This window comes from Furipterus horrens, unplaced genomic scaffold (assembly GCF_987537825.1).
Source record: "Furipterus horrens unplaced genomic scaffold, mFurHor1.1.pri manual_scaffold_17, whole genome shotgun sequence".
Lineage (NCBI taxonomy): Eukaryota > Metazoa > Chordata > Mammalia > Chiroptera > Furipteridae > Furipterus > Furipterus horrens.
Genome location: NW_028327187.1, coordinates 58,938,493 through 59,082,671, shown reverse-complemented (window position 1 = coordinate 59,082,671; position 144,179 = coordinate 58,938,493). Strand labels below are relative to the sequence as shown.

Below are 144,179 nucleotides of genomic sequence, written 5' to 3'. Positions count from 1 at the left end.
CCACCTCAGAACAGAAAATCTACAGAGACACAAAGGGAAGGGTTGGAAAAAAGTCTTCTTCTTCTTCTTGGCAGCCGTCCGTCTCGAGAGACGATGGTGTAGCTTCTTAAGAGTCTATCTGCACTGCCGAGAATGGCTGTGCAGTCCAACTCGGGAGTGACACGGTATCTGTCTCCTCTCGTGTTAAATCGACATCTTGTGATGACGCTGGAGTGTCCTCTCCAGTGAAGCTGAAGCTACAGAGCCTGGGCAGGGTGATATGGAGGGTCTGCTGTTGCCCATGCAGCAGACCCCCCCTCTCTTCGCAGCTGAAGGGTCCAAGGGAAAGACGGAGTCAATACAGCTTGGCTTCAGGTGCGCCGCAGGAGTTGCCGGTGTTGACTACAACGTCAAACCGCCTTAGGGACTCCGGCTCCAGATTTTCTGTCGGGGTTTACTCCCTTAGCCTTTCCCCTGAAGAGGTATGCCGCAAGGCAGCGGAGGTTTTTTGGAGTCAGAGTTTTTTTTTGGAAAAAAGTATTTCAAGCAAATGGACATGAAAAAAAAGCTGGGGTAGCAATATTTATATCAGACACAGCAGATTTCACAGCAAAGGCCATAAAAAGAGACAAAGAAGGATATTTCATAATATTTACCAGAACAATCCATCAAGAAGATATAACCCTGGTAAACATATATGCACCCAACATAGGAGCACCCAAATATATAAGAAAAATCTTGGAAGACTACAAGAAGGATATCAACAGCAACACACTCATAGTAGGGTACTTTAACACCCCACTGTCAACAATGGACAGATCTTCAAAGCAAAGAAACATCAAGGATATTGAGGCACTGAAAAACACACTAGATCAGCAGTTCTCAACCTGTGGGTCGCGACCCCTTTGGGGGTCGAATGACCCTTTCACAGAGGTCACAAAAGACAATCAGAAAACACATATATAATTACATATTGTTTTTGTGATTAATCACTATGCTTCAGTTATGGTTGGGGGTCACCACCACATGAGGAACTGTATTAAAGTGTCACGGCATTAGGAGGGTTGACAACCACTGCTCTAGATCAAATGGACTTGGTTGATATACAGTATATAGAACTTTTCACTCCAAAGAAGCAAAATATACATTTTTTCAAGTACACATGGTACATTTTCAAAGATAGACCACATGATAGGACATAACACAAGCCTCAAACAATTCAAGAAAATTGAAATTATATCAAACATCTTCTCAGATCACAATGGCTTGAACATGGAAATTAACCTCAAGGAAAAATCTCAAAGACATTCAAACTCATGGAGAATGAATAACATGCTATTAAATAATGAATGGATTAACAATGACATCAAGTAAGCAATTGAGAAGTTTCTGGAAACAAATGATAATGAACACACAATAGACCAAAACCTATGGGACACAGAGAAAGCAGTCCTGAGAGGAAAGTTCATAGAAATACAGGCCTACCTAAAAAGGATAGAAGAATACCAAATTAAAAATCTAATCCTACAGCTACAAGAACTAGAGGAATAACAACTAACAAAGCCCAGAGCAAGTAGAAGGAAGGAAATCATCAAAATGAGAGGAGAAATAAATGATATAGAGACTAAACAAACTATTCAGAAAATCAATAAAACCAGGAGCTCGTTTTTTGAAAAGATAAACCAAGTCAACAAGCCTTTAACCAGGCTCATCAAGAGAAAAAGAGAGAGGACCAAAATAAACAAAATCAGAAATGAAAGAGGAGAAATCACAACCGATACCACAGAAACACAAAGGATAGTAAGAAATTACTTCACTCGCCTGTATGACAAGGATTTTGGCAACCGAGATGAAATGGACAAATTTCTGGAAACAAGTAATCTTCCAAAACTGAATCAAGAAGGATCAAAAAGCCTGAATAGACCAATAACAACTAGTGAAATTGAAGCAGTAATAAAAAAAAAAAAAAAAAACTCCAGGCACAGAAAAGCCCTGGACTGGATGGCTTCACATGCGAGTTTTACAAAATTTTTAGGGAAGGATGAACTCCTCTCCTTCTCAAACTATTCTAAAAAATCCAAGAGGAGGGAAGAGTCCGAAACTCTTTCTTTGAAGAGAGTATGATCCTAATTCCAAAACTAGGTCAAGACACAACAGAGAAACAAAACTACTGGCCAATATCACTGAAGAACATAGATGCTAAAATCCTCAACAAAATATTGGCAAATCAGATCCAGCAACACATTAAAAAGATTACATACCACAATCAACTGGGATTGATCCAAGGGATGCAAGGATGGTTTAATATTCACAAATCAATAAACATAATACACCACATAAACAAAATGAAAGACAGAAATCACATCATTATATCAATAATGAAGAAGCATTTGATATAGTACAACACCCATTTATAAGGAAAACACTCAGAAAAATGGGAATAGAGGGGGTATACCTCAACATAATAAAGGCCATATATTAGAAACCTGAAGCCAACATCAATAGACAAAAACTGAAAGCATTTCGCCTGAGATCAGGAACAAGACAAGGATGTCCACTCTCTACACTCCTATTCAACATAGTCTTGGAAGTTCTAGCCACAGCAATCAGACAAGAAAAATAAATAAAAGGCATCTAAGTGGAAAAGAGAAAATAAAACTGTCATTATTTGCAGATGACATGATAGTGTACATAGAAAACCCTATAGACTCCGCCAAAAAACTATTCGACCTAATAAGTGAATTTGGCAAAATAGCAGGGTACAAAGTCAATATTCAGAAATCAAAGGCATTTCTGTACACCAACAACAAAATACCGGAGATAGAAACTAGAAAAAAAAAAAAAAACATGTATTACAGCAACAAGAAAAATGAAATACCTAGTAATAAACTTAACCAAGGAGTAATAAGACCTGTACTCAGAGAACTACATAACACTGAAGAAAAAAATTAAGGAACATACAAATAAATGGAAGCATATACCATGTTTATGGATGGGAAGAATCAACATCATTAAAATGTCCATACTACCCAAAGCAATTTATGGATTCAACACAATCCTTATTAAAATATCAGTGACATATTTCACAGACCTAGAACAAATATTTCAAAAATTTATATGGAACCAAAGGAGACCCCGAATAGCCAAAGCAATCCTGAGACAGAAGAACACAGTAGGAGAAATCACAATACCTGATATCAAACTATACTACAAAGCCACTGTAATCAAAACAGTTTGGTACTGGCATAAGAACAGACATATAGATCAATGGAACAGAGTAGAGAGCCCAGAAGTAAACCCAGTTCTATATGGTCAACCATTATTTGACAAAGGGGGAAGAAACATTAAATAGAGTGAAAAGGGCCTCTTCAACATATGGTGTTGGGAGAACTGAATAAGGACATTCAAAAAAATGAAACTAGACCACCAACTTATATCATACACCAAAGTAAACTCAAGATGGGTCAAAGTCTTAAATGTAAGTCGTGACATTATAAAAGTCCTAGAGGAAAACATAGGCAGGAAAATTTCAGTCATCTCATGTAGCAATATTTTCGCTGATACATCTCCTATGGCAAGGGAAATAAAGGAAAGAATAAACAAATGAGACTACATCAAACTAAAGAGTCTGCTCAGCAAAAGAAAACATCAGCAAGATGGAAAGGGAACCAACCATATGGGAAACTATATTTACCAATGATAACTCAGACAAGGGATTGATCTCCAGAATATATAAAGAACTTATACATCTTAACAGCAGGAAGACAGAGAACCCAATTTACCTGAACAGACACTTCTCCAAAGAGGACATATAGAGGGTACATAGGCATATGAAAGAATTTTCAAAATCACTTAGGAATCATGGAGGTACAAATAAAAACTACAATGAGATACCACTTCACACCAGTCAGAGTGGCCATCGTCAAGAAATCAACAAACACGTGATGGCAAGAATGTGGAGAAAAAGAAATCCTAGTGCACTGTTGGTGGTAATTGAGACTGGTGCAGCCACTAGGGAAAACAGTATGGAATTTCCTGAAAAAACTAAAAATATGACTGGGGACTCCGAAGTTCTCAAACTTGTCCTCAATGAGCCTGAAGCAATTAATCAGTTACAACAATTCAGGTTTCCTATCCCAGCACCAATTTCCTCAGAGGTTTCACTTTGAGTTATGAGAATTGGATAAAACCGTGTATGGAAAATGCATTAAATTATGCTGGCAATAATAATTGCTTAATAAACATGGGCGATTGATAACCCAGGAGCAGCCAGAAGGAAGGAGGTTGAAGGCCTTTGATGACGACAGGCTCCAGCTCCCTTCCACCTGCAGGTGTGATACAGGTGCCTACCCTGGAAGTAACATGTTTTATTATTCTTTGAATCAGATGGATTAGTGAAAAATTATCTTAACTACTATGACATTAAAAGTTACTTATTAAGATCCAAGATGACGGAGGAGTAAGTGGAAGCTACACTAACCTCCTCCCAGGACCAGTCTGGATTTACAACTTAATTTTGGAGAAATCATCTGGAATAACCAACTGAACACCAGCTGGAAAGAAGTCTTATAACCACGGAGAGACAGAAAAGGCCGCTACATCACAACTTGACCAGTAGGGAGTGCGGAGACGCGGAAGGGCTGGCTGAGCTCACATAGGTGGCTGCTGAAGGGACTGAGAAACAGCTCAGCAGCCGGGGATTCCCCCTGAGAAGGACAGGGTCTAAACCCCCAGCTGGGTTTCCCAGCCTACAGCAACAGAGTGGAAAGTAAAATAGTATCAGCTGTGAAAAGCAAAAAGCCACAGGGTCTCTTGCTAGCCGGAGAGAAACAGCGGGAGAAAAAGAACTGTTAAGTGGATCACATACGAAAATATTTTGGCCACCACTTACCCTGGGCTCAAGCGGAGGGAAGGCAGAGAGGACTGGAGACACTTGGGGAGAATTTGGCACGGTGGCTTTGAGGGGAGAACTGGAGGAGCAGCCGACTGGGTCCCAGTGCTGACTCATCCCAAGTACTGCGGGTAGACCATTCCCCTCCAAGTGGCGTCAGCCTGAGGGGAAGCAAAAACCCTGCCTACAGGAATTAAGCTGCCACATCCACGGTCCTTAAGTGTGACAGCTAATCACAGATTGAATAGATTAACAATTAAAGAAGACAGACAACAGCAGTAGATCCCTGGAAGTCTCCAACAGGCTGCCTAGGGCCAGACTGGTACATGATCTGACACAACCAGAGGCAGATCCAGGAAGTGCAGATCATTCTAAGAAGCACCAACAAACAATAGGAGTCACAAAAATGGGGAGACAGAGAAACAACTTCCCATCAAAAGGAAAGGTAGAATCCCCAGAAAGAGTGCTACATGAAATAGAGGGGAGCGAACTATCAGATATGGAATTCAAAACATGGATTATGGAGAAGCTGAATGAGCTCAGCAGACAGTACAAAGAATTCCAGGGAAACTACAAGGAACTCTAGAAAAACTACAAGGAAATCACAGAGAATTACACGAGCATGAAAAAGGACATAGAAGCTATCAATAAGAGCCAGGAGGAAATGAAGAATACGATCTCTGAATTGAAGAACACAGTAGAAGGAATTAAAAGCAGGCTGGAGGAAGCAGAAGATCGGATCAGCGAGCTGGAGGACAATGTACACAAAAACTCCCAGACAATGCAACAAAATGAAAAAAGACTGAACAAGACTGAAGAGGTTCTAAGACAGCTGCAGGACAACATGAAACGTAATAATATCCGTATCATAGGAATTCCAGAAGGAGAAGAAGAAGAGCAAGGGATAGAAAAGCTCTTTGAAAAACTAATGACAGAAAACTTCCCTCACATGAGGAGAGAAAGAGTCACGCAAATCCAGGAAGCACAGAGGGTCCCAATGAAGATGAACCCCAACAGGCCCACCTCAAGACACATTATAATTAAAATGGCAACATTCAAAGACAAAGAGAGGATCCTAAAAGCAGCAAGAGAGAAACAACTAATAACATACAAGGGAACTCCAATAAGACTATCATCAGATTTCTCAGCAGAAACACTACAAGCCAGAAGGGAATGGCAAAAAATATTCCAAGCAATGAAAAACAAAGGCCTACAACCTAGAATACTATACCCAGCAAAGCTCTCATTCAAAATGGAGGGTGAAATAAGGAGCTCCCAAGACAAAAGAAGGCTAAAAGAATACATCTCCACCAAACCAGCAATGCAAGAGATGCTAAAGGGTCTGCTCTAAGAACATAAAGAAACAGAGAGAGACAGAGAAGAACACGAGTACGAAGGGGAAAAATGACAATGAATAAGTACTTATCGGTAATAACCTTAAATGTAAATGTATTAAACACTCCAATTAAAAGACATAGGGTAGCTGAATGGATTAGAAAGAATGACCCACATATATGCTGTCTACAAGAGACCCACCTTAGAACAAAAGATCTACACAGACTGAAAGTAAAGGGATGGAAAAAAGTATTTCAAGCAAATGGACATGAAAAAAAAGCCGGGGTAGCAATACTTATATCAGACAAAACAGATTGCACAGCAAAGTCCATAAAAAGAGACAAAGAAAGGCATTTCATAATACTTAAGGGAAAAATCCATCAAGAAGATATAACCCTTATAAATATATATGCACCCAACTTAGGAGCACCCAAATATATAAGGAAAATTTTGAAAGACTCCAAGAAAGATATAGACAGCAACACACTCATAGTAGGGGACTTTAACAATGGACAGATCTTCGAAGCAAAGAAACACCAAAGATATTGAGGCACTGAACAACACTCTAGATCAAATGGACTTAGTCGATATATATAGAAGTTTTCACCCCAAAGAAGCAAAATATACATACTTCTCAAGTGCACATGGAACATTTTCAAAGATAGACCACATGGTAGGACACAAAACAAGCCTCAATAAATTCAAGAAAATTGAAATTATATCAAGCATCTTCTCAGATCACAATGCCTTAAAATTGGAAATCAACCTCAAGGAAAAAACTCAAAAACATTCAAACTCATGGAGAATGAAAAACATGCTATTAAATAATGAATGGGTTAACAATGACATCAAGGAAGAAATCAAAAAGTTTCTGGAAACTAATGATAATGAACACACAACAACCCAAAACCTATGGGATACAGCGAAAGCAGTCCTAAGAGGAAAGTTCATAGCAATACATGCCTACCTAAAAAAGCTAGAAGAATATCTAATAAAAAATTTAACCCTACAGCTACAAGAACTAGAGGAAGAACAACAAGCAAAGCCCAGATCAAGTAGAAGAAAGGAAATCATCAAGATCAGAGCAGAATTAAATGACATAGAGTCTAAACTAACAATTCAAAAGATCAACAAAAGTAGGAGCTGGTTCTTTGAAAAGATAAACAAAATTGACAAGCCTTTAACCAGGCTCATCAAGAAAAAAAAGAGAGAGGACCCAAATAAATGAAATCAGAAACGAAAGAGGAGAAATCACAACTGATACCACAGAAATACAAAGGATTATAAGAAATTATTACGAACAACTGTATGGCAAGAAATTTGACAACCTAGAGGAAATGGACAAATTCCTGGAAACATATAGTCTTCCAAAACTGAATCAAGAAGAAGCAGAAAGTCTGAATAGACCAATAACAGCTAGTGAAATTGAAGCAGTAATCAAAAATCTCCCAGCACACAAAAGCCCTGGACCGGATGGCTTCACAAGTGAATTCTACAAAACATTTAGGAAAGAACTAACTCCTATCCTCCTCAGACTATTCCAAAAGATACAAGAAGAGGGAAGACTGCCAAACTCATTCTATGAAGCCAGTATAACCCTAATTCCAAAACCAGGTCAAGACACAACAAAGAAAGAAAACTACAGGCCAATATCACTGATGAACATAGATGCTAAAATCCTCAACAAAATATTTGCAAACCGGATCAAGCAACACATTAGAAAGATCATACACCACGATCAAGTAGGATTCATCCCAGGGATGCAAGGATGGTTTAATATTCGCAAATCAGTAAACATCATACACCACATAAACAAAATGAAAGACAAAAACCACATGATCATATCAATAGATGCAGAAAAAGCATTTGATAAAGTACAACACCCATTTATGATAAAAACTCTCAGCAAAATGGGAATAGAGGGAGCATACCTCAACATAATAAAGGCCATATATGAGGAACCTGAAGCCAACATCATACTCAACGGGCAAAAACTGAGAGCATTCCCCCTGAGATCAGGAACAAGACAAGGATGTCCGCTCTCTCCACTCCTATTCAACATAGTCTTGGAAGTTCTAGCCACCACAATCAGACAAGAAAGAGAAATAAAAGGCATCCAAATTGGAAAAGAGGAAGTAAGACTGTCATTATTTGCAGATGACATGATAGTGTACATAGAAAACCCTGTAGACTCCACAAAAAAACTACTCAACCTAATAAGTGAATTCGGCAAAATAGCAGGATACAAAGTCAATATTAAGAAATCAAAGGCATTTTTATACACCAACAATAAACACTCAGAGATAGAAACTGAAAGTAAAATCCCATTTACCATAGAAACAAGAAAAATAAAATACCTAGCAAAAAACTTAACCAAGGAGGTAAAAGACCTGTACTCAGAAAACTACATAACACTGAAGAAAGAAATTAAAGAAGATACAAATAAATGGAAGCATATACCATGCTCATGGATGGGAAGAATCAACATCATTAAAATGTCCATACTACCCACAGCAATTTATAGATTCAATGCAATCCCTATTAAAATACCAGCAACATATTTCACAGACCTAGAACAAATACTTCAAAAATTTATATGGAATCAAAAAAGAGCCCGAATAGCCACAGCAATTTTGAGGAAGAACACAGTAGGAGGAATCACAATACCTGATATCAAACTATACTACAAGGCCACGGTAATCAAAACAGTCTGGTACTGGCATAAAAACAGACATATAGATCAATGGAACAGAATAGAGAGCCCAGAAATAAACCCAGGTTCATATGGTCAACTAATATTTGACAAAGGGGGAAAGAACATCAAATGGAGTGAAAAGAGCCTCTTCAACAAATGGTGTTGGGAGAACTGGACAGGGACATGTAAAAAAATGAAACTAGACCACCAACTTACACCATACACCAGAATAAACTCAAAATGGATCAAAGACTTAAATGTAAGCCGTGATACCATAAAAGTCCTAGAGGAAAACATAGGCAGGAAAATTTCAGATATCCCACGTAGCAATTTATTCACTGATATATCTCCTAAGGCAAGGGAAATAAAGGAAAGAATAAACAAATGGGACTACATCAAACTAAAAAGTTTCTGCTCAGCTAAAGAAAACATCAGCAAGATGAAAAGAAAACCAACCATATGGGAAAATATATTCGCCAATGACATCTCAGACAAGGGATTGATCTCCAAAATATATAAAGAACTCATACGACTCAACACCGAGAAGACAGACAATCCAATTAAAAAATGGGCAAAGGACCTGAACAAACACTTCTCCAAAGAAGACATACAGAGGGCCCATAGACATATGAAAGTATGCTCAACATCACTAGCCATCAGAGAGATGCAAATAAAAACCACAATGAGATACCACCTCACACCAGTCAGAATGGCCATAATCAACAAATCAACAAACAACTTGTGCTGGAGAGGATGTGGAGAAACGGGAACCCGGGTGCATTGCTGGTGGGAATGCAGACTGGTGCAGCCACTGTGGAAAACATTTTGGAATTTCCTCAAAAAACTAAAAATGGAACTGCCTTTTGAACGAGCAATTCCATTGCTAGGATTATATCCGAAAAATCCTGAAACACCAATTCAAAAGAACCTATGCACTCCAATGTTCATAGCAGCACTATTTACAGTAGCCAAGTGCTGGAAACAACCTAAATGCCCATCTGTAGATGAGTGGATCAAAAAACTGTGGTACATTTACACAATGGAGTTCTATGTAGCAGAAAGAAAGAAGGAACTTCTACCATTTGCAACAACATGGATGGAACTAGAGAGAATAATGCTTAGTGAAATAAGCCAGGCAATGAAAGAAAAATACCTTATGCTGTCAGCTATTACAGGAAACTAATGAACAACACAAACAAATGAGCAAAATTGAATCAGAGCTATGTAAACGAGAAGTAGACTAACCGTAACAAGGGGGGAGGGGGGAGGGAGAGAAGGGGGTAAGAAGGGGAAGTGTCAAGTCAAAGAACATGTATAAATGACCCACCGACATGGGCAACTAAGTAGGGACTGAATGTGGGGGAAGGGAGGGGCAGGATACAGGGAAGCAAGAGGGGAAAAAAAATAAGTGAGACAACTGTAATGGAAAAACAAACAAAAAATTTTTTTTAGTGGGTGAAAATGAAAATATGAAGAATGGAAATGCCAGTTCAGTGAATATTAGGTCAAAGATTTTCCTTCACATTGTATATTTTTCTCCCCATTTGATCTCTCCAGAGTTTGGCATTCTAAACAAGTAAGTAATGACTTAAGTTTCTTTGCATAGACCTAATAAGACCAGTTGTTAATAGAGGTTCCTTTTTTTTTGACCAAGTCTTTGACTGGAATGTCAACTCTAAAGGAGACATACTTGGGCTCAAGTTGTTACCAAAAAGCTCTGAGGAACTGGGAATGACTTTCAAAAGTAATAAAAGCCCGCGAGACAAAAGGCCTGCTACCATGGTTGGTTGTGCGGTCCACAGCAATCTCTCCAGGGAAGGAACGAAGGTTGTTTTCCTGAAAGATGGCTAGAAGGGACCTTAAGGCACAATGAAAAACCAGAAGGACTTGGAAAGGACAGGTGTGTACAGGCAAGGATGAATGCCAGGTATGTGGCCCAGCTTCTGTGCCCTGAAGAGCAGACTGAGGGTCACCCTAAATGTTCCTTGGGTAAGTTCCAGCAAAGCAGAACTAAAGTTCATAAGTGATCATTTGCTGCTCTTGTTATGTTTATGCAAATGAACAGGATAAATTAAAAATGGACTTAATGTAGTCCCTTTAAAGACAAGGAGGGTAATCTTAGGGAGAAAAATCATTATTCAAGGAAAATCACAATGATCAGTAGTAGACTGTAAAGTAGGTCAGCTAACTGTCTTAAAAGTTTCTTATCATTTAAAATATGGTTTCACTTGAAAATTAAGCCATGTCTGTGATATCACCAAAGAGATTCAAGTTGCAGGCAAGTAGAATGTCAAGTGCCTTGCAACTGGATGTCTTCCCAATAAGACAGTCTTACAGATTTAGAGACTTGTTTGTTGGTTATGTTACATAAATTAACACGTGTTTTCTGTTTTCAAAGGGCATAAGCCTATGACTGCATTACCTGAGTGATTGTCTGTACGCATAAGCCTCACTTAATCCTCTCTGCAGCGCTGCCTCCTGAGACTCAAAGGTTTGGCTGAACTAAATGGCTGGGTTGGGGAAGAATGGGGTGGTCTGTGGGCTTCACTTTAAAACTGGTTTCTCTTTTCTATCCTAATGGCTTGGAAAGAAAGGGCCCAGAGGTCTGAGAGGGGGGAAACATAAACTATTTCCCTCAGCCCAAACTAAATATAATGGGCAAAAGGGTTTTGGACAGGCGAGATGTGCCTAGCACACCTTCCTCCAAAGAAGCCCTTTTTTTTTTCCCCACTAATGTTGAACATCGAAAAATTAATCCCTGCCTTTTGTCATCTAGTAGTTATGGATTGAATGATGTCTTTTAACCCTTTTCGCCAAATCTGTTGCCCCCAGAACACAACAAGGATGCCAGCCTGTTAAACCAAGCACGCTGTTGTCCGGAGACAGCCAACTGACCTGGAGTCTGCACGATCCTTCCCCATGTGGGAAGGCCACCCTCCCCTCCACATCCCCACTATTATTAGGGTTTTCTGGACCCAAGGGTAGGTAGGACGACGACCATGTCCAGCTTGAAGCAGCTAGAGGAGCTTGAGACCTTCGCCCATTGTCCTTTATAAGATTACAAAGGGTCTTAATATCTGAGAGGGAGGGATAGTTATTTTTTACGAACCATGGGTATGGACTTGGGGGTGATTGCTGGGGGAGGGAGATGCTGGGTGGAGGGGAGTAAAGGGGAGAAAATTGGAACTATTGTAACATTATAATCAATAAAGAAAAGCTGGAAAAAAAAAAACTAAAAATGGAACTGCCTTTTGATCCAGTGATTCCACTGCTAGAATTATACCCAAAGAATCCTGAAAGACCAATTCAAAAGAACCTATGTACCTCTATGTTCATAGCAGCGCTATTTATAATAGCCAAGTACTGGAAACAGCCTAAGTGCCCATCTGGAATAAGTGGATTAAAAAACAGTGGTACATTTACTCAATGGAATACTATGCAGCAGAAAGAAAGAACTCCTACCATTTGCGACAACATGGATGGAACTAGAGAGCATTATGCTTAGCGAAATAAGCCAGGCAGCAAAAGATAAATACCACGTGATATCACCTAATACAGGAAACAAATGAACAACACAAACAAATAAGCAAAACTGAACCTGAGGCATGTAAGCAAAAAGCAAACTAACAGTGACTAGTGGGTAGAGGGGAGGGAGAGAAGGGGTTACGTAGTAGAAGTGTCTAGTCAAGGAACTATTATAAATGACCTATGGCCATGGACAACGGGGTGGGGAATGACTGTGGGAGAAGGATAGGGCACAGTGGAGGGGGAGCAATGGGGGGAAAAATGGGACAACTGTAATAGAAAAACAACTATAAGAAGAAAACTGAAAAAAAAAATTAAGAAGCATAATTGGTAGGTACAAAACAGACAGGAGGATGTTAAGAACAGTAAAGGAAATGGAGAAGCCAAAGATTTTACATACATGACCCATGGACATGAATGAGGGATTGCCAGAGGGAAGAGGGGTATTTGGTAGAGAGAAGCAAAGGGAAAAAATTTGGGACAACTGTAACAGCATAATCAATAAAATATACTTTAAAAAGTGTACAATAAAGGAAAATAAAACTTCAGCACATCTACATGGCTCAGAAGTGAATATCTACATAGTCATTACAGTATAAACACTAAATATTAATTTAACCAAAAAGTGTGCTATAAACATATAAGATAGGTAGTTTTGGAAGGAGAACAACAAAAAAGAGAAATTCTTATATGCCATAACTGGAAGTCAACATATAATATGTAATTTGATAAACCAAAATATATCAAAATAAAGTACTATTTAGAAATATGGAACACCAGGATAGCTACAGTAATTGTTATTGTTTCTGGGAGCAATACTCAAGAGTAAGGGCAGATCGGGCAAAGGAGTACCATTTTTCCTTACTGATCTTATTAGTACTGCTGGCTTTTAAAACTAAGTACTTTTATTTCTTTGATAATATTTAAGACCTTCTTAGGTCTGACAACTATTATAAAATTCACATTTTGATTCAAGTCTCGAGTAGACGTTTAAACCTCAAATTGGGGCAGACTAGGGTCATTCTGTCATCTTAATGGAATGGAATGATACTACCAGTATTAGGGAAAAGAAAACGAAGGTATAAACAAACTGAGAATAGCCCAGCACATGCTGTCTGTCTGTCTGTCTGTCTGTCTGTCTATCTGATACTATTATTATTACAATGGGCATCTCGCCTGTATTTGAGGATCTACTGATTTGGATCTAAGGCCCAGAACAAATTTTACAAGAAGGAATTCATCTGGATGGATGTAGAGGGTCGAAATTTGCCCAACAGAAGCTGGAAAGGCTAGAAACTTGGGTAAATATTGCAAAGAGGTAAGTCTTCACTCACCAAACACTTGATAAGCACCAACTATGTGTTTGAATCTGTGTTAAATGCTAGGCTACAAAGTTGAATACACAGCTGCTACTTCCACAGTCCAGTGTGGGAAGCACCAATGCACGACAATGCGATATGGTATAACACGTGCTACAAAAGGAGATATGCAATGGTAGACATAAGAACGCAGGAGAGGGGAATCCCTAATCAGGCTGAGGAGTCAGATAAGATTTTCTACAGGACCTGATGCTCTGAAATGAATCTTACTTCATAAGTAGAAGCCAGCAGACAAAGAAAACTGAGGGTCTTCTATAAAGAGGACAGCCTCAGGCAGGACTAAGACAGGATGGCCTTAATTTTCCAGTGAAGAACCAGGAATGGTCATCTGCCAAGAGCAAGGTAAAGGCAATGGGGTAAGAAATTTGAGGAGAGGTGAGAGTTTAGAAGATAATGGGAGAAGAAGCTGACAAGAGCCATGTAGGAAAATTTCTGAAGAATGATCTTATGAAGGGATCTGTGTCCTAAAAGAGAAATCTTGGAGGTCACAAGGTGTTCTATCAGAAGGCACCATCCAAGTGTCAGAAACCTGTATCATTAGGACCACTGGTGCTGGTCAGAATTAACAAGTAATAAGGATGTTGGCTGGGAGCTCTGATCAGTCCTCACAAGTAAGGCTTTTTTGCTTTTTGGTTTTAAGTTCCATGAGAGTGCCTGCCTATCATGTCCATTTGAGACACCACTGATCCCCAGCAATAAGCACTGTGCATTACACATAGTAGGCACTCAATAAATAGTGGGTGTATGAAACAGAAGGATACAAAAATGACTCAGAGGCCAGTCTCATGATGTAGAAGCCTTACCGTCACTCCTACATCTCTCAATATTTCTCAATTCTATTCTGCCCCAAATACTAGCCTTCCAAATATTTCAGCTACCTTCCACTTGCTCTACTGCTCTCAGCAGTACCTCTCTTTCCTAATACTTCCCCCCTATTAAAATTCCTTGGATGTCTGACATTTTGCAGTAATGGACACAGTTTTCTCTTCTCTTCTCCACCCTCTCTGAAATGAAACATTAGCAATGCTCCCTCTACATTAAAAGGTATGCTTTCAAAACAGAGCCCCACTTTCCCTGAAGTAGCTTAATTATTAAAATGTTATGGATGCCTCAGGTCATTGTTCCTTATTACCTGTCCCACTTGACTGTGTTTCTCAGGGACGTTTTTCAGATGGTTAGACCGTACATAGACAATGTTCCCGTCTATGGAAAGAAAAATAATTTGATTTATATGTTTTTTTCCCCTAAAGATTATTTAGAAGATAATGCCCAGCAACTCAAATTCCTTCCTTCAAAGAGGCATATACAGATATGGAGAAGCAAAGTACCTACTTCAAGCCCAAAATCATTTTTAAGAGAAAGCCTACTTCTTAGTTTAGCCATTAAGAAGCTTATTCTTAATGGAGCTAGCATGCAATATTTTATATCATGCTATAGATAAGCAATATAATTTTATCTACTTTCTGTTTAGATTTTAAAAGGGAAATAAAATATAATGGGATTTTTTTTTTGCTACTGAACAACAGAATGATAACATAATATATTCATTCAATTCTGCATCCTTCCCTTTCCTCTCAGTCCTTAGTTTGTTATTTTTATTAGTCATGGCCATCAACTGACCTCTCCAAGTTCCCAGATAGTACCCCACGGTCTTTGGATTGCCATCTGGACCTCGGTTTACAGAGAAGGTAGACTTATTTCAGTAGCCATTGATGACAGGCTGGAGGAGGCAAGACAGGAAAGGGAAAACAGTCAAATGAAACCAAGGAAAACAATACAGGGAACGAAAGAATTTTACCTGGATAAGGACAAATAAGTGATGTTTGCTTGGAAAATATGGCATAGGTGAAACTCCATGGCTGAGAAGATGAAGAGACTCTATAGGCACTCATAGCAGAGAAGAGTTCCAATCTCGCCATAAAGCAGGAGTCAGCAAACTTTTCCAGTAAAGAGCCAGATAGTAAATAATTTTAGGCTTTTCAAGCTATATGGTTCCTGTCACAACTACTCAACTCTGCTGCTGTAGTGTGAAAGCAGCCAGAAATGATGTATTAACAAGGGAGCTTGGGTGGTCCGATTAAACTTTATTTACAAAATTAAGCAGCCAAGACAGATAATGGCCTAAGGTGGTTCAGAAAGTGGGTTTTGCATCAGGTAGGCCTGAGTATAAATCTCAGCTCTGGTACATTCTAGATGTGTATCCTTGGGAGAATTACTTAATTTTTCTGAGCCTCAATGTCTTCATCTGTAAAATGATAGTGCTTACCTCCCAGAGTGACTGTAAACAGTAAACAGAACTATAATGCATACTAATCACTTAGCAAAGGGTCTGGTCCCCAGCAACTGATCAGGAGGTAAGGGCTTACAGAGGGTATAATAGGATGGAGAAGACAGCGAAGCCCCTCTGATTTTTGGTGCAGCTGTTGTCACTTTGACTCCATTGAGCATTTGGAGGTAAGACTCTAGTCTTTGTAGAATTTTCTTCTGAGCTTCAAATTTCACCTGCAAAAGAATATCAGCAATAAAGCAAAAGACTTAGGCAATATACCTCAAAGAATGTAAAACAAATAGGATAAGAGAAGGTTGTCCCACAGATTTTTGGGTCATGATCTCAGTAGATCAGGAGTCCAGAATGATAGAAAAGCAACAGACTTAATAAGGTATTGGTGGAAAGATCAAGAGTGAGTGCTTGTGTCAGCTCATCATTTCATCTAACCTTTCAGACTGAACACTCAGGCTATATAAGTGCGGTCCAGGAGAACCTGCTGTGGTAATGACCATGTTCTATTTGGGTGTCATGCTCTATGTAATATGGCAACCACTAGCCACATGTGGATACTGAACATTTGAAATGTGGCTCATGTAACTGAGGAACTAAATTTTTAATCTTATTTAATTTTAATTAACTTTATACAGTAAGCTCCATTATAATGTGATATTAAGTGTTATGACACCATGCCATGAAAAATCACACAAAAGAAATCACAGGGCTCATGGGAAAAATAGTGTCAGGCACCCACATTTCAAAACTTTATGAGTAATACACACAGAAAAGATAGGAACCTAATAAAAATAGTACAGTTTTACATGTTAAATAACTAAAAAATGGATAAGTTACTACAATAAGATGCTACCTTGCCCTGAAAAAGACCTGAAGTTTGCTTGTGGAAGTAGCTGCCCACCTGTGTTATCATGAGGTGGTGACAGGAGGGTCATGTGAGTGGAATGGAAATTTCTAACAGCATATGTGAATGGGTGAGGCTCACAACACACTCAGCTAACTGAGAGCAGCAGATGCCCGAGATGGGTGCGTGTGTTCATTTTATGTATTCTCATGCAACTCAGTTCAGCTGCGTGCACTTTCCTTCTTTCATCTGATGTTTGTCGCAGATGAAATCACTTCTAAGCAAATGTGAAATCTATAGTATGTGCAAATTGTTTCATAATATATCAATCTGTTGGAACATATTTCCGTTTTCAAAGCAAGCATAATATCAGAATTGACTTATTTAAATTTAAATGGCCACATGTAGCTAAAACTCAAATAACAACGAAAAGAAATAGGCATTTTTATATGGCTCTAGAGTTTGGAAGACATAACTGGCCTAGAGTTAAAATTTGAGAGTTGTTAGCATACTGAGTTTAAGGACTCGTTGGGATATCTGGGCAGAGCTGTCCAGTCAAGCTTCTTACAAGTCTAATACCATTCACCTGATGGAACAGAGGAGTGAAGACTTAAGCTGAGTACCAACCTTGAGCTGTTCTTCATCTCAGCCTCCAGAGTGGTATCACAACATCAGCCAGACTTGACTCAAATAATTCAGGCACTTAGTTCATTACATAAATATGTATTAAGTACCTACACTATGCATAAGCACTTCCTGCCACCATTTTCCCTGGCATTTTTCTCATCATTCAGAAGACCTAACTCTCATGCCCCTGAGGAGATCGTCTGGGAGAAGAGCCCATTTCGGTGCTGTCTACTTAACAAAACAGAACAGATGGGAAAATCTAATATAAGAAAAATCAAGATTTATCAGGAGGTAATTAATGATATTACAAAAGGCTTCGCTGCTGGGTTCCTTTAAATAGCCCATCTCCCTAATGCATTTAAAATATAATTTAATTTTGAAAATACACTTGTTGCATAAAATAAAGTATATTTGTGTGTTTGCATGGCTGCAATGGGACTATTCATTTCTAGTCCATCTAATCTCTCTCTGGGTCCCTGGTTTTTAGTACACTTGCCCTGGACCTTTTTAGAGACAAGGTCCCAGTTTAATACATATCTCCTTTCTGCAAAAACCATACTTAAAGGCAAAAAAACCCACATTTTTCTGTAATCCCAAAGCATTTCTCCCAACATTCCTCAGATGTCTTCAAGTTTGCCATGGGTATCCCACCTGAGGCGTCCCTTTGAGTCCCTGCCATGCTACATTAGTTATGTCAGGAATACAGAATTTCAGTTGGCCCAGAGATTCAGACTTGCTAAGGGGAAAGAACATCAGCCTGGCTCTTACCTTTCCTGCCAGGGATTATTTAGTGGTCCAAACTCACTTGGTTTCTTCTGAGTTTTCTGTCCTCTTTGACACTTCTTGGCAGTCACAGGAGTGAAGTTTTCCTTACATTTTGAGCCCAAGAAGGGCTGCGAGCAACTTGGAGGTTTTCTGGAATATCTGGGGAGCAGTACTGGTTTGGAGAAGAGACCCCCTCTGGAAAGGAAGCATCTCAGACTGTGCATTGGGACTCTTCTCTTAATACCTACCAACCACAGAAACACTCAGATTCACTTGTATGAAAGGTAGACAAACAGAATCTGGGAAATGGAGGCACTACTCCCAAACCCGTTCATTCATTTATAAACCCTTATGGAAGCTCAGCTCCTAGCACAGTCAATACTCAGTAAAAACAGGCCTACTGAGAAGAACTGAAATACTGAAGGCTAGGCACTGGCTTAGGCTCCCAAAATAAAAAGATGAGGAAAATATAATCTTCCCCCTCCAGGAAAGAGTTCAACTCTCTAGGTATACTACTATGGCCAGTTCCTCTCCATATTCTACCCTCACACCCAACAACGAACCAATAAACAAATATTTAGGAAGTGCTTATTATATGCAAGGCACTGTGCTACTCTAGATACTGAAGTGGTTATAAAGGTTACAATCTAATTGAGGAGAGCAAGTGCAGACTCAGGAAAATATGATAATAATCGACTCCATATACTTGGTTCCTGATAAGTGCTCAGAACGGTTCCCAGAGCAAGTAAGCCTTGCACCAGGTCTTAAGGGATAGCAGGAAGGTGAATCAGATGTTTGTAGACAACAGCTTAGACTGACCTGGCTAAAACAGTAGTTCATTTTAGGGAATAAAGGAAATAAGACTGAAAAGTTACGTCAAGAGTGAGACCTGGAAGAACATTTTTAAAAGTTTACAGTAGTCCCTCTCTATATCACGGTTCACTTATCGAGGCCTCAGTGTATCACGGAATTTTAAAAAATATTATATTTAATTACTTATCACAGATTTTTTGCTATATCATGGGATTTTGCGGTACTGTATACATATGTTATTAAAGTTATGTAGGTTTAAGAGTGTAGAATATGTTTAAGAACATAAGCAGTGTTTATAAAAGTGTGGAAAAGGTTAATAAGGGAGTGGGAGAGGTTAATAAGGGACTGGAAACAGTTTATAAGTGCGTGGGAGGGGTTTATACAGCCTTAAAATATATATAAATACTAAAATAAATGTAAGGTTCCTACTTCGCAGATTTTCACCCATCGTGGGGGAGTCTAGAACATAATACTTGCAATAAGTGAGGGAATACTGTATTTTTATTTTGGAGATAAAAAGGAAGAACAGAGAGAGAGAGAGAGAGAGAGAGAGAGAGAGAGACTTCGATTTGTTGTTCCACTTATTGATGCATTCATTGGTTGCTTTTTTAAAAAATGTTTTATTGATTATGCTGTTACAGTTGTTCCAATTTCTTTTCCCTCTTCTCCCTTCCACCCAGTAACCCTCCCTCCCTCCAATTGTCCCCACCCCCTTAGACCATGCTCATTGGTTGTGCATATAGTTCTTACTGTCTATTCCACTCCCTCCTACTATGCTTAATTCCTGCATCATCTCCCTCCCTTTCCCCCCTTCCCCCTTCCTGCTGACCTCTCCCCATAATGTTCCCCATACCTACAATTCTTTTTCCACTCTGTTGCATACTTAGTTTGCCTTTGTTTCGATTCCCTAGCTTCTGTTGTTGGTTGTTGTGATACAGTTTTCATTTTATGTTCATAGTTTTGATCTTCCTTCTTCTAAACAAGTCACTTTAATATCTCATGTAACAGTGGTTTGGATCTGATGAACTCCTTCAGTTTTACTTTGTCCTGGAAGCACTTTCTCTGCCCTTCTATTCTGAATGACAGCTTTGCTGGATAGAGTAATCGTGGCTGTAGGTTTTTGCTTTTCATTACTTTGAATATTTCTTGTAAGTCCTTTCTTGCCTGTAGAGTCTCCTTTGAGAAATCAGCTGATAGTCTAATTGGGACCCCTTTGTACATAATACTCTTTTTCTCTCTTGCTGCTTTTAAGATTCTTTATCTTTAATTTTTGACATTTTGATTATAATGTATCTTGGTGTGGTTCTCCCTGGGTCCAGTTTATTTGGGACTCTCTGTGCTTCCTGGACCTGTAAGTCTATTTCCTTCACCAAGTTCGGGAAGTTCCACTCCATTGTTTTTTCACATAATTTTTCCATTTCTAGTTCTTCTTCACCTTCTGTCAACCCTATAATTCGGATATTCACTCTCTTATAGTTGTCCTAGAGGTTTCTGAGCTTCTCCTCATTTTCCTCCCTTTTTGTTTCCTCTTTCTGCACTGGTTGACTGTTTGTTCCTTCCCTATATTCTGATTTGTTGATTTGATCCCTGGTTTTTTTCCCCTCACCACTTGTTTCATATGTGTTTTCGTTCATTTCAGCAGGACTAGCCTTCATTCCTTCCCCATCGTGATTAAGTCCTACTGTTATTTCTGTAAGCTGTCTTATAACTATAGGTCTGAACTGAGCCTCAGAAAGATTACCTATCTGTTTGTCCATTAATTTGTGCATTTCCTTTCTGGTCAGCTGCATGATTGATATCTCTGTCATTGTCCCTGCCATCCTGACAGGTTTGTTTACCTTTCCTTCTTGGGCAGGGCTGTCACACCTCCTACGCTATAGGGGGAGGAGCCTCATGTACTCGTCGCTACCGGGCAACCCTTCTCACGACACTGTGGCACTTTGTGTGGGAGCTGGGGTCCAAGATGGATTCCTGCTGTTCACTCTCTGCCGAGAAACTGGGAGCTTCCTCCTCTATCCCCATGCCCTCTGGGCCTCACAGTCCAAGGCAATGGGGGTCTGCCTTCCTCGGCATTGGAATCACGAGCTGACGGGTCCAGATTGCAGCCGGGGGTGCTCCCCTGGTGCTTCTTGCCTCCCCTTGAATACGGGTATCTGTGCTTATCGCAGTCCCACTGCTCATCACTGCAGCTGCCACTGGCAGCACAGCTTGATCTCTCCACCCCAGCTTCGCCCCTCCTACCCATCCGGACAAGTACCACTTGTTTATAACTTCATATGTTGGACTTCCATGTAGCTTTATTTTCTAGAACTTCTGGTTATTTCTGGTTTTGCGGTAGTCGTAGTGCTTCTTAGTTGTGGAGGGAGACGAAGCATGTCAGTCTAGGCCTCCATCTTGGCCGGAAGTCTGGTTGCTTCTTGTATGTGCGTTGACTGAAGTTGAACCCACAACCCTGGCAATTGGAACGATGCTCTAACCAACTAAGCTACCTGGCCAGGGCTGGAAGAACTTTAATGCCTGAATAAAATATAGATTTTATTGTGAGTTGGTGGAGGTTTTATGTAGAGAACTACAGATAAAATAGGGAGGTTAATAAAAAGTGAATTCATGTTTGAAGCATGTGTTTGAAGTAGTAGGGAAACAACCAAATAGAAATATCTAACAAGTAGAGAAGCAATACTACATGTCAGGAGAGAAGTCAGGGCTACAGATTTGGTCGAGTGTCTATAAGAAGTACAAGCTCTAAGTTTTTTTAAAGAGCTTTCAAGAGAATAGAAAAAGGTCAATGACTAAACCTGGGAGAAAGGCAATATTTGGGTAGCAAAAAGAGATGCTGGTAACTCAGAAGCAGAAGAGTGCAGAGCTTGAAGGCCAAGGGAGATGTCTTTCAGGAAGGACTGACACAGCCAATAAGTCTTGAGGCCAAAGAAAGAAGGGAAGTAAGACAATAGGAAGTGGGAGACAAAAGAGAAAAATGGTTTTTCAGATCCCAGGCATGCAGACCCTGAAGCCAGTCAGACTTGGGCAGTGCCCTGGCTCCTCCACTTTCTAGCAAGGTGGCCATTGACAAGTTAATCATTCACTCTGATCTTCCTTTTTTCATCTGTAAAATGGAGATAACAACAGTAATTATTTCATATATTGGTTGTAAGAGTTAAATAAGAGATAATTAATAAAAAGTATTTAGCAAAAGATAAAATCAAAATGTTTGTAAAGCTCTGAGCAGTGTCCAGTACCTATCAAAAATTCAGTACTGTCATGATGTTTAAAGATAATACAAGACTGAGGTAGTTAGTGGCAATAATGAAGGAAGGCAGCAAGGGGAAGGAATAATGGGAATAACTGAGGTAACAGCTGAGTTAGAAATGGGGGAGGACACTTTGGAAAAAAGGATTCTCTCTTCCTCCAACACAGGGTTCTGTGTTGTAGCCTATTTACCTTATGTTGCCTGGTCACTCGTTGCTGTGAAATTTTTTAAGTACCCACGACATGTGAATGGACTTGACCAGATACCTTACTGATTGCTGTGAAAGTGCCTTTTGCCCTTGCCCTCTACCTTCATTTCATCCCAATAGAAGGCATACCTTAATTCAGAATATCTATTTAAAGTCCAATATATGTAAGAGATTTATTAACTAAGATTTTTTCATATCTCCCTCTATTATTGTGTAATGAGGATGCCATGATCACTAGGTATGTTAGAGGATGCAGACATGGGTGCTGTAATATGTAGCCCATACACCATTTTGTATGTTTACAAAGTACTAGAAAAAAGTAATTGTCATTGTCATAATATGAAAGCATTTGGAGGGATTTCAAATTTCTAACAAAATAAATTTGAGCTAGCACAGAGTTCAAATGTTATTGATAGCATCCTCCACCCAACTCCCAAGAAGAGGCAAGTCGTTAAAAACATAGACTCTGAAGCCATGATATAATCCCAGCTCTGCTTCTCACTAGTTGTGTGACTTGTGCAAGTTACTTAAGCACTATGAATGTCAGTGTCATCATCTATAAAAAAATGACCGATAACAGCTACCTTTCAGGATTATGGTGAGAATTAAACAAGGTCATGTGTATAAAATGCTCAGTGTTTAACAAGGGGAGTGTTCAATACACGTTGCTTCCCTTTCTTGGACTCTGACTTTAAGCATGTCACTTGACTTCTTTGCGCTTCAGTGTGTGCAACCTGCAAAACTAGAGAGATGTAATAATGTATGCAAATGGTACAAGGATAAGTACAATTATGTGGAAAACTTAAAAAAACAACACACATACACACAAAAAAAAACCTTTCCTAACCTTCCCAAAGTGAGACAAATATATGTACTCAATATTTTCTTTTAAAAGCAAAAGCCAGAGAGGAAATGAGTGAAGAAGCAGGAGACAAAGAATAAAGAACATTGTGGGGGTGCATGGAAGGCCCAGACTGGAGGGGGAGAAAGTGGCTCTGGTCCAGGAAAGGGGCCCTGTCCCCACAGCTGGCAGGGAAGGATGAAGGAAGCTCCAGGCCCATTTGGAGTTAGGCAAAGAAGGGAAAGGGGAGCTGAGGAATTTGGAGACAGCTGCATTTAGACTTTTAGACTATTTTGTGAGTGTGTGGGCCCTCCCACTGGTGACTGCCACCATAAGACTGTGCTTCACTTGCCCTGTACCCCAGCAGAAAACCCTTTGTGGACATGGGTTTCTTCCTCCAAATTATCAGATATTGTCTAAAATAGGATCCCATTATCTTAGGATGTTGCAGTACTTAGTGGTCGAGGGCGCAGAAGTAATTCCAGCACACAGAATGTGGGACGGTCGGAGGGCTGCCGCTCGCTCAGGCAAGATCAGCACTGAGCAGAGCAAGCACCTTCCTTTTATTGAAATTTCAGGGTGGAAACTACAGGATACACATCCTATTGCTTATAGGGAAAACAGGATACTCGGGTTCAAATATTAACTACTTAGGTACAAACGAAACTGTAAGTCCTTAAGGCTAAGTTCCAAACAAGATAATAGGACAAGGGAGTAATGGAGTACTCAGCAAAGTCTCTTTGTTGTCAGGATACCATAGCTCAGGGTCCTGAAACAGCTTGCAAGTAGCTGCTGGCGTTAGCAAGTCCAGCTTGCTTAACTGAGTCACAGGACACCTGGACAGGGGGACATAAAGCCCCTACCCAGATACTTGATTTCCACCAACATAGGATGCCAATCAGTCATCTCTCCCAGTAAAGGGCCTTTTATTATATTTAGTAAATTCTGTAGTGTAATACATTTTTCAACGCAGCACAGTAATACTAGTCAAAGTGAGTTATGTTTCTTTGTTTCATGTCAGAGGAGGCATTTGTTCACAATAGTTTCTCCTGTTTTAAATAAACACTTGGATTTTAAAGAAATATTATTTATTTATTTTTAGAGAGAGGGGAAGGGAGGGAGAAATAAAGGGAGAGAAACATCAATGTGTGGTTGCCTCTCTCATGCCCCCAACTGGGGCCCTGGCCCACAACCCAGGCTTGTTCCCTGGTTCGGTGGGAATCAAACCAGCGACCCTTGGGTTTGCAGGCTGGTGCTCAATCCACTGGGCCACACCAGCCAGGCCAATTTGTTTTTTTCTTGAAGTATGTGACAACTGCTCTGCTTCAGGAATCTGAAAGGGAATCAAGAGTCCAGAGATGCTAGATAGGAACATAAGCTAACTCTCCAGGGCTGGAATGGCTAACCTGTCTGAAATGTTCGGAGAAGTTCAAATCAGAGACAATGTGGTAGATCTGAACAGCGCCAAGGATCTCCTTGGAGCAAAACATTCACCTACAGGCAAAGTCCTGCTTACACTCTCTGTTCACCCTTCCTTCAGTGGCCTGGCTCCAGACAAGGTTTCTAGCTAAATCAGACAGGGAGATGTGTTTCCTGCTTGGTCTTGACTGCAGCCCACGTGCGGTCGGTCAGGTACCTCCTTTCCCCACTAGTCCCTTCATCCCCGTCTCCTTTGGGCAAGTTCTTCCCACCGTGTCTGTTGGAAGGGTTCATTAGGAAGGCTGCCAGTGAACTTGGGCGGGGTTCAGGGCTCCGGGAGGTCTGGAAGAGCTCGGTGAAGGAGCTGGGGAGGAAGTCAGAGCACAGGCAGACTCAAGGCCAGAGGTAACCTTGTGCAGCCAGTATTGAATCGGTCCCGTCCCCTTCACCACCCGCCTTCTCAATTCCCCGCCCCCGGGCAATTTGGCGCCGTCAGAAATTTTTAGTACAGTAATAGTTAAATCAGGTTTTCCGGGCTCTCTCTGTAACCCCTTACCTTCGTAACCAATAAATCCTCTTACAGACAAGAGGCGGCAAACGGAAAAAGTAGCCAATGTCACAGAACCGGGCCCCTTGGCAAGCACTTCCTGGTGCACAGGGCGCCAGTACGCCGAACGCCCACGCAGCCAACCCGGGGCAGGCGAACTGGATGCATGGCTCCGCCCAGGCGACCGCAGGCCGGACGCCGCCGCTTTGTCTCCCAGAGCCTCTCTCTCTAGTCTGCAGGGGTCCCTTCTCTAGAGACCTTCTTTAGAAATACTCCTTATCCCCTTCTCCTTCTCTTCCCTCCCATATTCTCCACCCTCCCCACCACCCAGCCCACCGCCTGCTCTTCGCACTGTCCCATTGGTGGATCTGCATAAGCCTAGAAAGTCACAAAGAAGTTTGCATTACAGTGTTAATACTGCTGACCTCCTGGGTGCTTATGGCTTAACTCTTTCAACCAAAAGAATAGATTTTAATGGTAGAATTGCAAGTATCAGATGTATAATGAGTTGGAGACGAAGGGGGTTTTCTTAAATCGCAACCTTTTATAAAAGGCAGCCCTATCTTGGGCCATAGGCTTTTTTTCAGGCAGTCTTTCTCCCTCTATTTGATACTACATCCTAAAAGTATTATGTGATTTCGACAAAGTAAACCTGGTTTCTTAAGTGGATCCCAGGCAAGGCTACTAAATACTAAAACCTCAAGGAAATATTTCAACTACAGAACTCAGAAGGAAGTCAGAGACCACTTGTTCATCTACCAGCTCCTGGACTACTGCAGTCAATAATTCCTCTCATTTTTTAAGGGGGCACAACCCAGCCAAATGGGTAAGAGAACACTGAAAGATGCACATATATGTGTTGTAAAAACTTGTTGCTTTAATAAAATAAAAATTACAGCAAGTGAACCTACATTTAAGTACACTTTGTATTCCTAATAGTAATTGGGTTTACATAGAAAGCACTTTATAGTCAACATTTCAGTTATTTATTTATTCAGAACTAAGATGCCTATTATGTATGTGCTAGGCAATGCATTAGCTCTAGTGAGTACAGCAGTAAATTAAATATGGACCAGTACCTCAAATAACAGCAAACATTAAGTCATCTAGACCAAGGTTCAAAGCCCATATCTGCCACTTACAAGCTGTGTGAACTTGGGCAAGTTAGTTAATTGCTGTTCAGTGCCTCAGTTTCCTCATCTGAAAAAATGTCCATAATAATTGCACCTACCTCACAGAGTTGGGATGAAGATTAAATAATTTAATTCATACAAAGTGCTTAGAACAGAATAAGTACATGCAATAAATGTTGGCTATTATCATTCAAAGTAATTTTATATACTATGTGTATATGCACACAAGCAGAAACATGCATATATACCTTTAAAAAGGGAGCATCCTTTATTTCCCATTCTAAAAGCTTGAGCTGATAAATGCTTAACTCAAAGTGTGGTCTTTCTACATAACTGTTCTCATGGTGCTAAAGTAAAATTTGAGCTCAAACCACTGCTTTGGGTTTCTTAGCCTGCACAGCCCTACCAAGTGAGACCAGGCTAGAGAATGCACCTTTGCTTCTCTTTCCCCTTTCTCTTCTTTTAGTTTCCACTTACAGGGGTAGCCAGCTATACTCTTTCCCTTGCCTCTTTTTGTCCTTTCTTCTCCCCTTGCCCTTCTGCTCTTTTATCATTTCTCATCTTGGTTTTGTTGTGCTTAGCAAAGAGCCAGTTGCCCAGTAGGAGCTCAATAAAGATATGATGAGTTGAACTGAATACCACCCTGTCTACTGAAAGGAAGAGGGCTTACCTTCACTCACCCTACCACCACCTGTTCTGAACATCCAATCAAACTTATTTAAACCAGGTCTGTCACTGGAGAAGGCAGACCCTGAGGAGTAAAGAGAGAAAAGAGACCAAGGAAGATATAATATAATCCTTTAGCCATTAACACTTTTATATTTATTTAATCTGATAAAGTATGTTCATCTATAAAAGAGAAATCATAGCAGTTGTAATAGGGGAAAGAAATACCCCATATTACAGAAAAGGTTAGACTCTTCAATAAGAAAGTTAATAAATGGACATGTCATAAATTATAAGCAATATTCGTAAATTAAATAAGAACTAAAATCAAGATAACTTTGCTTAGCTTTGTTAGCAAATATAATCACAACAAAGTGAAGTGTCTAGAAATTTGTCAAACATTCTCATTTTGGTCCAAGCAAAATATTTCTGAGAGGCTACAGCATTAGATCTTAGAAATAACATGTATTAAAATCACTTGGCAGTTAGGGCTGGTTTGGTTCCATTAACCACATTCTTCAGGTGTGCTTTCCTTTCATCTAGGACTGTGTTAGAGGCTATGAGGGGCAGACACATAGATCATGCCCTCAAGATTGTGTGACCTGATGGGAAGATAAGACAAAGTAAGAATTCACAACAGTGGTCTTTGGTAATTCTAGGAAAGCAGTGATCTTCTTGGAAGAAAATGTGAAAAGTCAGTTCAATGCATAGGATTTGAATAACCTTAAAGGAGGTGGAGGTTGGAGCATGAAAACAGAAATGAACAATATGTGTCCCAAGCCCATGAGAAGGCAGGTCTAGGGAGAGTAGTTCTGGAGTCATTGCAGATCCTGCTGATCAAATCAATAGATTCAGGAAGATAATGAAGGTCCTGGAGTGCTGGGATGAAGGGTTGGGTCTAGTTCCTTTAACAATGGGCAGGTAATAGAGTTTTTCATGAGATGTTTCTACAAGAGACCTCGAGGAGCCATGTGTAGGATGGATTTTAAGGTGCAGAGACCTAGAAGCTGAGAAAGATTGCTGAGGTCATCAAGTTGGGAGGTGCTTACTCTCTAAACTAAGGCAGGCCACAATGTATTCTGTAAATAATTTCTCAAAATGTGGATGGAAGCCCTTCTGTAATGTAATTGCCTGGGTGACTGTAACAAATGAGTGTTCCTGAGCCCCATCTCACACCTAAAGAATCCAAATCTCAGGGATTAAGGCTCAGGGATATCTGGGTTTGTAACAAGCACCCCAGTTGATGTCCATTCAAATTTCAGCCTTACTACCATATATCAACTGAAATTCCAGACCAATTAGTTGAAGGTAAAAAAAAAAAAAAAAATCAAACCGTAAAAGCCCTAAAATAAAATACAGATGATTATTCTGAAATTTGGATGGAAAAGGACTTTCTAAACTGAAAAGCAGTTTTAAAAAATCTGCCACATAGGTAGATTTTACTACATAAACCTTAAGAACTTCTATATGACAAAAAAATGTAATTAACAAGTTAACCTTAAGAACTTCTATATGACAAAAAATGTAATTAACAAGTTAAATCACAAACAACAAACAGAAAAAGATATATAGGTATGGCAAAGGGTCATTATCTTTACTGTATAAAGAGCTTATATAAACTGATATAAAGAACACGACCTCAATAGAGACCTGGGCAAAGGCATAGTAAGATAATTCCCAGGAAAATATAAGGTTTTCATGCCTTTCTTGGGGCATGCCCACTCGAATCTTCTTTCTGAGTGGATTTTTGTTCTCCTAAAGTCTCAGAGTCTCCATGAGACTGGCAACCAGGGGGGCAATGGGGAGTGGCAGCTTGTCCCAGACTTGCCCCCAGAACCTGCCTCCAAGGCTCGCTTTCTCTGCCTTCCCAATGAGCTGACAGCAGCAGCCTTGCCTAGGCTCTCTTCTGCTGCTTCTATCCTAAGCTCTTCCTTGTTTCACTGTTCCCAGCTTTAGTAAACCTACACTCAAAATAAAATTTTTAAAAAGAAATATAAGGTTTAAAAAAGTGTTTTGTTCTATCTCACTGGCAAGGACTGAGCATACAAAGTATATCAAGTAAATAATATTATTTTACCTATCAAACTGGTGAAGATTTAAAAAAGCACTGATATTGCTCAAAGCATATAGACAGTGAGCCAGGCACTCTCACACATTGCTGGCAAAGTTGGAAATTGATGCAGCCTTCCTGGAAAGCAATTAGAATCAAGAGCCGTTAAAATTTTCAAAACATTTGCACCAGAAATTCCATCTCTAGGAATCTATTCTAGTCTAAGAAGTAGAGATGTGAACAAAGATATATGCCAAAGGGTTTCACGGTTAAAAGTAAAAAACATCTCAAGGTCCAACATTAGAAAAATGGGAAATGGTTACATAAAACATGGTCTATCCATAGACTATTGCATTCATGGTATTAAAAGTCAGGATGTCATTACCATCAGGATTTGGGGGGTGGCTGGCAGAGGGCATTAGGGGGCTTCTGAGAGCTGATAATATTCTATTTCTTCATCTGGGTGCTGGTTATACAGGTGTGTTCACTTTGTGAAACTATTGAGTTGTACGTACTATTTGGATACGTATAGTTTTCTGTACATATGTTACATTTTAATAAAAATTTAACTGAAAATTGCATCTTTGAAAGTTTGTAATGATATAGAAATATGTGAATTAGGCAACTTTAAGTAAAAAGGATAGAATAAAGAATTGTGCATTCAGTATTATCTGAAATTTGTAAATAAAAACATGCATTAAAAGGCAAAATGCCAACAGTTTAATCTAGTTACTAGTTTACTGTTTAGATAGCTTGGGGGTGATTTAGTTGTCAGCTTCTTTTATATTTCTATACTTTCCAATTTTTTACAATGGACAGGCATTGCATTGATAGTAAGAAGAAAAGTAAAATAGCAGAGAAAAAAGTGAATTGATGATTCTCGGTGAAAGCCCCATAGTCCAGACTGTGAAACTGAGAATTAGATTTTATTAGTTCCAATGGAAGTAATTTAGATTCTTAGGGACTAATTTACACTAAGAGGATTTATAGAAGACTGACTTACAAGCCAAGTGCCAGTAAAGAACATAGTTTCTAGTGACTGAAATATTCTTATCTCCTATCCAGGGTTATACTTACCAACTATTAATATACCTGAGAAATCAAACTAGAAATCAGAAAAGGTCACTTACAATTTGAGCATATAGAGCTGAATGGTTTTGAGGGCTCTTTGACTAGATTATTTGTAACACATTTACCAGATCATTGTTCCTGTTACTTGAACAGTACTGGATAAACACTGACTCTCCCATGTTGTTTTTTCCACCATCTCTAACTAGTTACCAGAATCTTCCGCCATTACAATATTACCTACTTCCTATCCTCATTACATGTTACAGTTACCAAGGTAACAGTTCATCTTATATCAATTACATTCTAGATTGGTCGCTCCCAGGTGAGATGTTGGGGAGCATCTTAATTTCATCTGTAGTATATTTACAAATCATATTCACAAGAAGTTGCTTCAGAGGAGAGTTATAGATGGCTAGTTTCATCCACTGTGAGCTTTAAAAATTTTTTTTTCAATTGAAGTATCTATCATTTCCTGATTTATGTGTTTAATATTTTGTAAAGTGTATCTTTTAGGTTTGGAGACACATATGACTTTTGGGGCCCTTCAGTTCATGATAAACATCAAGGATTTTGACAATATACTTAGGAAAATAGCACTGGCACTTGAAAACAGGAAAGTCAGGAAGGGAGTCTTTTAGGAGAGGGAGATGATAGCAGAACATTGAGTGACAGTCCAGTGGGCATGTGGAGAAATAGTTAACATAACAGGAAAGCTCTTACGTTGTATGTGGGAGGAATAACCCTGGAAACAGTCACCAAACTACCTTGCTACATTTTATGTTCTGGTTTCTAGGGTAACAGATATCTACTATGTCAGATTTACACAGCTGTTGCTGTTGCTCATTTTTTCACTTAATAAGGTCCATTTTTTCAGTTAATAAGATCCCAACCCTCTGCTTTTTATAGTGTTGAAATTTTCAATTCAATGTCAATAGCATTCCAATCATGGCTGCTCATCCCTCGGAGCTAGATATAGAGAAATAACATGAGGGCATCTATCCCATGTCTTGCTCCACATCAGAATGCCATCAGTACATGACCTTCGGCTTCTTGCCTGGACTCAGCATCAAGGGCACAAATTCTACAGCTACCGAGAGGCTATAATTTCAATCCTCTCCAAATCACCATTCTCAGCCACTCATCTCTGCTTTTTTCCCTGATACTACGCACCTGTATTTTTTTTTAAACCATTATTAGGTTGAATGGAGTGGTAGAACTACATTGCTTTCAAGGTGCCCTCCACTTTATGTTAAACAATTTTGCGAAGAAACTGGTAGGTGAAATAGTTTCTGCTCTATAGCCACTGCATTGTTTAAGACATATTATTTGGTTTCTGATCTTATAACTAAAGTATTTTCTAAATAAATTCAGTAACATTGGAAATGAAAGTGATTATTCAGAACAGGCCTTATAATAAATACACATTAAACATTTATTGAGTTCTTACTCTGTGCCTTGCATTGTGTTCAGTTCTCTCTGCGCACTATCCTAGGTAAGTACCTATTTTACAGATAAGAACATATGAATATTGGTAGCTGTATTTTACAGATGAGGTGACTGAAACTTAGGGATTAATAGCTTGACCAAGGCCACATAGTAAGTGGTAGAACAAGAGCTTGAATTCAGCATTCTGTAGCCTGCATTTCCACTTCTAATCTTTTAATTTTTAACCGGTAGTTCTCAAATTTTAGTGTGCGTCAAAATTCCCTGGAGGGCTTGTTAAAGCAGATTGCTGGATCTCATCTCCAGACTTTCTGATTCAGTGGTTCTGGAGCAGAGCCTGAGAATTTGCATTTCTTACAAGTTCTCAGGTGATGCTAATGTTGCTGGAGTAGAGGACCTTCACTCTATACTCCGTGGCCTCTAGTCAAGGGCAAAACAGACTACAATTATAAGGAAGCACACAGGGCTTGCTCTCTCCTCATGGCTCGATGCTCAGGGATCCTAGGCAAGTTCTGAGGTGCAAGTTTCAGTCACTGCCTCTGCCTCTCCAGGAAGGCCAGACAATTGGCTAGAAACAATACCATGGAAGATAAAATAGCACATAGGCGGTGCTCACAGAACATAATATATCTAGAAAGAGCTAGACATATCTGGGTTAGGCTCAGTTTCCAACTTAGTCCTGACAGCTCCAAAGAGCTGAGACATATACAGTATGATCTTGGTTTCCTTTTGGAAACAACTCAGAGAGTTAAAGTTGAAGAGTAGTATTCACTGAGTATAGGTACTTGTCAGTTGGGATTATGATATAAGTGACACACATCAGTCTGATGCCATGTACTGTTGCAGGAACACAGATCTCTGGGTAGGGACATTTCATGCCCCTCCACCCAGGTGTCCTGTGACTCAGGAGATGAGCTGATCTTGTCTCTGCCTGTGGCTTTAGGCTGTTCAGGCCACTGGGTCATGGAATCCTGAGAACAAAGAGGTCTGTTGTGTACTCCATCTGCCTCCTTGTTAATAAAGTCTTAAATTGGAGCTGGCCTTGAGGATTAGTTGGTCTGCTGTGTATTCCTGAGAGGTGCTATCTAAATCATAAGTTACCCTGGCTGTATTTTACACATTAGTGATACATTGTAAGAATTCTTTCACTTGTAAAAATTATTTTATTGTTGGCTGTAAAGCTCACACCCCCTGTTCTATTTTTAGTAACTTTTGAAATCCTAATAAAAGGACGGTGAGGGTTCTCACTCTTTGCTGATGGCCTGAGCAAGCCACAGCCCTCCGTTCATTGCTGGCCATTCATCCTGCTTGCGGGAATTATCTCAGTGTCCCTGACCATATTCAACACTTCATCTGGCGCCTGATCGAGGGACCCAAAGGTAAGAACTGGGAACAGGCAGGACCGAAAAGGAATTGCCTGCGCGGTTGTATGCAGAACTTTTTGGAAAAACGCCATCAGAGTAATGGGGAATAATCCCTCAGTAAATGAGGAATATGTTAAATTTTTAAAGTCCTTCAGTTAATGAGGAATATGTTACACTTTTAAAGTCTTTACTTAAAAGTTCAGGTTTACAGATCAAAGAGAGTACTTTAACAAATTTACTCCTGCAGGTCAGGAACCACTGTTATTGGTTTACTCCAGAGAAAAAAAATCAGTTAAATTTAAGGGTGTGGAAACAAGTTGGTAAAGCTCTTAGAAGAGCTCATCAAACTGGTCATCCTATAGCAGGCGAAACATGGGCTGCTTTTAAGCAGGTAGCTGTAGCCTTACAGCCATTTCAATCGGACTTTGAGCCACTTGGCAAGGAGTAGCAACTGCCTTCTCAAATTTATGATCAGCCCAAAATGGCCCAAAAGGAAAGTCAGGAGACAGGCCGTGGCGGGGGGAGGTTCCCACCACGGGCGGGGGCCCGAATACCCGAGGGGCCGGAGGCGGCGGCGGCGGTGACTCTGGACGCGAGCTGGGCCCTCCCTGTGGATCGCCCCGACTTCGGCGGGTGCGGGCGTGCCGCTGGTTCCCGTCCCGCCAGGTTCGCTCCCCGGGCTGTAGTTCCATGCGGTGCCTAGCAGCCAACTTAGAACTGGTGCGGACCAGGGTTATCTAAAAAACAAGAGGTTTATTTTCGGTTGTTACAGCAACTGGTAAAAGGAACTGAATATCAAGTTAAGGAAAGGTATCTTGCTAATTTACTATATTACTCAAATACTTAACTAATATCCAAAAATTCATGTTTCTCAATGTTAAAAACTGAATTTTTGTCAGTCTATATTAATATTATATACCTTTTATTATCACTTTAAATAGTCAAATATTATTTCATAATATATATTCCTTAGTTGACAAGATTTCCAAGATTTGAAAGTTAAAAAACTTCCTTACAACCTTGAGGTATTTCAAAGGGCCCTTGAAATATCTCAGGAATTTATTATTTTCTTCTTAACAAAAAGAATAAAACTCTAAACCAATCAGGCTTAATACATTTAAAAATACTTGGAAAGCTTTGTGAAATAAGAAAATTTTACAAAAGAGCTCAAAAACAGTTGGTTTTTGAAAATGCTAATGAAGACTGTAAAAGGGTGTTGGCTCCTGTAAAACAAAAGGGGAATCATTGGGCCAAGGACTGTAAATCTAAATTTGATAAGAATGGTAAATGTATAGCACCCTCTGATAATCAGGGAAACTGGCAGCGGGGCGTGAGCTCTGGTGCCCCCCCCGAACCAAAACAGAAGACCCCAAGGCCCCAGTAATCAAATGCTTTGGAGTCAGGGCAGTGCTGAGTCACAAATCTTTGTGCAGCCACAAGTGGAAGTGCAGGGCTGGACTTGGTCACCACCCAGCAGTTAACTTTTAAAGACCAAGATTGCATTTATGTTGCTCTTACTGGAGTATGGGGACCTTTGCCTGAAGGATATGTAGATTTAATAACTGGCCAATCTAGCCTTATTGTTAAGGGTATTATTACTCAACCAAAAGTTATTAACTTTAATTTTAATCAAGAAATCAAAGTTATAATACAAGCCACGGGCTATCATATCATACCTGCTAACACTCGCATAGCACAGCTTAGACTTCTTCCTTATGCTGTGCCTGCAACTCAAAATGTTAAAAGAGGAAACAAAGGCTTTGGCAGCACTGATAATCAATCTGTTTTTTGGGCTGCCTCTATTAAATTACAAAAACCTTTTTTAGAAGTAAAAATTAAAAATAAAACATTTCAAGGACTATTAAATACTGAAGTACTGTGTCAAAAGGAAAATACTATTGAATGGCTATTCTTACCGCACAAATCAACCAAAAGGTTAGAAACTTATCTCAGTAAAATTGTTCAAATTATAATTCGTGGCAGATTACGTTTTAGACAACTTTGTGGTCAAAACCCTGATGAAATCATTGTTCCTTTTACCAATAAAGAAACTGCTAATCATTGGATATTATGTGAGAAATGGCAAAATGCTTTTTCTGACTTCCTAGGTAAAATTCATAATTCATATCCTTCCTCCAAAAGGTTTCAGTTTTTAAAGCGGACTCAGTGGATACTTCCCAAATGTGTTGTCTCACAACCTTTATCTGAGGCAGAGACATATTTTATGATGCTAATGAATTTGGTGTTGCTTGGTTAGAGTAACTTGAAAAATAGTATTCAAAGTCCTTATACTTCTGTACAAAAGGCAGAGTTATTCGCTATTGTTATGCTTCTAACTGATGTACTTTCAGTTCCTTTAAACATCATTACAAATTCACAGTATGCCGCCCATACTGTTCAAGCCCTGGAAACTGTAACCACACCTCAGAATGGTTCTGAACTTAATACTCTTTTCTTACAGTTACAGTTCCTCCTTCAAACTCGCCATCATTTAATTTACGTAACTCATATTCGATCCCATACAGGTTTACCAGGACCCTTAACTGAAGGCAATAATTATATAGACACTCTAGTTGGTTCTGTTATCAAAGCTCAAGCTGAACATCAGCTTCATCATGATAATGCTTGGTTGCTTAGACACCGGCATAATATTACCTGGCGTCAAGCACGTCAGATTGTTAGGGATTGTCCTACATGTGAAATTATTAATCAACCTTCCTTACCAATAGGTGTTGATCCTAAAGATTTGTTACCTAATCAAATCTGGCAAATGAATGTTACTATTGTACCTAGTTTTGGAAAGCTTAAATTTGTTCATCATTCTATTGATACTTGCTCTAAATTTTCATGGGCTACAGCAATGTCCTCTGAACACACAGGATGTGTTATTACACACCTCCTAGAAGCTTTTGCTGTTCTTGGAAAGCCAGAAACTATTAAAACAGATAATGCTCCAGCTTATCTCTCTAAGAAATGTCAGGAATTTTTTTCTCAGCATAATATTAAACATATTACTGGCATTCCCTGACTGGAAGATCGAACCAGCGACACTTAGCTCGCAGGCCGATGCTCAATCCACTGAGCTAAAACATCAAAGAAGGAAAACTCTGACTCCAAAAAACCTCCGCTGCCTTGCGGCATACCTCTTCAGGGGAAAGGCTAAGGGAGTAAACCCCGACAGAAAATCCGGAGCCGGAGTCCCTAAGGCGGTTTGACGTTGTAGTCAACACCGGCAACTCCTGCGGCGCACCTGAAGCCAAGCTGTATTGACTCCGTCTTTCCCTTGGACCCTTCAGCTGCGAAGAGAGGTGGGGTCTGCTGCATGGGCAACAGCAGACCCTCCATATCACCCTGCCCAGGCTCTGTAGCTTCAGCGTCATCGCAAGATGTCGATTCAACACGGGAGGAGACAGATACCATGTCACTCTCGAGTCGGACTGCACAGCCATTCTCGGCGGTGCAGATAGACTCTTAAGAAGCTACACCATCGTCTCTCGAGACGGACGGCTGCCGATGACGACTGGCATTCCATATAACAGCACTGGGTAAGCTCCCATTAAGCGTCATAATCGAACATTTAAAAAGCTTCTTGAAAAACAAAAAGGGGGAGATGGTATGGACTCCCTGAAGAAAAAATTAATGAATGCAGTATTTACTCTAAATTTTTTGCAAATTGGTGATGATTCTCTTGTTCCAGCTCAAAGGCATTGGGCAATGAAAACTGTTTCACCAATAAACCAACCTGTTTTTTATTATGGTGTTTTAACCTCCAATTGGCTCCCAGCAACTGTTATTCGATGGGGCCGAGGCTATGCTTATATTTCCACAGGCACTCAGAATATCTGGATTCCTGATAAATGCCTTAAGCTGCATCATGTCCACCCAGAAGAGGGGACAAGAGGACAGCGAGGAGGACTGGAGGAACCTGCCAAACCCACCAACTTTGAATCAAATTAAACAGTTGGTAGATGAAGGAAGAGCCCTAGTCCAAGCTAATCATAGCCCGCTCACAGCTGAGGCCTTGTTTTTGGCAATGCTCGCCATTTTATCTATTCAGGCCCCCAGAGCCAATGCTGAAAATCACACTTATTGGGCTTATATTGCTAATCCTCCTTTAATGAGAGGGGTCTCGTGGTGGGACCCCACTGTTCTCATATATCATAATGAAACAGGTTGGCTTCCTGGTCCTTTTGATACACGTGGCCCTTTAAAGCCTGATGAGGAAGGAACAATAGTTCTATATTATGTTACAGGAGTTTCTGGTCCACCCATTTGTTCTGGTGCCGGTTATCACTGTTTTAGTATTGGTCTTCAAAAGTGGCTCACAGTAGAAGGAAATACCACCGGGTTATATGATAAGCTGTTAATAATGCTCTCTGCTTATACTCCTACTGGTTATATTCCAAATCATTGCGAATTTTGTTCTCCACCAGATGAGCCACTCTGTAAAATGCCAATGTTTCTCTCAGTAACTGATTGGGTCCATTGGACTTGATGCAGGGGAGAACAAGTACAAGTTATTGTTAATACTTCCTATGGAAGCATCATTACTTGGAGTCTGTATGGCTCCACTCGTATGGCAAATCCTAAGCAAAAAAATGCTATGGGCCAATCGCATTACTTGGATGACCGGTATTGCCAGAGATTCCACTGTTTGGCAAGAAAGTGGTTTTTCACCACCATTACCCTATATGAAAGGCTTTTATTCTCAACCTCATTTGTGGAAATTAAGTGCAGCTTTTGGACCTCTTAATGTCTGGATGGGATGGCTATATCAGGCCAATGGTTTACATAACATTATTTTTGTACAAAATGTTACCAGACATTTTCAGGCTTGTGTTAAACTCTCCTATTTACTACTCAGAGGGAAAGTTACCTGGATTTCTGAGACAGGAGAAATCTCTTGTTTTAATTGTACTCTGCATACCTGTGTTAATCATACCATGAGTTTGTCTCCCAAGGAAAGTCTTTACCTCCTGAGAGCCCAAACTGGAGTCTGGATGCCTGTTCAGCTTGACCGTGCATGGCAAGACAGCTCTGCCTCTGGACTCCTTTGTAAGGTGACTGAACAACTGCTTCACTGAGGCAAGCGTTTCCTTGGCCTCCTTATTGCAGTCATCATGGGACAAACTTCTGTCACAGCTACCGCCACAACTGCTGGTATTGCTCTTCATCAGTCTGTGCAGACTGAGGATTTTATATGGACCTAGCATCAGAATTCTGAACAATTATGGACTGCTCAATGCCAAATTGATGCTGAAATGCAGTCTGAGTTAGCTGATTTGAACCAAGCAGTTGTTTTAGTAGGTGATCAGTTACAAAGTGTTAAAAGGCAGTTATTGTTAAAATGTGATTGGAACCAATCTTCCAATTGTATTACTCCTGTTCTTTATAATGAAACTGAATTCCCTTGGGAAAAGGTTCATAAACATTTGCTAAATCATGATAATCTAACCCAACATATTATTACCTTACAAACTAAAATTCATACTACTTTTGAGAAACATTTAGAACAATTATCCGGTCAAAATATCTTTGAAGATGTTATGAATGGAATTGATAAAATGAATCCTGTCCCATATATTAATGGGTTCATTGGAACTCATGTTGGAACAATCTCTTTATTCCTTATTCTCATTTTAGTATTTGTTATTGTGTTTCTGCGCTATAAGAAAAAACAGAAAGTTAAATCTGCTATCTTCTCGGTCATGCTCCATAAGACGTCTGTAAAACAAAAAGGGGGAGGTGTTGCAGGAACACAGATCTCTGGGTAGGGACATTTCATGCCCCTCCACCCAGGTGTCCTGTGACTCAGGAGATGAGCTGATCTTGTCTCCACCTGAGGCTTTAGGCTGTTCAGGCCACTGGGTCATGGAATCCTGAGAACAAAGAGGTCTGTTGTGTACTCCATCTGCCTCCTTGTTAATAAAGTCTTAAATTGGAGCTGGCCTTGAGGATTAGTGGGTCTGCTTTGTATTCCTGAGAGGTGCTATCTAAACCATAAGTTACCCTGGCTATATTTTACACATTAATGATACACTGTAAGAATTCTTTCACTTGTTAAATTATGTTATTGTTGGCTGTAAAGCTCACACCCCCTGTTCTATTTTTAGTAACTTTTGAAATCCTAATAAAAGGACGGTGAGGCTTCTCGCTCTTTGCTGATGGTCTGAGTGAGCCACAGTCCTCCGTTCATTACTGGCCAATCATCCTGTTTGCTGGATTTATCTCAGCGTCCCCAACCATATAAAACACTTCAATGTAGACTCTTGATTAGCACTAACTGTGAAGCTGAGGAAAGAGGCATTGCTGTGAAAACTCTCCTCAGAGCTTGTTGTTCACACCTACCTCATAAATTACATATGTTGCCTTCAGGAGACAGAGAGGCATAAGTTGAACATAAGACTCATGCCACCATAACTTTTTTTTTCTCTTTTCACTCATTTTCCACCATGTGCCTTGGATTTCCCTGAGATATAGCTGAGGTCACTCGGTTTTGAGGCAACAAAGCAGAGTGGAGTGTTCATTAGTATGGCTGCATATTAGAATTTCTTGAAAAGCTTTCTAAAAACACAAGTACTAGGGACCCTACTTCATACCAATTATATCAGAATCTCTGCAGATCGTCGGCGGCGGCAGCCGTCCGTCTCGAGAGACGATGGTGTAGCTTCTTAAGAGTCTATCTGCACCGCCGAGAATGGGCCCTGCTTATATGCATTAAAAGCAAATTTGCAGGTGATTCTAATATCAGGCAAGGTTAAGAATCAATAATGGTCCAAAAAAAAAATAGGCTCTGCTGCTGTACAGACTTCATTTCTAGCTCTGCCACTTATGAGAAGATGACCTTGGGCAAATAGTCTACCCTCTCAAAGCCTCGATTTTCCCATCTTTAGAAGTTGGCATAATAGAACCCACTGGACTTGTTTCATAGGACTGTCTTGAGGATTGAATGGGCTGGTGTATGTAATGTTCTATAATTATACAATGCCTAGCATACAGTCATCACTTGCTAGATGGTAGCTAGTGATAAAATTAAGGCATTCCACTTCAGCCTACAGAGCAAGTCATGAGGCTGTGACCCTATGAGAGATATGGGTGCTATACCCAATCTGCTGTGGATATCACAATATTTCAATTAAGATCGCTATGACAAGGCAAATGACTCTGTAGAACATCTACCTTGCAAACCTCTCCCATAAAAAATGGGGAAAATGATTCTTCCTTGGATAAGACACCAAGTAAAAGCAAATAAAAAAAAAGTAACACTAATACCCCAAGAGACCAGCCCATAAGTAACTCAAGGAAATAGTAGACCACTTGAGGTTCTCAGACCACATTTTGAGAACCACCAAAGAATACAGGATGGTCTGCACTGTAACTGATGGCCTCATTAAATGTTACTCAGAATTTCTAAAGTATTTAGGGGTCACAATACAAAAAACCTTAATACCTGTTGCCTAATGTATTACCAGATTTACACATTTATATTATCCCTTCACCCTCTATAGTCATGTGAGTTTGTGATCCCTGGTGCAGAAACCACCCAGAGAACTTGAAAGTTGAAGCAAAAACCTGCAAATATCCAAGTGTTAGGAAGGATGTAAGGAAAGAGATGTATCAAGAACAGAAATTCTCAGGCCCTAAGAGATATCAAAGAGGACCACCGCTTTGTAGGGACCAGTTATTAGATCTTGGTTCAGTTTCAAGTCAAGGTTAAAAATCTAGTGTTCTATCTTACCTCCAGAGCCAAATAAAGATAAAATTTGCAATCTCATGGTGAGTCTCTGTTAGCAGCCAAAGATAAGGCACATGAGAGTCACATTCATTACACCCTGGACAGTGTTTTTCAAAGCACATCTGGTTCACATCTATAAGCATAATTTTCTAATGTAATGACAAAATGGTCCATGGGAAATGTAGAAACTCCAGGTGAGAAAGGTGTAGAGGGGAAATGAAAAGGAGGCTACTGGAGGAAGGACAAGGCACTCACTTTCATCCCCACCTGATTGTGAAATGGGAGTTCCTTCTATTTTTTTTTAATTTATTTTATTTTATCGTTGCTCAGTTACAGTTATCCCGGTTTTCCCGCATTGCTCTCCCTCACCCACCCCCTCAACTCCCACAGTCAATCCTCACCCTGTTGTCCATGCCTATGGGTCCTTTATACTTGTTCCTTGACTAGACCCTTCCTCTTCTTTCCCCATTATCCCTTCCCTCCTCTGCTCTGGTCACGGTCAGTTTGTTACTTTTTTCTATGTCCCTGGTTCTATTTTACTCCTTTGTTTGTTTTTCTCATTAGGTTCCACTTATAGGTGAGGTCATATGGTATTTACCTTTTTCTGCCTGGCTTATTTCACTTAGCATAATACTCTCCAGTTCCATCCATGCTGTCACAAAGGGTAGGAGTTCCTTTCTTTATTTCTGCTGCATAGTATTCCATTGTGTAAATGTATGTTACCACAGTTTTTGATCCACACATTTACTGATGGGTACTTAGGCTCTTCTAGAACAAAAGCAGCTGCATAGATATCCACCCTATACAGGAACCCCACCTTATTGTCCTACCATGTGGTATAAAACAATAAATAAGTAAATAATTTAAAAAACATTAGTACATTTACATAATGGAATACTACTCGGTTGCAAAAAAAATGAAAAAAGAAAATCTTATCTTTTGTGATAGCATGGTTGGACCTGGAGGGTATTGTGCTAAGTGAAATAAGCCAGTCATTAAAGACAAATACCATATGATTTCATTTATATGTGGAATCTAATGAATAAAACAAACAAACAAAATAGAAACAGCCTCATAGATACAGAGAACAGACTGAGAGCTCTCAGGAAGGAGGTGGGTTGGGAGGCTGGAAAAAAGAAAAAGAATCTTTTATGTCCTGGCCACATAGCTCAGCTGATTAGAGCATAGTACCAATACACCAAGATTGTGTGTTTGGTTCCCAGTCAGAGCACATACAAGAATCAACCAATGAATGCATAAATAAGTGTAAGAAAAAAATCGATGTTTCTCTTTCTCTCTCTCTCTCTAATCAATAAAAATTTTTAAAAATTTTAAAAGAATATTTTAAACATTCATATCTCTTAAATGAACTAAAGGAACAGCAGCAGCATATGGAAAAACAACACAGGTTTAAGTTGAATACCCCACAAGGTGACAGTCCTGATCTGGACTCAGGGAACTGTTCATTCCTTCCTCCATTTCCTCATGTACTAATCTTACAATATATGCAAGTCACCGAGCATAGTGTTTGGCATCCTCTTAGTAATAAGTAAATGCTAGCTCTTAATATATATTTCATATATATATGAAATGAGAAGTCTGTAATTTGGACCCATTTGACTTCTAGAAATTTATCCTAAGGAAAAATTCAGGAAGTTAGAAAAATTTTTATATACAAGGATATGCATCACATCTTCATTTGCACAAGCAACAATCGTGGAAATAATATAATATCTAACAAACAGAGAACAGTTAAATGAATTATAGTACAAGCAAATGATGCTGAAGTATTATGCAATTGTTTTATAAAAGATTCTTAAAAATAACTAATTTGTTTGTTTATTTTATTTTTAGAGAGAGGGGAAAGGAGAAAGAGAGGGAAAGAAACATCACTGTGTGGTTGCCTCTCATTTGTGCTCCCAACTAGGAAACTGACATGCAACCTAGTCATGTGCCCTGACTGGGAAACAAACCAGCGACACTTGACTCGCAGGTTGATGCTCAATCCACTGAACCACAGCAGCCAGGAAAAGATTTTGTTTTTGAAGACAGTCTAATGATATGGAAAAATACTAACAACTGGAAAAAAGCAGGGTATAAAACTCAATATAGTAGGATCAAATTTCAAAAAAGTTATTTATATCTATTTTGTATTTAGAGAGGTACTTAAGAAAAAGGTCAATTAAAACATTGACCAAAATATTAACAATGTTTATCTCTCCATGTTGGGATCATGAGTTATTTTTCCTTATACTATTTATTATTCAGTATTATACACATGTTATAATGGATAGCATTACTCCCATTATCATGTAAAGAGTATGTACTATATATATATACTTTTGATCAGTTGCTTAACTATATAAACGAGCTTTCCTAAATGCCCATTTTACTGCAACAGTCAATGTAGAACATTTGGAAGACAAATTATAAAGACAAATATTTCATTTTTATTTATTCTTTCCAGCCTTTCTTGTATGTATAAAGTCTCTCCTGTTTACAATAACCAAGTGCTGGAAACAACCGAGGTGCCCATCTGTAGATGAGTGGATTAAAAAACTGTGGTACATTTACACAATGGAATACTATGCAGCAGAAAGAAAGAAGGAACTCCTGCCATTTGCAACAACATGGATGGAACTAGAGAGAATTATGCTTAGCGAAATAAGCCAGACAATGACAGAAAAATAGCACATGATATCACCTAATACAAGAGACTACAGGAACAACACAAACAAATGAACAAAACTGAACAAGGAACAGAGTAACAGATATCAGGGGGGAGAGGGGAGGGAGGGAGGAGGGTAAGTAGGGGAAGGGTTAGTAAAGGAACTAATATAAATAACCCATGAACATGGACAATGGGGTCGGGATTGACTGTGAGGGAAAGGGTGGGCTGGGTAGGGGGTAACAATGCGGGAAAAAGTGAAACAATTGTAATAGAAAAACAATAAAAATAAAATTAAAGAAAAGAAAAGCCTCTCCTCTCTAATAAATCCCACTTTCTTCTATACAACAAGAACATTGAACACAGGGTCTATGACTCATTTATCTGTGTATTCCTACAGTTTATAATTCTTTTTATGCACATTGTAGGCACTCAATAATTTATAGGTTGAATTATAGTCAGACAAGGATCTGAAATTCTTCCACCATAAGATATACATGATTCCTGATCTTAAAGTATTACCACTCCCAGGGATATTTGTATTTAAATTTATCAATTTTTCCCAACAAAGATTTATTAAGATCTGGTGCACAAAAAGTGTTGCTCTAGGTACTATGGGGATATATATATATATATATATAAATTGTTCATACCGTTTAAATGCTTATAATCTAAACTAATTTTGGAGTAGATGTGGAAATCAGGAAGCAAGAAGTGAACTACCTCCACTGAGGAATCAAATGTTAGACACTTGCCAGGCAACTGACTTACATGGAATTCTTACAACAAACCTTTGAGACAGAATTTTCACTCACATTTTATAAATGTGGAAACGGAGGCTCGGATAAGTTCAGTGACTTATCCAAGTTCACAGATTTAATGGCAGAGTGGGGATTTAAACCTTGGACCTTCTGAGTCTGACTCCAGGCTGTTCTCTCTCCCTTAATGAACACTGCTTCTCAAAAAGGTGTAGGGTGTGTGTGTGTGTGTGTGTGTGTGTGTGTGTGTGTGTGTGTGTGTGTGTGTGTGTGTGTGTGTGTGTGTGTGTGTTTAATTACAGTGCCAAGCGGTATCAGGTAAGCACCATACTAATGATGTAAAGTATTATACTAAGAGGTGGTTAGATCCCAGGCTCTGGAAATGACTGCCTAGGTTTGAATTCTGGCTTTCCATTTATTAGCATATACTCTTGGGCTCGTTATTAACGTACCTGTCCTTCAATGTTCTATGCATAAAGTGGGCATAAAATGGGAACTCATACCTAGATCATAGTATTGCTGTAAAGATAACTTAATTAATACAAGTAAAGGGCAGTGTTTAGCATTTAGTAAACGGTCAATAAGTATTGGTTATTATTACAGGAAGTCATAGGAGGAAGAAATCAAATCCAGCTGGGAATGGGTCAAGGAAGGGTTTATGGAGGAGGTGACATTGAAGAAAAGGTTGAATGTTAGTGAAGAGTGATGGAGTAGGGAAAGGAATGTAGTGGAGGCAGGGAAAGCTCAGGTTGTATGGGGCCACGAGTAGATAGGAAATGAGGGGGTGGCAAGTGGCAGTAGGAGCTAGTGGAAGGTAAGCTGAGGGTCTTGAATGCTAAGTTTAAAACACTGGAGGTAAACCACTGGGCAATTCTGAGGACTAACTATTTGATTGAGAGACAGGAAAGGGGAGAAAATGAGAAAGGTTGAAAAAAGGGAGTGATAATTAGAGGATTACAGAGATGAAAAATGCGCCTGGGGGTGGGGTGGAACTGGTAGAAAGGAGGTCTTCCTTAATCCTCATCCAAGAGGCAGCTCGGGGACTGAACTCGAAGCCTAACCTACCTTTTCCTCATTTATGACTTGAAGTTTCCTTCTCAGTTTAGGGCTACTTCTAACTTTGAGACTGTGATTTTGGCCAGTGAGGAGCTAGAGTAGGGCACTAGGACCCAGCAATTGTTGTAGTGAGAGAGGTAGAATCTCGATCTTCCAATTTTTCTCTCGAGCTCCCTCCTCTCCCTTTTTCATTCTAGCTGCCTGCTGCCTCCGCATCTTCCCTCTTGCTTTATCTGTGTTAACTGCCAGCGCTTTAGACAGACACACAGGGTGCGAAAAGCAGAGGATTAGTTGGGACCCGCCTTGGTGACTCCATGGCATCCCCAAGAACCGTAACTGTCGTGGCCCTCTCAGTGGCCCTAGGACTCTTCTTTGTTTTTATGGGGACTATCAAGTTGACCCCCAGGCTCAGCAAGGATGCCTACAATGAGATGGTAAGTGAAGCAAACGGGCGATGAGGAGTGCACCCCTAAGGGATAGCGAATACCTCTTCCTTTCTTTCCTTCCCAGTCCACGGTCCCATCTCTTTAACCCCCACCCCCACCCCACCCGGACCCTCTAGTCTCCCCAACAACTTTGCAGCTCGGAAGGAGCAGCTGGACAACAGCGATTTCATTTGTGGGCCACACAAGCAACTAACTGTTTGGGAGCCCCTTAATGCCAGTTGGGGGAGGGGTTGCCCAGCGAGTACCCCACACCCACAAGTAATTCAGAAGGCTGAGACCTGCGTAACACCTGTCACTGGGAGGAACCCTTCCCTTCTTCCAGAACACCCAAAGTTGGGGCAGCCAGTCTGCAAGTCTGATTCCTTCCCTTGAAGCTGTGTTTAGCAAGCTGAAGAGTTTATTTATCTTCAGGAAGAACAAAGCAGAAGAAGGGAAAGGCTGGGAGAGAATGGGCTACTAAAAGGAGTAATTTTGGGGAGCGGGAAAGGTATTCATCACCACAAGTGGAGAGCCAATGGTATTGCCCTAGCAGCCTGGGTGTGTGTCTTTATCCTTGAGACAAAGCAGTCTCGGGCCAAATAAAGGTCACCAGGAGCTTGTTTCCTCCTCTCTTCTCAAGGGAGAGCTGGATGTTTTTGTTTTATTTTGTTTTGTTTTGTTTGTGTGCTCATCTGCACAATCTGCAAAGTCTGCCTTTTCTCTCCTGTAATAGCCCATAATCCCCACCTTGCCTCCTGTGGATGCCCAGGGCCAGGCCCTCTGCAGGTTTTCCACTCTGTAGAGTTAGAATCACAGAAGGTGACTGGTCAAAACATCACCTCTGCAACCTGGGGGCTGGGCTGTTCTTCCCAGTTGGATGTGAAGAGGACTCGTACCTCTGCTGTGGAGTGTGAGATGGCAGGGGATGTTTCAAGCACTTTCCGTCTCTTGCCTCTTTCCGTCACTTTGCCTTTTTATTTCCCCACCCCAGCTGAAGGGAACTGCCTCCCACTTTTTTTTTTTGGCCGGACTGCCAGTAATAAGAGGGAGTCCATTACTGGTCTCTCAAGGTCAAGAAGAAAAGGCACTTAGCGGAGAAACAGGAAAGGAGAGAGAAAAGAGGCAAGAGGGACTCCTCTTTAGAGCCATGGCAAGGAGAAATAGCCTCACAGGTTGATAGGAATACACAGCAATCCTGGAGCCCACTGCAGAGCCTTCCAAGGCCCCTGCAAATGGATGGAGACTGGTAAATTGCAGATGCTCAGAAAAGGTTAGCTGGCAGCTCTGGCTTCTATCTCAGGGTTTGAGCTGGTGCTTTCCATGTCTCCCTCAGCACAGGATCACCCTGGGGTGGGAGAGGGGAGCTGGTACCCAAGGGCCTAGGTCTAGTCCCAGTGGCAAATCCTAATGTGGTTCTTTTTCTCCTTTCCCCTCCTCCCAACATGTTTGACCAGATGGAATTGAAATCAGGTCAAAGAGTAACCAAGGTAGCCTGAATTGGGGGCGGGGAGAGGTAGCCAAAGCCACCAAAGGCAGAGGGACTGGGTCGAGGGGAAATGCCACTACATTTTTGTTTTGGCAGTAGTAGTGTGGTGATAGATTATAAATCAATGAATATGCTCTTGCTTTACTTTTCACATATTTATATTTGTGTGTATGCACCTCAGGTATTTTTAAGCTTTCTTCTTCCTTGGGGACACAGTACCCTTCTTCAGTATACTCCTGTCCCCCAGACCCTGCTCAGCTGCTTTATAGGCTGTCCAAGCTGCACTCCAAGTACAGTGTAGGCTCTGCAGGCAATCCAACTAAGATGGAGTCACCGGGAAGCTTTCTACCAGCTTGGCAGGAGCTCACAAAGAGGACCAGCCTCAAATAGGTTTACAGTAGGTTTCTTCCTAGGGAGTGGATCTGTACTGCAGTCTAATAAAAGGCAGAAGAAACAAATATGATAATTTCATATCATACAAAGAAATATATTTAAGTAGGTATAATCTAATACAGCAGTACAGAATCTCTGTGTGTGTGTGCATGTGTATGCACAATTCTGTGCTGTGCTCAGGGCCATCTGGAGGAAATGGAAGAACTATATCTAGCTGAGAGGCAGACTTCACAGTAGTATGAAGCTTGAGGGGGATTTTTAGATTGCCTTTTTCCAGAGCCCCCTCGTGCATTGAGCACTGGGCCTCAGGCTGGAGATGGCTGTCTGGGATAGGGCCCACTGAATAGTGTCTGGGCAGGCCCAGCTTTATTCTTGAACCTATAGGAAATGGGGAAAATTCAGTTCTTCAGTTCTAGTCCAAAGAAAGTGCTCAATTTATATTTGTTGAATGGATGGGTGAATGAATGAGTCATTGCAGCACTGTTTTGGCTGGTCATCACCCTTCAGAATGCTCTGGTTGACTCTCAATTATGCAGTTTAGGAGCTATTTCTTGATTCTTAGAAGGAAGCTATATAGCTCCTCAGGACCCCAACCCTAGATCATCAGCAGAGATATTAGCTATGATTTTCTGTTTTCCATTTAGGAGTGATTCCTCTGCACCGATAGAGTTAGTCTTGTATTGACTGCAGTGGCTTTTCTTATAAGATCTCGTGTTGTTATTGCTGTTGTTATTTTAATATTATTTGTTCTTTAAAACATCTCTGTGAGGTAGATGCATTTTACTATTTATTCTTATTTTACTGATTGTTAACTGATCCAAGATCATAGGGTAAACTGTTGTTGGAGCAGAGATTAGAAACCAACTCTATGACTCAGTAATCTCAGATAAGTCATTAAATGGTTACAACTGCTTTTTTGGATGTCAGAATTTACAACGGATTCTTGGAAATATCTGGCATATTCTCTTTCCTTTTTTATATCACTTCAACTGCCCCAATCCATAGCTTGGGGTTTTGTTTACTTTGAAACCATTTTTTTTAATTCATATTTTTTTCCTTTTCTGCCAACTTTTTTTTTTTTTCCTTTTATAAAACCATTAGTGCTATGCCCAGGTGTTATCACCTCTCTGAAGCATCACTGCTAAAAACCAAACAGAGAAATGACTGTGAACTTCTTTCCTGTCTCTACTAGGGAAGCCAAGAGAAATGAGTGGAAATTGAGTCATACAGGTTTGGGTTCAAATCTTGCCACTCTTAGTATCTCAGTTTCCATATCTGTAAAATAAGGATAATAATACCTACCTTAGAAGATGGTTGTAAATATTAACTGAGATTACATATGGAAGCACCTGGTTAGTAGTTCAAAAAATGCTCTGAGTGACTTGGTAATGATAATTAATTCTATTTTATGCAGTGAATTCCTGACTAAGCTGAGGGATTGAAATCAGGCATTTAGACTCATTTAAGGGATAAAAATCAGGCATTTAGAAGAGCAAGATGTTATTTTCATTTACCCTGGTGAACAGACTTCATGCAATCAGCTAATATTGACAACTCCATATTTGCTGCTGGGTAATGCACACTGGATCCCATGAAGAATTTCCAGGTGCCTCTGTTGAATAGCCCACTTTGTGTGCGTTGTGCCATACCTCCTCCAGATTTAGCAAGTTGTCATTAAAGCATTCTAAATTCCACACGAATTCAACATGACCAACCACTCCCTCGACTAAAGCACTTCCATTAATTCACTTGAAATTGGGAGAGAGCACTTACAAATGCTGCTATGCAGTTTCCTCTGCAGTGATGAGGAAAATAGGAATGGCTGACTTGCTGTACATTTAGTATTCAGCTCTTTATAGCAGAGGTTCCATCCTATAAGCACAAGGGGCCACATATGGAATAGTAAGAAAACACCAAAAATCTTGTCACAATGAAGCAAAGGATTTTTGGCCTTCAAGGAAGACAGGTCAAGTCTCTGCTTCTTTACATCCCATCATAGGGAAGCTTTGTTTATTTGATTGATATGCTTATCTATAGTTAAGTGTCCTCCTGTTTGTGTAACACTGGGGAAGCACTCCAGATATGTTTGGGGAGCTTATTTAATGTCTGTAGGTAAGGTTTTATGCTTCCAATCACTGCCATTAATTGCTTTCCAACTAGCAATAAGATAGTAATTCACTGATGCTTAGACTGCTCTCTGAGGTGAAAGGTGACCCTGAGAGAAAGGTGACCCTGAGATGTAAACCGACTTTGCTTAGTTCACACAGCTAGCCATCCCCAGCTAAACTACATTGGCGCTTATGTCAGGGGGCTTGTAGTCCCTCAGTGGCCAACAACCATGCTTGTTTCAGAATGACTTTTGACTAACAGTAGAAGTCAGACTCTTTTGCCCTAAAATAGAATCAAGGAGGGATGGATCCACCCTTGTTAGCAGAACCAGATTTCCCAGCTTCCTCTTTAGGTGAGCATTATATGACAAAGGTTATATATTTTATATATTATATATTACATTTAGTGCTTAAAAGGTATTTATCATTCATATGGATATTTGGCAATTAAACATGTGATAGCTTTTTATTTCATTTAAGAAATGATCTTGACCTACCTGGGTGGCTCAGTTGATTGGAGAATCACCCTGTCCACCAAAAGGTTGCAAGTTCGATCCCTGGTCAGGGCACATACCCAGGTTGCGGGTTCCATCCCCTGTCAGGCTGTGTATGGGAGGCAACTGATCAATTTTCTCTCTCACACAAATGTCCCTCTGTCTCTCTCTGTCTCTGTCTCTCTCTCAAATCAGTAAACGTATCCTTGGGTGAGGATTATAAAGGAAGAAATGATCTGTGATTCACATGAGGTATTTTCTCCTACAGAGATTCAGGGAAATCATACTTGAGTCAGTAAATTTTGCAGCACTTATGTAGGCTTTATGGCTGAGATTTTTTTAAATTAATAAACTTCATTTTGGGGAGGGCAGTTGTAGGTTATAGAAAAAGTGAGCAAAAGTACAGAGTTCCAATATACCTCCCTTCCCCCCTACATTCTCCCATTATTAATATCTTGCATTAGTGTGGTACATTTGTTACAATTCATGAGCCAATATTGATACATTATTATTAACTAAAGTCCCTAGTCTACATTAGGTTCACTCTTTGTGTTGTACATTGTATAGGCTTTGACAAGTATTTAATGATATGTATGAGATTTTTTGTCAATACCCTCTTCTGCTTTCATATAGTTTTTTTTCCATGTAAATTTTATTGAAGTATAACATACATACTGAAATGTATACATTAAGTATACAGTGCAAGGAATTTTCAGAACACCTCTGTATAACCAGCACCGATTAAGAAACATAACACAACCAGCACCTCAGAAATCCCCCATATGGCCCCTTCTAATTACTACCTCCCCAAGGGTAATTGGTATCCTGACTTTGCTTTCAAACATTATATAAATGAGATTATGCAGTATACCAGCTGAATTATTTTTTCTTTTACTTAATTGGCATAAATGAATTAAAATGGACCAAACCACTTGCCCCCATTCCCATTTTATCCTAGTATCTGGTTTGGATCTGTTATTAATTGTAATCAAAGACAAATATTATTAGAGAGTTTTGAGCTGTTCAAGTCTGATGTCATTAATATGAGATCACACCCAGAATACAACAAGGATGCCAGTCTGTTAAACCAAGCATGCTGTGGTCCAGGGACAGCCAACTGACCTGGAGTCTGCAAGATCCTTCCCCATGTGGGAAGGCCACCCTCCTCTCCACACCCCCACTCTTATTAGGGACTTCTGGACCCAAGGGTAGGTAGGACGACGACCATGTCCAGCTCGAAGCAGCTGGAGGAGCACAAGACCTTCAACCATTGTCCTTTATAAGATTATAAAGGGTCTTAAGTCTGAGAGGGGGGAATTGTTATTTTTTATTGTTATAAAAATTAATTAATTTAAAAAAATAGAATATAGGAAAGGGTGAAGCCAAAGAACTTGTATGCATGACCCAGGGACATGAACTAAGAGGGGTGGGATTGCTGGGGGAAGGGAGGTACTGGGCGGAGGGGAGCAAAGGGGGAAAATTGGAACTATTGTAAAACATAATCAATAAAATACACACAAAAAATATGAGATCACAGACCCTGGGGTGTTGTGAAGAATAAATGACAAACCCTGCCTGATATCGTTCAGTGGATTGAGCGCCAACCTGCAAACCAAAAGGTCACTGGTTTGACTCCTAGTTAGGGCATGTGCCTGGGTTGTGGGCCAGGTCCCCGGTAGGGGGAGTGCGAGAGGAGACGACGGATCCATGTTTCTCTCAGACATCAATGTTTCTATCCCTCTCTTTCTCCCTCTCTTCCTGTCTCTAAAAATAAATAAATATAATCTTTAAAAAAATAAAAAAGAATGATCAAAAAAAGTATGACTAAAGACTCCATATACTTTTGACTCGTGTGAATCATATCTCCTCATACCACAAAAATGGACCTGCTTGATTCAACTCTATTATCATTAAAATAATTACTGTGGCTTGCAAATTTATGGATTTCTAATTCTGTAGTTCATTAATGATAAAATGTATGCCTGTGGACCTTGGTTGATGCTATGATTCTTTAATAAATCACCAAAATGTTTACAGTATTTAATTTACAAAAGGGGAAACTGGGGTGATAAAATATATAGTAATTTCCTACAAGCAATTTAGGGACAAAAGGAAAATTGCAATTTTGCTTGTCTTAAGAACCCAGTCCAAGGATATTGCTGGATGATTGCCTTTGATTAACGGGTTTGAAACATTCTCTTTCCTGCTTCCCTTTTCTGAAAGGAAACTGTGATTACAGAGTCTGGGTCATTGCAATGGAAAGGCAACAGACCTAAGAAAGTGAATTGCAAGAGCCTTTTGGGAGAGTCACTCAGTCAACTCTCTTTATTCTTACTATCAGAACAATTAAAGTTTTTGGAAATCTAGTTACTATAGACTGAAGACATGTGGCCCTTCTATTGTTAGAACTGAGGTGGCCCAGACTAAACATTCATGAAAGTGGCAAGCTTTTGATGTCTCCATCCTACTCCACAGGAAAAAGAATAAAGAACTTCCTATGATGTCAAGACCCCATCTAAGCTTAGTTCTATCTCTAACAAATTCAACATTCCCTGTCTGGAGTTCTGGAGAATAGATGCTGTCTGTACCTACTAAGCTTTGAACTAAAGATCTGATGACACGGCTTATCTACATGCAGTTTTTTTTTCTTGAGAAAAGGAGGAATGAAAGAGGGAACAACTAGCTGCATAAGAATATCCACAGCTGCAAGGTTTTTTTTGTTTTGTTTTGTCTTGTTTTGTTTTTAATAATTTATTTATTTGTTTGTTTACTTGTAGAGAGAGGGGAAAGGAAAAAGAGAGGGAGAGAAACATTACTGTGTGGTTGCCTCTCACTCATGCCCCCAACTGGGGACCTGATGTGCAACCTAATCATGTGCCCTGACTGGGAATTGAACCAGCGACACTTGGCTCACAGGCCAACACTCAATCCACTGAGCCACAGTGGCCAGGGCCCTCCATAGATGCAGTTTAAGAGGCTAGGTAAACAACTGAAAAAGTAATATGGAGTAACACCAAGTAGAGAGAAAACGTTAACTGAAGTTATAGAAACTTGATTTAAAGGCCTGGAATTTGGCTCCAGGCTACAGATTCCACTATAGTATAGATCAGAGTCTATTCTTGAATAATGAGTGGTTAGCCCTAACCAAAAAAGGAGTGCTTTCCAGAAGCCACTCAGCCAGCATCTGGAAGGTTTGGTTCTAAAATGACAGTGAGAAATTCTTCCCTCCTGTGTTCATCATGTCAGAAGCTTACACTTAGGATTTAGGAATTGCTTTTTGGGAAGCTTGGTATTACTAATTAGAAATGGTCCTTACTTAAAAGTGTTAAGTAAGCCTCTTGGGTCTAGATTTCTTTCCCTAATGTCCTCCTGCTACTGTCACCAGAATGCAGAGGGGGAGAGAATGGGCAGGTAGCATCTAGGTAATAGTGATGGAAAATGGGCAGGTTTCTCCCCACCACTAGGTGACCTAAGCTTCAGGTCTGCTCTGCTCCATGTGGGTCTGGTTCAGTTCAGCCCAAGGTTTTACTCTTCCTACTGGTCAACCTCTCTCCTAATTTCTCTCTGAAAATCCCTGATTTAAACTAAGATGGAAAGAGGAAGGAAGAATGGTTAACATTTTGTATTTCTTTATATGCTCAGGAACAAGGTAGGGACTAGGGTAAGGTGAAATTTTAAATAAAGACAATATCTGACAGGAATGTGATTAGGAAAAGGTGAGTGAGGCAGGGTTGTGCAAGTGAAGAGTTGGATCCTGCCTTTACTTAAAAATTTGACATTTTGTTTGTCATGGGTATTATTTATATTGATCAATGAATATTTTTGGTACTGTCTTAAATTTTGTACTCAAGGCAAATATCTTCACTTCACCTTAGTCACAGCCCTGATAAGGAAAATGGGGTTCAGACAGGTCAAATAATTTGCCTATGGACACTCAACTAGAAAGTGGCAGAGATGGGATTTGAACCCAAGTCTGTTTGAATCCAAACCCAGCTTTTTCACTAAACCATTAGCCTTTCTTTCTTTCCTTTCAAATACTCACCTGAGGATATATTTATTGACTTTATAGAGAGATGAAGGGGAGAGAGGGAGAGAAACAATGATGTGAGAAACATTGATCAGTTGCCTCCCATATGCACCCATATGCGTCCTGATCAGGGATCCAATCTGCAATCTAGGTATGTGCTCTGACCAGGGATCGAACCAGCAATATTTTTTAGTGTTCAGGAAGATACTTCAACCAATTGAGCCATCTGGCTAGGGCTAAACCATCTTTTTTCATTGCTTTTAGAGAGAGAGGAAGGGAGAGAGGAAGGGAGAGAGAGAACCATCGGTGCCAGAGAGAAGCATCGATTGGTTACCTCCCATATGCAACTGGACCAGGGATCGCACACGCCCAGACTGGGGATCCAGACTGGGATCGAACTCACAACCTAGGTATGTGCTCTGACCAGGAACTGAACATGCAACCTTTTGGTTATTGGGTGATGCTCCAACCATCTGAGCCACACTGGCCAGGGCTAAACCATCAGTCTTTTAACAATCCTCATAAAGGATTATCTTGTGCCACTCATGTTAATCCATGAAATAAGTGTGCACTCACTTGTCCAGAGACAAGAGAAATGACTTAACATTTGTTCCAAACCTATAGAGTGTGAACACTATTTTAAGTTCCAGATGCTTCTTAGAGGTCAGTTTTGCTTTCTGCCCAATTCTTATAATACTTGTTTTGCATCTGGCACTTTTGACTCTTATTTTGTTTTCTATTTTATTTTTTTTAAATTATTAAAGTATAGTTGGCATACACTATTATAATAGTTTCAGGTGCAAAACATAGTGATTCTACATTTATATACCTTACAATGTGATCACCAAGGTAAGTCTAGTAACCAATTCTCACCGTACAAAGAAAGTTAACAATATTATTGACTACATTCCATGTTCTATACACTATATTCCCATAGCTTATTTATTTTTTAAGTGGAAGTTTGTACCTCTTATTCATCTTCAGCTTTTATATCCATCCCACAACCACCTTCCCTCTGGCAGTCATCAGTTTGTTCTCCATATTTATGAGTCAGTTTCTGTTTGATATATAAGTGAAATCATATGGTACTTGTCTTGCTCTGACTTATTTCATTTAGCATAATACCCTCCAGGTCTATCCATGTTGTCTCAAATGGAAATATTTCATTCTTTTATATTGCTGAGTAATATGAGAGAGAGAATATATCATCTTTATTGATACATCAATTGATACATAGGTTGCTTCCATATCTTAGCTATTATAAATGAACATAGGGGTGCACATATCTTTTCAAATTAGTGTTTCAATTTTGTTAGTGAGGATGTGAAGAAAAGGGAACTCTTGTGCACTGTTGGTAGAATTGTAAATTGGTTCAGTCACTATAGAAAACAGTATGGAGGTTACTCAAAAAATTAAAAATAGAACTACCATATGACCCAACAATTCGACTTCTGGATATTAATTAGACTAATCTCTTCCTAAAACCTCTTTTGGCCCCCATGACCCTGTCTCTGCTAGTTTTCCTCATACCTTTCTGACCACACTTTCTTCTACTTTGTGGACACTCTTCCTCTCTCCATTTCTTAAATGTCTGTCACACATTTTTTTTCCATTGTACATTCTACCTGGACATACCAATTACTATAAATTCTGTATTTTTATCCCAGACCTCGCTTATTGGCTCCCTACCAAACACCTCCCCTTAGATGTCTTAGAGATATTTCAACTCAAAAAACCCAAATTGAATTCCTCATTCCTTCCTGCCCTCTGCCACCCTGAACCAGTTCCTCGATGTGCATTCCCAAACTTCTATCCAGGTACCCAAGCCAGAGGCCAAAGAATCTTTCTTGACTTCTCTTTCCCTCGATATTCACACCCAGTAAGACATCAGATTCTGTTGACTTTGCATTCAAATTATCCTTGACTTTGTTTCCTTTCCTCTGTTTTTACTGTCATCACTTTAGTCCAGGTCTCTCACCTGGTTTCCTTGATTTCATCCTCCCCATTATTTCCAGAGGGATCTTCCTTTATTTTTTATTTATTTTTCTTTTAGTTTTTGGTTTTTCAATTACAGTTGTCCCATTTTCCCCCCATTGCTCCCCCTGACCCAGCCCACCCCTTCTCCCCCAATCATATCCCTCCCCATTGTCCATGTCCATGAGTCATTTATACACATTCCTTGACTAGACCCTTTAAAGCAAATTATGCTGCTCCCCCTGGATTATTGGATAAAGTCCAGCTCCACAACACAACATATATGATCTGATTTATATCCATCTCCCCTGTCTCATGTCTTCCCCCCTCTCTCCCCCAACCTGTACTGAACTGGGGCAGTATTTACAACACACCAGTCTAATTAGTTTTTAAAGGTCTTTGCTCATCCAGCTTCCCCTGCCTGCAATAACTTTCCCTTATTGATCTTGCAAACACCAGCTCTTCTTTTAAGATTCTACTCTAGCTTTTCTCAGTCTTCATCTAGGAAGACTTGACCATTCCCTCTGGTGTGCCTCCACATACCCACTTACATAATTTTATTCAGCACCCATAATACTTTATTGCACTTATGTGTATGCATAACTGCCTTTTCCCCTTACAAACTCAAGCTTCAGGAAGGCAGGTCCTTCGAATAATTGATACCTGTATTCAGAGTACCTAGTCCAGTGCCTAGCATAAGAAGACAATAAATATTGAATGGACTAATGGATACTTAATGAAAACAAAGCAGTGGGCCAACCCAATAACACACTTCATAAAATCTCATCAATTACTTCATAATAAGGACCAGGTCACTCTGAATAGTGAAAAATACGATTATCTATCACAGTAAGGTCCATATAATACTATTACTTTATAATAAATCCAGTGACTCCCTCCTCTGTCCTATGATGTCTTCCTTTGGGCTACAATTAAACATTGTACAGACTTCTACTATATAGTACTAACCATGCTGCTTTATAATGCTGTTTATGTATCTGTTTCCCTAGACTAGACCAAGAACTTCTTGACCCTGTCTTATTCATCTGTATATCTCCATCGAATAATCTATAGTAGGTGTTCAATAAATATTTGTTGAATTAAAATTAATGAACTTGAACCAGGCAAATCAAAATAGTATCTTGTAATGGCCTGGGGGTTTATCTCAATGACCATGAAAATGATTGCTGTCATACTACATTTTAAAGATACACAAGGGGCTAACGTTTACATACATTTTTCTTTTCTACTTGCTTAGCACACACTTTTTTTAATACAAATTTTACAAATATAAACTCCAGCTCAGCTGCAGTTTCTGAATTATCTCAGATTCCAAATTAGGTAAGTCCAAATTAGTGAGGCTTTACCCTACTGTGCCTTGCCTTGTCTCATTTTTGTTGATATTCATATGCATCTGGGTTTGAAAAAGGCAGACACTAGAAAATGTGGATGTGGCTAATCTGTACCTGTTTTATGACCCTGACAAATTTTCTTTTAAATTCTTAATGTTGTTTGTGATTTATAATCAGAAAAAAATTTAAACTATAAAGTCAAATTCTCTTACCTTCCGTGCTGTTACTAAGGTTTAAGGCACAGGGATCTAAGCAGATTGCTTGCTTTTCTTCTTTATCTTAGTTACAAGGCTTTTATTTAAGGGAACAGTAAAAAATGGGACACCCTTGGCTGATGTGGAAAGGAAATGATGTTTTCTTCGTTCTAATGTTAAAATCATAGTTAATGCAGTGATCTCCTTATGGTATTCTACTCCAGAAACGTGCTTACAAGACCTATGTCCGAGCCCTTCCTCTGCTGAAGAAAATGGGGATCAATTCCATTCTCCTCCGTAAAAGCATTGGTGCTCTTGAGGTGGCCTGTGGCATTATCATGACCCTTGTGCCTGGACGTCCCAAAGATGTGGCCAACTTCTTCCTGCTCTTGCTGGTGTTGGTTGTGCTTTTCTTCCACCAGCTAGTCGGTGATCCTCTCAAACGCTACGCCCATGCCCTGGTGTTTGGAATTCTACTCACCTGCCGCCTGCTGATTGCTCGCAAGCCTGAAGATCGCTCTTCTGAGAAGAAGCTCTCACCCCTTGGTAACGTGGGAGATGCAGGGAAAGCTGAGGAGCAGCCCTCCTTATATGAGAAGGCCCTTCAGGGCAAAGTGAAGTTGTCATAGGAAATTGGAAATGCAAAAATGAACCTTCCAGGCAGTTCCCTCCATGACACCCAGGAAGATGTCAGCATGTGTTTTTCATTTGATTTATTTATCTTGGGAGAAAGGGAAAAATATAATCTACAAGTTAATGGGCCTGTTGGCTTGTGTACACCTATACCCTAAAATGACCTCCTCACATAGACATATGTGCGCCACGTTTAATCACTCTGGGGCAATTCTCACATCTTGCTGCATGTACATGTATATGGCTAACTATTGAAGTGTTTTTGTGAGATGGACTCCAGGAAGCATGTGATTGTGAGATAGTATGTGTGGGAAAATGTATGTACTGTGTGTGTGCATGCACATGCGAAGGAGAAGGCTCTGACCTTGAACTAATCCTACATAGGTATTCTTCCCTTTATAGACTGAGTCTAGTGAAGACAATAAAATAAACCCCCTATAAAGAGAATCCTACTTTTGATATAGAACAAGTGATGAATTCCCATGGGATGGGGGAATCCCTTGATAGATTAAGCTGAAAACTTGAACCTGCCACTTTAAGAAAAATGTCCTTCCCCTGGCTGCTGTGGCTCAGTGGATTGAGTGTTGGCCTGCGAACCAAGTGTCCCTGGTTGATTCCCAGTCAGGGCACATGACTAGGTTGCAAGTCAGGTCCCCAGTTGGGGGCGCGAGTGAGAGGCAACCACACAGTGATGTTTCTCTCCCTCTCTACTTTCCCCTCTCTCTAAAAATAAATGAATAAACAAACAAACAAATAAATAATTAAAAAGAAAAAGAAAAATGTCCTTCAATTTGAGGCAGTGAGCTAAGTGTAAAATTAATTAGTCTCTAAACAGTTTAAATTTTAAATAATCCATATTGAGGTTAAAATAAGGAATACATGGAGTCAATAGATAATATAATTCTTCAAGTGATGAAACTGGTAATTTCACCTTGCTTTTGTCCAAGCCCAACCTACTAAACTCCTTTACTCACAGTTTGAAACTGAAGCAGTAAGCTTGTGTGTGTGTGTGTCTTTGGATTTTCTTAAACCAAAAGCTGCCTCACTTCCACCATTCTCAGCAACTAACCAGCATTTAGCAGTTTCTCCAGTCTTGTGGTTGAGGGAGCAGTGATTTATTCCTGTTAGAAGTCTGCGAATCTCAAACTAGTCTCTTAAATCCTCTGAAATATGACCCAAGAGCTGTACCCAGTGTTTCCCTGATAAATAGACTTATTACTCCTATTGAATCTTCACTGAATTTTGCTAATGTAAGCGTAGTATGTTATCCCCAAGCTTGTCTCCTCTACACTTCTCTATCATTCCAGTAAGTAGAGTTTAGCTGGAGGAAGGATATTTGATATGGGTTAGTTGGATCCAGCAGTATGAAAATTTGGTTTCCTCATTACATAGGGATGTTTCTCCTTGTTAGATGTGCTCTGATGGTTTTAATATTATTGTGCCAGGGCTGGGGAAAAGGGTGGGGGTGTTTTGTTTTTTTTTTTTTGTGTGTGTGTGTGTGTAGTAAAATTATTATTGTATTTCTTCACTGTCATTGTTCTCATTAATTGATATCCCTCTCTTACTTCTCTCATTCTTTCAAAATAAAAATTTTTGAAATTTGGAGGAAACTGTTGGGACAAATAATGAAAATCTGGAAAGCAAGGGTCATATCAAGGGATTCAGTCTCTGTCTCTCTCTCTCTCTCTGTCTTGGTCTGGATGAGGGAGAAGAATATACTGTAATCACATAATATACATTACTAATAAGGCTACCAACTTTACAATCTTAATTTAAGTTCTACCACACCCAATACAATTTCCAGGTTTGGGGAATTTGCTTCATTAGCTGATACCAAGGGAAGGTAGAAGGATTTCAGAGAAAATTGCAGGTATATTAAATAAATGTGAGCCAGTGTCTCTCACTACATGTGTCCACAAAGTGGCACAAGTTCTAGTGCCACCGACTTGTCACATTAGGCGAGTTATTTCACCCCTCAAGGTCTCAGTTTAATCATATACAAAAAAAAAAAAAGCAGATTGAAGGCTTAAAACCCCTTCCAATTTACAATTGAGTCTATGAAGTGATTAAAAGTATAAATGACTCTAGAAATGTTCAGTTTTAGTAGAAAAGGAAGATCAGATACCATGAAAATATTGAACACTCAATTTTCATGCATGATTATGTAAGAGTTCACGAGAGTGTGCTGAAAAAACATACAAATCTAAAATGTGGTAATAGTCATTTCTGCTGTAGTCTCCTGAATACACCAACTTAATCTCTGATTCTTCATTTCTACCTAAGATTCCTCCTATAGTTTCGCCTACTGTTTGTAGTATGTTTTGGCCTCAAAAAATTAGCGAGAGCTGTTTAATTTATATCTGTCCTCTCTGATTACTACTCTAGTAAGAGATTATACTAGGGATTAAGCTCAGTTCGCACACTAAGCCCTTGTTGCTGTTTTAGCCAATTTCTTTAAGGTCCAAAACCCCTCCAAGTTATGAATCTTTACGTGTTGACTGGCTGGTTATGTGCAAGGTGGCACACCTGACTTAGGACACATGTTTTCGCAAACCCTGGAAGATATGTGTACCCATCCTTGGTAAAAGTAGGGCAGATCCAGCCTTTTTCCCCTCCCACCTCCTAGTTTCACATGGGGAAAGTGACAGATCTAGAGGTCACAGACCCTTTAACGTAAATCTCTTGCCCAGCATGAAAGAGGCAGTCTTTACTGCAAAGTTTGCAGTTTCATATTTTCCCATCAAGTCTCGACATTTGGGATAAATCTGAGCAAAATGATGACTATAATTAATCTTGTTAAATTCAACAATGCAAACACTGTTCTGTTTTACGCAAAACGACTAATGAGAACATTTTTAGGACAGCAGGAACGCCAGCCAATCAGCTGGCTCGCGCCGCAACAGTCCACTCACCGCGAGTCCCGCGAGCCCGGGCTGGTGGGTCAAACGGCAAAACGGAAATGGGCCTGCGTCAGCGTCGGTGCGCGCGAGCACCGCCTCCCGCCGTTAAACTGTAACCCAACCAATCAGACTTCAGCAGAGCTCGCCACTCTGCAGGGCCGCCTCCCGCGTCTCCTCGGAAGAGCATGCGCAGGGCGGGGTTCGCTTATTTGAATCTTGGAGGGGATCTTTTGACTCCGGAGTTTCAGGGACAGAGGAATGCATTGGGTAAAGTTCTTTTAAATACCGCGTGAAAGGGGGGGGGGGGCTTCGAGATCGGAGGGGATCTCCTTGACTTCTGAGCAGGACTATCCTGCAAGGTGTGGCCGGGGTCGGTTTTCCCCCAGCCAGGAAGAGCCGGAGAGGTTCTTAGGAAGTTATGGAACCGTTCAACCCGGTAGGGTCAGAAGCTGCTAGCCTGCCCTTTGGTAGGAACCTGGGAAACTGCTCGTAACCTGGAACTTCCCACTGGGGAAGGCACGCATATTGCTCTCCCACTCTGGCCTTATCCGTTCTCGGGAGGTGGGATTGAGTGTCATTCCGACCATTCCCTTAGTTTTTCTCATTTGAAGCCAAAAATTTAGAAGTCTTCTGGGTTCCTCTCTTCCCTTTTTCCTACATCCAGTATTTTATCATGGTCTTGCCCAGTCTACCTTCAAAACATCACGAATACAACCATTTTCTGCCTCTTCTACCACTGTGCTTTAGGCCTAGTTTAGATTACAGTTATATCTCTTCTGGACTTCTGCAAGACCTTTTTAATTGCTCTGTTTCCATTCCTTGGCCCCTAACATTCTATTCGTCACACTGCAGCTAAAATGGTCTTAAAACATGAGTCAGATGGTATCACTCCCCTCCTTAACACTCTTCCCTTTCCCAGTAGTTGCCATGACACTTAAAATCCAAACACCTTACTCTGGCTTACAAGTCCTAATGTGGTAGTTCCTGGCTGCCCTTCTGACTTTATCTCCCACTATCCTCTGCCTCTTTCTTGTCACTACCGCTCCTTTCCCCTATGGGTGTTGCTGCTGTTTTTCTAACACACAAAGTTCCTACTTTAAGGCCTTATCAGATCTTACTCTTCCCTCTCCATGAAATACTCTTCCTGCACATCTTCACGTAGCTGGTTCCTTCTTGGCATGCAAACGTCAGTTCAAAGATCAGTCAGGGAGGCTTTCTCTGCACACTTATTCCAAAGTTGCTTCTCATCCCTACCTCGTTTCTATCATCACTGTATTATATTCACTATTAGGTATATACTTATTTAGTATTGACTCTCACATTCCACCCCACACCCGTAAGTCTCATGAGAGCAGAGACTTTGACTTTTACTTTTTTATCCCAGTAGCTAGAATTGTGCTTGGCATATATATGATGTTCAGTAATTATTTATTGAATAAGTGAATTAATTAATGGAGAATTTTTCTGTTCTGAGAATCCTTAGTGTGCCACCATTTGGACTTGAACTATGCAGTTTTAACTTACCACTGACAAAGTAGGGAGCATAAAAAATGAAAAGCAAAATCAAGGAGAGGTGGAGAAAACTAGGAGTGATTGGAGAAAGTAAGATTAAGTTCATGAGATGGCGTAGTTTTGGACTCACTTATGTGATACAGCTATTTTAAGAGAACTTGATGTTACCTGTACTCTTACTGTTTTTTTTTTTTTTTCCCCTACAGGAAGGCCAGCTCATTTGGTAAATGTTACCTTGGAGAGTTGTTTCTCTCTATTCCTACTTAGGTAAAGGGCTTTCTGAGAAAGCTAACCTATAGGTTTTGTTGCCCAGATTTTTGTCAGGTTATTTATTGTGTGCTTGTTGTATGTTAGGTACTCTGTACTAAATTTTGGGAATATAGGCACATATGGTCCCTGTCTTTGTGGAGTAAAAAGGGACAGTTTGGTTGATTAATGTTAGTGACAATTGTTTCTGTATAGGTCATGTTGCAGTAATGTCACCTCAAAAGAGAGTTAGGAACTCTCAGACACCAAAGAGAACTTCACGACATAGTAATAGTTACCAGACTAATCTCTTGGCCTGGAAATTGAAAGAGGACCGAAGCAACTCAAACAGCATCTCAAAACATGGACAAAACAGTCCAGTGGAAGATTCTGAAAATGCTGATGCTGATGAGCAAGCAGAAGATGCTTTACAAGTAGCAGTGAGATACTTTGAGAAAGGTAAGACATTATTTTCCTGATGAAAGTCCTATTTCTGTCAAAATATTCTAGACCTTTTTTGTTAAGGAACGTTAAAGGAGAGCATATTTTTGCTCCTTCATACTTTTGTCTATTTAATATACATTTATTGAGCACCTTCCTACTACATATCTGTATGCTAGGTACTAGATATACAACAGCAAAGCACATTCCTGGCAGAGCAGTTTCCAAACTGCTGCACACTGGAATTACCCAGGAATCTTTAAAACACACTAATGCCTGGCATCCACTCTTAGACAATATGATTTTATTGGTAAGGGGTGCAACCTGGGCACTGGGAGTTTTTTAAAGACTCCTTGGGTGATTTCAAAGTTTGGGAACCACTGCCCTAATATTGAAACAGCTTATAGTCTAAATTCAGTGCTTTTAATTAGTTTAGAGCAGAGATGCCAAGGCATGATTCAGTTTGCCTCACTGAAGATGCTATTGCTGTGTTCTAGAGTTTTAAGGCTTTGAAGGGCTTTTAGGAAGACATTTTATATATAAAGCTATTCCCTTCAAGTATCCCAAGTTGCAATTATTGATCCTGGAAACTGAAAGAATTTTAAAGGTCCCACTATTTAATATAGTTTCTTTTCCAGCTCCTGTTAAAACTTCATGGAGTAAAGATAAAACCTTGGAAAAACACTTGAAAGCTGTGGAAAATGTGGCTTGGAAGAATGGGTTAGCTCCAGAAGGGATTGACATTCTATTAAATGTGGCACTTAGTGGCAAATTTGGTAAGTCAAGGGGATACATTTGTCATAAGTTTGCTATTAGTTTTGCCTCCCAGATTGAATTAGATGGTTCGTTGGAATCAATTGCAGTACTTTCTTACTATTCTATTTATAAAACCAAAATGGGACTTTCTTACATTCAAACTACCTTATGAGCTAAAAGGTTATGTGTGTGTATGATGAAAATAGCTAGTTATCACATATCTTTACAAGTAAAATGTATACACTCTTGTCACCAAATATGCAGAAGCCATTTTCAGTATGTCTCTTAAGAAGCATAGATGTAATTTAATGTTGCTGGAAGGCACCTTAAGAGACCGTTTGGTCTACTTAGTTGCTTTTAGGTTCACTTATTTATGACAGGTCACTGCTGATTGACAGGTCATTCCATTCCAGCATCTATGACTGTAACAGTCAAGATTTCTTTTTTGTACCAGTGTTTCCTTTCCTGTTAAAAGTAATTTCGAATGGGCGTGAGGGTGGAGTTCGTAGAAAGAAATAACATCTGACCAATATTGTTTTTACTTGAGAAAAATGTTTTAACCTAACTTTTATTCACATTCAGACTTGGAAGGTATCTTAGACCCTGTACATCTTCATTTTAAAAGTGAGGAAATTGCATAATGGATAAAGAGACTTGCTTAAATGTCAGAGCTAGAGCTGGAGAATTCAGATCTCCTAACTCCCCTTCTAGGGTTTATACAGTACCACAATGCTGCCACTTTTTCTACTTTTTTGGAAAATTAAGGATATCAAAACTGGCCCTTGCATATTGGGTTGCTTTGTGTAAACCCTAGCATCATGTGTGTGTGTTGCTTTGTGTAAACCCTAACATTGTGTGTGTGTGTTTAAAGCAACAATATATTGCCAGCTGAATTCAATATATGAGTCTCAGGTGTTTTTTTTCTCTGCTTTTACCTGATTGGTTCTCTTGTGTTTTTCTAGAAAGTAAAATTTGATCTAATAAACTTGGCTCTTCTTTAAAAAAAGTTTTATTTCTATATTTTTAGAGAGAGAAGTGGGGGGGGGGGGAGAAAGAGGGAGAGAAACATCAATGTGTGAGGGAAACATTGATTGGCTCCCTCTCACTTGTCCATGACCAGGGACCTAGCCTACAATCCAGGCATGTGCCCTGACTGGGAATCAAACTGGGGACCTTGAAGTTTGCACGATGATACCCAACCCACTGAGCCACACCAGTCAGAAGGGCAAGGCTCTTCTTCTTTTAAGTGGCTTTAGATTGTTTGGTTCTAATACCTTTTCAGGAATCTGTGTTTAACTGATGAGTGTCTATCAAGAACAATTCTCTCTGTCTCTTGTCCCCTTAAAACATGTATGGAATGTACAGGTGTTTTATGTTTTGGAATTTTTCTTTTTTTCTGTCTCAGAAATTAATGGTTAGAATGTTTCTGTGACATTTGCCAGGTCTTGTGGCAAATGTATGCCTCTCTCAACATGCATGCCTCAGACTTAGAAACTTGAATATATAACTTAAAAAACAATCTCTGGCTTTTTAGTCTAACTTCTAATTTTTTATTAAGCTGGAATTTGGTGATGTGATATGTGACCTCCTTAACTGCTTTTTGCTCTTTTAGTTATTTCTCTGAAATCCCTTATCACAACTAAATCTTTACATGTAGGCCTTTGGCTGAGTTATAATGCATATTCAGGGATGGGTATGCCACAAATGTCATAACTAGGTGCAAAGAGAATTTAGACACTTCAGAAATTAATTAAAAAGTCACTGGGGACTAAGAATATAGACTGTGTTGAATTCCCCCTTTGAATTTGGTACATGTGTCAAGTGTTAGTGATTATACTGTTTTAAACTTTAGAAGGGTTAAAGGGTGGGTGGGTGGGAGAAAAGAGAAATAAAAACAAGGAACCACAGGAGTGGAAAGCAGAGGTTTTATTTTTGTGATTCATTACCTGCTATCACTTCTTGCTTCCTTCACAGAATGATGAGGTAAAAATTGATGAGATATGTTATTGTAAATCATGCAGAATGAATAAATCTAGAGATCTAATGTACTGCATGAGGACTGTAGTTAATACTGTAATGAATACTGGAAATTCTAAGAGTAGATTTGAGGCCTTACCGCATGTCAAAAAATGGTAGCTATGTGAGGAAATAATATGTTAACCTGACCAGTAGTCATTCTACTATGTATATGTATATCATATCATCATGTCGTACATCTTATATATATACAATTTTAATTAAAAATATAAAGTGAAGTCTTCACCCTCAGGTAAAAAAAAGACATAAGATGTTTCTGAGAATGCTACTTGCAGGTGAATTAAAAACAGCATTATTTCACTAAATGGAAGTGATCACCATGCTATAATGCATATGAAAGTGTTTAAAGACATGTTAGATGCTTCTAAGAATGCTACTTCTGGGAGAAGTTGAGAACAGTGTTACTATAGTGAATGGAGGTGATTGCCACACTTTTAGGCATATAAAACTTCTTAAAGACACATGCATCCACGATGCTTTTGAGAATTCTACTTGCATGAGAAGCTGAGAACAATGTTTTTTTCAGTGAATAGTTGTGATCACCACAATAGAATGCAAGTAAAACATTGTTTAAATACAAAAAAGAAATTAGGTACCTATTTAATTCTTGAAGCCTTAATAATCAGAAGTTGATAGAGGGTGTATACAAAGCTATTGCAACATCACTTCTCTTATCAGATGGAACGATATCATGGGAGCCAGAGAGTATGCTGTAAAAATTGGACCAGTATAGAATATTATTGTCATCTAATTCCAAGGATAGCTCTTTCATTCTACTCTCCACTCCACTTGTTTGGGAAGAATGGAGAGTACAAATATATTTATTTATTCTTAAATGTAGCAGCCCATGTAAGATGTCTGTCAGTTTAAATAAATCAGAATCTGTTGTGCCATTACAAAATATAACAACAGAAGAATGATTCTTGAAATTTTCTTGTGAGTGAAGACTTTTTTTGAGGTGTAATTCACATACGGTAAAAGTCACACTTTTGAAATGTCCAATTCAGCGTTTGTTTTTTTAAACATTCACAGTTGTGAAACCATCACCGTTCTCTAATTCCCAAACATATCATTACCTCAAAAAGAAGCCCTGAACTTATCCCCCCCTTTCAAATAGAAATATTAGAGCCAAAAAATTGCTTTATGGTTTATATCAGAAGTTTAAGATATATTTTTGTTTCAGACTGTGTTTTGTAATAATAAGAGATGTCAAATATTATTCATGTTTTTTTTATTGCCTTCACTGTAAAGTGAGATTTTTAGGACCAAGAGTGAATAATTGTAAGGGAACAATCAAGACTCTAAAATGCAGTTTAATTTAGAGTCTTTCTACTTTCCAGGGAGTGCTGTAAACTCTCGGATATTGAGATGCATGATTCCAGCAACTCTAATATCAGAAGATTCTGTGGTTAAGGCAGTCTCCTGGATTTGTGTTGGCAAGTGTTGTAGTAGCACCAAGGTAATCTTTTTTAAATTATATTTTATTGATTATGTTATCACAATTGTCCCAATTTTTCCCCCTTTGCCCCCCTCCACCCAGCAACCCCTACTCCTGCAGGCAATCCCCACCCCTTTGTTCATGTTCAGGGGTCATGCATAGGTTCTTTGGCTAGTCCATTTCCTATACTGTACTTTACATCCTTGTGACTACAAATTTATACCTCTTAATCCCCTCACCTGTTCACCCATTCTCCTAAATCCCCACCCATCTGACAGCCACCAAAATGCTCTCTGTATCCATGATTCTGTCTCTGTTCTTCTTGTTTGCTTAGTTTGTTTTTCAGATTCAATTATTCATAGATATGTATTTATTTCCATTTTATTGTTCATGATTTTGATCTTCTTTATCTTAAATGAGTCCCTTTTACTTTTCATGTAATGATGGTTTGGTGATGATGAGCTCCTTTAGTGTTTACTTGTCTGGGAAGCTCTTTATATGCCCTTCAAATTTAAACGATAGCTTTGCAGGATAGAGCAATCTTGGCTGTAGGTCCCTGCTTTTCATGACTTTGAATATTTCTTGCCAAGTCCTTCTAGCTTGCAAAGTTGCTTTTGAGAAATCAGCTGATAGCCTTATGGGAACTTCCTTGTAGGTAACTAACTGCTTTTCTCTTGCGGCTTTTAAGATTCTCTCTTTATCTTTAACCTTTGGCATTTTAATAATGATGTGTCTTGGTGTGGGCCTCTTTGCATGCATCTTGTTTGGGACTCTCTGTGCTTCCTGGACTTGATGTCTATTTCCTTCACCAAAATAAGGGAAGTTTTCTTTCATTATCTTTTAAAATAGATTCCCAATTTCTTGCTCTTTCCCTTCTCCTTCTGGCATACCATTGATGTGAATGTTGGAGTGGTGGAAGTGGTCCCAGGGGCTCCTTACACTATTCTAGTTCTTTTTGGATTCTTTTTTCTTCTTGTTGTTCTGATTGGTTGTTTTGTACTTTCTTATGTTCCAAATAATTGATGTGACTATCGTGTTCATTCACTCTACTGTTGTTTCCCTGTAAATTGTTCTTTATTTCAATTAGTGTATGCTTTGTTTCTGACTGGATCTTTTTTCTGTTGTTGAGGTCCTCACTAAGTTCCTTGAGCATCCTTATAACCAGTGTTTTGAACTCTGTATCTTTAGATTGCTTATCTCTATTTGTTTAGTTCTTTTTCTGGAGTGTTTTTTAAAGATTTTTATTTATTTATTTATTTTTAGAGAGAGGAGAAGGGAGGGAAAAAGAGAGGGAGAGAAACACTGGTGTGTGAGAGAAACATCAATCAGTTGCCTCTCACACGCCCCCAGCTAGCATCCTGGCCCACAACCCAGGCATGTGCCCTAACTGGGATTCAAACCAGTGACCTTTTAGTTCTCAGGCTGGCGCTCGATCCACTGAGCCACACCATCCAGGGATGGAGTTTTGATCTTTTCTTTCATTTGGGTCATTTTTCTTTGTCTCCTCATTTTGGCAACCTCCCTGTGTTTGTTTCTATGTATTAGGTTGAACTGCTATGACTCCCTGCCTTTGTAGCATGGCCTAATATAGGTGTCCAGTAGGGTCCAGTGGCATAGCCTCCCCTATCACCCAAGCTGGGTACTCAAGGTGCACCCTTCCTGTGGGCTAAGTACACCCTCCTCTCTTAGTTGAGCCTTGATTACTGTTGGAAGATCAATGAGAGGGATTTACTCAGGCCAGTTAGCTGCAAGAATAGGCTGTGACCACTGACCACCAACCTCCTCACTTTGAGGAGGATCAGGTGTGCATGGGCATGGTGGTGGTGCTCCGACGTGGTCTGTAGCTGTCCACTGAGTGCACAGGCTCTGGTTTCCCCGGGTGGTGCAGGCCAAGGTCAGCCCCCACTTGTGTTCTGCCTGAGGCCACCCTGCATGAGTTATAAAGTGATCTGAGATGCCTGATACTTGTGCTGGACTTGGAGATTCCCAGGTGAAGCCAAGAAGTGAATCTAGGCCGGCTGCTGCTAGTGCTGTGCTTGGGGCCTCAGCAAGAGGTACAGGGTCTGGGTGCTTGATGAAGCCTGCTTTTGTGAAGTAAGAGCCAAGACCAGTCATTCATATGGAGAAGTCACTGTTAACAGTTTGCGTGGGCCCGTAAGTTGGGTGGGACAGAGTCTCGGGGGATCTCCAGGGTAGGGCAAATAGTGTTAGCCAGGTTGATGGAGTCTCAGATATTGCACCTGCCTACTGGCTCTGTGGCCCGTGGGGGGAGGGTTCATAAAAGAGACACTGGCATTGCTTCTCAAGGTAATCTTTTAAAATACTTTGATGATAAGTCCTTCAGAACCACTTAAGGACTGGCAAGGAAGAGCCACATAATGGAGTAATGGCACTGACCTTTTGTGCAAAGCCTGTGGATTTGGAACAGTGTTGCTTGATGTAAGGACTCTGTTCAAACAGAAAATTTTACTGAGAGATAAAGTCTATTATCCTGCTTTGTGCTAGAGGCTTCTAAAACAGCCCTGAGGGGGGAATTAAGTTCTTCTGTGCCAGTTATAATTCTCTAAAGATAAACATTTTGTCTCTCAATAGATACTTTTTTATCGTTGGCTGGTTGCAATGTTTGACTTCATTGATCACAAGGAGAAAATTAACTTGCTCTATGGCTTCTTTTTTGCTTCACTGCAAGATGATGCGGCGGTAAGTAAAAATTGAACAGCATCATGCATCGATCAAATGGTATGTGCTTGTATATTGACGTACCATGTATGCTTCAAAGTGCCACACAATGTTTTTTTTACTTATTTGAAAAGATATCAAACATATAGAAAAGTATAAAGAATAACATTACATTTTTGCACCTATCTCAGATGAGCAAATATGAAATTTTTTTACCATATTAGTTTTACATCTTCTTTCAAGGAAATAAAATGTTTCAAATAGAGGTAACTCCACACTGGAGTCTCTTTGCAGTGATTGCCACCTTTTCTCTTTTGAACCACTTCCATGGAGTCCTTTGTGTCATTTATTCTACATTTTTAGAAAAATTTTTATTGATGAGACTGAAAAAGAGAAAAACATCAATTTATTGTTTTGCTCATTTATGTATTCATTGTTTGGTTCTTTTTTTCCTCTCCTTTAAATTTTTTAATGGCTAGAAAATGGTATAGAATAACTGCCAAATCACATAAATTAACTTTTTGTTAATGTTTGTGATCCTGGAATGAATTCTGTTGACCGATGCAAGCCACATGTGAGTTTTCATCCATCGTCGTCTGGGCATATGACTGAGGGTGGGCCATGTACCCATCCTTATGTGGTCCAGAAATAAAGGCAGCTGCCATATTTGGCAGGCTTTAGATCTCCTTCTACCTCAGGGTTGGGCTCTGGTCTTGGTCTTGAGTGATAGGGATTCTCTGGTAAAGGTCGATTTGTTTTCACTTTAATGACCTTGAATAGGTCAGGGAGAACTGTCCAGCCCAGATTGTCCAGCACACACTTGTCAAACTTTGCCTGCTGTTTGCAATAGCAATGAAGTAACTACAGGCCGGAATAACCAACGCAGGTCCAGTATCTTGTAAAAGGTTCTGCACAAGCTTGCCTTCCTCTAAGCAGTGCCACGGGTCTTTTTCTTCCCAGCGGCACAGCATGAACTCCTTGTTGTGTTTCTTGCACTGAGCTCCATAGTAATGGGCCGCAGCTTTAAGCACAGCAGACCTTTTACCTCCTGCACTTTCAGATCCTTTAGAGCAGGCAGCCTCGCAATTCCCAGCATGATGTTGGTAGCCCCAACCTGGACGAGGCAGCCACAGTTGCGTTGCCCCTGTCTCCTTCATTGGTTGCTTCTTGTATGTACCCTGAATGGGGATCAAACCTGCAATCGCAGTGTATCAGGATGACACTCCAACCAACTGAGCTACCCGGCCAGGGCTATATTTTCTTGATTAACACTATAAAATCCTCATCAGAATTAATGAGAAGGAGAGGATTGAAAACATTAATAACTAAGAAAACAACCTACTGTCCACCTGGAAGACTTTCAAGAACCATCTTTGCAGACCATGTGAACCATTCATTTAACTGAATTCTTCCTGCCTTTTTGGGAAGGGAATTCATTCGTTTATTTTATTTTTAAAAATTGATATTTCCTGCCCTGGCTGGTGTGGCTCAGTGGATTGAGTGCTGGCCTGCGAACCCAAAGGTTGCTGGTTCGATTCCCGGTCAGGGCACATGCCTGGGTTGTGGGTCAGGTCCAAGATGGGGCCATGTGAGAGGCAACCACACATTGATGTTTCTCTCCCTCTCTTTCTTCTTCCCTTCTTGTTTCTCTAAAAATTAGTAAAATCTTTTAAAATAATTGACATTTCCACAGTGTTTGTTGCATTGTATTAGGCAATGTAGAAAATTCAAAGTTTAGCAGCGGGTTTCTATTTCTGTATTCCAGAGATTTACGTTCTCGTTGAGGGATTAAGGAAAGCACATGAAGCTAAATAACTCATGAGTTAAATTATCAAAGACAGTATATGATAGCATGAGGATAATAATTGCTGCGATATTTCCAGGAAGGCAGAGAAGACTATAAACCACAGAGATTAGAAAAAGCCTTATGAAGTGTGTGAGTATTGAGCTGGGCCTTGAAGATTAAATAGGATTTGAGTTTGATAAAAATAAATGATGTTTGGGGGAAATGGTGCAGGGACTAAGAAGCATAATTGGTTGGTACAAAATAGACAGGGGGATGTTAAGAATAATATAGGAAAGATGATGCCAAAGAACTTCTATGCATGACCCATGGACATGAATTAAGGGGGAGGATTGCTGGAGGGCAGGGGGGAACTGGGCAGAGGGGAGCAAAGGGGAAAAAATTGGAACTATTGTAACAACATAATAAAATATACTTTAAAATTAATTAATTGATTAATTAATGATGTTTGATATAACAAGAATATTTCAAGCAAAGTTGTGAGATGTTTAAATTGTGTTTCAGGAGACCTTAAATAGATGGACTCACAGTTGGTGTCCGATGCTGGTAGGTGGTAAAGCTTGAAAAGTTGGGTGAGGAGGTGTAGAGGTCTCTGAATGTGAAATTAAGTAATTGATCTTTATCCTTTATCCAGTGGGGAAGTCATTGAAAAAGTTTGGGCAGAATTTGTTGGAAGGAATATTGTAAAAAGCTATATGCAGTTGTGCCAAACAACGTGAATTAGAAGGGAGGCTAGAATCAGGAAGACTAGTTAGGAGACTAATACGATAATCTAGGTATAACGTGATAATGTCCTAAGCTGGCAGTTCTCAAATATGGTTTGCGTACCACTTGAGGTTCCCTGAGACCCTTTCAGGAAGTCTGAGAGGTCAAAATTATTTTTATAGCAATATCAAGATGTTGTGTGCCATTTTCACTGTTTACATTTGCAATGGTAGATAAAACTGCTGGTGCCTTTGCACAAATCAGAACAGTGAAGCCAGGCTGTACTAGTGGTCATTGTAATCTTCACTGCAGTAAAAAACAAAAATGCTGGTTTCACTTTTGAATGTCCCAAATGAGCCCTGGCTGGGTGGCTCAGTTGGAGCATTGTCCCATACACCAAAAGGTTGTGGGTTTGATCCCTGCTCAGTGCTGGTATGGGGGGCATCTCTGTCTCTCTCTGTCTCTGTCTCTCTCCCCCCTCCCTCTCTCCCTCTCTCCCTCTGTCTCTCTCTCTGTCTCTCCCTCCCCCTCTCTCTCTCTCTCCCTCCCCCTCTCCCTCTTTCTTTCTGTCTCTCAAATCAATAAACATGTTTTTGGGTGAAGATTTTTTTTAAATGTCCCAAATGAAGCAGTAATAATTCATTTTATTAAATTTTGACTGTTGAGATTTGTCTTTAATATTCTTTGGAATGAAATGGGAAGTACAAATAAATCTCTTCTGCATATTAAAGTACAATAGGTATCCTTAGGAAAAGCACTTGTATGACTGACTTGTGAGCTAAACTATCTGCCTTTTTTCATGGAATGCCATTTTAAATTGAAAGAATGACTGACATATAAACTATGGTAATTCAGGCTTGGGTATTTGGCAGAAGGCAAGCCTGTATGAAGGGATTAGCCATAGAACATATATATGGTGATGTCCAGAGGGAGTGGGGCGGGGACTGGGCAGAGATGAGCAAAGGGAGGTGGAAAATGGGGCTATAAAGTTAAAAATAAAATAAATTTAAAAAGTAGAATGGGGAAAAAAAGAAAATTTTATATCCTTATTTTATGTCCCAGTAAGCCCATTTTACAGTCAAAACCATAGTTCAATAAAGGGTAAAGAAAAGAAATGGCAATATTTGTTGCCAATGATAAAATTTGAACTTTCAAGTGAAAATTAGAAGTTTGGAAAGTTTGTATCTGCCATTGTAAACTTGATGGCTTCCTGGTACTTAAAGACTTTTCTGATGAGATTGGTAGTAGCAGTGATAATGAATGTGATTTTTAGATATTGTGTAATGGAATGGGTCAATATTTGGAACTCATTGAAGCAGTATTTTCCAGATGATATTATAAAGTCATGCATGGGTAAAAGATTTATCCAAAATGCAATATATGGCAATGACTTTTAAGGGAACAGAGTAAAAGATATGTTTTTAGATTTCACATCGCAGCTAACCCTTAAGGCACTACTACTTAATTAAGTTTTGGTGTAGTACCAAAGACTTAATATCCACAATTTTCTGAAAAGCCCATTAAAATATTCCTTTCTTTTATAACTACATATCTGTGTGAGGCTATATTTTTAAAAATATTTTATTATTTATTTGTTTTAAAGAGAGGGTAAGAGATGGAGAGAAACATCCATCAGTTGCCTTTCGCACACCCCTATCTGGGGACCTGGCCCGCAACCCGGGCATGTGCCCCAACTGTGAATTGAAACAGCGACCTTTTGGATCACAGGCCAGTGTTCAATCCACTGAGCCACACCAGCCAGGACAAGGCTAGATTTTTAAAATAAATGTATTGGGGTGACATTGATTAATAGTCATATGGATTTCAAATGCACATTTCTATGATACATGATGTGTATATTGTATTGTGTACCCACCACCCAAAATCAGATCATTTTCCGTCACCATATATTTGGCCCCCTTTACCCTTTACTATCCCGACCCTTTTCCCTCTGGTAACCATCATACTGTTGTCTGTGTCTATGAGTTTTAGTTTTACGTCCCACATATGAGTGAAATCATATGGTTCTTAGCTTTTTCTGACTGACTTATTTTGCTTAGCATAATATTCTCAGGGTCCATCCATGTTGTCACAAGTGGCAGTATTTCATCTTTTCTTATGGCTGAGTAGTATTCCATAGTATATATGTACCATATCTTTTTTTAGTTTTTTTATTATTATTCTTGTTCATTAGAGATGGCCCAATTTTTCACCCTTTGCCCTCCTCCACTCAGCCCAATCCCCACTCCCACAATTATTCCCCACACCGTTGTCTGTGTTCATGGGTCATTCATACATGTTCTTTGATTAATCCCTTCCCCTTCTTTCCATCATTCCCTCCACCCCTCTTCCCTGTGCCATATCTTCTTTATCCAATCCTTTATTGAAGTACACTTTGGTTGTCTCCATGTCTTGGCCACCATGAATAATGCTGCAGTGAACATAGGGGTGCATAAATCTTTGTATATGAATGTATATTCATGTCTTTGTATATTAAGTTTTTTGGGTAGCTACCCAGGAGAGGGATTGCTAGGTCATATGGTAACTATTATTAATTTTTTGAGGAACTGCCATACTTTCCCATACTGGCTATACCAGTTTACGTTCCCACCAGTAATGAATGAGGGCTCCTTTTTCTCCACAACCTCTCCAACACTGGTAACATATTACCTGTCTTGTTGATAATAGCCATTCTAACAGTTGTATTGGGGGTATCTGATTGTAGTTTCGATTTGCATTTCCCAAATAGCTAGTGAAGTTGAGCATTTTTTCATATATCTGATGGCTGTTTGTATGTCTTGGGAGAGGTATCTGTTCAGGTTCTCTGCCCATTTTTTAATTGGATTGCTTGTTTGGTGTTGAGTTGTATGAGTTCTTTGTATATTTTGGATATTAACCCCTTATCGGAGCTGTTGTTTGCAAATATCTCCCATTTGATTGGTTGCCTTTTTGTTTTGTTGATGGGTTTTTTGTTTTGTTTTGTTTCGTTTTTGCTGTGCAGAAGCTTTTTAGTTTGATATAGTCTCGTTCATATATTTTTGCCTTTAATTCCCTTGCCTTTGGGGTCAAATTCATAAAATGTTCTCTACGACCCAGGTCCATAAGTTTAGTACCTGTGTTTTCTTCTATGTCATTTATTGTTTCAGATCTTCTATATAGGTCTTTGATCCATTTTGAATTAATTTTTGTACAAGGGGACAAATGGTAATCTAGTTTCATTTTTTTGCATGTGGTTTTCCAATTCTCCCACCACCATTTATTGAAGAGACGTTCTTTTCTCCATGTGTGTTTTGGCTCCTTTGTCAAAAATATAATAATTTGTCCGTATACCTGTGGTTTTATTTCTGGGCTCCCAATTCTATTCCATTGGTCTGTGTGTCTGTTCTTTTGCCAGTACCATGCTGTTTTGATTATTGTAGCTATGTAGTATAATTTGAAGTCAGATAATATGATACCTCTGGCTCCATTCTTTTTTTTTCTTTCATTTTTTAAAAATCTTCACCAGAGGCCTTTTTATTTCATTGCTTTTAGAGAGAGAGGAAAGAGTGATGGATGTGAAAGAGAAACATCAATTGGTTGCCTTCTCATACGTGCCATGATTAGGGATTGAACCTGCAACCTGGGTCTGTGCCCAAGCAGGAATCGAACCTATGATCTTTTTGGTCTATAGGATGATACTCCAACCAAGTCATAGCACCCATGGCCTCTGGTTCCATTATTTTTTCCTAGGATTGCTTTGGCTATTTGGGGTCTTCGTGGTTCCAAACAAATCTGACTGTTGTTTGTTCTATTTCTTTGAAAAATGACATTGGAATTTTTATGGGGATTGTATTAAATCTGTGTATTGCTTTGGGTAATATGACCATTTTAACTATGTTGATTATTCCAGTCCATGAACATGGAATATCTTTCCATTTCATTTTTTTAATCCCTCTCTCTCTCTCTTTTAAGATTTTACTTAATTTTAGAGAGAGAGAGGAAGGGAGGGTGAAAGAGCAGGTGAGAAACATTGCTGTGAGAGAGAAACATCAGTTGGTTGCTTCTCATATGCACCCTAACCCAGGACTGAACCCTCAACCTAGGCATGTACCTCGACCTGGAATTGAACTGGAGGCCTTTCACCTTGCTGGACAATGCCCAGCCAACTGAGCAAGGCTGGTTAGCACTCAATCTCTTTTAATGATGCTTTGTAGTTTTCAGTATGTAGGTCCTTCACATTCTTTGTTAAGTTTATCCCTAGGTATTTTATTCTTTTGGTTGTAATTGTAAAAGGAATTTTTTCATTTATTTTTCTGAAGTTTCATTGTTAGTATATAGGAAAGCAGTGGATTTTTGTACATTGATTTTGTATCCTGCAGCATTACTTTATTTGTTTATTGTATCTAATAGTTTTTTTTTGGTGGAGTCTTTTGGGTTTTCTATGTACAGAATCATGTCATCTGCCAAAAGTGACACTTTTACTTTTTCCTTCCCAATTTGGATGCCTTTTATTTCTCTCGACTGATTGCTCTGGCTAGGACTTTTAGAACTATGTTAATAAGAGTGTTGAGAGTGGGCATCCAAAGCCAACATAGTCCTGATACCAAAACCTAGCAAGGATAACGCTAGAAAAGAAAACTATACACCACTGTCTTTGATGAATATGGATGCAAAAATCCTAAACAAAATATTAGCAAATCAAATGCAGTATTCCCTCACTTATAGCGGGTATTACGTTTCAGATCCCCCCACGAAGTAGGAACCTTACATTTATTCTATACTCTTAAACCCATGTAACTTTAACATATGTATACAGTACTGCAAAATCCCACGATATAGCAAAAAATCTGCGATAAATAATTAAATATAATATTTTTTAAAACCCCGCAATACAGTGAGGCCGCAAGAAGTGAACCACGATATAGGGAGGAACTACTGTACAACAGCACATTATCAAATAATACATCATCATCAAGTGGGGTTCATTCCAGGGGCGCAAAGATGGTTCAGCATACGCAAATCAATCAATATAATACACCACATTAACAAAACAAAGGATAAAGGTCATATGATCTTATTAATAGATGCAGAAAAAGCATTTGATAAGATACAACATCCATTTATGATTAAAACACTCAATAAAATGGCCATATATTACAAACACTCAGCCAGTATCATAGTCAAGGCTAGATTTTCTTCAGGTATACTTCAGTCAGAACAACTATCTTTTTTTGGCTTTAATATTTTTTTCATTTTTCAATTACAGATGACATTCAATATTACATTAGTAATTAGACATTATATAACTTACTAAATGATCACTCTGATAAATCTAGTACCCACCTGACACCATACATAGTTGGTATATTACTGACTATATTGCTGCCCTCCAGCACCCCTCCCCTTCTGACAACTATCAGTCAGTTATCTGCATCTATGAGTCTTTTTCTATTTTGTTTATTAGATTCCACATAAAGTGAAATCATATGACCTTTGTCTTTCTTGGTCTCTTTTCTTATTTTAGAGAAACATGGAAGTAAGAGAACTCATAACGTAGGTCTGTTCTCTGACCAGGAAATGAACCCAGGACCTTTTGGTTTATGGGAAGACATACCAACCAACTGAGCCATCTGGCCAGGGCATGTACCACAGCTTGTATTATCCACGTACCTACTGATGGTCACTTGTGTTGCTTCCAAATTTGGCTATTGTGAATAGTGCTGCACTGAACATTGGGGAGCATATATTCTTTGAATCAGTGTTTCAGATTTCTTCCTAAAAGTGGAATTGCTGGGTCAAAAGGCAGTTACATTTTTCAATTTTTGAGGAAACGCCATACTGTTTTCCACATTGGCTACCCCATTCTGCATTCCCACCTATAGTGCAATAGGGTTCCCTTAATAACAGTTTTCCATGAGTTTGGTTTCTGGAGACTTCATTCTTTTTTGTGCTACCATCTTACTTTGTAGGTACTAGATGGATTGTTTCACTGCTTACATATTACAGGTAGTGAACTCTTGTTTAGGTACCAGTTTGCTCTTAATTAAGGAGGTTAATGAGTAGAGGTCTCTTGTTTTCCAGTAGATGGTGCTATGGTGTAGGTGTTTTACTGATAGAATGACTGTGGGGCTGCATTGCTTTCATCATGGAAATTGCCACGTATTGGATTGGTGGGTGTCCCCTCTCTGTCTGGATTACTTTGGTCTTTGGGAAACACCACGGATGTGGGGGCATGTAACTGGGTTGTGGGGAACTACAATAGATTTTGCAATCTCCCAATGCTGCTTCCTTGTTACTAATAGAGACTGACCCACTGGGCCCCGCTGCCTCTGCTCTGTTCTGCCAAGATGGGTGAGGGAAGGGAGACTTGTTCACCAGTCTGCAGTACTACCCCCTTGTTAGTAATAGGCCCTGGCACCACTGTGCCATTTAAAACTTTAAGCTGTTGCTACCAAGTTCTGTGGCAGTGTGGGGTGGAAAGGAAGCCAGATTCTTAGGCAGAGATTCTGGTACTTTGCCTCTTACCCTGCTGGTGCATGTGTCTGCTGCAGTTCAGCTCCTCATTCAGTGGCACAGGACAGGTGCCCAGCTGCATATTTGGCCACTGTCCCTGTCCTTCCACATCCCTTCCCCTACTCGTTCTAATATGGCCTCCTTCAGATGTACTAATGTATGGATCTCTCCAGGCATCCCTTTGTTGAGCAGAGGAATCTTTTTTGAATTACAGATATCTAATTTGTAGTAGTTTTAAGGGGAGATACAGATGGGTCTCTGTCCACCATGATGCTGATGTCATTTGGGTGCTTTTAAAAGGAGAAATGTTAATTAAGCTGGTTTGGCTCAGTGGATTGAGCGTGGGCCTGCGAGCTAAGTGTCGCTGGTTCGATCTTCCAGTCAGGGCACATCAGAGAAGGAAAACTCTGATTCCAAAAAACCTCCGCTGCCTTGCGGCATACCTCTTCAGGGGAAAGGCTAAGGGAGTAAACCCCGACAGAAAATCCGGAGCCGGAGTCCCTAAGGCGGTGCGACATTGTAGTCAACACCGGCAACTCCTGCGGCGCACCTGAAGCCAAGCTGTATTGACTCCGTCTTTCCCTTGGACCCTTCAGCTGCGAAGAGAGGGGGGGTCTGCTGCATGGGCAACAGCAGACCCTCCATATCACCCTGCCCAGGCTCTGTAGCTTCAGCTCCACTGGAGAGGACACTCCAGCGTCATCGCAAGATGTCGATTCAACACGGGAGGAGACAGATACCGTGTCACTCCCGAGTCGGACTGCACAGCCATTCTCGGTGGTGCAGATAGACTCTTAAGAAGCTACACCATCGTCTCTCGAGACGGACGGCTGCCGAAAACGACTGACTATATTCCCTATGCTGTACTTTACATCCCTGTGACTGTTCTGTAACTACCAATTTTTCCTTCTTAATCGCTTCACCTTTTTCACCTCTTCTCCTAATCTCGCCTCCCATCTGGAAACCATCAAAAACATCATGTCTTAACATGTTTAATGAAGAAGCAGAGAATCCAGCTGTATTCTTTGATGTCAAAAACATTAAAGAAATTTGTAGAAATTTAAAACTGTCACTCTAGTCAATTTTGTTTTTTTGGAAAATATAGTTATTTTTCATAAAATACATCATTTATGTTAGCATGTATTGGGTTTATTATTTTTAATGAAATAAACATTTAAAAATTTCTAGTATGGTGAATATTGATAGATATAATATATGTAAATAAAAGCTCTTTGGGGTTTTTTCTAATTTTTAGGGATTTAAAAATGAGACCAAAATGTAGACTCCCTGTCCTAGACCAAGGTGGTGGAAGGAAGAAGGAAAAATTGGAAGCACAAATCTTAGGGGAAATTGTAAAGGAAGAATTGACATGAGCTGGTACTTAAATTGGATTAAGGAAATAGTGAGGAAATGGAGATCTGAGTTTGTAAGTCAGCATGAGTCATAATGATGGTAGCTATGACACTAAAAGGGAATTTGTGAGAAAGGTAGTTTGGAAGAAATATATTTGGATTTAGATGGATAAAATTTGAGGTGACAAGGCATCCTGTAAAATTCATTCAATGAGCACTTACTAACTGCATACTATGCCAGGTGTTGAACTAGTATTGGGAATACAAATATGAGTAAGACATAATAGTTTATGTGAAGCTTATATGTGAAACACTAGGTGCTTTATATACACAGTATCTTATCAGCTCTAAGATACCATCAGTTGTAAGATGCATCATTATCTTATGAACCACTATGAAAAAATGCTACCATTAGAATTGTCAGATGACATCAATTACAGGATTAGTCCTATTTCAGAGATATTAAAATATAAAAAAAAGAAATTTTAGATTATGGAAAGTATTTTTTTCAGTCCTGAGTGTCTGAAACTTTTTTATTCTTTCATCAGTATTCTTGAAAAATAATTTACTGAGCACCTACTGTTTTCTGTACTTGTGCTGTCCAATATGGTAGCCACTAACATCATATGACTAGGAAGCACTGGAAATGTGGCTAGACCAAACTGAAATGTGCTGTAAGTGTGAAATATACAACGCTTTTATTCCCATTTTAGAGATAATGAATCTGAGGCACAAAGAAGTCAAATAATTACCCAGGGTCGCATGACTAGAGCAAGGATTTATGGAAAATTACATCATGCCCATTTTAGAGATTAGACAATTGGGGCAGGGAAAAGTTAAGTAGTTTTGCTAAGGTAAGCCACCTAGTAAGAGGCTGAGCCTGGAAGATATTTAAGTGTAGTAGGAGAAGAGATATGTGCAGTATGATAAATCCTGTGGGGGTGGAGGGGAGAGGTATCAAAATAAGACTAGGGGTCAGGGTTAGAGTTACTTTCAACAGGAAGAGAGATACCTCTCCTGACAATAAGCAAAAAGGATGGTTGTTGGTGCTAAGAAATTTGTGAGTTATTAAGTGACACAACTGAGGGAATTCCTGACTAGTAGTCTTGGTGAGTTTTCAATTTTTCAATCAAGTTGGAGGCAAGGTCTTCTGTTGAGAGTGAGGAGGAGCAAATAAAATATCTTATTTGAGGAGAGTGTAAATTTTGAAATAGCTCCTGGCGGAAATGGGAATAGTAGATTATTAAAGATGCAGAAGTGCCCTGGCTGGTGTGCCTCAGTGGATTGAGTGCCAGCCTGAGGACTGAAGGGTTGCCGGTTTGATTGCCAGTCAGGGCACATGCCTGGGTTGCAGGCCAGGTCCCCAGTTGGGGCGTGCAAGAGGCAACCACACATTGATGTTTCTCTCCCTCTCTTTCTTCTTCCCTTCCCCTCTCTCTAAAAATAAATAAATAAAATCTTTAAAAAATAATAAGTAAAGAGGCAGAAGTTTTGAAGGTCAAGATGAAGTTAGTACAAATTTGTGACATTACTTATATGCAAGCCTGGCTGGTTTGGCTCAGTGGATTGAGCGTCGGCCTGCGAGCTAAGTGTCGCTGGTTCGATCTTCCAGGCAGGGCACATCAGAGAAGGAAAACTCTGACTCCAAAAAGCCTCCGCTGCCTTGCGGCATACCTCTTCAGGGGAAAGGCTAAGGGAGTAAACCCCGACAGAAAATCCGGAGCCGGAGTCCCTAAGGCGGTTTGACGTTGTAGTCAACACCGGCAACTCCTGCGGCGCACCTGAAGCCAAGCTGTATTGACTCCATCTTTCCCTTGGACCCTTCAGCTGCGAAGAGAGGGGGGGGGTCTGCTGCATGGGCAACAGCAGACCCTCCATATCACCCTGCCCAGGCTCTGTAGCTTCAGCTCCACTGGAGAGGACACTCCAGCGTCATCGCAAGATGTCGATTCAACACGGGAGGAGACAGATACCGTGTCACTCCCGAGTCGGACTGCACTGCCATTCTCGGTGGTGCAGATAGACTCTTAAGAAGCTACACCATCGTCTCTCGAGACGGACGGCTGCCGACGACGACGACGACCATAACACAGAAAGACCTCCCCAATCAGAATTGAATGATTGGCAGCTACCGGTAAAGCTGAACTGTGTCTAGGAAGTAGGGAAACGGTATTTCTAACTTTTCTAAAACTAGCCTGGTTTGGTAGGGGGAGGCAGAACTATGTGTTTGTGGGTGTTTTAAAGAACATAAGACTTAACGACAGAAATCTGCAAATAGTCTAAATCTATATAACTGTTAAATAAACAGTTCTTTTTCTTTTCACTAAATTCTGGTATTGAGAGTTATATAATTCTGGCGGTGGGCAATTGGGCCCCTAGCTAAACAGCCCATGAGTTCTGTTTCAATCGGAGCAGCCCAGGGGTTCTGTTACAGAATGAAAGTTATTTGAGCTGAAATTTTCTTTATCCTTGTGGACTTGTTGCTATCACTGCCCTTCTATCAATTACTGAATGAGGTTATGTTGAAAATCTCCAACTATGAAGGCAAAATTGTCAGTTTTTCCTTAAAGTTCTACCAGTATCTGCTATGTATATTTGGAGTCTATAATTAGGTGTATGCACAATTATAGTTTTCATATTTTCCTGTTGAATCAAACCTTTTATCATGAAGTAACGTTTTGTTGTTAAGAAATGCTTTTTGTTTAATTCATGTTGTCTGATATTGACATTGCTACTCTGGTTTTATTTTGGCTAGTAGGTGCTTGGTATATTTCTGTCTTTTGGTGTTTAAAAAAAATCTTTTCTTTTTTGACCACATGTCTTAGATGCCTCTTTTAAATAGCATATAACTACATTTTATTTTTAAACCCTTTTTGATGATTTTTTTGCTTTTACCTGGATAATTAGTTTATTTACCTATGGAGTGGTTATTGATATACTAGAAATAAGTTCAAATATCTTATTTTGAACTTTCAGAATGATCCGCTATTTTCTGATACTTTCCCTCTGTCTCTTATTTTGGATTGATTTTGTTTTCCTCCTATTCTTGTTTGGACATTAACATATTCTGTGTGTTCTTTAGGTGTTATTGTACCTATTTTAACATGCATATATGGGAATGTAATGTAAAATATAAAACTCAATCTTTTTACTATTTTTTGGAAAATATGTTTCATAAAATATATCAGTTATATAATGAGTATTATTTTTTAGTGGGCCCTGGCTGGTTTAGCTCAGTGGATTGAGCGTCGGCCTGCGAGCTAAGTGTCGCTGGTTCGATCTTCCAGTCAGGGTACATCAGAGAAGGAAAACTCTGACTCCAAAAAACCTCCGCTGCCTTGCGGCATACCTCTTCAGGGGAAAGGCTAAGGGAGTAAACCCCGACAGAAAATCCGGAGCCGGAGTCCCTAAGGCGGTTTGACGTTGTAGTCAACACCGGCAACTCCTGCGGCGCACCTGAACCCAAGCTGTATCGACTCCGTCTTTCCCTTGGACCCTTCAGCTGCGAAGAGAGGGGGGGTCTGCTGCATGGGCAACAGCAGACCCTCCATATTACCCTGCCCAGGCTCTGTAGCTTCAGCGTCATCACAAGATGTCGATTCAACACGGGAGGAGACAGATAACCATGTCACTCCCGAGTCGGACTGCACAGCCATTCTCGGCGGTGCAGATAGACTCTTAAGAAGCTACACCATCGTCTCTCGAGACGGACGGCTGCCGACGACGACAACGAGATTATTTTTTAGTTAAACATAAAATTTTTTTAAAATTTTTTGTATGTTCTGTTGATTATGCTGTTACAGTTGTCCCAATTTCTTTTCCCTTTGCTCCCCTCCACCCAGCAAACCCCCTCCCTCCAGCAGTCCCTCACCCTTAGTCCATGTCCATGGGTTGTGCATAAAGCTCTTCTCAACATCACCCTGTCTATTCCCCACCCTCCTACCTTGCTTCTTAATTCCTGTACCATTTCTCTCCCTCTCCCTCTTCCCCCTCCCAGCTGCCCTCCCGCCACATGCTCCCCATACCTATGATTCTGTTTCCACTCTGGTTGTCTGCTTAGTTTACCTTTGTTCCATTCCCTAGCTTCTGTTGTTGATAATTGTAATACTGTTTTCATTTTAATGTTCATAGTTTTGATATCCTTTTTCTTAAATAAGTAAGTCCCTTTAACGTTTCATATAATAATGGCTCTGTGATGATGAACTCCTTCAGCTTTACTTTGTCTGGGAAGCACTATATCTGCCCTTCCATTCTGAATGATAGCTTTGCTGGGTAGTGTAACCTTGGTTGTAGTTCTTGCTTTTCATAACTTTGAATATTTCTTGCCAATCCCTTTAGCCTGCAAGCTTTCATTTATTTGTTTTTCTTTAAATTTATTTTTATTTTTTTATTGGTGTTCTATTATATTTGCCCCAATTTTTCCCCTGTTGATCAACCATTGCTCGCAGAGTCAGTCCCCACCCTGGTATCCATGTCCATGGGTCATTTATACATCATCCTTAACTAGTCCCTTCCCCTTCTTTTCCACCTTCTCTCCCTCCCCACTCTCCTCTGGTCACTGTCAGCCTGTTCCTTGTTTCCATGCCTCTGGTTCTGCTTTGCTTGTTTGTTTTGTTAATTAGGTTACTGTCATAGGTGAGATAATATGGTATCTGTCTTTCACCGCCTGGCTTATTACACTAAGCATAATACTCTCCAGTTCCATCCATGCTGTCCCAAAGGGTAGGAGTTCCTTCTTTATTTCTGTTGCACACTATTCCATTGTGTAAATGGACCGCAGTTTTTTGATCCCCTCATCTATAGTTGGGCACTTAGGATGTTTCCAGCACTTGGCTATCATAAATAACACTGTATGAACATAGAGGTGCATAGATTCTATTGAGTTGGTGTTTCAGGATTCTTCAGGTATAATCCTACCAGTGGAATCGCTGGATCAAAAGGCAGTTCCATTTTTAGGTTTTTTTTTTTTTTTTTGAGGAAATTCCATGCTGTTTTCCACAGTGGCTGCACCAGTCTGCATTCCAGCCAACAGTGCACTAGGGTTCCCTTTCCTCTGCATCCTTGCCAGCACTTGTTCATTGATTTGTTAATGATGGCCATTCTGAGTGATGTGAGGTGGTATCTCATTGTGGTTTTAATTTGCATCTCTCTGATGGTTAGTGATGTTGAGCATCCTTTCATATGCCTATGGGCCCTCTGTATGTCCTCCTTGGAGAAGTATTTGTTCAGGTCCTTTGCCCATTTTTAAATTGGATTTTTTTGTCTTCCTGGTGTTGAGTTGTATGAGTTGTTTATGTATTTTAGAGATCAAACTCTTGTCTGAGGTATCATTGGCAAGTATGTTTTCCCATTTGGTTGTTTCCCTTTTCATCTTGCTGATGTTTTCTTTAGCCGAGCAGAAGCCTTTTAGTTTAATGTAGTCCCATTTGTTTATTCTTTCCTTTATTTCACTTGCCTTGGAGATATAGTGACAAAAATATTGCTGCGTTGGACATCTGAAGTTTTACTTCCTATGTTTTCCTCTAGGGCTTTTATGGTGTCACAGCTTACATTCAAGTGTTTTATCCATATTAAGTTTATCCTGGTGTGCGGTGTAAGTTGGTGGTCTAGTTTCATTTTTTGCATGTATTAGTCCAGTTCTCCCAGCACCGTTTGTTGACGGGGCACTTTTTTACTCCATTTTATGCTCCTGTCCGCTTTGTCTAAAATTAATTGACCATAAGGACTTGGTTTTACTTCTGGCTTCTCTATTCTGTTCTATTGATCTATGTGTCTGTTCTTATGCCAGTACCAGGCTGTTTTAATTACAGTGGCTTTGTAGTATAGTTTGATATCAGGTATTGTGATCCCTCCTACTTTGTTCTCCTTTCTCAAGATTGTTGAGCCTATTCAGGTAAATGTCAGTACGGGCAACCCATTTCACCACATTGTGGCGCTGTGTGTAGGGAAAGGGTCTGAGAGGGACAGTGCCGCTTGCTTAGCACTTGCCCCTTTTCCAGACACTTCTCCCACTTCCGTATGGGACTGGCCCCTCTCTAGCTATTGCCCTGGCTGTCGTTCCCAGAGTGGGTGGGTCTGTGGATGTTCTAGGACCATGGGGCCCTTTAGACAAGTGGACTCTGCTGACAGACTGACAGCTTCTGCTTCCACCCCAACCCCCACTGGTTTGCACAGTCAAAAGCAGTGAGGCTTTATTTTCCCTGGCACTGGAACCTTGAGCTTTGCGGTCTGGTCTGGTGCTGGGAGTGCTCCCCAGGTGTTCCTCCCCACTTTTTATAGTGTGTGACTGCACTTTCCACTGGCCTGCTGCTGCCACCACCACACCGGGTCCTCTCCGCCCCTCCTACCTATCTGGATGAGTATTTCTTCTTCTTCTTCTTTTTTTTTTTAATTTGGTCATTTGTACTTTATTATTATTATTATTTTTTTTTTTTGGTTTTTCAATTACAGTTGTCCCCTTTTCCCCTAATTTCTCTCCCCCACCCAATCCACCCCCTCTCCCGCAATCATATCCCTCCCCGTTGTCCATGTCCATGAGTCTTTTATACAGGCTCTTTAATTAAACCCTTCCCTTACTTATCCCCCTTCTCTCCCTCTCCCCTCCCCGCTATTGACTGCTATTCTGCTCTTTGTTCTATTTAGTTCCTTTGTTTGTGTTGTTCTTTTTTTTTTTTTTTAAATGTGTTTTATTGATTAAATTATTACATTTGTGCCAATTTCCCTTCCCTCTGCTCCCCTCCACCCGGTGGCCCCCCTCCCTCCAGTTGTCCCCCCCTTTTAGATTATGTCCATTAGTTGTGCATACAGTTCCTCCCAACCTCTCTCCGTCTATTCCATTCCCTCCTACCTTGATCCCCAATTCCTATATTATCTCCCTCCCTTTCCCCATTCCCCCTCCCTGTTGACCTCCCCCCAATGTGCTTCCCGTACCCACAGTTCCTCTTTCCCTCTCGTTGCCTATTTAGTTTGCCTTTGTTTCATCTCCCTAGCTTCTGTTTTTTTTTTTTTTAAACCAGTCCCTTTAACATCTCATATAACAGTGGTTTGGATCTAATGAACTCTTTCAGTTTTATTTTGTCCTGGAAACACTTTCTCTGTCCTTCTATTCTGAATGACAATTTCGCTGGATAGAGTATTCGTGGTTGTAGGTTTTGGATTTTCATTACTTTGAATATTTCTTGCCAGTTTCTTCTTGCCTGTAGGGTTTCCCTTGAGAAGTCAGCTGATAGTCTAATTGGGACCCCTTTGTACATAATTCTTTTCTTCTCTCTTGCTGCTTTTAAGATTCTCTCTTTATCTTTAATTTTTGACATTTTGATTATAATGTGTCTTGGAGTGGTTCTCCCTGGGTCCAGTCTCTTGGGAACTCTCCTTGCTTCCTGGACCTGCAGGTCTATTCCCTTTCCCAAGTCTGGGAAGTTCTCCTTTATTATATTTTCACTCAATTTTTCAAGTTCTAGTTCATCTTCCTCATTTTCTGGCAAACCAATGATTCTTATGTTGGGCCTTTTATAGCTGTCCCAGAGGTTTCTGATCCTTTCGTTGTTGCTTCCCATTTCCTCTCTCTGCATTGGTTGACTGCTTGCTTCTTCTCCAAATTCCAGTTTGTTGAATTGAACTCTGGATTTTATTTCCTTTCCTTCTATCTCGTATGCGGTTTTGTTCCTTTCGTTATGAAAGTTTTTCGCTTCTTTCATATCTTTTTCCTGCTCTTTTGTGAATTCTGTAAGCCACCTGATAACAATGGCCCAGAACTGAGCCTCTGACAGGTTTCTTATCTGTTCATCTGTCAGGTTCTCTATCTGCTGCCTGGTGAGTTGTGTTACCGGTATTTCTAAAGTTGCCTGCCTCATTTTGACAGATGCTTTTTGTTTTCTTGGGCTGGCTGTGGGGGCAGTGCCTGCGTACGCGTCACAAATTAGCGACCGGCGCCTGCTTGTCCGCGACCTATTTCGTAGCCCTGTGGTGCTTTCTGTGGGGGCGGGGGTCCAAGATGGATTCACACAGTTATTCAGCTAGGAGACCGGGATCCGTCCTCCCGCCCCCCTGGGCCTCACTGTTCAAGGCGATGCGGCGGCCGCTCTCCCCAGCTCCGGAGTCGCGCACCGCCCGGGACTTGGCCACCGGGACTCCTCGCCGGGGTCGCGCACCGCCAGGGACTTGGCCTCCGGGACTCCTCGCCGGGGTCGCGCACCGCCAGGGGCTTGCGTAGCCGCTCTCCCCAGCTCCGGAGTCGCGCACCCCCCGGGACTTGGCCACTGGGACTCCTCGCCGGGTCGCGCACCGCCAGGCCAGGGGCTTGGCCACCGGGACTCCTCGCCGCCCGCCGCTCCGGGTGCGACCGCAAACAGCACTGCCCACTTTAACTCTTACCTGCCCAAATGGCACCGTTGGTTTGTAATTTCATATGTTGGACTTCCGTGTAGTTTTATTTTCTGGAATTTCTAGTTATCCTTTGTTTTGAAGTAGTTGTATTCCTGTATAGTTGTAGAGGGAGACCTAGCGTGTCCGTCTAAGCCTCCATCTTGGCCGGAAGTCCCTGTGTTGTTCTTTAGTTTCCTGTATTAGGTGATATCATATGGTATTTTTCTTTCTTTGCCTGGCTTATTTCACTAAGCATAATTCTCTCTAGTTCCATCCATGTTGTTGCAAATGGCAGGAGTTCCTTCTTTCTTTCTGCTACATAGTATTCCATTGTGTAAATGTACCACAGTTTTTTGATCCACTCATCTACAGATGGGCACTTAGGTTGTTTCCAGCACTTAGCTATTGTACACAGTGCTGCAATGAACATAGGGGTGCATAAGTTCTTTTGAATTGTTGTTTCAAGATTCTTCGGGTATAATCCTAGTAGTGGAGTCGCTGGTTCAAAAGGCAGTTCCATTTTTAATCTTTTGAGGTAATTCCATACTGTTCTCCATAGTGGCTGCACCAGTCTGCATTCCCACCAACAGTGCAGTAGGGTTCCCGTTTCTCCACATCCTCGCCAGCACTCGTTGCTTGTTGATTTGTTGATGATGGCCATTCTGACTGGTGTAAAATGGCATCTCATTGTGGTTTTTATTTGCATCTCCCTGTTGGCTAATGATGTTGAGCATTTTTTCATGTGTCTATGGACCTTCTGTATGTCCTGAGTATTTCTTCTTTATATCTTTGTTTGTTGGACTTCCATGCAGCTCGATTCTCTGGAACTTCTGGTTGTCTCTAGTTTTAAGATAGTTGTATTCCTTCTTAGTTGTGGAGGGAGATGTAGCGTGTCTGTGTAGGCCTCCATCTTGGCCAGAAGTCCCATTTTTAAATATTTTATTGATTTTGTTGTTACAGTTGTCCCAGTTTTCACCAAGCACCCCTCACTTCCTCAGGCAATCCCACCATTGTTCATGTCCATGGGTCATGCATATGTTCTTTGGCTACTCCATTTCCTATACTGTACTTTACATCCCCATGGCTATTCTGTAACTACAAATTTATACCTCTTAGTCCCCTCACCTCCTCACCCATTCCCCCAAACCCCTTTCCCATCTGGCAACCATCAGAACTCTCTTGTATCCATGGTTCTGTCTCTGTTCTTCTTGTGTGCTTAGTTTGTTTTTTAGATTTAATTGTTGATAGGTATGTCTTTATTGCCATTTTATTATTCATACTTTTGATCTTCTTTATCTTAAATAAGTCCCTTTAACTTTTCAAGTAATAATGGTTTGGTGACGATAAACTCCTTTAGTGTTTTCTTGTCTGGTAAGCTCTTTATCTGCCCTTTAAATTTAAATGATAGCTTTGCTGGTAGAGCAATTTTGGCTCTAGGTCCCTGATTTTCATTACTTTGTATATTTCTTGCCAAACCATTCTAGACTGCAAAGTTGCTTTTGAGAAATCAGCTGACAGCCTTATAGAAACTCCCCTGTAGGTAACTACTTCTCTCTCGCTGCTTTTAAGAGTCTCTCATTACCTTTAATTTTTTTTCATTTTAATTATGTTGTGTCCTGGAGTTGGCCTCTGTGCGTCCATCTTGTTTGGGACTCTGTGCTTCCTGGATTTACATGTCTATTTTCTTCACCAAATTAGGAAAACTTACTTTCTTCCTTTTTTTAAATAGATTCCCAATTTCTTGCTCTTTCTCTTTCTCATCTTCTTCCGGCACCCATATGATGCATATGATGGATCACTTGAAATTGTCCCAGAGGCTGCTTGAGCTATCATAGTTTTTTTAAATTTTTTCTTCTTGCTGTTCTGATTGGTTGTTTTATTTGCTTCCTTATGTTGCAAATGATTGGTTTGATTCTAGTCTTCATCCACTCTACTGTTGTTTCTCTGTAAATTTTTCTTTATTTCAATTAGTGTATCCTTCATTTCTGACTGGATCCTTTTTATGTGTTGATGTCCTTAGTAAGTTCCTTGAGCATCCTTACAACCAGTGTTTTGAGCTCTGCATCTGACAGTTTGCTTATCTCTGTTTTGTTTATTTCTTTTTCTGGAGTTTTGATCTGTTCTTTCACTTGGGCCATGTTTCTTTCTCTCCTCATTCTGGTAGCCTCCTTGTGTTTGTTTCTATGTATTAGGTAGAGCTGCTATGACTCCCTGCCTTGGTAGCGTGGCCTAATGTAGTAGGTGTCCTGTAGAGTCCAGTGGCACAGCATCCCCTGTCACCCAAGCTGGATACTCAAGGTGGGCCCTTCGTGTGGTTGAGTTTTGCTTGCTGTCGGCAGGTCAATGGAAGGGATTTACCCAGGCCATTCAGTAGGAGGGACTGGCTGTGACGACTGACCACCAACTTCTATTCTCCATGGAGGATCAGCTGTGCAGGAGCAGGGTAGTGGTGCTCTGACATGGTCTTTAGTTGTCCACTGGGTATGCAGGCTCTGTGGTTTCTTGGATGGTGCAAGTCAGGGTTAGCCACCACCTGTGTTCTTCCCAGGGCCACCCAGGGTAAGCTACAAAGTAATATGGAGATACTGCTACTTGTGCTGGGCTTGGAGGTTCCCAAGTGGAGCCAAACTGTGTTCCAAACTGACTGCTGCTAGTTCTGGTCCTGTGGCAGCTTAGCCGGAAGTATGAGGCTAGAGGCGGTCAATAAGTTGGGTGGGGTGCAGCCTCAGATAAGCTCCAGGGTGGGGCAAACAGTAGAAGGCAGGTTGATAAAGTCTCAGATATGGCTCTTGCCTGCTTGTTCTGTGGCTCTGTAGGGGGAGGGCTCAAAAAAGGCACAATGGCCTCTGCCCGCCTTCCTGTCTGGGAGAGAGCTTCCCCCAGCTCTAGCCCCAATGCCAGACACTTCATTTCCTCCCTGAATGCCACTGGTGCCTTTCAAGATGCTACTGTGGTGGTGGAGCTCAGAGGGAGTGCATCTGAGGAAGTTCAGCATGGGTCCTCGAAGAGGAACTGCCAGGGAATCCAGTAGTTTTTTTGCCTGAGTCCAATCCCACTGATTTTCACAGCCAGAAGTTATGGGGCTTTTCTTCCTGGCACTGTTACCTTCGGCTGGGGGGCCTAGGACACCTCAATCCTCAGATATTTCTCCCGAATTTTTATCCTCCACACCTGCGTGTGAGACCCACTCATTCTGCATTTCCGTGTCTCCTACCCTTCTGGACTGATGTGTTTCTTTAGTTTGTAGTTGTCGGATTTCCATTCAACTCAATTTTTGATGGTTCTGAGTGGTCTTTGCTGTCTAGTTTAGTTGTAATTTGATGTGGTTGAGCTATGAGGTGTGTCATGTTATCTATGCTTCCATCTTGACCGGAACTCCCCATTTTGACAGTTCTGAATGATGGTTGTTTTATAGTTTAGTTTTAATTTTGATGGGATTATGAGAGGAGGCAGGTAATTTGTTTACCTACACCACCATCTTGACCGGAATTCCCTCTTTTTTCTCCATTTTTTATTTTATTTTATTATTTTAAAGGTTTTATTTACATATTTTTAGAGAAAGGGAAAAGTAGGGAGAATAGATGCAAGAGAAACATCGAAGTGTGAAAGAAAGATTGATTGGTTACCCCTCACATGCCCCCAACTAGGAACCTGGCCTGCAACGCAGGGATGTGCCCTGATTGGGAATCAAACCGGCAACCTTTCAGTCTGCGGGCTGGTGCTCTATCCACTGAGCCACACCAGCCATGGCATTTTTTCTGTGTTTAAAAAAATATTTATTGGAGTATAATATACATACAGAAAATTGCCTATATCATAATTTATCAGTTTAATTAATTTTTATAAATGAAAAAAAATTTGTGCAAATATCACCCACATCAAGATATAGGGAGTCTAACTTTTAAAAGCGTTACTTCAGAAAATTCATTTTCATATAATTTGGTGGAAGCCTGGCTGTGGCTTGAGTCAGATAGGGTGGTTAGCTATTTGCCAAAAAGGCAATTGTAAAGTTTTAGCACATAGGAATTTTTGCTTTCTAGATGTGATTAAAAGAGAATGTCAGGTTTTTTATGCTGTTGGTACCTAGGACAAGTGATTGTGTGAGACTCATTTTATACCTAGCATGTTAAATAGTGTTACTAATGGCTTATATTTTAGGGATGTGAAATAATGAGAGAGAAACATCAATCAGTTGCCTCTCATATGTGCCCCTACCACAGACCGAACCCACACTTAGGCTTGTGCCCAGACCGGGAATTGAACCAGCAACCTTTTGCTTTTCAGGACAGCTCCCAACCAACTGAGCCACATTGGTTAGGGCAAGATAATGAGTTTCTTTTTTTAACTGCAAGTTATTATATTTTGTGTCAAATATGTATTCTTCCCTTTAAAAAAGTATCCCATATCTAAATAATTCTTCTAACCAGTATGTCCCAAGTCTTTCTGAATCTGTTGTAAAGTATAGGAGAGGCAATATGGAATGTCATACTTAGAGACTTTAATCTTTAGAGTCACAACTACCAAAATACAAGTTTGTTTTTAGAAAGCGCTTTGGTACCTTCTCTAGTTCCATAAATGATTTATTTTTCAATTTCCTAACATCTAGAGCAGTTGTTGGCAAATTTTTTTCTTAAAGGGCTAGGTAGTAGTGAAAGCAACTATAGACAGTACATAAAGGAATGAGTGTGGCTGTGTTCCAATAAAAATGATTTACAAAAACAGGTGGACCAGCATTGTCTGACTCCTGATCTAGAATAAAACCTCTACAAGTGGACACTCAAAATGAAATGGTATAAGTGAGCCAATTATTCAGTAATTTAAGTAATACATTTATTGATTGTGTGCTATTTGCCAAACCCAGAGCTAAATGGTAAATTAAATTATGGCATTATGTTCAGTCATTGGAATATTAAGATCATAGAAAATAATTATTATGAAACCAAACAAAATGGGAAAATGTTTTTAAGTGGGAATTCAGGATAAAATTTTAAGTTGGTATTTTAATAAATATGGACTTCTAGGAGTTTTTAAATTTTTATTAGGTAGAAGAAGTTTTTCTGTTTTTCAAACTGCAGTGTTTTATATTTTAAAACTAAATTTTAAAATTACATTACAGGATACCAATTAAATCTGTTGTTTTTAATCACTACTGTGTAGTATGAAAAAGAAAAAAAAAAAAAAAGCTTTGTGAAACTATTTTCCAGTGATGTCCTGAAGTCTTTTTACTTAATTAGTATGATTGACATTTGATCCCTGGTTGGTGTGGCTCAGTGGATTGAGTGCTGGCCTGCAAACCAAAGGGTCACTGGTTCAATCCCTAGTCAAGGCACATGTCTGGGTTGTGGGTCAGGGCCCCCCCAGTTGGGGATGTGCTAGAGGCAACCACACATTGATGTTTCTCCCCCTCTCTTTCTCCCTCCCTTCCCTTCTCTCTAAAAATAAATAACTAAATTTTTTTTAAAAATTAACATTTCAGAAGAATTTATTGCTGTTTTTTCCAAGATATATTGTCATTTCTCTCTTTTTAAAATTTTTTCTCTTTTAACAGTGCCCTTATGTCTGCCATTTCTTATATTTACTTACCAAAAAGGACAATGGTGAGTATTTTTATTCTGTTTATATTACATTCACTCTGTTGAACTAGCATTTGTATTGGCCTTTTAAAAGTTAACTATTAGCATTAGTTTTATGACAGGATTTTGTGGGAATTGCTTTTTAGAACCTCTATTTGAGAACATCCGTTTAATGTCTTAATTGGGGTGTTTATATTCTTGATGTATATGAGCCACATGGTTTCTTTTATTCTGAATCATATCTATAGTACTTTTTTTTTAAACCTTTACTAGTGAAACCATTTCGTGTGAGAAAACTGCTTGATCTTCAGGCAAAGATGGTGAGTACCAAAAAGACCCAGAACTAGCCGTGTACGCTGTGATAAGTATTGGACTAGGCTTTGGAGATATAAAATGGAATGAGTCATTACATTCAAGGAACTTATTGTCTAGGCAACTCAGTCACCAAAGTAAAACAGAATCAGACTGGGCTCAAAGAGGAGTTGTGATGCTTGAGATATTTTAATGGATGAATAGGATTTAACTAGGTCAAGAAGGAAGTGCAGGGTGCTCCTGACAGAAGGAACAGCACGAGCAAAGATGTGTAGATGTAAAACTGTTTAGGGAACTGGGTTGGTAGGACTAGAGAATAAGTATCAGGGACTTCCAGCCAAGACGGAGGCCTAGACTTGACACGCTCCATCTCCCTCCACAACTAAGAAGGAATACAACTACTGCAAAACCATAAATAACCAGAAGTTTCATAAAATAAATGGAAGTCCAATGTATGAAGTTAAAAAGAAGTGGTGCTTATCGGGACGGGTAGGAGGGGCGAAGCCGGGACAGAGAGGTCAAGCTGTGCTGGTGGTGATGGCGGCAGGACGGTGGTAAGCAGATATACCCGTATTTCAGGGGAGGCGAAAAGCGCCTGGGGAGCACCCCGGGCTGCAGACCAGACCCTTCAGCTTGCGATTCTAGCGCCAGGGAAGGCAGACCCCCATTTCTTGGACTATGAGGCCCGGAGGGGGTGGGGATAGAAGAAGAGGTTCCTGGTCTCTCAGCGGAGAGTGAATGGCAGGAATCGATCTTGGACCCCCACCCCCACAGAAAATGCTGCAGCGTGGTGAGAAGGGTCACCCAGTTGTGACGAGTGCACGAGGCTCTGCCCCCTACAGCCTAGGAGGTGTGACAGCCCCACCCAGGAAGCAAAGGTAAACACAAAACTGTCAGGATGGCTCAGATCATGATAGAGATCCCAGTGATGCAGATGACCAGCCAGCAAATATCTAACCTAATGAAGCAGCAGATAGGAAATCTTTCTGAGGCACAGTTCAGAGCTTTCATTACAAGAATGCTTATAGACCTAACAGCAGATCTTAAACAAGGCAGGGAAGGAATGAAGACTAGTCCTGCTGAAATGAACAAAAACACATATGAAACTAGTGGTGAGGGAAGGAAAACCAGGGATCAAATCAACAAGTTGGAACATAGGGAAGGAACAAACAGTCAAACAGTGCAGAAAGAGGGAACAAGAAGTGAGGAAAATGAGGAGAGGCTCAGAAACCTATTGGACAGCTATAAGCGGGCCGACATCCGAATCATAGGGTTGCCAGAAGGTGAAGAAGAAGAACTAGAAATGGAAAAATTATGTGAAAAAAATAATGAAGCAGAACTTTCCTACCTTGGGGAAAGAAATAAACTTACAGGTCTAGGAAGCACAGAGTTTTCAAAAAAATGGGACCCAGAGAAAACCACACCAAGACACATTATAATCAAAATGTCAAAAATTAAGGATAAAGAGAGAATCTTAAAAGCAGCAAAAGAGAAGAAGAGAATTACGTACAAAGGGGTCCCAATAAGACTCAGCTGATTTCTCTAAAGAAACTGCAGGCAAGAAGTGACTGGCAAGGAATATTCAAAGTAATGAAAAGGAAAAACCTACAACCACAATTACTCTGTGCAGTGAAGCTGTCATTCAGAATAGAAGGGCAGAGAAAGTGCTTCCAGGACAAAGTAAAACTGAAGGAGTTCATCAGATCCAAACCACTGTTATATGAAATGTTAAAGGGACTTGTTTAGGAGAAACTATGAACATTAGAATGAAAACTGTAACATAACAACCAACAACAGAAGCTAGGGAACCAAAACAAAGGCAAACTAAGTAGACAACAAGAGTGGGAAAAGAATTATAGATATGGGGAACATTATGGGGGGAGGTCAGCAGGGAGGAGGAGGGGGGAAAGGGAGTGAGATGGTACAGGAATTAGGAAGCAAAGAAGAAGGGAGTGGAGTAGACAGGAAGATGCTGAGGACTATATGCACAGCCAATGGGCATGTACTAAAGAGGGGGGCAGCTGGAGGGAAGGGGGTCACTGGGTGGAGGGGAACAAAGAGAAAAGAAATTTGGACAACTGTAACAGCATAATCAATAAAGCATATTAAAAAAAAGTGTCAGGCAGTACTTAGAAACAACTACTTTATTAAAATAAGGTGACCATTTTATTTTTTGTTTTTGGGGGTGTGATCTTGTAAAGCATTCTCTTTGGGATACTTAAACTTCAATATATCCGCTGACCATTATCTCTTGTCCTTGTAGCTATCTTGCATTGATATTTCCACTATACTTGCCAGGTAACAGAAGTCTGTGAAGCTTTGAGTATAAAGCAATAGGAAGCTGTAGTTCCTATGCCTAGCTACTGAAATCTTCATGACCCACCCAGAAGAATTCAGATCGAATGAAAAATACATACACGTGTGCAGATTTGTGCTTCTCCAGTGTGAGGTTTCCTCTTAATACAGTTCAGGGATCTTGTTTTATAGCTTCCTGTTTTGGTTCTATGGGTAAAATCTCTTCTCTTAGCTCTGAAAGCATATTAATGATAATTTTTTTCCAAATTGAATTTTACTTCACATTAATAGAAATCATGAAAAAGATGTGCTTTTTTCCATGTTAACAGCAAAACATTTTACCAGAATAAGAAAATTCTTATCATAAATATTATCTTGCTGATTTATATTAACTGAAACAGTGTATGTTCAAGTGTATGATTTAGTACATGATTGTCTAAAAACTTTAGACCCATTTATAAAGATGCTTTCATAAATTATTTTGATTAGCTGGATTTTGGTGAATTTGTTCAAATCTGGTAATATCAAGCCAAGAAGGCATAGCGATGCTCACATGCAACCTAACGTATAGAATGGTGACAGCCATAATGAGCATATGTGAACAAATATATTGGATATGTGAATTTCTGATACCTGTAAAGGCTTGCATCCCCCTTCTGTACCCTCCATGCTTCTTAACTCCTGATCCATGGAGGAAACAAAACACAGAAACTGTCCTTTTGGCAGGAAACATGAATGGTGGGAAGCAGAGCGAGCATGTTATTTTGCATATGCCAGGGCCCATTGAGAGCAATCTTTGCAACAGGAAGGAGCCAGAGTTATGTCTCATCTTAAGGGCTGGTGAGGATGGTCTCTGGGATTCTCCCTCTACTAGGCACAAGCCTGTGTGACTTGGGCTGTGAGGTTTTTTCCTGATCTTCAATTTGTCTCTGTTGCCTCAGAGTTCCTTTCTTTAGTTCCTTTCATGGTAGAGGCTTTTCTCTAATGCCTGCTAACCTTTTTGCCCATATTTAATCTTTTGAAAAATATGCTTTATTGATTATGCTGTTACAGTTGTCCCAATTGCTTTTCCCTTTGTTCCCTCCACCCAGTGACCCCCCTTCATCCAGTTGTCCCCCCACTTAGTCCATGCCCATTGGTTGTGCATATAGTTCTTCTCAACATCTTCCTATCTACTCCACTCCTACTATGCTTCTTAATTCCTGTACTATCTCCCTCCCTTCCCCCTCTTCCTCCTCCCTGCTGACCTCCCCCCATAATTTTCCCCATGCCTGTAATTCTTTTCCCACTCTCATTGCCTACTTAGTTTGCCTTTGTTTCAGTTCCCTAGCTTCTGTTGTTGGTTGTTGTGATACAGTTTTCATTTTAATGTTCATAGTTGTGATCCTCTTTCTCCTAAACAAGTCCCTTTAACATTTCATATACAGTAGTCCCTCTCTATATCGCGGTTCACTTATCACGGCCTCACTGTATCGCGGGATTTTTAAAAATATTATATTGAATTATTTATTGCAGATTTTTCACTATATTGCGGGATTTTTGTGGTACTGTATACATATGTTCTTAAAGTTACGTAAGTTTAAGAGTGTAGAATATGTTTTAAGAACATAGTAGTGTTTATAAAAGTGTGGAAAAGGTTAATAAGGCAGTAGGAAAGGTTAATTAGGGACTGGGAACAGTTTATAAGTGTGTGGGAAGGGTTTATAAAGCCTTAAAAATATATATAAATACTAAAATAAATGTAAGATTTCTACTTCGCAGATTTACACCTATTGTGGGGGGTCTAGAAAGTAATACCCACGATAAGTGAGGGAATATTGTAACAGTGGTTTGGATCTGATGAACTCCTTCAGTTTTACTTTGTCCTGGAAGCACTTTCTCTGCCCTTCTATTCTGAATAAGTTTCACTGCATAGAGTAATCGTGGTTGTAGTTTTTTGCTTTTCATTACTTTGAATATTCCTTGCCAGTCTCTTCTTACCTGAAGAGTTTCTTCTGAGAAATCAGCTGATAGTCTTATTGGGACCCCTTTGTACGTAATTCTCTTATTCTCCCTTGCTGCTTTTAAGATTCTCTCTTTATTCCTTAATTTTTAACATTTTGATTATAATGTGTCTTGGTGTGGTTCTCCCTGGGTCCAGGTTTTTTGGAACTCTGTGCTTCCTGGACCTATAAGTCTATTCCTTCCCCAAGTTTGGGAAGTTCTGCTTCATTATTTTTTTCACATAATTTTTCCATTTCTAGTTCTTCTTCTTCATCTTCTGGCAACCCTATGATTCGGATGTCGGCCCGCTTATAGCTGTCCCATAGGTTTCTGAGCCTCTCCTCATTTTCCTCACTTCTTGTTCCCTCTTTCTGCACTGGTTACTGTTTGTTCCTTCCCTATGTTCCAACTTGTTGATTTGATCCCTGGTTTTCCTTCCCTCACCACTAGTTTCGTATGCGTTTTTGTTCATTTCAGCAGGACTAGCCTTCATTCTTTCCCTGCCTTGTTTAAGATCTGCTGTTAGGTCTATAAGCATTCTTATAATGAAAGCTCTGAACTGTGCCTCAGAAAGATTTCCTATCTGCTGCTTCATTAGGTTAGATATTTGCTGGCTGGTCATCTGCATCACTGGGATCTCTATCGTGATCTGAGCCATCCTGACAGTTTTGTGTTTACCTTTGCTTCCTGGTTGGGGCTGTCACACCTCTTACACTGTGGGGGGGGGTGGAGCCCTGTGGACTTGTCACTCCTGGGAGACCCTTCACACTACATTGTGGTGTTTTGTGTGTTGGGGCAGGGTTCCAAGATGGACTCTTGGTGTTTACTCTCTGCTAAGAGACTGGGAGCTTCTTCCTCTGTCCCCACCTCCTCCGACCATCACAGTCTGAGGCAATTGGGGTCTGCTTTCCCTGGCGTTGGAATCATTAGCTGACAGGTCTGGTCTGCAGCCAGGGGTGCTCCCCAGGTGTTTCTCGCCTCTTTTTAAATACAGGTGTCTGTGCTTACCGCCATCCCACTGCCATCGTCGCATCTGCCCCTGCCAGCACAGCTTGACATCCCGGCTTTGCCCCTCCAACCTGTCTGGACGAGCACCACTTGTTTACAACTTCATATGTTGGACTTCTATGGAGTTTTATTTTCTGGAACTTTTGGTTATTTCTGGTTTTGTGGTAGATGTATTCCTTCTCAGTTGTGGAAGGAGATGGAGCGTGTCAGTCTAGGCCTCCATCTTGGCCGGAAGTGTCCATATTTAGTTTTAAAATACTAAAATGGTTATTGGAAACTGGTGTGTGTGAGAAGGACTTGTTCATTGCAGGATCTTGATGTTTCCTTCATTGGGTAGCCCCCCTCCCCACTGATGACTGTATCACTTTTCTTGGAGATGAATTCTGTCTCCTGCCTAGGGGCTGTATTAGTCAGGCTTCTCTAGAGAAGCAAAACCAATAGAGTATATGTTTATGTGTGTAAGTATGTATTTATTTATTATAAAAAATTGGGCTCACATGATTATGGAGGCTATCAAGGCCAAAATCTGCAGGGTAGGCCTGCAAGCTGGAGACTCAGTACAGCTGATGTTCTAGTTTGAGTCCAAAGGCAGTCTGTTTTAGAACCAGGAAGAGCTAGTGTTGTAGATGAAGTTTGAAGGCAATCTGCTGGAGAATTCTCTCTTGCTTCCAAGAGGCTGGTCTTCTTGTTCTATATAGGCTTTCAACTGTTTGAATGAGACCTACCTACATTATGAAGGGCATTCTTATTTACTCAAAGTTTATTGATTTAAAAGTAGAACATCCAAAATACCTTCACAGAAATACCCAGAATAATGTTTGATCAAATACCAGGGCACCCCGTGGTCCAACCAAGTTGGACCATAAAATCATAAAATCAAACATCACAGGGATAGGAACCTGGCTACTAAGACTCTGGGACATAAGCAGTGGAAAAGACTGGAGAGAAGTTCTGGTACACCCCAGCTGTGCCTGCTGTCTGAGTCCAGTTTCATCTTCAGAGAGTAAAATCCTAATGTTTGCTTATAAGTATAGTAAAGGAATTTGTGCTTCTAACTGCTGCTTATGTAGCAATCCTGTTTTTTTGCCACTCTTGGCAACTCCACTCTTCAGAGGTTTATGGTTTTCCAAATTCCTGAGCCTTTCTGGGAGTTCTCAAGCATGAATGTACTGCTTTTGAGACTTTTTCTTATTGCTGCTTTAGGCTTTGTTTTCTCTTTTCTGCTAAGCTGGTTACTATTTGTTCATCTTCATTCTAGATTCCAAAATCTTGTTGAGATCTCTCATTTGCTGTCACTTCCCCTCTTGTTCTTTTTAAACTTGTGCTTTATGCCTTTTTCCATTCCTTTACTTTTTAGTGGGACTTTGGGAGGACTCAAAGTTCAACAAATAATACGTTCAATATGCCATGTTTGACTGAAAGTCAACTGTTTAAAAAATAATAATTGATTTAAAAAAGATTTATTGAAATACAATTAACATACTATACAACTCACCCATTTTTAGTGTATAATCCAATGGCTTTTAGTATAGTCACAAAGTTGTGCAAAGTCTCCTTTAAAAAAAAGAGAGTGTTAAATTTTTAACAACAAAGATAGTTTTAGTTAAGTAGGCAATAAATTCTAAAGTTCTCTCTACTACTAAGTATTTGCCCCATCAAAAAAAATTTCAACTGAAAGCAAACACTCTGATACTAATTGATATGAGTACAGAGATCAGAAGATATTTCAGCATAGATAAATTATGCCATTTTGGTTTTGTTAAAATAAATTTTAAGAAGCTGTTTTAAAATACAGATACTGTATTTCTAAGCCTCATTTTCTGCCTTCCTTATTTTGTACAGCATTTGATTCAACAAAAGTGTAATGTGATAGAGCAATTGGGTTACTTCCTTGGAATTCATTTTAGTGGTATGCTTTCTCTGGATAGCCAGATATATCAAACACAAGTATCCAGCAGTAATGGCTTTTGTCATTGTAAAATTAATATTTTTGTTAAGACTTGTTTTAGTTATAGGAAGCAGCTTGGCTACTATATACCAAGTATTACATTTCCTAATCAATGTTTTAGGAATTATGATAACAATAAATTAACATTCTTTATTTTAATATTTTATTTCATTTTAGAGAGAGAAGAAGTGGGTGAAAAAAGAGAGAAATAATGATGTGCAAGAGATCAGTTGCCTCTTGCATGCTCCCAACTGGGTGGGACCTGGCCCACAACCCAGGCATGTGCCCTGACTGGGAATCAAACTGTTGAGCTTTCGGTTCTCAGGCCAGCACTCAATCCACTGAGCTAGATTAATATGTCTTTTGCTCTAGTTTCCTGGCTTCCCTTTTTATCTTCTTGCATTCCTGTTCAAATCAAGAGTGAGTAGCCCTAACTGGTGTGGCTCAGTGGGTTGGGCACCTTCCTGCAAACCAAAAGGTTGGCAGTTTGATTCCCGGTCAGGGCACATGCCTGGGTTGCGGGCCAAATCCCTAGCTGGGGGTGTACGAGAGGCAGCCTTAACCGATTGATGTTTCTCTTTCTCTTTCTCCCTCCTTTACTCTCTCTCTAAAAATAAATTTTAAAATCTTTTTAAAACAAGAATTAGTGAACTTTGAGCCCTGAATTTGCTCCCAGTAAGAGAAAGCTGTGCTAGCAGGTATCACTGGTAAGCTTAAGGCATGAGCAGATAAGAAGAGAGAAAATATAAGGAAGAATTAAAATAGAGGGAAAAGTCATAAAAAAGAAGATAGTTGGCGAAAGTTGTTTTATGACAGTTGGTTTAAATGCCTGGTTATTTATTTTTTTTATTTTCTATAGCATCTTCTCAGTGATATTGCATCATAAAATTAGGGTTTGAATATATGTTTAGTTTGTATATTCTATTGTTACTCCTTTTTTCTTATTGACCACAGAATTGAAAATTGAAAACTCTTATTTTATTTCAGGGAATGCAGCCTTATCTCCATGCTTTGTTGTCACTGTATAAATTCTTTGTTCCCACTTTGATGTCTATATCTTTGCCTGTAAAGAAGAAGGTAAGGGATTGAGGAGTGATCAATCATATTGAGATTGAAATATTTCATTTTTGATTAATTTACGGATTTGGAATAAACTGTTTATAGCATACTGTTTTAAGATCTAGTATTGTGGCACTGTTTCTAGGCCATATTCATTAGGGATTGTCACTTCGATTTGATTCCATTTGATGTCGTCGTCGTCGGCAGCCGTCCGTCTCGAGAGACGATGCCGTAGCTTCTTGAGAGTCTATCTGCACCGCCGAGAATGGCTGTGCAGTCCGACTCGGGAGTGACAATCCCTGCCGCACTTGTTACAGGTGAAGGCAGATGGCTGTTGTATTTAATATATTCCTGATAAGTAAAAAAAAAATTAATGGATTTGCATGGGTACAAAATATTTTACTTTCAATACGTTTTCAATTAATGAAGAGTTTTAGATATTATGTTGCTTCAGCTTATGGGTACCTATTCTCATGTACTTTACATCCAAATTTATAGATCTATTTTAAGAATTCAGAGAATCTATGGAAGACAGCTCTAGTTGCTGTGAGGCAAAGGAATCAGGGACCTCCTCCAGAACCTCTAATGCTGATGTTAGGTCCAGCCAATGTCCGTCCCGGAAAAAGAGTAAGTATCTAAAACCTCAGATGATTTTGTGAGGACTTCTTTTATTAAATTCAAACAATAACCATTTAGAAGTTGGAAGAGATTATAGATATTTAAATATGTTTTTATTACCCAGGATTCTATGCAACTAACATTCAGATTCCATTCGTTGAACCACCTTAGCAACTGCTTTTACATTTATAGTTTGCAGTCTGTTTAGCCCATTGATCAATTTTATTGTCTCTCTTCTTTAGAAATGGAATTCTCAGTCACTTATACCAGTGCTAAATTCCAGTGGCCACAGTAAAGACTATGGAAAAAAAGGAATGTGTCTTTCTGATTATCTTGGTAGCAATAGACCACTTCCAGTAGAACAGCTTAAAAGCTTCTCTCAACTCTTACAGAACATTCATTGCTTAGAGGTATGTGACTGGACCGTGTGCTGATTTGCATTTTCCATTTGCTCTTCGTGGCCTTTCTTTTTGTTATATATTTCCTGTCTGATGATTTACTTGTTGCTCTGACCTACCTTTTACATACTTAAGTTGGCTGATTATTCTGTCTTTTCAGCTGCCTTCTCAGATGGGTGCAGTGCTGAACAATTCTTTGCTACTTCACTATACTAACTGTATCAGAGATGAATCAGTCTTACTGAGGCTGTATTATTGGTTGAATCAAACATTACAAGAAGGTAAAAATTGGTACTTAAAAGTTGGATGATAGAGGAAGGAACAAGAGAGTTTACAAATGGGTTTCTTCTATAAGGGTGCCAAATTCTAGACAGGGGGAGCTGTAATTATTTCTTGGATAATAATCATTGTAATTTTAAAGGCAATAAGAAGGGAGGTGTGTTGGTAAGGAAATACTGCTGGATGGCCACCAAAACTCACCAGGTGGCTCGACTTTGATGACCATCACAATCCAAGGCCTCTTCATCTTTGTATGTCCAGAAACTTGCCTTTAAGCCCCAGATTCTACAGATCACTGCTAACCAAACTCAGAGGAGACTGTTGCATAACCCAGAACGTCACCTTATTATTTCATACTAGAAGTGATTCTGGTGACCAAAATGTTCATGTCTGCCAACTAGTGTATCTCCTCTTTCCTGTGAGTATATGTGGGAGCCAAATCAGTCATTAGAAGATTTCTTAATTTAGAATTGAAGGAAAAGGCAGTGAGGGAGTTTTTCATCCAGGCTATAGTAAATCTTGATCACTTCATTCTTCCAAGGAAATCAATTTCTCTAAAGATAGTATTTACTTTACCAGATCATTTCTTTCCTGAATAAGCAACTCCTGACTCTTAGAGTGTTTTAAAATCGGTTTTAGTCGGTTCCGTGTTAACCCTCCTTTTTCTACTTGGAGTCTTTCTTTGTAAGATATGATACAGTTTATTAGATTTCCACTTACTAAAGTCCTACCACTTTTAGATTACCCCCAGGTCACCGTAATTGAAGTTTAGGGCATTCATAAATTTAAATGCATACATTTATAGTTTTTGGATCACTGTGTGATATAAAGCTGATCACATTGATTAGATGTGAATTTTAGCAGTCTGTTTTTTCACTATAAGCTTTCCCCCTATATTACCAAGTTTTTGAGGACCATCTCATTCACCTCTACATACTTGTTGCACTCTGTAGTGTGAGCTGGCTAGGGTGTATGAGACTGATGGCTTATTTATATTTGTCATTTACTTGTTACTTTAGAGTTGTAGTAATTATGTTTTATGTAGTTTTTATTGCTGTGCTGCCAGGTACTTATGTTTAATATTTATGCTCCAGAATGTATTTGGTACAAGGTGAATAATTATGAATGTGAAAAAGAATTTACCAGCTTCCTGGACACTATCATCAAGGCAGAGTGCTTCTTACAAGTAAGAGTCCACTTGCACACACTCCACCGCTTCTTACTAAAACTTATTTGGTCATCTATTGGAAACCTATTCTTTATTGCTCGACATCTTCGATAAACAGTATTTGCTCAATTCAAAACTCATTATAAATAGAGCTGAGTTGAATTATCATTTGTCTTTGTATGGTTGGATTTGAAGAAAATTATTTGTTAAATCATGCACATAAGAGAGAATGGCTTATAATTTAAAATAACAGACTGAAGATGTAAATGGCCGGGTTCGATTAATTGAATTAGCCAGTTAAGATAACCCTCATAGGGTCACTACCTGTGTTCTTAAAATCAACAAACATTTTTTAAATGTCAAGATGTTCCAGCCAATTAATTATTTGGCCCGAATAACCCTGAGTTGTACATGAAGCTGCAACTCAGGTGTCAGCTCGATCAGAAAGTCTTACCCAACACTCCAAGATGGGTTAAATGCTTGTTTGCTGTGCTCCTTTAGCTCTCTTGTATCAAGGCGCTTTCAGCATCTATTTTTTCTACACATTATGAGCTCCTGGTGGGCTGGAACCATGTCTAAATTTCCTTCATGTACAGGTGTTCAGCTTGGTACCTGGTACAAAAGAGATGCTCAATAAATGTTTGTTAAATAAATCTTAAGGATTTGGTGTGAAAACATTGAATTGGAAATTAGGAGTGAATGATGCTGGTGAGGAAGAGGGATAAATTTGGCTTTTTAGGTTTCCTTCTTGGGAGAAGGATGATGGCATTCAATGGGAAAGGGAGTATAGGAGAAGTAGGCTTGGAAGGAAAGATAAATTTGATTTAAAAGATGCCTGTGGGACATCTCAGAGGTCGTAAGTAGTAGACAGTTAAATAAGGATTCTAGAGTGCAGGAATGAGAACTGGGCTAGAGATACAGATTAGGACTCCTCATGATATAGGTGGTGGTTTTAGCTGTTATGGATTAGATTGTCCAGAGAACTGATGTTATCAAAAGAGGGTCTAGAATAGAGTTCAGTGTACACCACTCTAAAGTTCAGGGTAACAAAGGAAAAAAGGAACACCTTATCTCACTTTGGTGGAAACATTAACAGCATATACACTCAGTCCAGATGGAGCTGTGTAGAGTTTGGATTTGGTCTATGGCCTCTAATGAAATTCCACTCTTATTATATAGCATCGTATACATTTTGTTGTATGATCAAGTGACTGCATGTACTTCAAATAATACATTTTTATATGTCTTTAAAAATATTTCATAAGTTGACTTTTTACCATCTTTCCAGTTGATGAAATTTATGGTATTTGAAGACTATGTTGATTAAAGACGGTAATATATCCAAATATTAATCATCTGATCCTTATTATGGGGAAGTCTTGCACCTAACTTAAGGATTTTAATTATATTGACGACAAAATTAGTGTAAGAGTAAAACCACTGTATCACAGAATAAACTGGTTGTTTAGAGAGTAGTTAAGACTGAAGAGCTCCATAAAAGATTTTGTTGTCCACATGTATTACAGGAGGGGTTTTATTCCTGTGAAGCATTTCTGTATAAGAGCCTTCCTCTCTGGGATGGCTTCTGTTGTCGATCACAGTTCCTTCAGCTTGTGAGCTGGATTCCTTTTACTAGCTTCTCTGGTATGTATCATGAAAATTTGGAGTAATATGTAATTCAGTGTAATATTAATTAAAAGGATTCTGAATAATCTTTTTTTTTTTAATTCCTAGAGGTGAAACCATTTATTTTTGACCATCTGGCACAGCTCTTCTTTACATCAACCATTTATTTCAAGGTAAAAAAAAAAAAAAACAAAAAACTATCTTGCTTATATTCTGTAGGAAATATTATTCTATAGCCAGTGGTATATGATTGCAAACCCACATAATGTCACGGTTTTCTAATAGGATTCTGCTGGACCTGGACTTGTGGTACTGCATCACTGAAATCAAAGTTAATGCATAGTTTTGTTTTTAAGGGATTTGTTGCATGCAGTTTTCTTAGACTGTTTCCTCTTGTAGCAGATGACAATGTGAATAAGCAGGTTGCAAAAGAGTATTAAGAAAACAAACTGGGAAATACTTAAGCACATTCAGTTTGCTTGTTGTGGTTGATATACATATTTGTGGATACATTTATTCATTTCACCATTATTTATTAAGCACCCACTATGTGTGAGATGCCTCTTTTGACACTGGGATACAGTAATGACCAAAGAAAACAAAACTCTCTCTGACACTCATACTATATATTTACAATATAGTTGTTTTCTTCTAATAACATTATTCCAACATTATATGATAAATTGTGTTACTCTTTTGGGGCATTGTCCAAAAAAAGGGAAACAACAACACTGTGGTTTCCAGGAGATCTATTTGAGTTTGAGAGCCACTTTCTTTTTTTTTAAGTATATTTTATTGATTATGCTGTTTCAGTTGTCCCAATTTCTTTTCCCTTTGCTTCCCTCTGCACAGTACCCGCCTTCCCTCCAGGAATCCCATTCCCCCCTTAGTTCATGTCCATGGGTTGTGCATATAAGTTCTTTGGCTTCACCCTTTCCTATATTATTCTTAAATTCCCTTGTCTGTTTTGTACCTACCACTTATGCTTTTTAATCCCTGAACCATTTCCCCCATTCTTCTCCTTCCCCCTCCCAGCTGGTAACCAACCCTCCAAATGACCCCCATACCTATGATACTGTTCCTATTCTGGTTGTTTGCTTAGTTTATTTTTGTTTCTATTATTTTAGGTTCTGTTGCTGATAGTTGTGAGTTGGTTGTTATTTTAATGTTCACAGTTTTGGTCTTCTTTTTCTTAAGTCCCTTTAACATTTCATATCATAATGGTTTGGTGATGATGAACTCCTTTAGCTTTACCTTGTCTGGGAAGTACTTTACCTGCCCTTCCATTCTAAATGATAGCTTTGCTGGATAGAGTAGTCTTGATTGTAGGTCCTTGCTTTTCATCACATTGAATACTTCTTGCCAGCTCCTTCTTGCCTGCAGAGTTGCTTTTGAGAAATCATCTGATAGTCTTATAGGCACCCCTTTGTAGATAACTCTCTGCTTTTCTCTTGCTGCTTTTAAGATTCTCTCTCTATCTTTAACCTTTGGCATTTTAATGATGATGTATCTTCGTGTGGTCCTCTTTGGGTCTAGCTTGTTTGGGACTCCCTGTGCTCTCTGGACTTGTATGCCTATTTCCTTTGCCAGATTTGGGAAGTTTTCCTTCATTATTTTTTCACGTAAGTTTTCAATTTCTTGCTCTTCCTCGTCTCCTTCTGGCACCCCTATGATTCAGATGCTGGCATGTTTAAAGTTGTCTCAGAGGTTCCTAAGTCTCTCCTTTAAAAAAAAAAAAATTCTTGTTTTTTCATTCTGTACTGGTTGACTGTTTATTTCTTCCTTACGTCCCAAATCATTGATTTGAACCCCAGCTTCCTTCCCTTCACCATTGGTTTTGTGTGGATTTTCCTTCATTTCAGTTAGCATAGCCTTCTTCCTTTCTGTTTGCCGTACTCAAGCATGTCTGTCAAGTCTGCGAGCATCTGTATCACCAGTGTTTTGAGCTCTGCATCTGTTAGGTTGGCTATCTCCTCATTGCTTAATTCTCCCACTGGAACCTTGATCTGCTTTCTCCTTTGGGCCATACTTCTCCGTCTTCTCAACTTGACAGGCTCTGTGTTTGCCTCTGTCTCAGATAGAGCTGTCACACCTGTTACATTGTAAGGGCCTGAGCCTTAGGTATTTGTCAGTGCTGGGCGACCCATTTCACCACATTGTGGCGCTGTATGTCGGGGAGGGGTCTGAGGGAAGAATGCCGCTTGCTCAGCACTTGCCCCTTTTCGAGGCATTTCTCCCACTTCCTCTATGGGACTGGCGCCTCTCTAGCTGTTGCCCTGGTTGTGGTTCCCAGAGTGGGTGGGTTTGCGGATGTTTTGGGACCATGGGGGCCCTTTAAACAAGCGGACTCTGCTGAGAAATGGCAGTTTCTTCCTCTGCCCCAACCCCCACTTGTTTTCACCGTCAGAAGCAATGAGGCTTTATTTTCCCTGACACTGGTACCATGAGCTGCGTGGTCTGGTGTGGTGCTGGGATTGCTCCCCAGGTATCCCTCCTGACTTTTTTTAATGTGTGACTGCACTTTTTCCTCTGGCTGGCCACAGCTGCTGCTGCCACTGCCTGCTCCACATTTCATCCTCTCCACCCCGGCTCCGCCCTTCCTACCTGTCTGAATGAGTGTTGTTTCTTTATATCTTTGTTTGTTGGACTTTGCAGCTCGATTTTCTGGAACTTCTGGTTGTCTCCAGTTTTGGAGTAGTTTTCTTAGTTGTGGGGGGAGATGCAGCGTGTCTACCTACGCCTCCATCTTGGCCAGAAGTCTTGAGAGCCACTTTCTAATGGAATGGTTATTTCTGTTCCAAAAGAGTGACAATATAATATTTCTTTTATAACTTTTATTCACCTTAAATCACCTGTTGGTGGCCACGTTTTCAGGGAAAAAAAATTAGTTGTCCTGGAGTTTGTCATAATCAAATGGCATTTTAAAATTACCTGTCACATTTACTTGGATTTCGAGTTTACTTATATTATTTGTAATTAATACTAGACCAATATTATTCATATGACAATATACACCACTTCTTCCAGATAATATATTTTCAGAATTTAATTTTACAGCTTTTAGTGATTTTCTTTTGATCTTCTAGTTTGGTTATTCTATTTTTCTTCTCTTATTCCATCAGTCTAGAGAGCTATTTATCTATAAATATTAGGTTGAACCATATGAAATTGCCATTTTCATAGATCAGGAATGTTTGACAATTAGCAATTTTATATGGTCCAATCCACATATAAATATACATTTATGTACACACATATGTATTTACATTTGAGAGTAGAAAGTGGGGAGAGGAAAGGATGGAGAAAGGAAAATGGACAGTGGGCCAAGGACAGAACTAGGGACTACTCGTTATTTAATTCCCAGCTGAAAGGGAGAGTGTATGAAGGAACCTTTTCAGGAAATATTAAAATGTAATGTTATTAACCAATGTTACTCAAATAGATTTAATTTTAAAATGCATGAAACGAACCAGGACAGCAGTAGTGCCAAGCAAAGAATACAGGGTATCAAGGAGTGAAATAATATTGCCATATATTCAAGAAAGGTCCAGAAAGATAAGGACCAAAAAATTTCTTTTGGAATTGATAAAGCAGAGATTTTAGCTGCCTTTGTGAACAGTTTCATTGGAGTATGGTAAAAGCCAGATTGTGGAAGTTGAAGAGTCAATGAGAAGTGAAGATAAGTCAATGAATATAGACTATGTTTCAAAAAGTTTGGCTAAAAAGATGAGGTAGAGAGATTGCTATAGTGAGACTTTGAATCAAAGGAAGATTGTGGGCAGTTTTTGTCTCCAGAATGTAAGAAACCTGAGCATGTTTAGCAATAGAAGGAGCCAGTTGAGAAGAGGGAGAGTTTGAAAATGGAGAAAGGATGTGAGATAAATGATGGTGCAGGGTTCCAGAGGAAACATGAAGGTACTGTTTTAAGACTTGATAGAGGGATTTGCTTGAATGGAAGTTGAGGGATTGGCAAGATACCACTTATTCTCTAAGACTGGGGACAAGGATGTATCGATAGGTAGATATACCCTTGTATGTATTTGTACAGTAGGAAGAAAGGGCAAGAAATTGAAATACTTTGTGCTTAAAAATGTTAAATTTATCAAAATAAGAAGTGAGTTATAGAGGACAGGAATGAATAGGGGGTTCACAAAGGTATTGTGTGCCTAGAAGAACCACTGAGAAAAATAAGAGACAGAACTGATTGAAGACAAGTAGGATTGTTAAAATTCATTTAGGGCTCAGATGAAGTTGGAGAGCATAAATTTGGAGTGGTGTCAATCTGTAAAGTTGTGTGTTTTTCTTCAGCTCAGATGTAAGAGCAAAGTGAGCTATGAGGTTGAATTAGTTAGGGTTTTTCTGGTAGAGTGTAGCATAGTAGATAGATGGTAGATAGGGTAGATAGTTAGGTGAGTCCAGTAGAAGGCTGAAAAGACTGAAAAATGACATTAAAAATGAAGAATCAGGGGATAGAATGCCTCTGAAGTTAAAGAGCAAGAATAAATAGTTGAAGTTGAGGGTGTGAGAAAGCTGAAAAAAAAATAGGAGGTCATAACAAAGGAAGGATAATAGTAGATTTTGGTAGTGCTTCACTTTAGATGAGCTTGCCGCAGGTAGATAACAGAGATATGGGAAGATAAACAGTAAAAGGTGTAAGAACGGTGTTGCTCAAAAAGCCATCAAGATGCAGCAAGCAGGAAAAATGAAGTTTATTGAGGGAATCAGCAAGCAGGGAGGGAGCCATGCCACGAGTGGCTCCGACTCCGGACTCCTAGGGAAGAAGGGGGTTGTTTTATAGGGGGAAGAAAAAAGGAACTATTGAATTTAGTCATCACCTGCTTATCTCGCAGCTGCAAGCATGACAGGCCGATCAAGGCCAAACACGGCTTGGCTTGATGCACCTCACTATCACGGGGAACTCCCGGCCCAAAATACTGCTATCTTCCAAGCAGCTGCAGGCGGGCGGGGGGAGGGCATGGGAACCGAGACTGTCATTCTAGCCTTTTTGTTTTGTTTTGTTTTTTGGGCTGGCAGAGTGGGTTTGTGTGGCAGAGACTGGTTGGGAGAGGGGCCGTCGAATCTCTCTTTTATAATGACTTCCTGCTGAGTTGGGGCGATAGGAGGGGGTTGACTGCTGGCTTGGGGGTCATTTCTTGCCACGGGTTGATATCTGAAAGATCTTAATAAGAGTATATTATGGACGGTAGAGGCTGTTATGGATTGAACCGTTTTTTGAATAAAGTTAACTAGCAGTTTGAGGAAGCAAGGGCCAAGGGCGAGGAATAATAGGAGAAGCAGTGGGGTTATGAGAGGCACTAGGATCGCTTTGAAGGGAGAGGAGAAGCATGAGAGGAAGGTTCCGAACCAGGATTTTCCGTATGCTCGTGTCCTAGCTTGGGTAATAATGTTAATGTGTGTTTTAAGTATTTGTAAAACGTTTTATTATGCCTGTATTGTTAATGTAAAAACAGTAAGTTTTATTTAGCATGGCACAGGTTTTCCTGCTTCAGCTGTGAGGATATCTAGGGCCCTCCTGTTCTGGAGAACTGTGTCTGCTAGGTTGTTTAGGGATTTTTGCTGTTTTTTAGAGCTTATAGGGTGGCATTTTAAGTTTATTGAAGGGATAAAGAGAGATTTAGTACTGATTTTTTTTAATTGGGGTATTTTTACGAACCAGAGGAAGCTTTTATATATGGAGTGCCCTATTCCCGGCTGTTTAAGGATAGGGTTGCTGTACATATGTCCGCTAAACTCAGACTACTGCCAGTCTCGTTTGTGTCGGGGGCTGGACAAGAGGGAAGTCTCGAGGAAGGAGTCAAGGTTAGGGATTGCCTCAGAAGTGGCTATGTGCTGGGGGCTTAGTATAGAAGCATCTAGTATTAGAGTGACTATTATGCAGGTGTTAGTCTAGTACGGAGGAATTATTAGGTATGCTTGTGTGCCACATAGGAAGTGATATCCTGTCCCATGAAGGGAAATAGCAGTGCTATATTTTGTTTTGGTGATGGTAATGTAATTGGGGTGAGTTTTATTTTTTATTGACTGGCACTAAACATTACGGAGGATTTTGTGAAGAAATGTTTAGCTGTATTGGTTAAACTGAAAATCTATAATCCATGTAGGGGTAGCAGGGAAATTTGAAGTGTTGGAATGATTGTGAATTTGGGCTAATATGTAAGGACGAGTAGGAGCTTTTGGTCAGCCTTTATAGTGTATGAAGGCTAGGTCTAGGGTGTGTTTGCAGAGAGTGCGCTGTAGCCAGGCATTCGAGACACATTCTAAAAACTGAGAGATAGTCTGGGGCGGGGGTGGGCTTTTCGTATAATAAAGGTTTTTGCGAGATGAGATGAGTAAAGAGTAAGGCCCGTGGAACGCTCATTTAGAGGAGGGTTGGGCTCAGGTGATTTTTATGCGTGAATGTATGATGTGATAGGCATATTTAGAGTCGGTGTGTATATTAACCTGATGATTTTCTGTAAGGGCCAAAGCCTACATTAGGGCAATAAGTTATGCCTGTTGGGAAGAGGTATGGGAGGGCAAGTGTCCCGACTCAGTGACGGAGGCGAGGGTAGTGATGGTATATTCTGCTTCCTTTGGGTTGGTCTTGTAGGAGCTTTTATTTATAAACTAGGATTTTGCCTGGGGTAGAGGGGTGTCTTGTATGTTGGGGAAGGGGTGTAAAAAGGGGGAGAAATGTTGAGTGCAGTTATGGGTATGGGTGTGGGAGAGGGGGAGGGGAAGTAATGAGGCAGGGTTGAGGGGGAGAGCTGATTTATGTCGGGAGATTTGAGGATTTTGGAGTAGTTGAGCGTGTAAGAATTGAATTTGGGATGGAGAGGATGCAGCGATGGCCTGATGGGTTAGTAGGCCGGAAATAGCATGAGAGGAGTGGGTGGTTACCTGGGTAAAGAGAACTAACTTAAGGGTTTTTTGACTGCGTATTGCTGCTGCTGCTAAGGCGCGGAGGCAGGCTGGCCACCCTAGGAAGGGGAAATTGAGTGGTTTGGAAAAATAGGCTATAACCCATTGGTCTGGTTTATATTGCTGTGCTAACAGCCTGGGAGCAAAGCTATTTTTTGTGTCAGTGTGTAGAAGGAAAGGTTTATTTGGGTTTGGAAGGGTTAAGCCTGGGACTTGGCTGAGTGCTATTTTGAATGTAATGAAAGGTTTAAGGAGGGCACGAGAGTTTTCTAGAGGTTTAGACAAGTTTTCAGCTGTTGCCTGATATAAAGGTTTGGCTAGGCATTTAAAATTAGGTATCCAAGTTCTGAAAAAAATTGGCGAGGCCTAAAAATGATAGGAGTTCTTGTTTAGTACGGGACAGGGGGAAGGTAGTTATTAGGTCCTGTCTTTCTGGAGTTAGGTGTTTATGGGTGGGGAGGGTGGAGAGTCCGAGATATGTGACCTGAGTTTGAGAGAACTAGCCTTTGTTTCGCAACACGCGGTATTTCTGACTGGCAAGAAAGTTTAGGAGTTGGGCAGTATGGAGATGAGAAAGGTTTTTAGATGAACTGCAGAGGAGGAGACTGTCTACGCACTGTAGGAGGACGCTTGGGGAAAGGTCAAGCTGCTGTTAAGTCGGCTTCTAGGGCTTGACTAAAGAGGTGGGTACTATTTTCAAACCCTTGAGGCAGGATGTCTATGTCAGTTGTTGGGTTGCTTTTGTGGTTGGGTCGGTCCAGGTGAAGGCAAAGTGGTCTTGGGAGGCTGGGGAGAGTAGGATAGTGAAGAAGGCATTTTTGAGGTCCAGGATGGTAAAGTGGGAGGTTTGAGGTGGGATGCATGACAAGAGGGAATAAGGGTTAGGGACGATGGTGTTGATAGAGATGGTGGCTTCATTGATTGTATGTAGAGTTTGGACAAGACGGTGAGACCTGTTGGGTTTTTTACTGCTAGGATGGAGGAATTGGTGGGAGAGGCAGCAGGTCGAAGCAGACCTGCTCCCAGCAGGCGGTTTATAATAGGCTTCAGACCATTTAAGGCCGAGGGGGTTAATGGGTTTTGAGGTTTGTTGGGGATATGGGAGGTATTTTTCAGGGTTACAGAGACCAAAGCGTGGTGAGAGGTGACAGAAGGATTGTTTGTGTCATTGGGATTGACCGCTGTTAGCCAGGATGGCAAGGGAGTGTCTGGGAGTGTGAAGGGACTGCCCTAAAATTAGAAGAAGAATGAGAAGGGTGGAATTATCTGGTGAGGGCATGGAGTTAAAACAATTAATAGATATAGATGCGTGCAGTTTGGTTAGAATATTGCATCTGAGAAATGGGGTTGGGTAGTGGAGCAGTACTAGAAAGTAGTGAGTGAATGCCTGATGCCCAATGAGACAGGTTAGGGGAAGGGTACTTAGGAGTTGGGTCGCCTTGCCGCCTATTTTTACACCGGTATGGCAAAGGGAGTTAGGAACCCCCAAAATTTGGGCAGGATAGAATACGTGGCTTCTGTATCAAGGATAAAGGAGACAAGCTTACCTGTCACCAACATGTTTACCCTAGGTTCTGCAGCCGTGATGATGAAAGGCGGGGCTTCCGAACCTGGGCCCCATCAGGCGGTGGAAAGTCCGAGGAGGTCTGGGACTGAGAGGCCTACGTCTGGATCTGCTGCAGGTGTAGGCAGTCTAGTCCCCAGGTTAGGGGCCGTAGGACAGGCAGCCTTCCAGTGACCTGTCTTTTGACAGAAAGGGCAGGGACCCGGAGTAGGTAAGCAAGGGTTTGGACAGAGCTTTGCCCAATGTCCCTCCTGACCGCACCGGAAACAGGGGCCTGGAGGCTGCCTGATGGTGGAGGCTTTGCCCTTATGCTTACTTTTCCCCTTGGAGGAGTTCCCCAGGGCATTAGCTAGCAAAAGATAGTACTTGTATTTCCGTTCCTGTCACTCCTCTTCCCTCTCCTCTTGACGGTTGTTGTATATTCGGAAGGCGACCTGAATAAGTTCACTTTGGGGGGTCTCGGGGTCCGCCTGTAATGTTTGGAGCTTTTTTTGAATGTCTGGGGCTGATTGACTAATGAAGTGGGTGTGTAAAAAGAGGCGTCCCTCCGGCGAAGTGGGGTCTAGATTGGTGTATTTTTGGACGGATTCTGTGAGCCTTGTTAAGAAGGCAGCTGCATTTTTACTAGGACCCTGGGTAATTTTGAGAGTTTGTTATAGTTGATAGCTTTAAAGTCCGATTTGTACATCCAAGTAAGGTGACATGTAAGGAAGTGGGACATGTATTCACATGACACCGTCTCTACCAGCGACCTCATGGAGGGGATAGAGACTAGAGGGGCGGGTGTGATCAGAGGGGGAGGGGCCGGGGAAGGAGAAGTAAGGATGGGCCCTCGAGATTGGGTATGGAGAAGAGAAGGTCCGGAATCTTGGAGGGCTGGGGACTGTGAGGAGTCAGGTGACTGAGGTTCTGAAGGGGGCGAGGGGGCGTCTGGTGTAGGTTCGTAGGGAGGTGGGTGATCAGTGGGATCGAAGGTGTCCAAGTGTAAGAGGCAAGGAAACTGGTGGCTCCCAAACCAGTATGAAATAATTAGCAGTAAAGGGAAAATGTAACTAGAGGGTTTTTTGAGCCAGAGTTGACAATATTAGCATTAGAAAAGGGGCATTCCGTGGCTCAGCACAAATGCCTCTGAGAACAAAGGACATCTGAAATCTGAGGGGAGGACGTTCTTTACAAAACCCTGGGAAGTGGGAAAATGCAGCTAGACAGCCCAGCAAACAAAACAGGGAAACTCCAAAGAAGAGCTGGAGATAGACCTATAACCAGATCACCCTTAATTAATTTAGTTAATTGCATTATATTATAACTCCAGAGTATTCAGCATGGAAAAACGGAGGCGGAGAAGGAGGGAGAGGGAGGAAGGGAGGGGGCGGTTTTACTCGAGCTAGGGTAAGAACAGCCAGCTTCATCCTTTTGGTAAGGATCTTTGGTTTTCGGCTGCGCCCAAAGCTGCAGGTCTGTGAATAAACAACTGCTTAGGTTACTGCTAAAATCCTGTGTCCCGGTGTTTTATTATGAGTATTTTTCACACAAGGAAGAAGGAGAAGGAGTTAGAGGGGGTGCAGAAGGTGGAGAGGAAGGTGGCTTTTTCTGGACAAGGAGGATTTGGTGGGTAGTGAGCTGTTCGCAGAGACAGTGTTTGTTCTGAAGAGTCTAGAAAGCCTGAGCATTGGGAAGTTCTGACCACTTGCCCGATTGCTGGGGGAAGTTATCAAGGTCTGTGAAACTCCTAAGTCAAGTGTGCCGTTTTCCAGCCAGCAACTCTGGTTACTTAGAGGATACTGGGGCCACATGACAGTGGGCAGAAAGACGAGTCGACAGGCCTTGATTTCTCCATTTAGTTGGAGAGATCTGAGATTACGGATTAAACACCCAAGAGGGGTATCTTTGGGTGGGAGGGACTGGCCAATTCCCGTGGTGATGGTTAGGGTTAGTGTGAGTCCGAGAAAGAGGAGGAGGGCGAATCCAAGCCAACGATCCCGGCTCCGCAATCTGTCGAGACAACTGTCCCTGTTTCGACCAGAGTGGAGAGGCACTGATTTGTCCTAGGCGTCCCTAGGAGTCGTCAGACCCCGGAGAATGGGTCCGGATTGACCCGAGGAGTCTGGTGACTCCGAGAGTGGTTCCAACTGAGCGCTCAGATTTAGGGCCAGACTGCCCGGAATGGTCTAGGGTAGACCAGGAAACAGAACCACCGGAGGAGCCGAAGATGGGGACTCACCCATGAATCCGAGGGCCAGTGTTGATTGGAAGTAAATGGCAATCGGGGAAGGGGTCAAAGGAAAAAGGAGGTGGATGGGGTCAGCAAGCCAGAGGGGAAGCTCGAGCCGCTGACTCATGGAGATCTGAGCGACTTCAGGTCCAATCATTGGGGGCCGGTTCAGGCCCCGGTCCGACATGGGAGTCCCGGTCGAGCCAGTGCCCCAATCCCGGTTTTCGGCACCATAATGTAAGAATGGAGTAGCTCAGAAAGCCATCAAGACACAGCGAGCAGGAAAAAAGTTTATTGAGGGACTCAGCGAGCAGGGAGGGAGCTGTGCCGAGAGTGGCTCCGACTCCAGACTCCTAGGGAAGAAGGGGGTTGTTTTATACGGGGAAGAAAAAAGGAACTATTGAATTTAGTCGTCACCTGCTCATCTTTCAGCTGCAAGCATGGCGGGCTGATCAAGGCCAAACGCGGCTCGGCTTGACACACCCCGCTATCGTGGGGAACTCCAGGCCCAAAATATTGCTATCTTCCAAGCAGCTGCAGGCGGGCAGGGGGAGGGCATGGGAACCGAGGCTGTCAAAAGGTAGTATACAGTAGTTGGATAGTGTAAACATAAAGGGAGAAAGGTGTTTTTTGTTTTGTTTTGTTTTTTTTTTAATATAAGGAAGGAGGAGTAATAGTTTGGAAATAGTGTTGAAGATGGATAGCCTTTGTGTTGTGTTCAAAAAACCAAAGTGTAGTCAAATTCACGAGAAAAACTGACTATAGCAAAGTTCAGTCTTACATGAGCTTTGATCTTAGCCTAACAAATTCAGCTAATGTTACTGCTAATGAGGTTCTGTAGCTCACAAAATATTTGTAAATATTCTAAAACAAGGCATTTTTTTTCCCCTGTGGCACCTGATAAAATCGAAGGTCCATTGGATTTTTTATATCTTTTTAAAGCTGACTCTCTTCTTTTTTTATTTTTTATTTATTTATTTTTCCTCACCTGAAGACATTTTTTTCATTGCGTTTTAGAAAGGAGGGGAGAGAGAAAAACATCGATGTGAGAGAGAATCATCGATTGGTTGCCTCCTTCCTGTACATGCCCCCGGACTGGGGGGATTGTATGTGCCCGAACCCACAACCTTTCAGTTATGGGACAATGCTCCAACCAACTGAGTCAACACTGGCCAGGGCTGACTCCCTCATTCATTCATTCATTCATTCATTCATTTATTGTTTTTCTGTTACAGTTGTCCCACTTTTTCCCCCATTGCTTCCCCCTACCCCACCCACCCCTTCTCCCACAGTCAATCCCCACCCCGTTGTCCGTGTCCATGGGTCATTTATACTAATTCCTTGACTAGACCCTTCCTCTTCTTTCCCGCCTCTCCCCGTCCCCGTCCCCTGCCCTGGTCACTGTCAGTCTGCTCCTTGTTTACATGCCTCTGGTTCAGTTTTGCTCGTTTGTTTGTGTTGTTCATTAATTTCCTGTATTAGGTAAGATCATATGATGTTTGCTTTTCCTGACTCCCTTCTTAAAGACACAGTTATTTCTGATTTTATGTTTACCCTTTAAAAGAAGGGGCTGACATTCTGTTTCCATATTAACAGTGAGGAGCTGGGACAGTGCTTACCTCCAAGTGTTGAAGTGGGGTATGGAAATACATTTAGAGGAAGCAGAGCCCTGACTGGGTGAAGAGGGAGAGCCAGAATATGATGAGAGTAAGGAGACAGCGAAAGTATACTTTGAAGAATATGAAGGTGTAGGTTTAGATTACCATGGAATAGAGGTTCTGGAAACTGCAATTGAAAGATTTAGGAAGGATGGAATCAATGAAAGGGGGAAAGAAGCACAGAAAAGTACAGAGTACAAGAAAGGATAGGTGAGTAAAGGGCCTTTCAGCACACCTGAAAGTGAGGTGTTAATTTCTTTTTGAAATGTCCAAACCTATAGAGAATTTGTGTAAGAGTTTATTTGAGTCAAACTGATGACGTGCTGGGAAGCAAGAACTCAAATGCTCCAGAGAGTGGCAGTTTTACAGTTTCTTTTATGCATTTGGAGTTAAGGGGGGAATTTGCAGAAGATTACGTAAAGGTGGGAGAAAGCAGAACAGGGACTGGATTATAGGATAGTTAACAAGGTTATGTGTTCCCTTGAGGGTAGTCTGGAAAAGAGGATTACTTCTGGCATTTCAAAGATAAATTAACCTAGATGCATAAGAGTAATGGTCAGTACTTATTTAATGCTATGGAGGTCGCCGTCAGAAAAATTGCAGTGTATGTCATGTGTATCCGAGAGATACATTCATTACCAGTATGTGCTGAAATGTGAAAAAAATTAAAACACTGCAAGTTTGCATTTATTATATTTATATAATAAAATACATAATTTTAAATTCATTTTCAGTTACGATCTAGAAAGTACTAAAGAAATATTAAGACATAAAGAATAAAAAAAATTTTTTCCAAATAACGGAAACGTGGACATTGCTAAAAAATACAACCAAAAAGTGTCTTTAACATTAATTAATCAGAATCTTCAATAGTTGGCTTTGTAAAACATTTGTAACAGTCATTGCAAACAATATTGCTATGCTTGAGGCATAAATACTTTTCACCACACTTGCAAAAATATTTTGATAAGCAACTCCGGTAGCATTCGCTAAAGTTCTTCAGCATCTCTTGAATTACGGAATTGATACATTTTTCTAGCCATTGTCAATGGTAAATGAGAATAAAACACAACACTGACTTCAGAGTTGATGGTGTCTCTCAGATACAATTTACTGTTGAATATCACACACCCTTACGAAACACATGTTATAACCAAACTTACAGCTTAAATGTCATGGCTTAACATTAGTCACATACAAATGTGCAGCTAGTCAAGACCTTGACCCTATGCAGCCAATATATGTAACAATATTTAAGAAAAAGTTTGTTTGTATCTCTCAAATTAGCCATGTCCTCTGCAGGGTTAAAAACTTTTATTAATGAAATTATAGGCCTGGGGTGTGACTACCCATCATGACCTGCCCCATTAGGAATTTATGATCAGATCACCCTGTGAGGTTACTTTTGGTCACTGAACTTTATATTGGGTTGGCCAAAAAGTTAGTTTAGTTTTTTTGTATGATGGCTCTAGTAGTGCTTAATTGTCTAACTTTATTCAAAACATTTTGTTGCATTGTATTCTGACAGTTGTCATATCTGCGTGCATTTTAAAAAATCAAAATTGGTGAATTTTTGTGCAGCTATTTTAATATTGCAGGTGGAAGGAAATATGCAACATTGTTGGCGTCTTATGCTTCATTATTTCAAAACAGAACTGAAACATCAAAAAAGATTTGTGCAGTGTATGGAGAAGGTATTGAGGCTGGCTGAAGGTGTCAAAGTGGTTTGTGAAGTTTCTTGGTACTATTGACATTTTGGCCAAATAATTCTTGACAGCTGTGGGGCTGTCTTATGCATGGAAAGATGTTTAGCAGCACCCCTGGCCTCTACCCACCAGAAGCCAATAGTGCGAGGAAGCCGACATACTCAAAATACACAAATCAATAAAGTTACTGGTGAAATGAGAAAAAAAAAGTCTTATTTTACTGAAAAAACTAAATGGACTTTTTGGCCAACCCAATACATATCCCCTTTTTCATTCACATTCTAAAAAATATTAATTGAACTGTTTCTATGAAGTAGCAGTGAGCACCCTGTTACTAGAGATGCTCAGGTAGTATCTAGGTGATTATTTATTAAAGATGTTTAAGAAAGCTTTCCTGTATCAGGTTTTGAGATGGTATGGATTTATAGATATTAGGATTTATCCTCATTAATTCCCTAAGCACACTTCTGTCAAAACTGTTGATGTATGTCAATGAGGCCTTGGAAAATCAGGGCAAGGCCTGAGAAAAGAAAGACTAGAATTCTTTGTTCTTTACCATCATAGAGGATGAGGTAAATTTTATCACCATGAAGGAAGGCATAAATTATAGTTGCAGATACAAGGTGAAAAGAGTGGGACACTTAACCTGTAGCAACTTCAAAGGATCTCTGAGGAGAGACAATAAGGAGTGGAGGTGATGTTGTATTTGATGATGTAATGTATGTTATAAATGAATGTAATTTAGAAAAACAAGAGTCTGTTCCTGTGCTGATAAGCTGGGTACAGTCCAGTAGAGAAAATAGAAAAATAAACTTGTACTATAGTTGCATTCATCTGTCTCCTGGATACTGATCAGGTTGGAGTGGCAGCTATTGGGTTCTGAGTTGGATGCAGTCATCTCTGTTGTCCTTTCCACTTCTAAGTCTCTGGTTTAGATTGTTAGTTCTCAACACTGTGGTATGTATGAAAGGTTTTACAAATGATTTTTTTGTTTTGTTTTGCCCTCTCAGTGTAGTGTTCTTGAGAACCTTAAAGAGCTACTGCAGAATTGGCTGTTGTGGCTTTCTATGGACATCCACATGAAAACTGTGACGGACAATTCTCTGTGAGTTATCTTACAACCCTCCACAAAAGATGATCTGTATACAAATATTTACATATGGAGTTTAATAGTGTAGCATGAGACCTAATTGTTTTACGTAAATACTGTTCTAGTTTTCTGAAAGATTTTTGTGTTACTCTTCATCCTTCCTCCCCACAATCCTGAGAGGAAGTATAATAAATCAGAAAGCAAACCCTAAGCAAGAGTTAATGTAGCAAAAACAGGGGAGAGCTGACAGAACTTTTAACTTTGGTTTTCATTCAATTTAGCTCACTTTATAAAATATATTCTAAAAAGAAGAAGAATATATGAAAGGGTGAGGCAGGAGAGCATGTATGTACGACCCATGGGCATGGACTTGGGGAGGGGATTGTTGGGGAAGGGGGGTGCTGGGCGGAGGGGAGCAAAGGGGAAAAAATTGGAACTATTGTAACAATATAACCAATAAAATATACTTAAAAATAATAAAATAAAATATATTCTTATACATGTAAAGTCAGTTTTGATGCTGGCTAGGAAAATCTGTGATTTTGCTGTACAGTCGTTTGTTTTTTTTTTTTTTGTTTTTTTTTTTTATGTTTCTCTGATGTATTTTAGTTATATACATTAATTGATTTTCACTTTGGAATAAAAAATAGCATACAGTGTTCCATTATGTTAATTATTGTTAACACTGTGTGCTTTACCCTTAAAGCGAAAGTAAAAGACTGAATTTTTCAAGGAATTGCCTAATTAGGGAGTTTTGGCTCTACTTAAACCTTTGGCTCCTCCTATATTCTGTTATCAGCCACATTATTGTTAATATTGTTTTTAAGACTTTGTTTTAAAGAAAATAGTATGATATTACTCCTGTGTGCCCATCATCCAGCTTCAACAGTTATCAACACATGGTTAACTCTTTAAAATCTGTACCACCTCTCGCTTACCTACTCCTTCCATATTAAACTTTTTAAAGCAAAACTCAGACATCATTTCAACTGTGGAAAAATGATACCAGTATAACACCCAAGAAATTAATAGTTCTTAATATCTTCAAATATCTAATCAGCATTCACATTCCCTACATTGTCAGTCACATTCTTTATCAAATAAGGGTCCTTAGCTTCAATTGCAAATAGCTGGCGGTTAGCTTGGTTAAAAGAATAGCCCAGACCTATTGATATGAGAATGGAAGATAGAAGCTTCTTGGGAGTAGCTTGGGAAATTATTTTTAATTCTTCATATTCATTACTGCAATGCTTCTATATATCATGTATCAACTTTTAGAAGGACATAGAGCATTTGTGGGTAGTGAAAACATCCTGTAAAGGTGTGCTTCTCAAAGTGTGGTCCATGGACAAGGACTCTCAGGGTCATTTGGGAACTTGCTAGAAATTCAAGTTCTCAGGCCCTACCCTAGACCTACTGAAGTAAAACTGTGGTGGTAGGGCCCAGTAATCTCTTGTGTTAATAAGTGCTTCCATAATTTTGGTGCAAGCTAAAGTTTGAGAACCACTATCATAAAGAAATTTCACTTAAATGATTAACCTTTTTGAACACCTCAGTTCTATTAAGAATAGTATGTTTGCATCTATAATCTTTGGCCAGCTTGCAAGGTATGTCTTAAGCATTCTGATATAAGTGCTTTACAATTCCTATATTTTCTTTTCAAAAGTCCTAGGATCCTTTTTAAATTAGTGTCATACATTTTGGGAGGACATTTAAAAAGGGGCCCTGCTTTCTAAAATTCTTAAAACAAATAAATAGACATAAGTGTAAATTTGCTTATTATAATACTACTTGTCATTATATAATATAGCTCTTATAAGTTCTCAGTAATTCCTTCTGTTTTTGGGATGTGCGTATAATGCAGTGTGTCCATCATATGACCATATGACATATGACTGTCAGAGAGGGAGTAAACTGTAGTTGTAAATCACAAGCAACAAAAGGTAGGAAACCGTTCTCATCAGTGGTTCTCAGTGGGGAGTGGCGGGGACACATTTTTGGTTGGCACAGTGTCCGGAATGAAGGTGCTCTCATCATTATTAGGTAGGAGCCAGGGACATTAAACATGCTGCAGTGGGTGGGGAGTAGGAGGCAGTCCTGAACATCAAATTGTTTAATCTGAAATGCTCCAGTGTCCTGTGGAGACATACTTCAAAGGATGCTTTTCTACGCAATCTTCATTGTTCAAGTTATTTCAGTTGCATTTACCAACTGCTGCCAGAAATGGTAGTTAAAATATAGTTTTGTAAATGGCTGGCTGACTGTATGTATGCCTGCTTATTTGAAAGATCTCCTTGTTTTCCCTGCCTCTCTGGCACTGAGCTATCATAGTGATGATGGGAGATGGTGAAGTCATTATCATCTCTCAAACTCTAAGATAATATACTATTCCTTTTTCTATCTGCATACCCATTGTTGGCTACCTAGATCAGGGTGTAAAGCTATAAAATCACATTTCTAGGTTTTTTCCTAATCCACTCAACAGCGGATTGAAGGACAGGGATGAGTAGATTGGTGAACTGAACAATTATACCCATGATTTCAAGAGACACAGTTCAATGATTTGGAAAGAATATATAATATGCAAAAACGGCTTTTACTAAAAGAATGAAAAATGTCAAGATGGAGGCTTAGACGGACACGCTAGGTCTCCCTGTACAACTAGAGAGGAATACAACTACTTCAAAACAAAGGATAACTAGAAATTCCAGAAAATAAAACTACACGGAAGCCCAACATATGAAGTTATAAACCAGCGGTGCCATTTGGGCAGGTAAGAGTTAAAGAGGGCAGCGCTGTTTGCGGTCGCACCTGGGACAGCGGCGGGGCGGCGAAAAATCCCGGCTGCAGTCAAGCCCCTGGCAGTGCGCGACCCCAGCGCTGGGGAAAGCAGCCACTACATCACCTTGAACAGTGAGGCCCAGGGGGGCGGGAGGACGGATCCCGGTCTCCTAGCTGAATAACTGTGTGAATCCATCTTGGACCCCCGCCCCCAAAGAAAGCACCACAGGGCTGCGAAATAGGTCGCGGACAGGCGCCGGTCGCTGAATTGTGACGCGTACACAGGCACTGCCCCCTACAGCCGGCCCAAGAAAACAAAACGCATCTGTCAAAATGAGGCAGACAACTATAGAAATCCCGGTGGCACAGCTCACCAGGCAACAGATAGAGAACCTGACAGATGAACAGATAAGAAACCTGTCAGAGGCTCAGTTCTGGGCCATTGTTATCAGGTGGCTTACAGAATTCACAAAAGAGCAGGAAAAAGATAAGAAAGAAGCGAAAAACATTCATAACGAAAGGAACAAAACCACATACGAGACAGATGGTGAGGAAAAAAAATCCAGAGTTCATTTCAACAAACTGGAATATGGAGAAGGAACAAGCAGTCAACCAATGCAGAGAGAGGAAATGGGAAGCAACAATGAGAGGATCAGAAACCTCTGGGACAGCTATAAAAGGCCCAACATAAGAATCATTGGTTTGCCAGAGAGTGAGGAAGATGAACTAGAACTTGAAAAATTGAGTAAAAATATAATAAAGGAGAACTTCCCAGACTTGGGGAAGGGAATAGACTTGCAGGTCCAGGAAGCAAGGAGAGTTCCCAAGAGACTGGACCCAGGGAGAACCACTCCAAGACACATTATAATCAAAATGTCAAAAATTAAAGATAAAGAGAGAATCTTAAAAGCAGCAAGAGAGAAGAAAAGAATTATGTACAAAGGAGTCCCAATTAGACTATCAGCTGACTTCTCAAGGGAGACCCTACAGGCAAGAAGGGACTGGCAAGAAATATTCAAAGTAATGAAAATCCAAAACCTACAACCACGAATACTCTATCCAGCGAAACTGTCATTCAGAATAGAAGGACAGAGAAAGTGTTTCCAGGACAAAATAAAACTGAAAGAGTTCATTAGATCCAAACTACTGTTATATGAGATGTTAAAGGGACTGGTTTCAAAAACAGAAGCTAGGGAGATGAAACAAAGGCAAACTAAACAGGCAACGAGAGTGGAAAAGGAACTGTGGGTACGGGAAGCATATTGAGGGGAGGTCAACAGGGAGGGGGAGTGGGGAGAGGGAGGGAGATGATATAGGAATTGGGGATCATGGTAGGAGGGAATGGAATAGACGGAGAGAGGTTGGGAGGAACTGTATACACAACTAATGGACATAATCTAAAAGGGGGGGACAACTGGAGGGAGGGGGGCCACCGGGTGGAGGGGAGCAGAGGGAAGGGAAATTGGCACAAATGTAATATTTTAATCAATAAAACACATTAAATCTGAAAAAAAAATAAAAATAAAAATCAATATATAAAAAAAAAAAAAAAAGGAATGAAAAATGTCAAAAACTTACTAATCCAGTTTTGGGAATGAATTGGATTCCAGTTAAATTAAAGTGAAAATATTTTAAACAGCATTTTAGTTCAGGAATTCAGGCAAAATTGGGTTTTGATTTGTGTACTTTGAAACTTAATTTGCTGACAGCAATGGATGCTGGGCAATTTATAGTAACTACTTTGGATATTATCTGATATTATCTAAAGTCTCTCTGAAGCTTAATTCGTTATTCCTCTGGTATTTCTAGATTCATCGCTGAGGATGTTCTATGAATTAATCGTAATGGTTCCCTAGAGGGCTGTGTATTTTTGTGACTAATCACTGTGGTTTTAAAAAAGTGAATTATACTTGGGGGGGGGTTTGCTGGGGGAGGGAGATGCTGGGTGGAGGGGAGTAAAGGGGAGAAAATTGGAACTATTGTAACAATATAATCAATAAAATACATTTAAAAAAATAAAATAAAATAATAAAATAAAATAAAAAAGTGAATTATACATTGAAACACAGATCATTTTCTGAAATACCTAGCAACTTTTTGTTATATGTTATTCATCTTTGGCTTGGAAATTGTGAGAAAATGTTCTAATATGGATCTGGTTGTTATGGTTTCTTATTGCAGAGAGACAACTTTCAGTGGATCCATGAAGTCTGTGTTTGAACTAATTCACTATGTAGGGTGGCTGTCCACTAATGCAATGCGCTTGGAAAGCAACAGTACTTTCTTGCTGCACTTTGTTTTGGATTTCTATGAGAAGGTGGTATACATCCCATTTACTCTATTTAGATTTTTGTGATGACTTTCTGCTTTAGTTGTCTGTTATTTCAATTTTATTTACAATCATTAAATCGGGCTATGACCTTATTAGCATAGTTAAAATAAGCTACATATTTTGAAATTAATGATTATATTCTCACCTGAATAAGTGACTTTCATAAAACTAAGTGGGAAAAGGTGTTTTGTTTTTTTTTAAATTCCAGATACCACTTTAATAGACATTCTCTTGAGTAATACTGACCTTAGACAGAAGTCTGTCTCTAGCATCACTTTTTGCTCATCCTTTATACGTCCCCAACCCCTGGAAAAAGTTGAAAGTACCTTCTGCTTGTTCAGCTCTCTGCTCCTACCTTTCAACTGCATTATTTCTTCCAGTAACCTATGGTTCTGGTCCTGTTCTATTGTTCTATAGTATTCTGTCTGGACAGAACTATTATCCGGGAAGTAGCCACTAATCTGTTTTCCTGGCTTCCTGCCATCTTCTTTTGTTTTCCAGGTTGACACCTAGCTAATAGGATAAACCAGCATTTATGGAACTTAAGGATAAAGAAATGCTCTCTTTCCCCTCAACTCTTTAATTAATTTTTTAACAAGATTACTTTATTTTATTTTACTTTATCTGTTTTAAGAGAGAGGGGAAAGGAGAAAGAGAGGGAGAGAAACATCAATGTGCTGTTGCCTCTCATGTGCCCCCAACTGGGGATCTGGCGTGCAACTTAGTCATGTGCCCTGACTGGGAATCGAACCAGCAACACTTGGTTCGTAGGCTGACGCTCAATCCACTGAGCCACAGCAGCCAGGGATCTTTCCCCCTCAGCTCTTAAGATCTTTCTCCAGGAACAAAAATGCATTTAATGATTTCCTAAAAATAATCCTCTATGATAAGGTCAATGTTTGGTGAGGTACATTTTTAAGCAGACTTGTGGCTACCTATTCTATTTGATGAATCAGGCACACCTCAGCTTGATGTTATATTATTGCTTATTCTCTACTGATGATTCTTTGAGTAAACTTGTTTGGAGGTTCTGGGGAATAGTCTATATACTGATGTTATATTCTCTCCAAAAGGTGTGTGACATATATATAAATTATAACATTCCGTTAGTGGTGTTGTTTCCTCCTGGGATCTTCTATCTCGCACTCCTTAGTGTGGATTCAAGTATCCTGAACCAGCTCTGTTACATTATGCACAGGTACAAAACCTTTTTACCATTTTGTGAATTAGTACATTATAATTTTATCTTCAGTTTTCAACTATACAATTAATTATAATTTGTAAATACACTACAATGAAATTATTGCCCATTTTTTCTGCTAGGGTCTATGAAATAAGAAAGAAACATGGCTTTCTTTTGGGAATGACTTTCCAGTATGAGGCTATTTTAACTGCATGTTTTTTTAATGTCACTGTAGGGGTTATAGATTTAAAATTTTTTGTTAATGACCTTTTGTGAAATGGTACTGCTGTACTCAGCATTGTTAATTCTCATTGCTGTGTTTTAAAGAAAAATTAGTCATTTTCCGACATCTGGTTTAGATCTACATAGCTTTTCTGGTGAAAAGAACATTTTCTGGGAGATTAGGGGATCTGTTGCCAATTATATGAAACTATAAGTATTATTTCTTTAACTCAGGGACTGAAATTACTCTTTTTAGTTCTTAAGTGCACTCTTTTGGCATAACTTGCAAGACTATGCCAAGGTTAAAATGTTTAAAAACTAATTAGATAATAGTTCTCAGGCATGAAAGAAAGATTACATTTTTAAGTTTCCCCTTTTTTCTTCTGCACGTTTTGTTCCACATTAATAAAATGTTCTGTATTAGTGACTGACCGCTTTTGATTCTCTATTTTTAATAGTGAAAATTTAAAAGCATTTTCTTTATTTATTCTTATTGAAGTATATACTTTACATACAGTCAAGTGCATATCTTAAATATACAACTCATTATTTGAGCCCGTAATGATCTTCATTTCTTGAAGAAAATGTATCATAAAAGATTTACAACCTTAACTAGACAGCTGGATATTTGTGTATGTGCACATGTACATATTTAAAGTGTATACTTTTGTTTATGTTTACATTTCAAAGGCATTTAATGTTCAACATTTTATTCTTTTCTTCATCCTTTTAGATACCGTAACAATTTGACAGCTGCAAAGAAAAATGAGCTGGTACTAAAGGTATGGATGACAAAACTATGTTGCGTCACCATTGTTTAAAAATTGAGTGAGTGTGTGTGTGTGTGTGTGTGTGTGTGTGTGTGTGTGTGTGTGTAGTCTGTGGGGAATAAGAAGGAAAGGGAGAATAAGTAATGACAATGTTTTTCCTTTCCCAATAGACAAAATCAGAGTTCATATTCGGCAGCAAGACCTATCAAGAATATAATCACTATTTGACAGACATGGTTCGTTGCCTATGGACATCCAAACCCTTCCAGAAAGGATCATGTTTTGACCCTGAAGTCTTTAAAAAAATTGGAGTAGCAAAATATAAAACCAGTTTAAATTTAGTCCATCACCCTGCTCTATTGAGTTATGCTATTTCCTTTTTGCTAAAGGTAAGGATAGTTAAAAGGTTTTTAGATTTTATATAGGAATACTATGATGGCAGAAATAGCAAATGCCATAAATTTAGTGTGTTTGAATTCCAAAATGCGTTTAGTCATTTCTTTTTGAGTACCAGCTAAATTTTCGGTATTGCGGTAAGCTCAGGATTCAAAGTTTAGTAAGCCTCTATCCTCCAAGAGCTCCAAGAGCAGTGACTGACTTGTAAATATTACTACATTACGGTGTGGCAAGTGAGAAGAGGTACAGTTGTGATAAAGATGGGGGAGTGATTATTTGTTCAGTTCTGCTTGGGTAGAGGTGGTGCCAGGTAAGAAAAGGCTGCAGAGAAATGGAAGTTCTCATAAAATCCTTTCAGACAAGATGGAAAATGTAGGCTAGATAATATAATTAGAGTTGGAGTCTAAGTCAAAGACTGCTGATTTAATAGATTGATGTCAATATGCAGGCGGGTTTGGGTGAGGCTCTTCTTAGGACATTATTATTATCAGCCCTGTCATTTTCACTATTATCTTAATGTTATTTCAGTATTGACTTAGGAAGAACTCAAATAGTGTGCATATCCAATGTGTGGATGACACAACAAGATGGGATACAAATACACTAACAGACTCCAGATTTAGAATACCCTTAATAGACAGGAACGTGGAGAATTCTAACAAAATGGGAGAAAATGTACAGAATGGGAGGAATAATCGTTGAATAAATATTGCATGTATGAATGTGATGAACCAAGTGCTGTGGTGAACAAGACACATCTGTTGTTGCCTTCATAGAGCTTCCAGTCTAGTGGAGGGTCATTAAACAGACATCTTAGAATAAAGAATGATGAGTAATGTAGAGAAAGCATAGAGAATGATTTTAAAAATATACAAGGGTGCTAACCCAGTTCAGGCTTTACAGAGGTGATGCTAATTGGAGTTTTGAAGGACGAGCATGAGCTTGCTAAGCAGAAGCAGTATTTGAGGAAAAGTGCAGATAGAAGAGGAGATAGCAGACCTCTTCCATAGAGGACCAGATTGTAAATATTTTAGGCTTTGCAGGCTATGTGGTCTCTGTCGAGACTACTCAACCTTGCCATTATAACATGAAAGCATCCATAGATAACGCGTAAACAAATTAGCAGAGTTGTGTTTTAATAAAGTTTCTTTACAAAAACAGATGTTAGGCTAGATGTGAGCTGTAGGCCCTGGTGTGCTTGGTAGAGCTTGCTGTGTTGCGGGAACTTAAGTAGAATGGTAGGACTTGAGCAGGGATTTTACCCTGACTGGGCAGCAGCAAAAAGTATACATTTTTGATAGCTTCCACCCTGAGATTCTGACTTAATGACTCTAGGGTGACATCCAGGATCTACTTTCTTCATATACATATTCTGATCTACAACAAGAGTTGAGGGACACTGGGCTAGACTAGATAGCGTATTAGAGGGTGAGGTTTTGAAATGTAGGCAAGGACCAACCAGATGGTGAAAAAATTAATATGTGACCTTCAAAAACCTATTGATTGGTTTCAATATGTGAATAAAAATTATACTTTTAGGTACATAGAAGAACTTCAGAGGCCATAGTTTAGTGATTTTTCTGCTATTCCTTTCTCTTTTCTTGCCTTTATAATAATTTGCCTAATTGATCATATAATATGTAAAAACTTGTTTCGGATTAATAGTATTAATATTACTATTAATAATGAGACTAATGCATGAAATTTGAAGTAATTTTTTTTTGCACCTGCACTAAATCCTACTAAAAAGGTACAGTGCAGCAATACTATATTTTACAGATAATTAGGTACATTTGTTTCAATATATTTCTGTGTTTTAAATAATTGCTTTCTTTTTCATTTAGTTTGATTCTTAGAATATGTAAAACATTCACATAGTTTCAAATTCTAAAGTGTAGAAATCTCACTTTCATCCTCATCTTTTCCTTGTTTTTAGGCAGCCGTTTTTATTGCTGCTTGTTTTTTCCATTCAGTGTTACCTTTCTTTCTTTTCGCTCTTGATCTTTCGCTCTTTACATTCAATGTTATTTTGTGTTAGTTTCAGGTGTTAAATTTAGCAAACATTGCTTTATAATCTGTGTCTGATGATGATTCTAATATCAGAAGTTTTTGTGTGTCTGTGTTGCCTCCTTTTTCTGTTGCTTCTTCATTGTGTCACTTAATTTCTTTGTGTGTTTGGTTATATTTGACCATGTGCCCAGACGCCTGGAGTATTTTTGTAGAAGAAATTAGATATTAGAATATCTTCCTGTAGAGAGCTTTCATTTTCTTCTCACAGGTACCTAGGGGTGCTCTTCTGGATGCTAATCCAAGTTCTATGCCCAAGGTTCCCCAGATCTCAGACAGACTGCAAGTGACCTCTTACATTGCCCTTTGGGTTACTAAAGTGGGGGTTGCTTTATAAGAGTTCCCACTTTCGGCAAACCCCGTGCTTTGGCTTTAGTCACCTTAGTCCTTCAAGGTTGTAGAAGTGCAGCTCAGTTTGCAGCTGATTCCTCTGGATTTGCCAATTCCCTCAGACCAAGAGTGATTTTGAGTATTAGGTTTACCCCTCCGGGTTCCATCTTCTATGTTTTGGCTTACCTAACCATAGATTTTTGCATCCCTTACATTGTGTTATCTCTTCATTATTTTTTAGATTCAGCTGTTGATTGTTGTGAGTTTGTTGTCATTTTAATGTTCATAGTTTTGTACTTTTTCTTAAATACGTCCCTCCAACATTTCCCGTAATAGGGGCTTGGTGATGATGAACTCATTTAGCTTTACCTTGTCTGGGAAGCACTTTATCTGCCCTTCCGTTCTAAATGATAGCGTTGTTGGATAGAGTCATCTTGGTTGTAGTAATCTTGCCTTTCATCATTTTGAACACTTCTTGCCAGCCCCTTCTTGCCTGCAAAGTTTCTTTTAAGAAATCAGCTGGTAGTCTTATAGGAACCACTTTCCTTTGTAGGTAACTCTTATTTTCTCTTGCTGCTTTTAAGATTCTCTCTTCATCTTTAACCTTTGGCATTTTAATTATGATGTATCTTGGTGTGGTCCTCTTTGGGTCCAACTTGCTTGGGACTGTATGTGCTTCCTGGACTTGTACGCCTATTTCCTTTGCCAAATTATGGAAGGTCTCTTTGATTATGTTTTCAAGTAAGTTTTCAACTTCTTGCTCTTCTTCTTCTCCATCTGGCATCCCTATGACTCAGATGTTGGTACGTTTAAAGTCCCAGAGGTTGCTAGTACTCTCCTCGTTTTTTCCCATTCTTTTTTAAAATTTATTTATTTTATTTATTTTTAGAGAGAAGGGAAGGGAGGGAGAAAGAGAGGGAACCCAGCCCACAACCCAGGCATATGCCCCAACTGGGAATCAAACCAGTAGCCCCTTGGTTCACAGGCCGGTGCTCAATCCACTCACTGAGCCATACCATCCAGGGCTCAATTCTTGTTTTTTCTTTCTGTTCCAGGTGAATGTTTATTTCTTCTTTTTGTTCCAAATTGTTGATTTGAATCCTGGCTTCCTTCCCATCACTGTTGGTCCCTTCTATATTTTTCTGTATTTCACTTTGTATGACCTTCACTTCTTCCTTTATTTTGTGGTCACAGTCATTTCTCTGAGCATCCTGATCACTAGTGTTTTGAACTCTGCATCTGATCAGTTGGGTATCTCTGTTTCATTTAGTTCTTTTTCTGGGGTTTTCTTCTGTTCTTTCATTTGGGCCATATATCTTTACCTCCTCAATTTGGCAGCTTCCCTGTGTTTGTTTCTGTGTAGTAGGTAGAGCTGCTTTGACTCTGTGTCTTGGTAGTGTGGCCTAATATAGTTGGTGTCCTATAGGGTCCAGTGGCACAGCCTCCCCTATCACCCAAGCTGAGTGCTCAAGGTGTGCCCTTTGTGTGGGCTGAGTATACCCTTCTCTTGTAATTGAGCCTTGGTTTCCATTGGCAGGTCAGTGGGAGGGATTTACTTAAGCCAGTCAGTTGCAAGGACTGGCTGTGACCACTGACCACCAATTTACGCCTTCTGTGGAGGTTCAGCTGTGCAGGGGCAGGGTGGTGGTGCTCCAATGTGGTGTGTAGCTTCCCACTGGGTACGGTGGCCCTGGGGTTTCCCAGGTAGTGCAGGCCAAGGTCAGCCCTGACCTGCGGTTTGCCTCAGGCACCCTGCCTGAGCTATAAAGCAATCTGAGATGGCTGCTACTTGTGTTGGGCTTGGAGATCCCCAGGCAAAGTCAAGCTGTGAATCGAAGCTGCCTGTTGGTAGTGCTGGGCCTGGAGCTCACCTGTTGCTTGTTTGATAGGATTTAGGAAGTTGTGGAGCAGGAGCCAAGACCAGCCATTCATGTGGAAAAGCAGCTTGGGTGGGCCTATAAATTGGGTGTGGTGGAGTCTCTCTGGATCTCCAAGGCAGGACAAACAGTGTTGGCCAGTTTGACGGAGTCTCAGAAATGGCACCAGTTTGCCTGCTTTGTGGGGAGGGTTTATAAAAGAGACAAAATGGCCTCTGCTGGCCTTGATGCCAGACAGTTGAGTTCCTCCCTGTATACCACAGGTGCCTTTCAAGCTGCTACTTTGGTGCTGGAGCTAAGAGGGAGGGAATCTGAGTAGGTGAGTCCATGTGTGGGTTCTCTAAGAGGAACTGCTTGGGGCTCCAGAAATTTCTTCCACTGACTCAACCCATTTGTTGTTTGTTTGTTTGTTTGTTTGTTTGTTTAAGCCAGAAATTGTGGGGACTTATATTCCTGGTGCTGGAACCCTTGGCTGAGGGGCCTGGTGTGGAGCTGGTACTCCTCACTTGTGAGATATCCCTCCCAAATTTTTATCTACCACACATGGGTCTGCGCCCCTCCTATCCATCTCTCAGTCTTTCTTTTAAAATAGTGCCTTTTGAGCCCTGATTATCACCAACTAACAGCTCACTAAGTGTCTTACTCTTGAGGTGTTAAAAATAATTTCTGATACCATGTTAGCATGATTTAATTCTGACAGTTTTACTGAATTATTACGGTGTACATATTTCAAATTACCCTGGCTGGTTTGGCTCAGTGGATTGAGCGTCGGCCTGCGAGCTAAGTGTCGCTGGTTCGATCTTCCAGTCAGGGCACATCAGAGAAGGAAAACTCTGATTCCAAAAAACCTCCGCTGCCTTGCAGCATACCTCTTCAGGGGAAAGGCTAAGGGAGTAAACCCCGACAGAAAATCCGGAGCCGGAGTCCCTAAGGCGGTTTGACGTTGTAGTCAACACCGGCAACTCCTGCGGCGCACCTGAAGCCAAGCTGTATTGACTCCGTCTTTCCCTTGGATCTTTCAGCTGCGAAGAGAGGGGGGGGTCTGCTGCATGGGCAACAGCAGACCCTCCATATCACCCTGCCCAGGCTCTGTAGCTTCAGCTTCACTGGAGAGGACACTCCAGCGTCATCGCAAGATGTCGATTCAACACGGGAGGAGACAGATACCGTGTCACTCCCGAGTCGGACTGCACAGCCATTCTCGGCGGTGCAGATAGACTCTTAAGAAGCTACACCATCGTCTCTCGAGACGGACGGCTGCCGCCGCCGACGACATATTCCAAATTAGCCGTATTCTTAGAGATAATTTAGTAAATTTAATTTGACCAATCAATTCTCAGTATCCAAGAGCTCAGCTCACTTTTTGAGTTGAAATATTTTGAATTTTTGTAGAGCCTACATTTCAGGAAATTCTGATGCTATAGGTTTTCTTACCATAAAATACCTTTGAATTGATAGCTAGTTATTTTTTTGTTTATTCAGCCAACACATATTTATTTAGTGTCCAACTGTGCCTCTGGCACTAGGAATACAGTATTTAAGAGGATAGATACCATCTCTGTGCAATATAGTTTATATGCTAATGAGAACAAACACTAAGCAAGTAATGAAATAAGTTGACATAATTATTTTAAATAATGAGAAAGACCATGAAGGACATAAACAGGGTGAGGTGAAAGAGAGAGTGACTTGAGGGTTGTCAGGGATCGTTGTTCAAGGAGATGACATTTGATCTGAGATTTCCTCTAAAAGATTAGAATAAGCCAGCCTAATAATAGGTAGAAGAAGAGCATACCTGGCATTGCAAATAGTAAAGTAGCTCAAGGAGTTGAAGGAAGAAAGAAAGGCCAGTTTGACTGAGAACTGAAGGAACAAGAACGAGGATGGAATGAAATAAGGTCTATTAGGAGTGCCATGGGAAACAATTGAAAGATTTTCAACAAGGGTTGTAAAATGGTCTGAGTTGATTTTTAATAGAGATCTCTTTAGCTTTCTCATGGAGGATAGAGTTATTTAAAAATAAAAAGGAGGCCCTAATGGTAGCAGATGCACCAACTGGGAGGCTATTGGTGGAGTCTAGACAAGAGATACTAATAATGATTTGTATGCAGGTGGTGGTAGTGGAGATGGACCGACGTGGACTGATTTGAGGTATATTGCAGAGGAAGAACAGACAGCACTTGATGATAGCTTGATTAGAAATGGGAATGGGAAAAAGAAAAGGACTTTTGAGTTTTTTGAATTGAGCATCTGGGTTGATGGTGGTTCCATTTGTAAATAAGAGGAATACTGATGAAAGAACAGGAGAGGATATTTGGTTTTGGGAGAAGGCAAATTGAGAATCAAGTGCTGTTTTGACCTTAAGTTTGAGATGCCTGTAAGGCATCCAGGAAGAAAAGTAAGTAGGCTATTTGAAATAGGGGCTTAGAGCTCAGGAGAGAGGGTGGAACCAGAGAAGTAAATATGGGATTCATCAGTTCCAGAAACACTTTTTTTCATTTTTTAACTTCTCAGAGATCGGGATGATTCTTCTGATTGTTGTTAGCCAGGCAGCAATCGTGAAATAGTTGTCATTTGCTGTTTTGGAGTATGTATAGGCAGATTGCCATAATCAGACCTTGCAGAATGGATGTCATCAGCTTTGGGAAAAAATTGGAGACTATTGGAGCACAGTTTTCAGTCTCAAAAACCAAATGACTTCAAGGAAGAGGGGAGGGAAGCATTGAAACATGCTATGGACTTTTCTTGAAACAGGAACCAAAAGTAGGTTAGCTTTACGTAACTGGGACCCTGGCACCAGTAGCTTTTAGTTCAGCAAGTGTTGCATCATCAGCATTCTGGCATAGCGGGTGCTATTGTGTGAACAAACAGATATCCACAACTCTTGCATATAAAAGTAATTCAGGCCCTGGTTGGTATGGCTCAGTGGATTGAGTTCTGGCCTGCAAACCAAATGGTCTCTGGTTTGATTCCCAGTTGGGACACATGCCTGGGTTGCGGGCCAGGTCCCCAGTTGGGGGTGTGCGAGAGGCAACCCATTGATGTATCTCTCATACATGGGTGTTTCTCTCCCTCTTTTTCTCCTTCCCTTCCTCTCTCTAAAAATGAATAAAATATTTTAAAATGAAAAAATTAAAAAATTTAAAGAGTAATTCAGAAGAGCTGGACACTTTTCACTTAATTTTGTATATATTTACCATTTCATGTTTATAAAAATGATATATGATCAACATCTGCCTATATCTAAAACTTTTTTAATCGTTATGAAATTTTAAAAAATTCTAAGTGTTGAGAAGGCATTGTGTTATATGTAGTTTACTAGGCAGAGTTTTTTCTTAGTAGTATATAAAATATATCGTTTGTTAGAATTGATGGCTTTTCAGTGAAATATAGTAGGTGATAGTTAAGACCAGGGAATCAATGATCTGAATTTTCATAAAGAATTACGATGTTCTACAATCTACTGTGTACATAGACGGCCACACCACACTTCTTCCTCATCCTTCAGGATTCAATTTCAGGTATCTTATTCCTCAGAAAAACCTTCTCTCTGATACTTTCTATCACCACCCAGTGGCTGAACACAGAATTTTTTTTTTTTTAATGAGGCCATAGATTAGCCAAAATAATGCTCAACTTTATCCACTGTGGTTTTATTTTCCTTCTGCTTGTGCTTCTAGGAAAAATATGGGAGGTTATAGTAGGTATTTATTCAAAAGGAATCCAAGAGTGATGGTAGAAATAGAATGTAGCAAATGAATCAGTGAAGAGCTATCTTAATTTTGTCATTTTTGCTAAGTATTTCCATCCTCATATGTCCCTATGTCTTTATTTTGTGTTTTTGTTTTTGTTATTTTAAGGAATGGACAGAAGAAAGTACAGTAAACATGAGCTCCATTCGGGTAAATAAATATATTTTATCATGCTCAGAGATTTCATATAGCTTCATTTTATCAAAAGATTTTATACCTTAACTTTTCCCCAAGTCTTAAGTCTGCTGCATCCACAAAGTCAAAGTGAAGTGTTTACCTTCTGAATTCATCCCCATGACTTTTGTGTGAATTTATTGGCACATGCCCTCTATAGTGTTCTCTAAAAATATAACTATTCATCATTTGACTCTTGTTGTGACCATGTGTCTCATTTTAGAAGTATAGTTGATGAATTCAAAGTGTGATTATAATAAAGCTGATTTAACAAATCCAAACACAGTTGTCTCGTTAGTATATATTAAATATATGTACATATTTAATATAGGCAGTATTATAATAACGACTGCTCCTTTGTTGTCAGTTTTAGTTGCTAAATTCCTAGAGGGTGGGAGTGATGACACATTTCCATTTCCCAGTAATTACTCAGTTGAACAGCTACATTTTTTGCAGACATAATAAAAGGAATGTTTAGCCCTTTGGCACTTTTTGGTTTGACTATTACTTGGTGACTGAGTTCCAGTTATGAATACATATCCTCTAACTCTTGGTATGTGCACCCACAATTGGGACCTTTTATTAGACAGAGAAGGTAGAGAATAAGCATAGTAAATATTCAGTAAGTAATTTTCTCCTTTTTTGTGCCTACAGGGAAAGAAATGGAACGGGTATTTGGACTATTTATTTTCAGAGGGCTTACAAGGCTTGAAACTTTTCATACAAAGTAGTATTTGTCATTCTTCTGTCCCCTGATCAGAAAGTAAAAACCCCAGGATCAACGTGAAATGAATGCTGACAGAAACAAGCCAAGCGTACCAGATTAAATTCCTTCCTTGTTGCCTAAGAGGCCAAATGGCTCACCTTGAGTTTCCATATTCTTTTCACCAATAGACTGCCATCCTCCAGGAGTGCTTGGACTGACCTTTGGTCATGGCCCAGGAGAGCTTTGATGTGGCTTTGATTTTCAATATCTAGGTTCTTTAATGCAGTAGTGAAAAATGATTTAATCATCAGGCTATGCCTTTCACCAAGTTATATATAGAGATATATCCATTATGTGGTGGGGTTTTTCACATTCCTGTGTATAAGTTGCCTTGATGGAAGACAGCAGGCAGTATACAGTGGCAGTTAAGCCACAGACATGCTTACGTAAAATACTCTGCTGCCTCTATGAAACCTCTGTAAATAGTGCCATTTTTATGGCTGTGAACAATAACACCAGCACAAAGTTTACAAGTAGTTGGTTGATTACTTGGTCTTCACTGGTAGCAATTTGATGAAAAAGGGAAGGAAAGAGAATTATGCGATAATAAAGATATTCCTGTTTATTACTGGTTTGATTTCATGGAACTTCTCTATTTTCTGTGTATATATGTATATGCCTCGTTTTTAAGTGTTCAGGCACTAACTGCAACTTTATTTTCAGGGATAAATTCAGAAGCTTTTTAAAAAATTTATAATATCTAGAATATCTCACTGAGTTTACTGTAAAATTTTGCTTCAGTGCTGCCGAATAACTCCATCTTTTAATAAAATTTATACCTTTTGAGAGAAATCCAGGTGAATTTTTAATTTTAGGACACATTTTTGCATTTCTTTTTTTTTTTTTTCTCTCTTTTAAAGCGAAACAAAACCCTAAACTATGTTATTGGATAATGTTCAGAATTGAATCCCATCTATTCATCCATTTTTGGATTCAACACATGTTTATTGCACTTACTATGTACCAGGTATTCTTCTGTTTGCTGGTTATACAGCTGTGGCCAATACAAAGTACCAGCTTTTGTGGAGTTTACTATATCCCATTGGAGAAGATATATAATAAAATGTAAATAAATATATAAAATAAGGTGCTATAAGGGAAAAGCAAGGAATAGAGACTGAATTTTGAGAGGGTTGCTATTTCAGATATGGTGGTTAGAGAAGGCCTGTTTGTGGATGTGACATATGCAGAGGCCCTAATGAAATAAGTGTATGGGCCATGTGAATATTTGGGGAAAGAGCGTTCTGGGCAGAGGTAAAGGCAAGTGAAAAGGCTTTAAAATACTAGCTTACTTGACCTGTTTGAAGAATAGCAGAGGCTAGTAAGGTTAAATAAAGCATAGTGATTAAGGGGGAAAAGTGGTAAGAAGTGAAACAGGGGGAAGTCAGAGAATAGTTTATGAAAGTCCTTATAACCCAGAATGGGTAGGTAGTGGGACCTAATTAGAAGGATTGGGAACAGAGCAGTGATATAATTTGACTTACCTATATACAACTGCAGTGTGAAGCTTAGACTGAAGAGGATTTAGGGTGAAAGCAGAGAGACCAGTTGGGTTATTTTACTGTCCCAGGTAATGGTCTTAGATTAGTGTAGTTGATGAGGAGGAGCTGGTTAGATACTGGAATCCGGCTCTACTTTAAAGGTAGAGAAGGTAGAATCTGCTGATACCTTGAGTATAAGGACAGGGAAAGAGATAGGTAAAGGATAACTCCTAGGTTTTTGAGCAACTGGTTGAGTTCTGGGATGCAGAGATGAGGCATACTGGAGGAGGAACAGATGTGGAGGACCATGGAATCAGGAGTTCTATTGTGGCCATGTTAGGTTGGAGATGCTGAGTTGTCAGTTGAATGTCCAAGTCTAGGTTTCTAGGTGCAAGTTGGGAGTAACAAAGTTAATTTGGGAGTTATTAGTGAATAGCCATGACATTGGATGAGATCACTTAGTACAGCTGGAAAAGAGACGGTGGCAAAGGAATGAGTCCTGGGGACGTGCCAATGTTAAAAATCAGAGAAGGGGAGGAACTGGAAAAATACTGAGAAGGACCCGCCAGTGAGCTAGAAGAAAAGTAAGGAACTGGCGTGCTCTAAGCCAACTGACAAAAATGTTTCAAAGGAATATTTAATGGTGTGGGATGTTGCCTGTATACCTGGGAAAAAGAAGCTTTAGCTACTTCAAAGTAAATGTGATAGCTTCCCCAACAGGTAACCTCATAAAGAGAGTTCTATTTTTTTTTTTTGAAGGCTAATAAAATTTCTTTTTATTAGTAATTAGGTTCTTTGAAATCTATTTTGTTTTTAAGTTTGTACTTCAAGTAAATTTTTAAAAAGATTTGTTTATTTATTTTTAGGGAGAGGGGGAGAGAGGGAGAGAAACATCAATGTGTGTTTGCCTCTTACGCACTCCCAACTGGGGACCTGGCCTACAACCCAGGCATGTGCCCTGACTGGGAATTGAACTGGTGACCCTTTGGTTTGAAGGCCGGCACGCAATCCACTGAGCCACACCCACCAGCCAGGGCTCGACTAACTTTTCATATGGTTTTTCAGAACAATATTTTGATCTTTAAGATCATGTAGCATTTGCAATTATGAGAAGGGATTTGATGATTTAACCCCTAATAATCTTCAGATTATTAAGGAAGCTTTTCTAAACTTAAAAAGTCTACATCCCAAAAGAGAAAAATTTCCCTTAGGTTTGTCATTCAATAGTTATTCCCTGGACACATTTTTGCTTCAATTTTTCTTCTCGATCAATGTTTTAATTCACTTAAGATTAGCTATATGGCTATATAAGCCAAACTTAATGATTTGGAAACTTTTGAAGGCCCTTCATGGCAAAGTAAAACAAGATTTATGTAAGAATAGCTGTTTTGCTTTGGTGGAAAAGATGTTAGAAAAAATAGAAAATTTTGTTTATTATCCCAGTTGTACAAAAGAATACTTCCTTTACCTTGTTTTTGTGTAAAATTGTTGAAGTTATAAATATTGACTTAATGTTCAATGTTAAAGTTGTTACTAGATTTCTAACACTTATTTTTCTTTTTAACATCACTTCTTTTTCCTCTTTGTCTTTGGGGTTATCTGGGAAGAACAGTAAGTAAGTCTGGTGCCTCGCATAACTTACTAACAGATTAGAAATTCTCTCTTTACCTTTTATATCACAAAATGGTTTACTATAAGGAAAAAAATACTCTCTAAAATTGGTCATGTGAAAAATTCTATTTCTAATAAATATGGATGCTGTGGACTAAATGTGTGCTTCCAAATTCATATGAAGCTTTAATCTCCAATATGATTATATGTGGAGGCAAGGACTTTGGGAGGTAATTAGATTGTGAAGGTTGAGCCCTTATGAATGGGATTAGTGACTATAAGAAGAAACAGGGAAGGTAGTCTTTCTCTACCATGTGAGGATATAGCAAGAAGGCAGCCATCTGCAGGTTAAGAAGAGGGCTTTCAACAGAACCGGACATGCTGGCACCCTGATCTTGGACTTTCATCCTCCAGAATTGTGAGAAATATATATCTGGTTTTTTAAGCCACCCTGTCTATGGCATTTTTGTTATAGCAGCTTGATCTAAGACAGTTGGCAACACTGTTTAAGAGAGTATATTGTTGACACAAATTATCAATACTTTATTTTTATAATACTCAGAAAATTATATCTTCCCAAGGAATGTAATAGTACGTGTGAATTAAAGTCTACTTTTGAGTGTCATAGTAAAACAAACTTTTTCAGCTTACCAGGAAGAATATTAATTTATCTAACCAGGATTGGTATACAGTGCTTGAAGGCTCAATGTCAAGGAGTCCTTCCATTGTTTTCAGTTCTAGATTTGTTGTTAATTAATTGTATGAACTTGGAAGTCACATAAATAATTTACCTTTTGATTCTCTCTTTGGAAAAAAATATATTTTACTATTTTTCAAACGTTTGGCATATAAAATGAGGAAATTGTACAATTTCATTGAGAAGCTAAAAAGGGGAAAAGTATAAAAGTTTTCCAACCTTTGAAGTATATATAATCAAAGTATAACTTAAAGAAATGCAATAGAAAACTATCCAAAAGGTAGTGGCTCACTGAGGTGATGTACATTTTCTGTACTTTACCCTCTGGGCAAACAGAGGTTGCCTGAGCCTTTCTGGTGTTACGGCTACATAGGCGAGATTGAACACTCTGAAGTGGTGTATAAAGTTAAGCAAAGGATTTTTAATAATGGCCAGGAGTTGGGCAGACCCTGAGCAGGTCTCTAACATGCTCCGACCTACAATGGAGTCCAAACACTGGGTTTTTATACTGGTGCAGTCTCTTTGTTTCTTCTTTGGCGGGAAACAGCCTTAGGAAGAGGGGGCTGGGCAGGACTGCAGGAATGTCTTGGCAGTAACAGGAACAGAAATTCGCAAGGCTAAAGGTTATCTTCGACAGCAGCATAGCTCTTCAGCCAGGGACAAACTCCCTGTGAAGCAATTTATTTTCAAAGGGCTAGACATTCTGCAAAGCACAACCTTCACAAATGTTATAAACCAGACTCAAGCAAGCAAATGGGAGGTGATAGAGGCTGAAGTCCTTTTAGCTTGTAAATCACTAATTGCCATAACACTCCTTCTTACATTCCTTTTTCCAAGGCCTTTTAGCAAGTCCTTGCTACTTCTTACAAAGAACATTTAAAGCCCTTACATACTTACATATTGAAACTTTTTACAGGGACTATTTGGTGCCCCTACACTGGAAAAAGTGCTGAAAGTGTGAATGAATAAGCACCTATTTCATAGTTTGACATCCTGGGTATTTATTTGTATTCCAGACCTGGATACAATAGCACAGTTAATATCGTGTATGTTCATGCATTACTTAATACTAAATTTTTTATATGCTGTATTTTCCCCTTGTTTCTATCTGTAGGCAACTTTTTGGTACCTGGGGTAATGAGGGAGAATAAAGTATATAATTTTTTTAAA

General features: G+C 39.9%; 3 protein-coding genes and 1 pseudogene across 3 annotated transcripts; 2 read left to right on the top strand and 2 right to left on the bottom strand.

Annotated features, from left to right (window-relative positions):
• Positions 1-14,099: 14,099 nt before the first annotated feature.
• On the bottom strand, positions 14,100-20,954 carry TRMT2B (tRNA methyltransferase 2B). The gene is given in 9 exon segments (XM_090264076.1): positions 14,100-14,132; positions 14,937-15,007; positions 15,425-15,524; positions 16,171-16,215; positions 16,217-16,306; positions 17,557-17,572; positions 17,574-17,609; positions 18,325-18,583; positions 20,876-20,954. Coding segments are annotated over 9 exon segments (729 nt in total).
• Positions 20,955-45,510: 24,556 nt separating this feature from the next.
• Positions 45,511-59,250, top strand: TMEM35A (transmembrane protein 35A). The gene is made up of 2 exons (XM_090264612.1): positions 45,511-45,774; positions 58,018-59,250. The coding sequence occupies exons 1-2, from the start codon at positions 45,655-45,657 to the stop codon at positions 58,420-58,422; spliced, it is 525 nt and encodes a 174-aa protein (XP_090120738.1). The 5' UTR covers positions 45,511-45,654; the 3' UTR covers positions 58,423-59,250.
• A 2,257-nt stretch (positions 59,251-61,507) lies between these two features.
• CENPI (centromere protein I) lies at positions 61,508-139,785 on the top strand. The gene is made up of 21 exons (XM_090264930.1): positions 61,508-61,593; positions 63,301-63,543; positions 64,164-64,301; positions 67,659-67,777; positions 70,349-70,456; positions 94,701-94,749; positions 94,999-95,045; positions 103,259-103,348; positions 103,829-103,957; positions 104,191-104,358; positions 104,507-104,627; positions 105,720-105,811; positions 107,320-107,437; positions 107,528-107,592; positions 122,491-122,585; positions 127,533-127,668; positions 128,757-128,881; positions 129,822-129,870; positions 130,029-130,247; positions 138,389-138,430; positions 139,109-139,785. Exons 1-21 carry the CDS (start codon positions 61,512-61,514, stop codon positions 139,208-139,210), a joined length of 2,337 nt encoding a protein of 778 aa, XP_090121056.1. The 5' UTR covers positions 61,508-61,511; the 3' UTR covers positions 139,211-139,785.
• LOC149991097 (NADH dehydrogenase [ubiquinone] 1 alpha subcomplex subunit 8 pseudogene) lies at positions 71,069-71,582 on the bottom strand (annotated as a pseudogene).
• Positions 139,786-144,179: the final 4,394 nt, after the last annotated feature.

What these genes read in the sequence shown, in the direction of transcription:
- TMEM35A (XM_090264612.1), top strand. Translation starts at nt 45,655, where the DNA reads ATGGCATCCCCAAGAACCGTAACTGTCGTGGCCCTCTCAGTGGCCCTA. An exon ending in AGGATGCCTACAATGAGATG is followed by an intron (nt 45,775 to 58,017) that starts GTAAGTGAAGCA and finishes ATTCTACTCCAG; the next exon opens with AAACGTGCTTACAAGACCTA.
- CENPI (XM_090264930.1), top strand. Translation starts at nt 61,512, where the DNA reads ATGCGCAGGGCGGGGTTCGCTTATTTGAATCTTGGAGGGGATCTTTTG. An exon ending in AGTGAGATACTTTGAGAAAG is followed by an intron (nt 63,544 to 64,163) that starts GTAAGACATTAT and finishes TTTCTTTTCCAG; the next exon opens with CTCCTGTTAAAACTTCATGG. An exon ending in AGGCAGAGTGCTTCTTACAA is followed by an intron (nt 105,812 to 107,319) that starts GTAAGAGTCCAC and finishes CATGTATTACAG; the next exon opens with GAGGGGTTTTATTCCTGTGA.